The sequence below is a fragment of the Mustela erminea genome, chromosome 1 (genome assembly GCF_009829155.1).
Source record: "Mustela erminea isolate mMusErm1 chromosome 1, mMusErm1.Pri, whole genome shotgun sequence".
Lineage (NCBI taxonomy): Eukaryota > Metazoa > Chordata > Mammalia > Carnivora > Mustelidae > Mustela > Mustela erminea.
Window position 1 is genome coordinate 218,899,847 of NC_045614.1, and position 137,078 is coordinate 219,036,924.

The window sequence follows — 137,078 nt, forward strand, 5'->3', positions numbered from 1 at the left end:
CCCTCTGCCTCTCACTCCACTCACTCGCTCTCTCTCAAAAATAAATAAGTAAATCTTTAAAAAATATCATAGATCCTGGATACAGTGGCACCGTGCTCCAAGAAAAGGGCTGCCAGCCTTGGATTCTCCTGCAGTTCTCTTATTCCCCACAAATGAAGAAGTAAATACAGTCTCAGATGGAGGCAAAGTGAGAAGATTAGTCTCCAGCAGATAAGCTCTAAAAGCAGTCTTAAGATTTCCGAGGGAAATGATGCCGGAAATATGGATACTGAGGGATAAAGACAGAGCAACAGATAGGGATAGAGGAAGAAGAAGGAGATGTACCACAGCAATGTTAGTCGGTGGAAAGCAGGGAAGTTCTCTGCTGATTTCAATCACCGTAGCTGTCGCAGCCGTGAAAACCATCGACAGTCTGGTGGGGCTTTACTTAACCGCAGTGGGCCAATTCCATGAGATGTAGGGTTTGTAAGTGGGCGCACACCTAACAACAGGCTCATGGTGCACAAACACACCCAGAGCCGCGAGGAGAATGGGCGAATGCACACTCGCAGCTGCAGGTGTCGGTGCCCCTCCGCAGTCCGTTAGAACGGAGACACGCGCAGCAAGTACACGGGCGACCGGCCGCGCCAGCCGGCGGCCACAGGGTGTGCGTGGCACCTTCAGCAAGGAGGGCAGACTCCCGCACGCGTCCAAGAGAACCGAAACCACTCCCAGCATGTTCTGTAGCCAGAGTGGAATTTAACTAGAAAATAAGCAACCAGAAAGATGTAGAGAAACCGCCAAAGAGACAACACACTTTTTTTTTTTATAAAGATCTTATTTGTTTATTTGATAGAGAGAGCGATCACAAGGAGGAAGAGGGGCAGGCAGAGAGAGAGAGAGGAGGAAGCAGGCGCCCTGCTGAGCAGAGAGCCCGATGCAGGGCTCGATCCCAGGACCCTGAGACCATGACCTGAGCTGGAGGCAGAGGCCCAACCTACTGAGCCACCCAGGTGCCGCCACACTTCTTAATAATCTGTGGGTCAAACAAAAGCCTCAAGGTAAATTAGAAAATATTTTGAGGGGTACCTGGGTGGCTCAGTCATTAAGCATCTGCCTTTGGCTTAGGTCATGATCCACGGTCCTGGGATTGGGCCCTGTATTGGGCTCCTGCTCGGCGGGGAGCCTGCTTCCCCTCTCCCACTCCCCCTGCTTGTGTTCCTGCTCTTGCTGTCTCTCTGTGTGTCAAAAAAATAAATAAAATCTTTAAAAAAAAGAAAGAAAATATTTTGAATGGAATGAAATGATATGCTGCCGGTCGTACTATGGGATGAAGATAAAGCAGCGCCTAGAGGGAAATTGATGGCATTACGTGAACGTATGAGAAATTCAACAACATGAGTGAATCCCAAGCATTCTTCAGGTAAAGGAAGTCAACAGAACAGAGACTCAGTGGACACTGGGAAGACAGACCCCAAAACCACACGAGATACCGTTTCCCATGGGGGCAAACTCAGAAAGATGGTGCGGTAATGGGGGTAGTTGGCGTCACTTATGTAAACAGTTAGTATTAGTATGCACACCGTGTGTTCTTCCTGGTGGCCACAACCAGGACCACAAAGTGTCTGTGTCTTTACTGGGTCATTAGCATCTATAACGTAATTAACTTACATCTAGTAATGGGGAAACGTCTAGGTAGACCATGGCGCATCCAGTCCCCAACACCATGGAGCAGGCGAGACCCGGGTGTGGTGCCAGTGACTAGGGCAGCGAGGTGGGAGACAGGGAGTAGTGGGGTGCGTGCCAAGGGGTTTCTCCATCCAGGAATAATGGTGTGAAACAGAGGAAGTGATGGTCCAACCAGCGGAAGCCTTTGTGGGGCGTGAGCATGAGAGGCGAGGCTTGGTATTTTGAAAAAGCTGAAGCCAGGGGTGGAAGAAAAGAATTCTGGGAAAAATCTTTTCCCCAAAGTCCCAATAAATTCCATCTGTGGCCACTTCCCTCTAGCCTTCTAGTAAATCAACTCCATTTCATCCAGTGTTCGTTGAGGACGTGTTGCCTGGCCCAGTGCTGTGTTAGAAGCCCAGAGGGCACGCAGCCTGCGCCCTCCAGGACACCATGGCCCAGTTCAGGGACGAGCATGTCACAGTGCTATAAGGCAGAAAGAGCGGCGGTCCCTCAGATTATTCTGGGCATGGGGTGGGGGGAAGCGGGCAGCTTAAGTGATGTAAAACAGAGGAAGAGGCGCAAGAGGAGGCTGTTCCCATTCTCTGGCTGTCCCGAATGCTGGCCGGGGCACCCGCAGCCCCACTCCCCACCCCCAGCCACATTCCCACAATACACAGCACTAAGGGGTCTCAAAGATTAAGACATAGTTTAATGATGGCCAAAGCGAGGCTCCCTTTATAAAGATGCCCAGGCACGCTGTGGTGTCTTAGCCGAAGCCGGGAGAAGTCTGGAGATCAAGGCAGCGCAGCCCATGGTGCTGTGCGGGTGTGACGCGCCAGCCCGAGAATGGGGGACCCACTCATCAGAGGAGGCACCGGGGAAACACAACCCAGCGCTCAGAAGGCAGAAAGCAGGGGCGCCCGGGTGGCTCCGTCTGCTAAACGTCTGACTCTACATTTCGGCTCAGGCCATGATCTCAGGGTCCTGAGATCCAGCCCCAAGCCAGGCTCTGTGCTCAGCCAGGAGTCTGCTGGGGATTCTCTCTCCTCTGCCCCTCCCTCTGCTTGAGCAGTCCCCTGCCTGCTCCCTCTCTCTCTCAAATAAATAAATCTTTAAAAAAAAATAAAAGGGCACAGAACAAGCTTCGCCCTTGAGAGGGTGCCGTGGCGTGGTGGCATTCAGGCCAGCAGCAGGGCCGTGACACCATTTCCCAGCTGACACCCTCCTATCCTGCGTCCCTTTGCGACTTCCGTCTGCCCCAGCGCTTGTCCTTTCGTGACCGCTCCCCGATCTTCACTTTTATTTTCTTTTTCATTTCTTTCGCAGTAACTTCCTTCTGCAATGTTGATTCAGCCGCTGCTCCCTTTGTGGGGCAGGAAGGGGGTGGAGGAGCCGGCAGAGGCAGCTGCAGAAGAGGCCCGAGCATGCTCCCAGGGGGGTGGGCAGAGCAGAGCGGAAAACACTGTGGGCCCTGCCAGGGGCTCTGAACAGTTCTCTCCCTGGGGCCCCCACAAATCCTTACCAACAAGCAGAAAGTCACCCTGCCAGGGCCACAGAGATCCTTACTGTAGTCCAGGCCACACGGGTGCTAGGGCAGCCAGGCGAGCGTAGAAGGTAGGGAAGATGTTTGAGGGGCTGGGCCCTTTCCAGCCACCTACTGTCCTGGATGCTGGCCTACGTGTCCTCATCCCCACTTACTGCCCAACTACGCCTTCAGGTCAAGCAGAAGGTCTTTTGTCCTTAGTCTTCCTCTTTCTGGCTTCCTCCTTCCAACTCGGCTAAAGGAAAGACACCCTGAGGAGGCCGGGGCAGAGGCTGGCCTATGGCCTGAGCAGGGACTGCCCAACCCTCACCAGAACAGAAAGATTAACCAACAGACTTGACTTTGTGGAAGGTCACACTGAGGACCTGCTGGAGGGCAGAAGACTTGGCTCCAGCAAAGGAGATTGAGCCAGAAAAAGTTAAGCAATTATCCACGCTGGGGAAAGCCAGAAGTTGTATAAGGAAGAAAATGTAATTCTAGAATGTTCCCTTGGCTCAGTAGTGCACAGTTACACTGTCAGAATAACCAAAGCACTGAGCCCAGGTGAGAAATGGAATTGTTGGGACGCCTGGGTGGCTCAGTTGGTTAAGCAGCTGCCTTCGGCTCAGGTCATGATCCCAGCGTCCTGGGATCGAGTCCCACATCGGGCTCCTTGCTCCGCAGGGAGCCTGCTTCTCCCTCTGCCTCTGCCTTCCACTCTGTCTGCCTGTGCTCACTCTCACTCGCTCTCTCTCTGACAAATAAAATCTTTAAAAAAAAAAAAAAAAGAAATGGAATTGTTGGAGGGCACCTGGGTGGCTCAGTCAGTTGAGTATCTGCCTCTTGACCTCAGCTCAGGTCTTGATCTCAGGGTCATGAGTTCAAGGCCCATTTTGGGCTCCATGCTGGACATGGTGCCTATTTTAAAAACAATAATTTAAAAATGAAACTGTTCATCGTTCTACAGAGATGTGATGGGCTGGGGTGTGAGAAGCTAACATCCTCATTACCACAACAGGAAGGTCATAATGCCTTCCCGGTCCCCTGGAATCTAATTTCTCCTTTCAGTATGAAGACCGGGCTGACGGGTGGGGGTGCCAGGAGGTCAGGCGAGCCGTCTAACCCTAACCCAGGTGCCAGGGTCATTTCTCTCTTTACGGTACCTACGGAATTGCCATTTCCTGTTCAATCTGTCATTTCTTCCAATGCCAAATAAAGCCCCTTTCGGACATCTTTAGGGACGTGTGCCCACTGGACGTCTCGGCTGCCCCTGTCAAATCAACTTTGTACCTTCCAACCCTGGATTAAGGAGCTCAGTTTCCATGTTTGCCTTCTAAGCTCCTCCGGCCGTAGGGGCCTGGTTTGGGGGCAGGGATGCCAGGCTGAGAGAGGAGCATGGACTTGGGGTCCGGCAGACGGGCCACTGGTAGCGGTAGTCATCTCCAGACAGCCAATCCCTTTTCTTCCCTGGGGCCCCGTTTCCCTCACCCTCCCTTCCACTGTGAGGACAAATGAAGACATATGAAAGGGTTCCTCAAAAGGGCCTGGCACACACAGCAAGTGCCCAATAAGTGTGAAGTTGCAAATCATCAGAAAGATGGCAGCCACAAGGTCCCAGGAAGCATGGAGCTCTCAATCAAATTACAGCAGATTTTTTTGTTGTTGTTGAGGGGAGTGTCTATACCTGAAGTTATAGAAAAATTTCTTTTGGGGATACCTGGATAGCTCAGTTGGTTAAGCATCAACTCTTGATTTCGGCCCAAGTCATGATCTCAGGGTTGTGAGATCGAGCCCCGAATCGGGCTCTGTGCTCAGGGCAGGGTCTGTTTGAGCTTCTCTCTCCCTCTCCTGCTGTCCAGCCTCCTGGCTGCGGTGACAAGCAGTCGCTTCTGGCCTTGGGCTCCCCCCGTCCATGAGGTCAGTGATCACTGGCCTCCCCTCCGTGGGTGTGAGGTTATGGGCCGACGGGGACAGATAACAGGCCTGGCCCAGAGAAAGTGCGGGAATAGCAGGCGGCGTGTGTCACGTGTGCCGCGGAAACTGCTCTGCGACACCAGGGAAGCCTCGGACCCGCTGCACGTAAGCAAGCTTAGCTGGGCTCAGAGCAGGCAGAACCCTGCTCCACACCAGGGGCTCTCTGGGGAGGCTGCTGGGTGGGAGAGGAGGAAGTACACGCAGGAACCTGGAAATCCCAGCCTAAGCACTGGGCAGGGCCCGTGTGAGGAACGCAGACCCGGGGCCCACGCCCAGTCCGAGGATCTCTATCCCGATGGGGGCAGGGCCCGAGTGTCTGGTTCACGCGCTCCGGGGGTCTGATGGGACGCTGGGTCCGGAGCGCCGAGCAGACTCTGAGCCCCGGGCTGCTGGGCCTGCACTAGGAAGGCACTCGGTGCTGGGGCAGAAGGACTGGAGGGCCTCAGGGCCGGGACAGAACCCGGATCCCAGGAAGCTGAAGTCAACCCTAGGGGCCTTTTTTCTCTCTCCAAAAGCTTCTCCCTTGGCCTCCCACACCAGTTTCAAGACTCCTCCTCCTCCACAGAGGAGACCCAGGCATTTCATTCCGCTCCCCAGCTCCCCACCAGCACCCCCCAAGCCCCAGAGGTTGGTGTTCCTGTGCCTGTCCCCCCTGGGTCCACATCACCCTCCTGGGCAGCCAGCTGGGGCCAGGGGCCTCCTTTCCCGGTCTCCCGTGAAGTGCTCCAGCTCTGCCCACCTGCTTCCCGTGCCCGCCTTGGTTTGGGGTCCCCACCGAGAGCGCTCCCACAGGGAGCTATCCAGGAAGATCTCACCCTCCGTCACCTGGGAAGCCCTTGCAGGCTGGGGGCAGCCTTCTCCGTCGGCTTCTTCCTGTTTTCCCTCTCAAGAGAACAGGAGCACCTTTCCAGCGTGGGGCCCCGTGGTCAGTCTTGCTTGTGGCCCGCAGAGGAGCAGGCAGGTGAGCAGTGCTGGGCCACTGGGTTCTGGGAAGCCCCAAAGGCAGTGCCAGGCCCCTGCTGGGCAGGTGGCTGTGAGGCCTTAGCCCAGTTCCTGAAAGGTGGGGTTGAGATGAAGAGCCTGGAAAGGGGGAGGTGGGGCAGGGGTCAGGGCCCAGCGCCCAGGGCCAGCCCACTAGGGCTGGTGAATAAGATCCAGCAGAGGGTAGGAGAGGAAAATCCCATTCCCGTGGGGAAGCACCCAGGAGCCGCCTAAGCTGGGGTGAGGCTCAGGTTGAGGGGGGGGGGGTTGGATCATTTGCCCTAATCTGGGTGTGACCCTGGCCACCCTCGGAATTGTGCACTTAAGCTTGCATGGGTGGGACGGAGGGGCGGACTGAGACCCAGGGCTGTGTGCTGGGTGGGCTCCAGGGAGACCTACCCCTTCTCACGCCTGAGCAACATGAAAATTTCACATTTTTAAAAAGGCGGCAAGACCCAAACAGGTGGGGGAAAGGTGCTGGGAGGAACTGACGTCATGGCCAAGCACCTCTGGGCAAGGGGGTCAGAGGGATTTTAGCTGTTTACAGTAGGTTTCTGTGTTTTCCAAAGCGTTTCCGACATTCACGTGTTCACTCTGTAATCGGAAAAGGACGTTAACTATAAACAGTTGGTCCGACCGTCCAACGTGGAAGCGGCTCTCGGCCTAGCTCCGGGGAGGGCTGGGAGGAGGGGCCAGAAACCGAGCTGGACGTTTGGGGCCCGGGGCTCTGGGGCCGCCCGGGGCGGGCGAGGGCGGGCGAGGGCGGGCGAGGGCGGGCGAGGGCGGGCGAGGGCGGGCCCCACCCCGCAGCCCCTGGGGGCAGAGCGCGCTGGCGAAATCGCGACTTCCCCGGTCCTCTTCCTCCCGCCCCTGGCTCACCACTTCCTCCGGTCAACCCCGGCATCACGCAGTGAGTCGGACGCGTTATTTTTACCCAGAAAGTTTCCAAATTCGGGAACTGCACAGCCCCAGAGCGTTTGCATCTGAACTTCCTGTCGCATTCCCGGGCGCGGGCAGGCGCGGACCGTCCAGCCCGCAGACGCGCGCACGGCCTGGGGCCCCGCCGCACTGTCCAGGAGCCACGCGTGCGGCCCGACTCCCGGAAATTCCCCTGGTTACGGAGACGTTCAGACCACAGCGGTCCCGCAGAGATTCAAACCGATCGTTTTAACCCCTGAAGTGCCCGAAGCCAAGCCAAAGAGCACGGGCGTGTGCCCTCTGGGTCGCGGAGAAGGCTCTGGGCGTGGCCTCGGCGCTCCTCGCCCAGAGACCAGGCCGGGCGGAGGACCCCGGGACCCGGCGCCTGCCTTAGTCTCCCAGTTTGCGGCCAGGCGACCGAGCGCACTGCGCGCCCAGTGGGGCGGGTGTCAGCCACACGCCCTGCGGCGCGGCCGCTCCTTCCCGGAGTCGCTGGTGCAGGACGCTGGGGAGGGTCCGGGAGATGGAGGCGGGGGAGGGAAAACGCCCTCCCGTCCCTTCGCCCTCGAGCACCCGCGCGGGGCAGGACGGGCTGGGGTCGCACTCGGGATTTCGGCCCTGCCAACCCCACGCCGACCCTGAGCCGCGAGCCAGGCCACAGTTGCTGCCTACATTCGCAGGGCCCTGGATCCCACTGAGCCGGCTGCTGCGGGCGCCTGGGGCTCTGTCTCCCCAAGACCCCCCGCACTGGCATCCCCACTGCGGAGATGGGGAAACAGCCCCAGAAGTTCCTCCGTTGCCAAGTCAACCCCAAGCCTGGACAGCTCCCCAGGGGCGCGCGCAAGGACCTTCCAGCCGGGAGTGGGGCCTGGGGGCACCCTGAGACCGGGACTCAGGCCGGGAAGGGGTTGAAGGGAGCAGAGTGTGCGGGGAGAGGGGCAGAAACGGGCCGAGAGGACACATTCCCAGGGCTGAGTGCGCAGCGGTGGGCGAATTTATCTGGACCCAGGTTGGCCCTGGCTGGTGGCAAGGGGGTGGCCATGATACCCCGGGAAGGAAGACCTGACCCTGGGCACTTGGCGAGGGCAGGGTTAGGGCAGCGGCCGAGGGCCAGGTAGGGCTGGGAGTCCCAACTCCGGGGCTGTGACCGGGCGCGGGCGGCGTCCGAGCTGCGAGGGGCTGCCCTACGGGGAGCGGTCGCTGGCCGCCCTCACGCGCAGCCTGGTGGGGTCTGCGGAACGGGTTCTTCACTAGGAAGTCCCTCACTGAGGGCCCGGGGGGACAGGGAAGGGCCGCGGGGGAGTCTGCACCTCCTGGGGTGCATCCTTCCGCGGCTGCGTGGGACCCCAGGCCTCGGCGCGCGGCGGTCTGGAGACGGCCCGTCCGCAGTCCGAGGGCGGAGGCCGAAGGGGCTCCAGGCCCTGGGGAAGCGGATTCTCCCGCAGCCCCACGGCCCCCCAGCTCCGCCCGGAAACCCAGAAGCCCAGAGTGCGCGCAGAGCGGGCCGCGAGCGCCCTCGGGCGACCCAAGAATGAGTCAGGAAAAGCGAAGAATCGCGGTCCCCGCCGAGCGCCGCGAAGGGCCGGGCGGATGGGGCGGGGTCTCCCGGACCGAGAGCTGAGCCGGGCGGGGCGGGGGCTGGAGGAGGGGGAGGATTCTGTTTTAAGATTTTTACTACATTTTCGGGTGGAGATGGGGAGATCCGGCTGCACAGGGAAATGTGGGGACAGCAGGGTCGGGCGTGGGAAGTGTGGACAGGAGGAGGTCAGCCAGGGGGACATTGGGACAGATGGAGAGAGAAGAGGCCCCGGGCCTGTGGAAAACTCCTAGCTGATCCGTTTTGTCGGACACGATTGTCTCTGTGTGGAGAAAACTTGCACTGCACAGAGGAGGCAAAACGCAGGCCCTAAAATTGAAGGTGTCCCCGCCCGGGGCTGACCCAGTGCTGAGTGCCCACCGCGCCGCTGACCGCCTCGCAGGAGGTCCTCTCCAGAGGAAGCCGGTCTCTCCTCTCCACCGACCTGGGCCGGCAGATGCTGAGCAGAGACCCACGCTGGCAGCTCTTACCGCGGGGATGTCACGCCTGAGAGGGTCTTCTGGGGTTTCTTCCCGGGACATTTCTCTGTGGCTTCAGCCCAGGTCCATGCTGTGAAGTCACCCCTGTATGTTCAGGCCTGGTGTCTCCTTCTGCACCTATGAACCGCCTGGTTCCCTGTTGGGCCATTCTGGAACGGGACCGATCGGCTCCTGCACAGCCTGGCCAAAGACACCCTGAAGGGACCTGCTCTCCCCACAAGTACGACGTGCCCACTTGCCATAGTCCTGCCTCTTCTAGCACACTGTGTGCTCAGTAAAGCCTTGAATATATAAACGGACACAGATTCCAGCCCCTTACGTGGCCTTGAGTCAATCACAGACCCCATCACCTTGGCCTTAAGCAGCTGATGTGGTTATCTGTCCAGTGTCCTGCTGGGGAGCCCCTCTGTGTCCCTCCTGAGCAGCGGCACCCGGCCCTGCCTGCAGTTGGCTCTTCCTTTCCCAGACTCATCGGTGCGCGTGGGCTTCCACCGGGCTCCGGCCATGGTTGAGCCGTGGTGCTGACTCCCACTGTGGGGGGACACGGTGTGGCTAGTGTCCTGGCTGAGTCTGGGCTCCCGTGTGGCCCCCACCGCAGCCTTGCGTCCCCAGCAGCACAACGGGGTCCCTGGGGATGGGAGTCCCCCCCAGGCTGCTCTCCTGAAGGCGGCTGTCTGGGCCGCAGGCCCTGGGGCCCCGAGCACGGAGCACCAGGGCTGTCCGGAGAGCGGGGCTCCCCAGCCTGCGACCCTGCCGCGCCTTACCGGGGCTGGGGGAGGTGGGGTGGGAAGGGGCGGGTTGTGCCAGTTTCCAGGAGCCGTTCGGAGGAGTGAGTGAGCGGTGTAACTGATGAAGTCCCAGAACCTAAGTCAGGTTCGGTGGGGTGAGGAGGTTCGGAGCCGACGACTAAAGAAAGAATTCTTAAGACGTCGTTGGTGCAAAATGGTGGTTTATTAAAGCACGGGGACAGGACCCGTGGGCAGGAAGAGCTGCTGCCCCGGGTTGTGAGGGTCGGCATGTTATATACCCCACGATTGGGGGGAGGTGGTGAAGGAATGGGAGATTTCGACAGAGTTCTCACATGCTAGGGAGGGCCTACAAGGTGCCGGGGGGAGTCTTTGCCCTTATGGCTTGATCAATGTCGTCTTTAGGTCAGGCATTAACATCAAGATAATTGGGAGATTCTTGGTGGGGTGTTAGGATCCTGCTGTCATTTACATTCCCTTCTACCTCAGTCTCCTCCAGTTTATGGTGGGAGGGGGACATTAGGGCTTCAGTTATTTGCCTCTGGAAATTTGTGCTATTGATAAGGTAACCTCCCTGTTTAGGTCTCTAGGACATCTGTAGAGCAAGGGAGATTCCTGCTCTGCAGGATTGCGATCCCGGCACGTCAACTATTTATCGTTTTATGGCGATCAGGGGTGCCTGAGGAATGCCACACATATGGAGGGGAGCGGGTGAAGAGGGGGTGCACGGCGCCAGCTTCTGCTTTGTCCTCAGCCAGCCTCCTGCTCCCGCATCATAACTGTCCGGTCAGGGCGGATGAAAGCAGACGCGCCGGGTGGACCACGGGTTGTTGGGGTTCCCCTTGGTGTCCGGGGGACCCCCGGACACCGGACTCCGCTTGTCAGCACACACAGGCCCGCACGGCCCGGCCTCTGAGTCCTGCTCTCCCCCGGCGCGTTTCTGAAAGGCACGAGGCCGTGGAGCCGACACACTGCTGTGCTTCCAGCAGGCTCGGTCCGCGGCGCACCTCCTCCGTGGCGGCCACAGATCGGGGGACCGCAGAGGCGGTGGGGCGGGGCCGGAGGCTGCGGGGCGGGGCGCGCGTGCTAGCCCCGCCCCCGTCCGCGCGCCTGCGCGGGAGGAGCGCGGATCCCGGCCGCCCGGCTCCTGTTTCCGGCCGGGCCGCCGGCGCGGAGGACCAGCTTCCGGCCGCAGGGCGGCGCGCTGCACCGGCTTCCGGCGGCCGGCGGGCGGGCGCATGGGGAAGGTGAGGGGGCTGCGGGCCCGCGTGCACCAGGCGGCGGTGAGGCCCGCGGGGCAGGGCTCGTGCGGCCCCGCGCCCCCGGCCCGGGAGGCGGCCCCTGCGCAGGCGGCGGCCGGCGGGGGCGGCGCGAAGGTGAGCGGCGGCGCGGTGGGCGCCCGTGGCGTGGGGCCGCGCGGGGGCGGGGGCGGGGGCGGGGTCGGGGCGGGGCCGGGGTCGGGGTCGGGGCCGGGGCCGGGCCGGGGCGGGGTCGCGCGGGGGCGGGGCGGGGCCAGGTGTGCGCGGGGTCGGGGTCGGGGTCGGGGTCGGGGTCGGGGTTCGCGCGGGGGCGGGGTTGGGGCAGGGTCGGGTGCGCGCGGGGTCGGGGGTCGGGGTCGCGCGGGGGCGGGGCCGGGGTCGGGGTCGGGGTCGCGCGGGGGCGGGGTTGGGGCGGGGTCGGGTGCGCGCGGGGTCGGGGTCGGGGTCGCGCGGGGGCGGGGCCGGGGTCGGGGTCGGGGTCGCGCGGGGGCGGGGTTGGGGCGGGGTCGGGTGCGCGCGGGGTCGGGGTCGGGGTCGCGCGGGGGCGGGGCCGGGGTCGGGGTCGGGGTCGCGCGGGGCCGGGGTTGGGGCGGGGTCGGATCTGCGCGGACGCGCTCCGCCTGCGCTTTCGGGGCTGGGGGCTCGGGGTCGGCGCCTCTCGCCGGGGCGGACGCCGGCCGCGGCCCCGCACGGCCCCGCACGGCCCCGCAGCGCGGTCCGAGCCCAGGACGTGGGAGGCGCGGGCGGCGGGCGCTGGGACGCCTGCGAGCCGCGCGGTCTCCGGGGGGAACACGGGTCGCGCCGGTCAACGAGCGTCCAGGGCCCGGCCGCCCGCGACCGCCGGCCCCGCCCCACGCGGCAGCGTCCGGCCAGCGGGGCCAGCAGGGTCCCGCGGCCCGGCCCTCGGGGCGCTCGCGGTTCGGGCCGGAGGTCGCGCGCCGGGGCGTCGGGGTCCGCGCGCGGCGGCCGCAGCGGCGATGACGGGCGGGGGCGGCTCAGCGTCCCCTGCCGCAGGTGGGGGCGGGCGGGGTCCCGGGCTCGGGCTCGGCTCGGACGGAGCCGGCGCCCGTGGGGGGGTCGTTGGCCGCCGCGGCCCTTCCCGAGGGGCTTCTGGGGGGGGTGGGGGCCAGCGCGCGGCCGGGCCCAAGCCGCGGGTCCGGGGCTCTGACGCGGCCGTGGGCTCCCCGGCCGACGGTGTGCGGGGAGGCGGTGGTCGCGCTCTCTGCCCCGTCGCTTACCTCCCTGACGGGGACACGGCGAGGGGGGACAAGCAGGGGGCGGGAGAGGGACGAGCAGGGGAGCCGGTGACCTGGGCCGGAGGGCGGCGCCCCTGCAGCCCCGGCTCCATCCCCGCCCCCACCCCCGCGATGGCCAGGCCGGAGGGGCCCCCCGCAGGCAGAGTCGTGCTGATCCGGACCGGCTCGGAAGGCAGCCGCAGGGCCCGCGGGAGCCGCTGTCCCCTCGGAGCCGGACCCCCCGGCGGAGCGTGGAGCTGTCACGTGCAGACTGTGGGTGCGGGCGCCTGGAGTGTGCAGGGGGCCGGACCAGACCTGGAGGACGGTGGGCAGACCCGGGGCGGCCTGTGGAGACGCAGCTGCAGGGGCTGCTCCGGCCGGGAGCGCGCGGTTTCCGGTCACTGGGCGGCCCCGCAGGTCCCGAAGGACAGCCGGCCGCGCAGCCCGTGCCTGCTACGGGGCGTTCCGGACGTCCGAGGCCGTGAGCGGCGGCGCTGCGCTGTGACGGTGCCCGGGTGGCCGCGTGGGAAAACGGGAGTCTTGGCTGTGTGTGCCCCGGCCACGCGGGTCCGCAGGCGGCCCTCACCGGCTGCGCGGCTCCCTGGCCGGAGGGCTCCCTGGCCGCCTTCCCGTGCCCCCCTCCCAGCTGCCTCCAGGCCCCAGCGCTGTCCCTGTGAGTTTTCTGACGTCTCCTGTGGACGGACTCCCTCCCGCCCGGGAGCTCGGAGGCGCCGGCTCTGGGCCGCAGGCCGGCCTGCACCTTGGCGCTCAGGCTGGTCAGTGTTCACCACAGGCCTGTCTTGGTCTGTGACTCCCCCCCCAGGCTCTCCATGGAGGAGCTGACCCGGCCTGGCCCACTGGGAGACCCCACTGGGGGCTCTCCCTGCGGCGTGACCAGCCGCGCGTGTACTCCGGAGCCTTGGAGAAATCTTAGGGCTTGTTTCCTCCTTAGGAATGGGCTTTCGCGAGCACCGATATTTTCGCCGGGACAAAGATAGACCCCAGTGCCTTGGTGCAGAAGCTGGACCCGGACGCGAGGAGTGTTGCCTCCATCAGGAGAGGTGAGAACAGAACGCGGGGCTGCGGCCTGGCTGTTCGGAGCTCTGGCCCCAGGCCCCGTCCGAGACACTCACGCGTGGGCCAGGGGGAGGTCAGCGAACCCGCGCGTGTTTTCGGAACGGAAGCGTTTTAAGCTGCACTGTAGGAGGAAGAACGGCGTAAAGACCCCGGTACGCACCACTCTTCGCCGCACGCTGACGCTCGGTGCTGCTCCTACGTTCTTTCCGCGTGCGTTTGCAGGGCTGTCGAAATACACACACGTCCCTGAGCGGGTACGCGTCCATCATCAGATAAGCTCGCGGTGCTCACGCCCTCGTGATGTCCTCAGAATGTCCATGTAGACGTGGGTGCGCCCGGGGACCCCCGTCCCGTCCCAGCTCCTGCCCGACTGTATCGTGCCATGTCTCCGGCGTGGGGCAGGTCACTTTCCCCAGCGTGCTGCCCCGTGCGGGACTTTGCTGGGTGTCCTCTGACGGGCTGCTGCGGGTCACAGCCCTTGGGCGCGGTGGGCTCCGGCCTGGACAGGGCACGCTGCCGCCGCCTGCAGGGAGGCCTCCCCACTGCCCCGGGGGCTGCACACGCACAGCGGGGCGGTTGGGCGATGGCGGCGTGTGAACCCGTGCAGGGCAGGGCTGCCTGCGCAGACCGGATCCTGCTCTGCTGGGGTCCGCCCATCGGTTTACCTTGCCGGAGTCCTGCTCTGCCTCGGTCGTGAGAGTTGCCAGTCTTTGTGTCGTGCCGCGGTCAGCGCGGGTCCCTGCGGCCTCACGGTGCTCTGTCCGTTGGACGTGCGCGTTTCTGAACTCTTCTCGTGTCGGGTGATCGCGTGGCTTCGGGTCTTAGCAGCGGTCGGGTTCCATCTCCTGCTTGCCCGCCTTTCCCAGGGCTTGTCGGGCCCTTAGCCTGGGGCTGCGCACGCCGTGCCGTGTGGGCGTTACTGTTCCACGGGGAGACGGGCCGTCCCCATCTCCTTGGCTTCTCGGTACACGGACGCCTGTAGGGGACTGGCCCTGCGTTCTCGGCCAGGAGCTGAGTAAACCAACAGAGGACAGACGAGAGGAAGAGGGTATCGCCCGGGGGAGGCTCCGTGAGAGGTGACCCCACGGGGCCGTCGGAACTGCGGCTTCTCTGCCGTCTTAGCGTGGAGGCTGATCCTTAGGCTTCCAAGGGCACAGAAGAAGGGTAAATCCAGGAGAACTTAGCGGGGGAAGGGTCGTTGGTGCAGGTGCAGCCAGAAGACGTCCCAGGACAGGGACCCCTGCAGTCGTTTTCAGGATTTTCTGCGTTGAGTCGGGGAAGGGGCGCTCTGGGAGGGAGGGCTCCCTTCCGCGTCTGCTGCGGGACGCCTGATGGCGGCCCACGGGGCGGGTTCGTCCCTCACAGGCCCTCGGCTGTCTTGGAGGACGCCTGCCACACGGTGGGTTGCAGCCCGGGCTGCGTCCTGCCCCGGTGTGAGCCCCTGGGGTTCCGCAGGGACGCGGGGGCCACGGGCACTCAGGCCTCGTCGCTGACCAGCGCGCGCGCCGTTCTCTTCTCGTCTGACCGCGTGGACGGCTTCTCCCCCTTCGCTCGGCCCTGGGGGAGAGCTCTGTGTTCAGGGTCGCTCTTCGGGGTTTCTGAGTCACCGCGTGGACTGTGCCTCCAGAGAGCGGACAGACGCGGTCTTCCCACGTCCCCCCACCCCCACCCTGTGCCACCCTGTGGCCTCTCCCCTGCTCTGCCTGCCTCCGTGGTGGCTGTGCGGCTCTTTGCCTCCTGCCCGTGGGGCGGGCTCAGGCGTCCTGGTCCGGCCCCAGTCCGGTCCACATGGGCTGAGCCCTCCGCGGGGTGGGCGGGCAGCAGGCGGGAGATGGGCACCACTCGGCGCGCGCTGTGACCTCCTCGTGTGCTCGTCACGGCCCCGTCGGTGGCTGACAGCTGGAGCGGAGCGGCCCAAGGTAGCAAGGGGCACTCAGCCTGCAGCGAAGCGGCTGGACCCAGCCAGACCTGTTGCCGCGGCGACGCGCCCTGGGCCCTTGTCCGCTCCGTCCCGGGGTACGGTGGAGGCTCTTGTTCCCGCGGCCGCTGGGGAACCGCTGTCAGCAGCAGCCGCGTCCACGCACGCACCTGGGCTCCCCCTGACCTGAGACGGGGGGGTCGGCGGGGCTCCCCGGGGCCCCCAGTCCTGCGCCCGCCTCCAGCCTGCCTGTACTGGGGACTCTGTGGGGGCTCTGTGAGGGGCTGGCTTCAGGTGAGGACCCGGGGCAAAGGGCGGGAGGAGGGTCCGTGCTGCGGAGTCCCCGAGCAGCGGTGGGAGCTGTGGGACAGAGCCTGGTCCTGCCTCGGCCACTGCCGGTCCACGGTGGCGGCTGCCGGCGATCGGGGCACCCGTTGAACTTAGGGGTCGGCTGAGCGTGGCACCTGCCGGGCAGGCGTGCCACGTGGCCTGCCTGGGAGGGTCTGGGGCGCGTCTCACCGTGCTGGCCAGGCGGCGCTGCCGTGCCTGCGAGGGGCTCGCGTACCGTGTTCCCTCGCGGGTGATACGGGAGGAGGTGAGGTGCTGGTCTGGGCGCCGGACCCTCCCTTTGCGGAGCTCGGAGGGCCGAGCCCCGTCCGGGAGCGAGAGTGACAGCAGCGCCTCCCTCTGGGGTTCCCCGCGGGGCACGGCGGCCTCTCATCCCATGTTTCTCCTCCCCTGAGCAGCGGGAGCCGCTGAGGCCGCATGCCCACCAGCATCACGGGGACCCCAGCCGGACCTGCCGGACCTTGCTGCCGCCGCCGTCCACTGTTCTCCACATCAAGGAATTGGCCAGGAGCCTCTGGGTCCTGTTTGGCAGCTGCAGGGCACAGGAGCCTGTCCCGTCTTCTCCTGGGCCGCTTGCAGACCGTAGAGCCCAGCCCGTCTTCTCGGTTCTTCGCTCTGCATGAGCACGTCCTTCCTGACCTGACGGGGTCCTGGCAGCTGCTGGGGTCCCGCGGGAGCCCCCAGAGTGGCGGCCCCTTAGCACGTCAGCAGGTCCGCCCGCAGAGCTGGGGCCTTGCGCTCGTGTCTGTGCTCACGGGGAAGAACTCCGTTACCTCTTGCCTCGAGCTGAGTCCGAGGGCTCGGTAGAAAATGCCGGACCACGTGGAAAGTGTGGCCACCCAGAAAGGGCACCACATTCCTTCCCAGCGAAGAGCACAGTGCACGTCCGGGTGGTGTGAGCCGGAACACCACGGGGAAGGTGCTGCCGTGTCTTTATGGGGCGGGCAGTCAGATGGGGTCCCAGGAAGAGGCAGGAGTTGCTCGGGAGAAACGTGAGCTCTGCTCTCGGGTCCTCGAGCCGGGGGCACGGCACAGTGGGCCTCGGGGGCAGAAGTGCTGGGGAGGGTGGTGGTTAGGAGACGGAAGACGGGCATTGGCTAGTCCGTGGCCTCTCCCCGGCCAGGAGGGTGACATTTTAGGATGTCACACGTCATCATACACAGAAAACTAAGCAACACGAGCAGAATGAGAGGGCCTGGGCTCTGGGGTGTGGAGCTCAGTGCTCGGGCTGTGTCGGGAGCTCTGCGGTGTTTGCAGTCAGCAGAGCCGAGAGGGCCTCAGAAAGAGCCCGGGTCCTCGGACCCTGAAGTGGACATCGCCTGAGGCCGAGCTGCTGCCGGTCAGGGGTGTGTGCTCAGGGCCTCGTGAGCTGGTGGCCTCCAGCAGGGTGCCGGGTCTGCAGGTCTGTAGGCCGGAGGCGGCCGTGCTGTCTGCTCTCCGAGTCCTGCCTGGTTCGGTGCAGGTGGGCAGGTGGGAAGTGCTGGCCAGGGCGCTTGATTCTTGTCGCCGCCCGGCTGGGGCTGCCGAAGCCGCGGCCCCTTCCCTGCCGGCCTGGCACGTCCAGGCGGCTCAGGTGGCGGCTTTCGGCCTCCCCCCGACGCGGGGCTCCCTCCCTGCCGGCAGCTCTTCCGTCTTGGCCTGAATCCCCTTGTCTCCTGACTGACCGGCGCCCTGGGTCCTGACGCGCTCTGTGGCTCCCCAGGTTTGCACCGGGGCTGGTGACCTGAGGCAGGCGCGGGTTCTGTGGAAGGTGGCATTCGAGGACTCGGCTGCCGCTCAGTCACGTGCTGGGCCGCGAGGGCGCGGGTGCCTGCCGGCCCGGATCAGCACAGACGCGGTCCTTCCAGAGTCCTTGCCCTGGGCTGAGTCACCAGCAGAAGTGCTGCCTGTCTGGCTGCCGCGGGAGCCCTGCGGCGGGTGTGGTCCCCGTGCGGGGGGCGCTGGGGGCGGGGGGCTGGCCCACTGTGTCCCCGCGTTCGTCCCCACTGCGTGTGCGCGTGCAGCTCCCTGCCCTGGTGCGCACTTGTGCTCACAGCCAAGCGGCCTCGACCGTGTGGGGGCTTTGCGGCTGGCGCCTCCCCGGAGCCTGTACGTAGCGTCGTTGCGAAGCCTGCTGGCCGCGAGCCGGGTCCTGCCTCCGTGGGCCGCCCTGTGATTCCGGCAGGGATGCTGAGCTCCCCCCGGACTCTGTGCCGTGGGCTGTGGGGCTCCTGTGCTGCTGTGGCTTCGTCTCCCATCCCCGGGGCAGGAGGCTGTGGTGCAGAGCCAGAGGTCACCCCAGTTCCTGCTGCAGATGGCACCCCACGTCTGCCAGTAGCAGAACCCGGCGTAGCCTGGGGGTCCAGCTCTGTGGGCTCCTGGACCTGTGTGTGACGTGGTTTCGAAGCTCCTCCATGTCTGTCTGAGGGTCCACGGCTGGTCCGGGGGGCGGGGCGTCTGGCTCCTGCGTCCCTCCCCCGCATAGGACACCGCTCTGCCGGTTCTCTGTCCTGTGTAGTTCTCTGTGCTCGACGGGTGCAGGTTACAGGCCCCGTCTGCTGTCACGTAAGCGCGCAGAGTGTTGGGTCAGTACTCGGGCGTGTGGCCTGGGGTGGGTGGTGCTGGCCCCCAGACCCAAGCCAGGGGAGCAGGCGCCCGAGGGCAGGCCTGGTCGGGGATGGGAGTGGATGGGGGGAGGGTGTCCGCGTCGCCGGAGAGCGTGGTCAGCCCACTGGAAGGCCAGGGCGCTGGGCGGTTGGAGGCTGCCGGGACGTGCTCTCGGGGCCCACTTGCCTGTGGCGGAGAGAGGGAGGTGGCTGTGGTGAGCGGACCAGGCCACCTGCGGGCTGGTGGGTCTGAGGCCCGCGACCTTGGCTTTAGGCTGGAGCAGGTGCCGGCGCGCGGTCTGCTCAGCAGAGGGCGGCAGAGCCACGTGTGCCGGGGCCGAGCCTGGCTCCGGGCGGCTGGCCCTGCCTTAGGGAGACGGGGACCCTGTCTGTGCACGGACGCCCCGGCTTCCTGGCGTTTTCTTCCGGGATTCTGTCACGCTCTCCCCTTCGAAGACTTTCACAGCTTTTTGTCCAGCTGTGAGGTAGGGGCGAGACTACCCCCCGGGAAGGTTTTCATTACTCGCCTCACGCCGCCCGCGTGGGATGCACGGGAAGCGGGGACGGCTCTGGGCCAGGCTGGGGCCTTGCTGGTGGCCGCGCAGGGACTGCTTTGGCCGAGGGGGTGTCCGACTCCCCCGTGACCTTGTGGCCCTCCTGAAGACCGTTGCAGGGGGTCTCGGAGGTCTGCAGGGGCTGGCGGTGTTTGCCAGGTCCGGGAGCCAGAGGGCCGTTCTGCTTCCTTGCTGTGCGTGGCACCTGCCTGTGGGCGGTCTGGAGTGCGGCCACGTCTCCCGTGACCTGTGGGGCGGGAGCGCCTTTGCCCAGCCCCAGGGAGGGGCACCCACTGCCTCCAGAGGCACCGTGACTCTCGGGGCCCAGAAGTCTGTGTGCCTGTCCGTGCGGAGGACGGGGAGGCAGGCTCTCTGGCCCTGGGCCCCCTGGTCTCCACGGGGCCACGGAGCTGGAGTGCTGACGGCACCCGACCTGCGGTCACGGTTGTGCACTGCTGGCGCAGGGAGGGGCCCGCCGTCGGGCTGCCCGCGGCTTGGTCTGCCTCCAGCCCGTTCTTTGCAACAACAGGAAGCAGGGAAGGGCAGGGTCAAGGAGGCAGCCCGGAAGGCCCTGCTCCGAGGGCTTGGGGCCTGGGGCCTGCGTCCCGCTTCCTCTGCCCTCTGTCCTCAGTGCTTGGAGGAGGAAGTGGGAGGCCTCGGTCCTGTGCTTGAATCCCCTTTTTCCCAGTTTGGGACAAGCCACGGCCGCTTCACTTCCAGGACCTTCTAGCCTGTAGACAGGCTGCTCGTGGGGGGTGAAGCGTGGGGGGCCTGGCTGATGCCCACGGCCTGCAGCCCGGCCGTGCGGGGACTTGGTGCGCCGTCTGTGCGGAGAGGGTTGAGGTGTGGGGCTGGGGGCACGGCAGCGTCCCAGCAGCCTGGAGTGGCCGCTGGCCCTGCACCCGTTGAGTTCCTGTGCTTTGATGGGGGGTGGGCTGTGCCTGTGTTGGGCTGAGCGGCCGGAACCTCTGTGCCCACCCCGTCAGCCCTGAGCGTGGGTTGGGGGCTGAGGTCCGCGCTGGAGGAGGCCTGGTGGCCTTAGGAGGTGTTTTTCCTGGGCCAGAGCAGGGTAGGTGTGGGACGGTGAGTGTCTGCAGGACACCCACGCCTGTCAGCCTGGGCTCAGGGCGTGCGGCGGGCAGGGCCTGGCCAGCTCCAGTTTTTACCCCGCAGGTGGCTGGGGTAGCCCTCCAGCCGGCACCTCCCTGCCCGGTTCCAGGCCATCTCGCGGGCGCCCCTCTCGGAGAGCCCCAGCCCAAGCCCTGTCCCACACTGTTGCCCAGCCGTGATGACCCAAGTGCCAGCGGCGCTGCACAGCCCACAGAGCGGGTGGGGGAGGGATGCTGGGCTCACCCGGGCTCCCAGAGTCAGTGGGAGCCACAGCAGGGTGTAGGCCCCACGTGTCACAGGGGTCCCTGGCTTGGTCCAGTGTAGCTCCGGAGTCCGTGTCTCCCTGTGTCTACCTTCGGGGAAGCAGAGGGCACCGTCGGGGTGAGCCCGGCAGCCCCCCCGCAGGACTAGGGTCCAAGGTCCCGCCTGGCAGTGGGAAAGAGGACCAGGATTGGGACTGGGGGGACCGTACCCCCACTCTACAGTCGGGCCACGGGGGTGCCTCGCTGCGGGGCCTTGCTGTGCCTGTTGGCTGAGGCCCCAGGTCCAGGTCCGGATCAGGCTCCAGCCCTGGCGGTGCTCGTGTTTGTGCTCCTCGGAGGCTCTGGGCGTCCGTCCCACCCCGACATGCGCCCGAGCCGCCTCCTATGCCAGTGGGCAGTGGCTGGTATGAGGACGCGCCCGGAGTCTGCTGTTGTGGTCGCGTCGTCGCGGACCTGCGAGGCCGAGCTCTCCTCGGGCAGCCATGAGAGGCTGTCCCTTCAGGGTGGGGACGCGGGAGTGGGCTGCGCGCCGCCGCTTCTGGGCCGGCCTGTGCTGGGGCTGGGGCTGTGTTCCTCTGGGCAGCCGCCTTTGTCCGGGCCCCCGCGTGCTCCGGTGACCCTCTGCCGGGCTGGCGGGCAGTCGGGGGAGCCAGCCTGCTCTGTCACGTCCTACCCACTGGTTTCTTCGTGCGGTGGGCTCCCTCACTGGCAGGAGGGCCGCCGGGGGGCCCTGTGAGGTCATCCTTGCAGAGCTCGGCTTGCAGGGTGTGGCCCAAGCAGTGACAGGGAGCGCTCAGGACGACCCCTGCTCTGTCCCCGAGCGCGTCAAGACGGCCCCTCCCGGCAGCGCGGCGGGCTGAGCGTTCGTCGGACCGGAGGAGGCTGTTGGATTTGTCCGTCGTCGGAATGGCTGACGCGTGTCTGGGGGAGAAGGCAGCCCTTCGGGGGCCAGTGTCTCGCTGCCGGGACTTTCCACGCCTGGGGGTGCAGAGCGTGGAGAGTCGGGCGGGAAGGCAGATCGGGGCTCACTCTGGCATCGGGGGGAGCGGGAGGGGCCAGGCTGCAGAGGAGGCCCCTTCGCTTGGTGCCACTTGAGGTCCCCGCTCTGTGAAGCTGAGCTGATGTGTGAGCAAATGCCCCGATCCCCAGCCTGGAGCCACCAGGGGAGCCACCCGGGGAGCCACCAGGGGTGCCCAGGCGGAGGCGCGCAAGTCAGGGCCTGGCCTCCCTCTGAAACCGCTTTTGTGAACGGTAACGCTATCTAAGGGGAGAAGCTCGTGTGCGTTCTGGAAAAGTCAACGCCTCCTTCTCTACCCAGAGAGCGCGCTCCCTGGATCTCTGTGTCCCTGTGTGGGGTTTTGTGTTTGTGACCCAGCTGTGCCCACGCACTGACCTGGTCAGAGCAGGTGCCACCTGCCCCGTTTCCGGACGCGGCCAGTGGCTGCTTGGCCGAGCTGGTCTCCCGCTCTCCGAGCACACGGGCCCCTCCGCCCGTCGTCGGCTGGGGGGGCCGCCGGCCCCGTCTGTGGGAGCGGCCCTCGGAATCGCCCTGCTCGCCCCCTGCACGGCTCGCGCACCGCTGCCTCCACGCACGGCATGGGAGGCTGGCCTGCGCCCGCGGAGCAGTGGCGGCCCAGTGTCGGGATGGTGCGCCACCTCGGCTCCTGGAGCTCCTCCGTCAGCGGAAGTTGGCTGTGGTTGCCGGCGGGTCCCTTGGAGCTCCTCTGTCACCGGATACCGCCTGAGAGCCTTGTCTCTGCTCCCGCCACTCCCGAACCTTCCCACTGAGAGGGGACGCGGTCTTTATGGTGCTGTCCTCCGGCCACGGTCTTTGGACCCGTTGGGGCATGTGGGGCTCTCTGGCCGTTGAGGGTTCATCGTGTCCTGAGGGGTGTCGCGTACTGGCAAAGACAGGCTGGAGAGGTGCCGTCGAGCACGCGGCTCACGCTTTCTAAAAACCCGGCGCTCTGCGCTTGGTGGGAAGGGGGCCGTGTCTGCTGCTCGTGGGGCCGTCTGCTGTCACTCACGTCCCCGTGGCTGAGTGGGGACCGTCCGGCCCTGTCAGTGCTTGGAGCTGTGGGTCCGGCGGCCGTCCCCCTGTGAGCACCTGCGCGCTGCTGGGTTTTTCAAAGCCCACTCAAGATGCTCAGGTAGGACGCTGAGGTCGGGGCCCTCCCGCTCTCCTGGGGACGAAGGGTCCTCACGTCCCTACCACTCAGAGAGAGATACTGTCCAGTGAATGTGCCGTGACCGCTGAGCCTGAGTGTCCCCCGCGCTTGCCTGTGTCTGTGACATCCCTGTCCGCTCCACGGGCTCGGTGCTCGCCACGTTCAGGGAGGGGCTGCGGGGCCTGTCTGGCAAGGGGCCTGGAGCCGGGCCTGGCCTGTCCCCGCTGTGGGACGGTCGTAGATTGTGGAGAGGAGGCGAGGAGGACGCCCCGGAGCATGTCGGGCGGGTGCTGCGTGGGGTGTCCTTGGGGCACCTCTCCCACTGGCCCCTTTCTCCCTGCCAGACGTTGAGGCCTCCCGCCCCTGCCAGAGGGAGGCCGAGCTGGGCTCCAACATCTCGGGGTGGCGGCCTCCCTGCAGGCTTCCTTCCCTCAGAGAAAGGAGCCCGTGAGGAGGAGCCGTTTGCCTCCGTCCTTGGAGCGCAGCTGTGCTGCCTGCTGGCCCTCTAGCGCCTGGTCATGTGGAGGGTTCCCCCTGGGTCTCCCCTGACAGCGGCCTGCAGAAGGCGATGGCGACATGGGCCGGGTTGGCAGAGGTGGGACAAGGGGTCGTGGGAGGAGCAGACGGAGGAGCAGACTCGCGTCCTGCTGGGGATGGGGCCCAGGCGCTGGCAGGACAGTCTGCCCTGAGGGGACACCGAGGTTGGCCCGAGTCCCCCCAGGAGCCCCCTCCCCTCTGGCCCGTGGGTGCTGCCTGGTTCCCTCCTGTCAGACTTCTGGGCTGGCAGGGTCACCCCTGAAGGAGGACAGCTCTGCGGCTGCAGAACCGACGCCACCGACGGCCACGCGTCACCATGTGTCTTTATGGTAGAAGTTGGTCCTAAGGGTTTTTGAGTCCTCTCTTTGACATTTGCAACAGTTTGGGGCATCTGGGAGTTCGTTGGTGGGAGACGGCTTTCCCCAACAAAAAGGGTGTTTTAGCAGTAAACCTTGGCGGGGGTTGTTTTTGAGAATACGTTGATGTGGCCTGTTTGGGGAACAGTCTTGTCACTTTTCTTCCCAGACATTGTTTCTGATTAGGGAAATTTGTCCCCGGTTCTTCCGTATCTTTGTTTTTTAAAAAGAATTCTACAGGGCCGGCTGCTCGCAGAGTGCAGTGTCAATAATTAATTAGACGGAAAATGAAGAAAACAGAATCTATCTGCACCGTCGGTGGTAGGTGACCTGTCTCAGACTGGGGTGGGGAGCGCGGGTCCACGTCTGGCTGCATCTCCCGCCGCCGGCCCGTCCTCTCCCTCCTGCAGAGCCCCCAGTGCCCACCCGCCCGTGCCCCCGAGAGCTCACTGCCTTTCCTCGCGCTGGTGTCCCGCCACTGCCCTCTGGTTGGCGTGACACACACGAGCGTGGACACTCTGTGCAGGGACTCTAGCGTGGCTGTCCCCTGCAGGCTTCTCTGTTCTGTCGTCTGCATGTGTGGCTGGCCCCGGCCCCCACGTGTCCTTGAGCGTGGGCATGTGGCCCTGTAGCACGCGGCATGCCCGCTCCTGTGCTAGGCTGTCGGGGTTTGTCGTATGGTGGGCCCCGGGCTGCGGGGCGTGTCGTGTCTGCCGGCCACAGTGCGCGCTCGTTAACCCCCTCTGCAGATGTAGCCAGGCAATTGCTGGGACCACGTGCAGCATTTAGAAAACCCGCCAGTGGCTTTGGGAGCTGGATGGCCCCTTTGGCCCCGGGTTTGCATTGCAAGTCCCCGCCGGCGGCCCAGGGTGTGAGTGCGCCTGCGCGTGAGGAGCCCGTAGAGCAGCGGAGGTCACTAGGCGCTGCCTCGTCCCCCTCTGAAGGCGCTGCCCGTGGGAGCCCCTGCTCTGCGTGTGGGCGTCTGCCTCTGGTCTGAGCTGGCGGGCGCACGCGTAGGTCTCTGCTAATGTCAAGGGCGAACAGCGGGGGCCAGTCTGTAAAACGTGCGCTTCCTTTGAAGTTCCGTGAGCCGTGGTTCTCTGCAGGCACCCGCTTTGCACCTTTTCCGTTCCTTTATTTGTCTTTCCTATTTTCGGAAGAGCTTTTTTACATAGCAAGGACGCAGCCTGTTCTGTTTTCGGCAGGTGGCCCCGGCAGGTCACAGAGCTTTTTCACCACAGGTCTCGTATGTGGCCCGATGGACGTTTTCTTTGTGTTTCGTGGCTCGTTTGCGCTCTTTATGGCTCCTTCATGGTGCTGTGGTTTCTGTATTTCATGCCCTGGGACCTTCTTTCGATGCACAGCGGGACCGGCGGGAGCACAGCTCCCTCCCCCCCATGTGTCGGCAGCCCGCGCCGAGGTGGGGGGGTGTGCGCGTCACCGCGGGTGCCTTCGTGCGAGGCCTCGGCCACGCCGGTCGCTGCTGCAGCCGCTGCGGACCCCGTGCCCGGATCTCGCACATCCTTGTCCGTGGAGAGAGAGCGGGTTCTTGATGTCGTTTGTGGAGAAGCAAATTATGTATCGATTCAGCTTCCGGTTCCGTTGGGACGTCCATCCTGGGATGACGCGCCACCATGTCATGTCCCCTCAGCTCACCGCCGGTGGCGTGGGCCACGGGCACCAGCGCAGTGCTGGGCCGGCCGATGTGGGCTCCCCACTGGGCATTACTGCCTCTGGCCCGGGGCTTCGCCAGCACGTGGTGCCCGAGCGGCTCACACGGACGAGCAGACCATCGTGTCTCTGCCGCCAGGGACCCAGGGCTCCAGCCGCATCTTACCGTCGGCTTTTCTCTGTGGAGCAGCCTCTGCCCCAGTTTGTGCCTGCCCTTTGTCCCTGGGGGTGCCCAGAGCCCTTTCTGTGTGTCGCTGAGGCCACGACCCTGGGGCTGCGAGGCCCGGAGGGCGGCTGGGGGCACAGCAGGGCGGGAGGCCGCCCTTCCTCCTGCTCAGCACGGTCAGCGCGTTGATTGTTTCGAGTGTTGACTTTCGGTCTGGAGAGAGGTTCTGACCTTGGAGGTGAGAACTCGCTGCTCGCTGGGTCACGCGCCCAGAACCAGGCGCAGGGGTGCAACGGGCACCTCCCGTCTGTGGGCCCCGGGGCGGGAGGTGCCTGTTGCACTCCCTTCGCCTGGTTCTGGGCAGTTCCTGGGCCTCCATGTCTCCCTTTGTGACATGACCCAGCAGCCTACTGGGCGTCAGGTGGGACAGGGCCTGTGGATCGGCACCCTCTAAGCCGTGCGACCGCAGGAGGGCAGGAGCAACTGAGCCAGAGCAGAACGGGGGTGCTCTGGTAGGATGTGAGCTAGTGTCCCCGAGAGCCGGCCCCTGTGGCAGAGGCCCTGCCGCTGTGCAGAAGCCACAGTCAGGCAGCTCTGTGGGGATTCCCGTCTGCCCGGGGAGGTGTCCTTGCTTGGAGTCGTGAGGGTGGCGTGTCCAGGGCTGAGCCCAGGGGGGCCCCGATGTGGGGCCGTGGCAGGGGTTTGGTGCTAGGCCTGCACAGGCCGCCGTGTCCTCCTGAGCGTCTACTGATCCGTCTCAGCCCCTGGTGCCCGTGCCGAGCGCGGGTCCCCTTGAGCTGTTGGCTCTGGCCCCGGGGGCGCTCTGGTGAGCAGACACCGGCGGGGCCTGGGGGCGGAGGGCACGGGAGGGGGACGGAGGTGTGCTGTAAGCCACTAGGTTGGGGTGGACGCAGCTGGAGGCGCTCAAGGGTTCTCCACGGCCTCCCTCTCCGGCACGTGTGTGACGGTCTCCCGTACGAAGGCTGCCTCTCCCCAGGATCGGTGTTTCTCTTTCTTCCGGGGCTGCCTCCGCTCCAGGTCTGACACCGTTTAGGGGCAGCGAGGTGTGCCCGGGCAGCTGTCTGGCCTCCCTCAGCCTCGGGCTCTGGCTGCCCAGACCATCCCGATGCCCCCAGATGCCACCTTCTCTGAGGCCTGTGCTGCCATGGCTTGTCCGTAGGGTCTGTCCCCCCGGCCTACCGGCCACCACTCCCCTCCTGCGCTCTGGTCTGTGTCATTCCAGGGCTGTAGCCTGCGCGCAGAGCAAGGGCGTTGCCTAGTCCTTGGGGGCTTGGGCTTTGGAACCCTCTAGATGCCCTGGGGGGTCTAGTCCTTGGGGGCCTCCCTCTGCAGGTGCTCCGCTGTCTTACAGTGAGGGCATGTTTGGTTCCTGTTTCCGTGGTGCCATGGGGACAGGCTGCTGGGCTGAGGCCCCTGGGGTGGGGTCGAGGCACAGGCGCCCGGGACCGTGTGCGTGGCCTGTGTGTCAGCCAGAGGCCGTGCGGCTGGGAGGCCCAGTATTCCGTGGTCGTGTGAGAGTGAGCTGTCTGCACGTTCTGCGGTCAGAGGCTTCCCTGGGAGGCCACTTGCCTGCGTTTGCCCACTGGATGTGTGCGTCAGCTCTTCCCAACACTGGCCTCCATTGCCCAGGATTACACCCCAATCAGGTGCCCTCTGACCCCACAGTGGGTACTGTCATCACCCGTCTGTGGCTCAACATGGTACTGGGACATGTGGACGTATCCCCCCACTCCCAGGGGCCTCTGACGCCTGCATGGGGCTGCAGAGATGCCCTCTGTGGCCCGCAGCAGGCCCGCACGTGGGGCTGGACAGCACAGCAGGTTTGGGGCATCTCAGGAGCAGTGGTACCTGGGGTCTGCGCCCTGCAGCCCCTTCTGTCCACCCTGTCGCACCCGCCCTGTTCTGAGCAGCTGAGGGTGACCGGAAAGTCACACAATGCCTCCGCTCTCGGCAGGGGCTTGGGGGTGTCAGGGCCGCGAGGAGGAAAGTAGGTCAGCTCCCGTGAGTCTGGAAGTTCCGGCGCAAGGCCAGAGCGTGCAGGGTCTTACTCTTGGAGAAGGGATTAAATCCTCCTGGGGGCCCCGGGTTCTGAGACGAAGAGTCTCGTTTAGCAGACGCACCCCTTTCTTTGACGTTCCTGGTCTGCGCTCTCGTCAGACGCCACAGATCTGCCGAGTGAGCCAGAAGAGCGGCGGAAGTCGAGCTGCATCGGTGACGCACGTGACTCAGTCTGTGCCCTGGGTGGCGTGTGCCCTGGGCTCAGGCCACGTGAAAGCCAAGGAAGCGGAGCCGGGCTGGGACCGCACTGTGTTGAGAGCGCACGGGAGGCAGACGCGCTCTGCAGCGTCCGGTGGCTCCTGGCCCCGTGCCTTCCCAGCCTGTGTTCCACGTGCCACGGCCCTGCTGTGGGGCACACAGCAGTCAGACCGCTCCGTCTCTGTGCACCGGAGCCTGGCAGCCACGCTGTGCCCCCCTGCCCCACCCAGGTCGGGCCAGGTTCCGGTGCACAGAGCCCGGGGACGCCTGCGTGTCTTGCCTGTGGCAGCTCTGGCGATGTGAGCAGCCTCTCTTCCCGCGGCTGGAAGAATCCCAGAGGCTTACCGCCGGGCTCTCGGGGTTTGCGTCGCAACTGTCCCGATCGCGCCCGAAGCAGCCCTGCTGTCTGTGCCACCAGCTCACCCTCGAACACAGAGGCTCGAGGCGCTCGGTACCTGATGAGAGGTCCCTCCTTCTGTGGGGGTCCCGCTGCCCGGCGTGTGGTTCCAGGCCCATCCTGACGTCCTGCCCTTGGAGAAGGAGGGGCCTGGAGAAGGGGAGGCGCAGTGCCGTCTGAGGCACCCCCAGGCCCTGCCCGAGCACCCTCGGGGCTCTCCCGACCGGCTTTGTCCAGCTGGGGGTCCGCTTTGGGTCAGGGACGTCAGGTGCTGCCCTCCTGCTCTCTGTGCCTGCTGGGGGCAGGGGCTCCTCTGTCTCAACCCCGTCCTGGCCGGCTGCTGAGGGGGAGAGCCCCGTGTCCTGCAGCCAGGGCTGAGGGGGTTTCTGAGCCCTCTGAGAGGCTCCACCTGTACCCGCGTGGCTCAGGCTTTGCTCCGCGTCCTGTGTCTCCGTGACCCTCCAGCAGTGTCGTCCCAGGGCAGCTGGTGCAGTTTCCGAGGGTCCAGCCCGGGGCTGCCGAGCTGCGGAGGCCCGCTAGGCTCACTCGCACGCTCCTTTCCCGTCCCCGTCCCCGGCTGTTCCGGGACCCCGGGATTTCGGCCCCCTCTGACATGGGGCCAGTTCGTAGGGTCGCTGACAGGTGCCCAGTGCTCCTAAAGGTCAGCAGGCTTTTTCAGGTAGTTCGTGAATAAGCGTTACGGGCGCCCCTTTCCTTGGGGGCGATGGGTGGCGCCGTGCCTGCCCCCAGTAACTCCGTAGTCCATGTGGGGACTGGGCGGGCAGGGCCACGCGGGTCGGCTGCCTGGCTGATATGGTGGAAGCAGGGCTTTGCCTTATTCCTGAGCAGATGGATGTGGGGGTCCGTCCAGGTGGCTGGAGCAGACTCCACACCAGTAGCCCTCACGGTCTGGGGACTGGGCATCTGAGGTCAGCATGCTGGCTGGCGCGGGTCTTCTTGAGGCCTCTCGTGGGTGCACACATGGCCGTCATCCCCACATCCTCGTGTCGTCGTCCCTGTGCGTGTCTGTGACCTCATCTCTTCCTACAAGGAGCCCAGTCACTTGGATCGGCCACCCTGGTGCCCTCAGGAAAGACTGTGACTTGACACAGTTGCGTTCCGAGGGCCTGGGGATCAGGACATGAGCGTGTGCATTTGGGGGCACAGTTTAGTCCATAAAATGGGGGTGTGCGGGCATACATGGGGGTGAGGGCGGGCTGATGGGGTGGGGAGGCCACCCGCCCCCTGAGCTGGGGGGAGCGGGTGGTGGGAGGGTCCGCCCTTGGCCTGTGTTCTGGTGACAGAGGGGTTCTGGGGCAGAGGAGAGGGCGTGCGGGGCAGTCTTCACCCTGTGACCCTGGACTGGCCAGGCCAGGGACATGTTGGGGACACGTTCCCATGCTGGCAGGCAAGAGTGGACAGCCGACCCCCTGCAGAAGGCACTGTGTGAGGAGAAGTGGGTTTTTCTTTCTTTCTTTTAAAGATTTTATTTATTTATTTGACAGAGAAATCAGAAGGAGGCAGAGAGGCAGGCAGAGAGAGAGGAGGAAGCAGGCTCCCTGCTGAGCAGAGAGCCCGATGCGGGGCTTGATCCCAGGACCCTGGGATCATGGCATGAGCCCAAGGCAGAGGCTTTAACCCACTGAGCCCCCCAGGCGCCCCGGAAGTGGGTTTTTCTTACTGTCTTGGTAGAATCAGTGACAAGATCTGGGACCATCTCTTGCTTCGACAGGACTCACCCGAGACCCTTGGCTTTGGGCAGCGCCCGTGCAAACGGGTGGGGGTGAAATTGCAAGTGGGGGGTGGAACCGTGAGCCTCCACTCCAGGGTGCCAGGGCTCAGGGCCGTCGGCTTCCTCCTCCGTGCCACTAGGCTTCTCCCGAGCGGAGAGTGCATGCCTCCTCCTGGTGAGTTGTGTGGGGTCTCTGGGCTGCCTGCCGGAGGTCCTCCTGGGGTCAGGGGCCCTGCCTGACACTGGGCCGCCATGCACAGCACCAGCTCCCCGCTGTGGGCACGGAGCACTCCGCTCACCCCTGTGTGTTCTCTGTCCGCAGGTGCAGAGCCCAGGGCGGTTTTACCCAAGAAGGAGAAGCTGAAGCTGCGGCGTGAGAGGTGGCTGCAGAGTAAGTCCGTGTCCAGCCCCTGTGCCCCTGTCCCCATGGCCCCCATCCCTGCACAGGTAGCTGACGGCCCGGAGCCATGCCCTGACCCCTCCTCCCCAAGCACTGTGGCTCTGGGCTCCACGTGTGCAGGGCTACCTCGTCAGTGCGCAGGGGACGGTGCTGTCGTGAGGGTCTCGCGGCAGAACCATCCTGGGGCCCCTGCTCCTCCCTTCCCCCGGCCTGTCTACGGGGGCTTGGTCCTGGGCCTCCGGCAGATGCCGCACCGCGCCGGGTGTCCCGTCTGGAGCGTTTTCCTGCTGCTGAATGTGTGCTGGTGGTTGGCTAAGGGCTTTCCTATGAGGCTTTGCAATTGTTTCTTGTTATTCTCATTTTAGTGTGGTTCTGCTCACTTTTATTTTTATTTGCTTATAATATTTTTTTGTTTTCTTGACTTTTTAGAATTGTTACATCCAGTATGTTCTCTCATGGTTAGAATTAATTTTTTCCCTGAAGGTTTTTTTTATAAAAAGATTTTATTTATTTGACTGATGGAGATCACAAGTAGACAGAGAGGGGGATGCAGGCTCCCTGCTGAGCAGAGAGCCCGATGTGGGGCTCGATCCCAGGACCCTGAGATCATGACCTGAGCCGAAGGCAGAGGCTTCACCCACTGAGCACCCCAGGCGCCCCTGGACACTGTTCTTTACCGCATCTGTTCCTCTGTCCGTTCCTGCCCATCTGTCCACCACCTAGGTCCCTCCCACACGTTGCTCCGTGGACTCCTGCAGACGTCAGGATGCTTTGTCCCGAATGACTCTGCTGCAGCTCCGTTTCTGCTGGTGGTTCTCTTCACCTTGGGGAGAAGCCAGCCTCCGACAGACGGCTGGGCCGTGGGCCGCCGCACACGCAGGTGCCAGCAGTCCCCGAGAGAGGCGGAGCAGCAGCCCCGCTAAGCCCCCTGCGTCCCCCACTAGTCCCCACTGTCCCTGGCCCCGGCGGTGACCGCTGCCGCCTCTCTGAGTCCGCGGTTGGGACGTGACGGCGGCAAACGGCCAGCAAGCGGGCCTCGTGGGTGTGCTCGGTGCGTGCGCGCGTTTCTTGCCTCTGCGGGACGGTTGGAGGTTCCGCGCCGCCGCGTGGGGCCATGGCCCGGGCCCCTCTCTCGCCGGGAGGGTTTATCTGGGTGCGCCGTGTGCGGCCGCTTTCCTGTTGCCGGACGCCTGCTCCTCGCTCCTCCTCGCCGCTGGCAGGACGGCGGCCGCGAGCGTCGGTTCCGGTCTCCTGTGGAACGTGTTGCCGTTTCTCCGTGAGGACTAGTTGGGAACGGGGCGCCAGGCCGCAGGCAGGTGCGTGTTCGGTTTTACAAGCCGCGACCGGACGTCTGTCTGGAGGGGTCGGACGTTCCTGCTGCCCCGGCCACAGCACCTGTGCGCGGCGTGGGCGCCCCGGCCGGGTGTGGGTTCGTGGGGTCCCTCGCCTCCGTCGCCGCGTCCAGCGCTCTTGCCGACGTTCTCCCGCACGCGACGGGCGCGCTCTCACCCGCACTGTGTTCGGGGCGGACAGAAGTGGCGCTGGGTTTACCTTTTTTAACGCGGTTGTTTCGTGTGTGTCTCGTGTAGGAAAACCGCCCGATCTCCAGTCCTCAAGATGCCGTCCTGCGTCTCCGACCGCCCCCTCGCTCGGTTGGCTCGGCTTCTGGGCCATCTTGGGGAGCTCGTGTGGACGCGTGCAGGACTGGCCACAGCTCGTTGTCCCTGTGGGGGTGCCCCGTCCCTGGACGCAGTTTGTCGAGGAGACTCCACTCCACTCCTTCTTCTGCTCGTTTCCGTGTCCTCGTGCACCTTGCTTGGCCTCCGGGGCCTGGTTCGGCTTGGGGGCGCCGCTGTTGGCTGATGCCGCTGTGGGGAAGGCCGTGGGGTCACGTGGCCACGTCCTCCTCCCCGGTTCTTCAGTGCGGGGCCGCGTCCGTGGTGGCTCCGTGTGGAATTCGCCGTGGGTGCCCCGGCTGCGTGACTCCCGCCCCACCGACAGCCCTGCCGGCTACGGCTGCGGCGCCTTGAGTGTATAGGTTAGTTTGGGGAGCGTTGCCGTGTTGACAACCGCATCTTCACATTCACAAATACGGTCTGTTTCTCCACTTAACGTGGACTTTCTTTAATTTCCATTGCCGACGTCACGCAGTCTTCTCAGTAGAGGTCTTACCTGGGTCTTTGTCCTGTTTTGTTAAGCTTGTTACTGACAGTTTTATAGTTACAGTTACGGGATTCTTGAAAGATTCATTTTCTAGTTTTCTATTAGTAAATAACCTGGCTTTTTTGTTACTGTTTTTATTAACATATAGCGTATTATCAGCCCCAGGGGTGCAGGTCTGTGAACCGCCAGGCTTCCACACTTCACAGCACTCACCGTAGCTCACGCCCTCCCCAGTGTCTGTCCCCCAACTGCCCTCTCCACACCCCCTCCCGCAGCAGCCCTCTTAGGGAGTAAGATGGCTTTTTAAGAATATTGTATCCTTTTGACGGCGCTAAAGTCGTGTGTCCTGATAGTTATTCTGTAGCTTCCTTAGAACTTTCTGCATGAAAATCACGGCACCAAACAGGGAGAGGACGTTTCATCTTCCTCACCTCACGTTTCGTGTCTTCTCGTTGTCGGGCAGGGGCTCCAGCCTCTGGGGAGCGGTGATGGAAGGGGTGTGAGTGGTTCCCAGGCCGGGGGCAGGGACCGGGACCCAGCTGCGCTGTGCATGATGCAAGGGGCCATCGGTCACGTGCTGTCCGCCGCACACCTGGTTTCTGGGGACCTTCCCCTGGGCTTCTCGTCGGCCGGCAGGTGTGGACACGGGAGTCGGGGGAGTGACTGGGGCGCAGCCTTGCCTGGGAGTTGGCCTCCAGCCACACTGGTTGGAGCACGTATTTTATTAGCAGTTGTAAAATATATTTCTAAATGAAAATCAAATCCCCAGGCTTTGGGGAGCTGGGGGGCTCCGTCAGTTAAGTGTCCACCTTTCAGTTTCGGTTCACATCCTGGTCTCAGGATCCCGGGACGTGGCCCTGTGTCGGGCTCCACGCTCAGCAGGGAGTCTGCGCCTTCCCCTCCCCCTCCCTCTGCCCTGCCCCACTCGTGCCCCCACACAGGCCCTGCCCCCGTTCCTCCTCCAGCGGGGAGGCCCTGCCCTGCCTGCCGGTGCGGGCTCCTCCTCCAGCTCCCTGTTCTCCACTCAGCCATGCTGGCCCCCGGCCTACCCCAGGGCCCCCTTCCCAGAGGCTGCGCTGCCCCCTCAGAGGCCCAGACCGCTGTGCAGTGCCTTCTGGGAGTCCCGTGATGCCTGCTCCCATATGTGGGGACCCACTTTCTCCTTGCTGGTGCGTCCCCAGAGGAGCGTGCGGAGTACAGGCGTGCGTGACCCTCCGTGACCCACTGTTCCTGTGGGTCCCCTCGACCCCTTTGATGCAGCAGCCACGCACAGGCCGCCGAGCCAGCGTCCCTTTCAGAAGGAGCACCCGTGTGTGCAGCTCGGTGTTGGCCTTCGCCGTTAGGCTGCCGGCCTGCTTCCGGCCTCCCCGGCCGAATGGAGGTGCTGCCTCCCGGCCCTGCTCAGGGAAGAAGCCGGTCGCTCGTGTGCTCGTCCGTTGCTCTCTGCTCCTCTCGTTAACCCACTGTCCTCTGTCCCCCCAGAAATCGAAGCCATAAAGCTGGCGGAGCGGCAGCGCAAGGCGGAGCGGAAACGGAGGGCCGCGGTGGTGGTGGGGGACCTGCAGCCCCTGAGAGACGCCCTCCCTGAGCTGCTGGAGCTGGAGGCGGGTGCGCGGCAGCCCCGAGCCCGGGGGTGAGTGTCCATCTGCGGCCTGGGGATTGCGGCGCCAGGATGGGGCCGGCCCTTCCGGGGTGGCAGCCGCTGACCTGTGTCCAGAGCCCCGAGAAGAACCGGCAGGGGGCCAGGGGGAGGCAGAGGCCGCTGAAGCGCCTGACCTTGCTGGTGCAGAAGCCCTCGCTCCCGTGGCCTGAGCCTTAAGGCAGGCATGTGGTGTGGTGACTCCCCCACGTGGGGCTAGGAGCCCTGGGGCCTCTGGAGGCGAGCGGCCCGGCCGGCGTGTGGACGAGGGGCGCCTGTCGGCCTTCTCCGCTGCGGGCCTCGGAGTGGCTTAGCCGGGAGGGCCGCGGTCCTTCCAGCTGCGGGGCTCACCCGCAGGGACCCCGCCTGCCACCACACCCGCGGCCTTCAGCTGCCCGTCCCGGAAGCACGCGCTCCTGTAGTGCTTCCTGCCTCCCGGGGACTCGTGTGCTCTAGGGAAGCCAGTCCTTCTGCGGTCCCTCCCTGGGCCCCGCTGCATTGGCTTGGCAGGGGGGTGTCTGACAAGCTCGGGGCCACTAGGCCGCAGAGTCGGAAGATCCCAGGCCGGCCCCCGGGATGGAAGCACCCAGAACCTTTGGTCGGGACAGGGAGTCAGGGAGTGGCCTTCACGGTTGAGACTAGGGATGGAGCCAGAGCCCGAGAGAGAAATCCCCCGGGTTCTTCATAAAACGTGAGACCCCGGTCAAGTGTTCTTTCCCTGCTTTCAGCTTTCTCCTCTGAAAAGTGTGCTCGGGGCTCCCGGCGGGGAAGAAGAGCCGCGTCAGCACCCGGCCGGCCGCCGAGGGGAGAGCGCGTGGCCTCGCGCGGCCTGGGTGCCGAGCTGGGCCGTAGCTGAGGTGGCTTCCGGCACTCCGGGTGCGGGAAGGTCCCCAGCTGGTCTCCCGCTGCGCCTCCTATTGGACAGGGTCACTGTCCCTCCTCGAGTGTGTCTTGGCACCGGGAGGCTGTTTGTTGGAATAACGTTACTGTGGAAGAGTTTCAGGTTTACAGAGAAACACTGAGAGGCCCCACGGCCCCGACACCAGCCCCTCGTCAGCGGCAGCTTCCGTGTGCGCCGGGCGCCGTTAAGGAGCCAGCGTGGATAAGAGCGATGGAATTACGCTCGCGGTTTATTCAGATTTCCTCAGTCTGCCCTAACATCTGTCCCAGGATCCCTTCAGGACACCACGCGACATCAGTCACGTCCCTTTCCGTCTCCTCTTGGCTGTGACCATCCCTCCGAGGACCCTGACCGTTGGGCGGAGGCCCAGTCAGGCACCTGGGGAGACGCCCCTCGCTGGGGTCCGCATGGCGGTTCCTCGTGGGTGGACCGGGGCCAGGGGCTGTGGCGGGGAGGACCGCAGAGGGCAAGTGTCCGTCTCCTCCCATCCGCACTGCGCGGAGGGGGACCGGGCGCTGGGGCACCTGTCCCTGCTCACGTGGGCCGTGGTCACCTGGTGGGGGTGGGTCTGCTGGGTGTCCCCCCCACGTGGCTCCTTCCCTTCCCTGCACCGTCCCCTGGGGCCCAGCCCACCCCTGAGGAGGGGGAGGCACACTCCACTCCCGAGAACAGAGCGGCTGTGCGGACACTGGGGGGTCTCCTTCGGAGGAGGAATTGCCGTTTCGGTAGCAGCGCGCGTGAGCCGCAGACGATGTCAGTGCGGACTCGTGGGTAGTTACGCACCGTGCGGGCTGCGATCCAGCACGACTTCACTCTGCGGCTGGCACGGGTCCGGCTCTGGCCACCGGGAGCCCCTTCAGGTGGCTCCTCTGTCCCTCTGACACGCCCCTCAGGGTGGGGGCTCCTTCCCTTCTGGCTCTGCCTGGTGCTCTAGGGCCCCCCCGGGGCAGGTCCTGCCTGATCCTGGAATCAGCGTTTTCTGCGAGCGCCCCGGTCTGTCTTGTGGCGGGAGTGAGGAGCTTTGTGTGCGCCCCCAGCACATTCCTGCAAAAGTACCACAGCGGTTTACAAGACCAACCTTTTTGTTTGTTTTTTTCCCAAGATTTTATTTTTAAGCAATGTGCACACCCACTGTGGGGCTCAAACCCACGATGCTGACACCAGGTCGCATGTTCCACTGACTGAGCCGGCCGGGCACCGCAGGACTAGCTTCCCTGTAACACTGGCCTGGAGTCTGAGGGTCCCCAGGATCACCCTTAGTTTTAGTCGCTCCCTAGGACTCAGAACTCAGCAGGCTGAAGGGAACGGGCCAGAGTCAGCCACGGGAGAGGCCCTTGGGTGGGGACCAGGACGGTCCAAATGCAGAGCTTCCCGCCATCCTGTCCCCACGGGGTGGGGTGAGGGTACAGCCCGTGTCTGCGTCTGCAGTATACAGGGACTGCCCTGGGACAGCACCAGCCGTGCTCCCCGAGCTCGGTGCCCCCTTCCCCAGGCGGCTGGTGAGCTTGGCCTCCGTTTCCGTTTTCTCCCTTGTGCTTCCGAGCCGGCTGAGGCCCAGCTGAGAGCCCCCAGCCCCATCTTACGGGGTAGAGTCCCCGGCGCTCACCCCTCAGCCCTGCGGTCCTGAGCCCAGGCCAAGCCCTCAGTGTGGTCACAGGAGCGTTTGGTCCCCTTCCTGCCTCACCGGGGCAGGGTCCTGGAGCCAGGGGGAGGTTCCGCGCTGGGCGGGCTACAGCAGAGGCTGAGTCTAGGAGGCAGGCAGACGGCACAGGTGACTGCTGATTAGTGTGTGTTGTCCCCCCTCCTCTGGGTGTGTCCTAGCATTGGGATGGGACAGGAGGGGGCTGGCCTTGTGGCCCTGGACCCCCAGATCCAAGCACAAGGGTCACCAGTCACCTACTGGGCCACCCTGACCAAGGCCCTGGGCCGCTCTAAGCTCATCCCACACCCGTGATGTGGCCTCGTGGGGTGGGGGCCACAGGGAGCCTGGGGTCCGAGCCGTCTGAGCACAGCTTCCCAGGCGGTGTCCCTGCCATCTGGGGGACACCACAGTGCACAGTTGCACCAACACAGTGACACTGTTCCTCGGTGGGAGGTTAGTTCTCTAGGAAACCCGTTCTCTGCGAAGAGCGTCAGGCCAAGGTCACCTTGTCTTTTCTGAAACTGGACCGGGGAGCTTTGGGTGGCTGAGCCACCAGGCCAGCCACCTGTTGGACCCCATGTGGGCCTGGTGGCCTTGGCCACGTCTTGAGGCTGCTGCCATGGATTCTCAGAGTGCCCCTGGTCAGCCACCAGGGTCGGGGGTGCTTCCTGCCGGCTCAGCCACCCCGGATCTTACAGACCAGCAGCGGCTAAGGAGAGCGGGCTAGGAATAGTACCGCGGGACCCACTGGGCCGTCCCCAGCTGGACTTCACGGCCTCACCTGAAGCTGTGGATTTGGATGAGTCTGCATCGTTTGGGGTTTCTACCTGCTTGGTTTGCTAGGCCCCGGGGGGTGGGACATGCCACGTGGGCTCCCGCACATTGGCGGGCGAGTGCTGGGGCTGGGTCCGCTGCCTGCGGGAGAGCCGCAAAGCTGGGAGTTTCCTGGGTGCTCCCACAGGAGAGCATTTGCTGGTGTGACACGGACGCTGAGGTTTCAGGGGTACAAAGGTTGTCCCAAGGGTCATCCCTCGTCAGCTGGTGTCCGGAGCCGCTGCCTCCGGTGCTGGTGGGGCAGACTTCCTGCCTAGTGCGGAGCCCGATGCAGGGCTCAGTCGCATGACCCTGAGGTCACGACCTGGGCCAGAATCCGGAGTCGGATGCTTAACTGACTGAGCCACCCAGACAGTCCGATTATACGTTTTTGTGGATGGGGTGCAGGGGTGTTGGGTGGGGGCTCGGATCCAGGGCCTGGAGATGCCGGCCACTGCCGAGAGGGGCCTGCTCGGGGTGAGCACGGGAGGGACGGCGGTGAGCGGAGCGGAGCCCCGGTGCCTGGGGCTGCGGGTGGCGCGTGACCGGCTGGCCGCGGGCAGGGCGTCCACGGTGGCCCAGGGAAGTGTGTGGCTCTGAGCCACTGTCTCCGCAGGCCTGCGGTGAGCATGGACACGGGAGACGAGTCTCTCATTCATATTTTAACGGAAACCATGAATAAAGGACGAGGTCTGCCGGGCAGGAGGCTAAATTTCGGTGCGGGCCCGGGGCTCTGGTGTTCTCACCCCTCCTGCCACCTCGTGTGCCTGCTGGTGCCCGCTCCGCAGGGGCCGACTGTGCTGGCGACGGGGGCGTCGCACCGGGAGAAGGTCGGGGGGAGCCTGTGCTGACTGGCTTCTCTGTGCCCCCCGCAGGGTGAGCCGCAGGCCCCGGCCCGCCGAGCTGAGCCGCATGAGCGCCGCGGAGAGGCTGCAGCTCCTGTGAGTACGGCCGCCGCCGCGGTGGGCCTGCGCGCGCCCGCTCCTGTCCTCCCTCCGCTCCCGGGGCTGGCTGGCCTCTGGCCAGTGGCTCCTCGTTGGCACGAAGCAGCCTGTTGTAGCTGGGCCGGGGAGCCCGAGGCGGGGCTTGATCCTGGGACTCTGGGATCTTGACCTGGGCGGATGGCCGTGGCTTCACTGACTGAGCTGCCCAGGCGCCCCGCCCCTGTGCTTCTGGGAGGCGGCGTGACCCCAGGCTCCACCTGGGGGCTGGCTGGGCATAGAGACCCACATGGCGATAGTGGCGGCCACCTCTGTGGACCGCTAGGGCTCGGACCGCTGCCGGAGGAAGCCCTCCAGCTCCCGCCAGGCGCCTGTTGATGGGCACGGCCCGTCTCGGGCCCAGGGGCGGCAGCGCGGGAGAGAGGGCGCCTCTTATGTAAGGCTGCGTCTGCCTCCCCACGTGTGTCCACTTCTTCCTGCCTTGAATAGCAGCTCCGCATCGGAGTTGGGGGTGGGGGGCCCGGAGCCCACGTCCTGGGGGGTGGGCAGGGGTGCCAGTCCCTCAAAGCTGCGGTTAGGTACAGTGGTTCCAGAGCCTGTGTGATCCCGAGGGGCCCCAGGGCAGCCACTCCCTCCCCCACTGCCGGGGCCAGTCCCCCTGGGGCCTGACCCAGCCAGGCTGCTCCTGAGCCCCCTCCCTGCCCTGCTGCCTTCCCCACCCACCCCCATGGCACCACTGCCCCCACCCACCTTCCTGAAGCCACCCTCGGGCCCCAGGGACTCTGCCCTGTGTAACCTCTGGCGCCTGGCCTACCCACTCCAGTGTCTAGCTTGCCCCGAGGTGCCCAGAGACAGCGCAGCCGGGCTGGGGTACTGCTGATACACTCCCTCTCCCCGCTCCCCATGCAGAAGGCACGGGGTTTGCTGACCTGCTCTAATCTCGCTTCTTTCAGGGATGAAGAAAGGGCTCGGTTTCGGGAGCTGCTGGCCAGTCCAGCTTACAGGGCCAGCCCCCTCCTGGCCATCGGGCAACAGCTGGCCCGGCAGGTGCAGCTGGACGGCGGCGGCCAGCTCTGACGCAGCCTGGAGGCGTCCCAGGAGCTCCAGGGACCCGCCCCTTGCCGTCCGTGCCCCGAACCCGGCCAGAGAGCCCACCGCGGAAGGGAGGGCATGGTCCCAGGTGTTGGGGTGAGGGCACTCCCCTCTGCTCCCCACAGTCCCTGGGCTTCCTTCCAGACTGCTCTTGGGCTGCTTGGGGTCCCTCGGCACAACCCCCCACCCGGCTGGCTCTGCGCCTCCCCAGCTCCTCTGCAGCCCGAGATGCTGTCCAGGCGGGTTCTGTGGGCGGCTGCTGCCCTCCCAGGTCCCAGGGGCTCCTGTCTGCTCCTCTTGGGTCGTGGCCCCCATGCCCCGCCCCCCAGCCCTTTCCCCCTGTGTCTCCCTTGGGCTCCAAGCCCGCGTCACTCCCGACCTGCGCCTGGCATCGAGGTGAGCTGGGCCGCTGCCGTCTTGCGGTCGGAGACAGCAGACCTGGTCCCACCTGGGAGCAAGATGGGCATTTCCCTTCCGAAGCCCGGGGTTTGGAGGCCAGGCTACAAGAGCAGACTTCACCCCTAAGGGCCTGGGCTTGTCCGGGGTGTGTGCGGTGTGGGGGCCTGGGCACCCAGGGCAGCAGCTTCAGACCCAGGGAAGCCCCATCACCCGCGGGGCCAGGGCCGGGATACCCAGTACCCGTTGCCTAGCTGTGGTGTGCGGGCGGGGCGTCCAGGAGCCAGGCACTCTGGGCTTTGTGGCTGACCTGGCGTGAGCTCTGGAAATGTCATCGACCTCTGGTGCCACGGCTAGTGTGCCCGCGGCTCTCAGACACGGAGCAGCGTCTCCCAGGACTCTCCGGGCACGGGTGGCTGAAGGGAATCCGAGCCTGTGCCCTGCCGCCGTTGGGCATCCTGGACCCCTTCTCGCCACCAGAGCACACAGCGTCACGCCCCCCAGGAACAGGACACAGAAAGGGACAGGTGTGGCCTCTGAGGCTGCGCGTGGGAGCCTGAGTCCCCTTGGCCGGAGGTCCACACGGCCGTCTGGACAGGCCCGCCAGCCTCGGAGCGACGGTGCTCTCCTGTCTTCAGCATGGACACTGGTTCCCCTTAAGTGAGACGAGCTGTTTACAATGTGGTGTTTGTGATCGACTCACGTTTGCAATAAACACGTGCGGGAGAACCCGAGTGGGGCCCGGCCGCCGTCTTGTTTCTCCATCACGCTTGTCCGAGCGTCCGAGTTTGGTGGCAGTGACTGCGAGCGCGTTACGTGTTACCTGAAGGGAGAAAGTTCCGGGCCTCCCGCGGCCCCGGGGTGTGCCTGGGGAGCCTGTGCCGAGCAGGGGAGGGTGCGTGGAGGGTAGGCTGCCCCGACCACTGACCTCTGAAGAACCCCCCCACCCCGGGAGGCCTCGAATGTGTGGGGACCTCAGCCCCAGAGCAGAGTGCCGGACACCGGTGACCGCTGTGGCGGGAGAGGCCGTTCCGGGTGTCCCCTGGGTGTGGCCGGACGCCTGCCGCCGGGCAGGAAGGGAAGCCTGTGTGCGCGTGCGTGGTTTCTGGTGTGCACGGCGTGGGCGTGACGGCATGGCAGGGTACGCGGTGAGCGGAACAGTTGTGTTCGTGCAGGGCTGCGTGGGTCTGGTCTCTGGCCCAGGTGGGGCCCGCAGGCTCCCCTCTGCAGGTCCCCTGGCCCCAGCCTGACGTCGTCAGGACCCCCTTCTGAAGGACTCCAGCGACCCACGGGCATCCTCCCTCCCCAGGACCCTCTCCTCTTCCCCCTGGGGTCCCGGTTGCCGCGTCTGCTGTCCCCGTTCTGCTGTGTGTGTGTGTGTGTGTGTGTGTGCATGTGCGCGTGCACGGTACCGGCGCCGTGGGACCCGTGTAACAGACGTCCCCCCGGACGTGCCGCCGCCTGTTCTCCCCACAAGTGTGGGCCGGGCCGGACGCTTGCCTGCGGCACCCACCAAAGTTGTGTCTTGGGCAATACGTCAGCAGTTGAGGTGACTTCAGACACCGGGAATGCGTTCTCCCATGGAGTCTGGTCCCTGCTGGCAAGCCCACGCCGCCTCCGGAGGCCTCCAGACAGGGCGGTCCCGTCTGCCAGCAGCGCTGGCGTCCCCGGCTGGTGGCTGCATCACCCCCGTCGCTCTTCTGCCTCCCGGGAGTCACTGGGTCAGGCCGCCGTCCTGTAGGATGGCCTCCCATCAGTTAATGCCGCCGCGGGTTCCATTTCCAAATACAGTCGTGCTCTGAGGTTCCAGGTAGACGGGAGTCATCAGAGACACACTGGGTCTGGGGAGGGTCAGGGCAGCGGCGTTCTCGGAAGCTCCCGGGTGAACCGCAGGTCCACATCCAGAGTCCACAGCCACTCGCCAAGTGGGGCAGGGAGGAGGTGACCTTGCCTGTGGGGTAGACGCTGGGCGACCGAGGCTTCGTGCGGTGGGCCGGCCATGCGGGAGGAGGAGGGGGAGGCGTGGGGCAGCCGTGGGCGGCGGAGCACGCGCTGGGGCCTTGGGCGGTGGGCTGCGGGTCCCTCATGGTGATGAGGGCCTCCTGGTGCCCCCGGACCTCAGCACCCAGCCCTTGTCCTGCCTGGTGTTGACCTTATGTCCTCAGAGCTGCCTGGCTTTCCTGAGGACAGAAACGCTTGAGGGCAGGGGGTGATTTGCCCTGTTGGGTGTGGCAGTGAGTCTGTGAATGAACCAGAGACAGGAAACGGTGGCCTGCATTGACCCAGGTGACCAAGCCTCGTGTCGGGTTTGGGTGGGGTGGCCTCGTGTCTGCACAGAGTGTGCAGCGGGAAGAGGGTTCCTGGGGCCCTGACTCCGAAGCACCTGCAGGGAAGGAAGGCGCTGGTGTGAACGCACGGCCCTCGGGCTCGCTCCGCTCCAGGCAGGCCGGCAGGACTGGCGCACGTTGGCTTATTGTCTCTGCTGTCTGGGTTGCGGGGCTGCACCAAGAGGGGCCTGGGTCTGGCACCAGGCGGATGGTGACCGGTGGCCCTGAGGCAGCCCCGCAGCCTCCGTGTGCGGGCTTTCACGTGGGCTCAGGCTCCCTGGCTGCTTCAGAGCCTTTTCCTTGGGCAGAGACCAGTGTGCGTGCGGGGCCGTCTCCGCTGGATGGTGAGTCAGGCACAGGCAGCGCTGCCTGTGAAGGCCCCGTGTTGCGTGGAAGTCCGGTGTCGCGCAGGCTGCTTCTGGAATACCGTTCAGGCGGCGGTAATGCTCGGGACGGCTGCTTAGGCTGGTCACGTTGTGCTGAGATGTTGGGGTCTGGCCCCCGCCTGGCCCTAGTGGGTTCTTGGCCGCCACCCCATGACCCGGGTTCCAGGGTGCCGCTATCAGTGCACGTTTCCAGGACACCGGGAGAGCCAGTCGGCTCCCAGAGATAGCAAGACGCCAGCCTTCCGGTCTCTCTGATGTCGCGTTCCCAGGCCAGCTGGTCCCCTGCTTCTGGACCTGAGACCCTTGGCTTGCGTGGACAGCTTCCTTATTTAGAAGTCAAACAGACTCAATAAACTGCACTTTCTTCTAAAATTATTGAAATAACATGGTTACTGTGATAATCACAGACGTGTTTGTGATGTTGGCTTGTGTTGAGGCTTTGTTAAGATTGGGAAATGTGATTTTTCAGATTCTGGGGTGAAAATAGTGCTTACTTGTATCTGAATTCAGATGTCTTCTGGTGCCACAGAGGCTGCTGGGCCGTGGAGTCTGCGGGGCCTCCTGCCAGGCTGAAGCCTTTTCCGTTCCTGTTGCTGTTCTCCTGGTCTCTGCCGGCAGAAGAGGGGGCCCTGAGGGTTCGGACTTGGTCTGCCGAGGAGGGAGCCCAAGAGCCCGGAGAGGGGAGTGCCCCCGGGTTGGGGCTGGAGCTGGGGTAGCAGGTGCTTTCCCTGCTGAGGTTGAGGTCCTGGGGAATGCAGAGCTTCCAGCCCCCACCCCCACCGCCCCTGGACCCCCACTGAGGCCCTCGACCTCCACTCTGGGTTCTGGTCAGTGCCCGACAAGGACAGCACGGGGGTCGGGCGCCCGTCTCCCTGCTTGGGTGCCCAGGGCTTGTGCACAGCAGTAATTATTCCCGCCTCCGGGCTCCTAAGTTGGGAACAGATTCTAATTACATCACCATGTGTAATTAGAGAATCTGTCCTGGTCAGCCCCCAGGCTCTGGGTGCCTGTGTGAGCGGCCCTCCCTCTGCCTCCTGCAGACACATGCCCCTGGGTCTGATGGGCCTGGCCATCGTGCCCCCCACCCAGCAGGCTAAAGTGCCCCATCCTCTAGCCTGCCACCTGGTAGGGTGGCTGCCCCCCACCCCGTTCATTCCCAGCCAGCCTTTCTGTTGCCATCTGTGGTGGGTCCTTGGGCCCCACCCAGCACGTGCCATGGAAGCGCAGTCTGGTGGGGGCAGCTGTCCGCCGTAGCTCAGTGGGGGGCCCTGGGCCGCACTAGGAGGTCTCTAGGGGAGGGGACAGTGGCAAGTGTGAGTGAGGAAGATGTCCGCTCCTGCCTCCTGCCGGCTGAGCTCCTGTCCCAAACACAAACCGGTGGTGGAGGTCCCGGGCGGGTGGGTGAGGGGTACACAGAGGCCGGCCTGGGGCTGACCCAGCATTACTACGGAGCAGGCTGGGGATGCCGTCTAGTGGGGGGCCTGAGGGAGTGCGATGGTCATCTGCTAGTTCCTGCTGTGCTGCTTGTGACTGAGAATGCAAGTCACAGCAGTTCATCATGTGGAAGAGGGTGGGTTGTCCCTCCCAGAAGGAAGCTGGATGCAAGGTGCTGGGTCAGCAGCCCGGTCTCTTACTCCTCCTGGTGCTAAGCAGCTGCTAGCACCCCAGCCATCACGTCCACATTCCAGTCAGGAAAAGGGGGGAGGCCGAGGGCAGATGGTGGTTTCCTTTGCAGAGGGCCGGGCAAGGCCTGGGCTTCCTGCGCAGAGCCGTCCACAGCGCCGTCCACCACGTCCCCCAGTGAGCTCACGTGTTGCCGGTCCTGCTGCCTGGGGGTCTGAGCTGCCCCCTGACCTGGGGCCACGGTGAGCTCTTTCGTTGCTGACCGGACGCGCAGCAGCGCAGGGGAGGGGTCGGTGGCTGCTGGTGGCCGGGTGGTCAGGACGGCTCCTCTGCAGGTCTGATGCCACAGGCCCTGGGCCCAGGCCAGACATCCAAGGGCAGGACCAACAGGTGCCCCTAAGAAGGCAGCTGGTGGTCCTGCTGTGGCTCGGCCCTGCCCACGTCGCTCCGACCCTTCAGGTGGGGGTGGGGTGGGTGTGGGTAGAGGGAGAGGCACCCGGAGGCGGCGGGAGGGCAGAGGCGCTGCAGGAAGGGAGGGGCCGGAGCTTCAGCCAAGTCAGTTGAGGGGCCCCCGCGCTGGGGTTGGGGGCAGCTGGAGCTGGGCCATTGAACGTGTCGTGTCTGATGAGGAGCCCTGTCCTGGCAGCCGTGTCGCCTCCCGGCCGCCCTGGTCCCGGGCTTCCGCTGGAGCTTCCCCTGGAGGAGGGGAGCGTCCGGGCAGGGCCGGGCTCAGCCACGGAGGCAACCTTGGCGGACAGCGCCTGGGTTCCGGGCAGGGATCGTCCTGATGGGTGCAGGGTCGGGGCCCCTCGTCTTTTAACACTCGTGTGTATTGTGCACGTCTGTCCGGAGTAGCACAGAGCCCCACGCGTGTGTGGGTAGGTGCACACACGGTGCTTGCACGCGGGCACATGCTTGTGGACAACGCGGGTTTGTGCGTGCGGATAGGCGCGCATTCTGGGGACGGCCTCCTGGAACCCCTGGTGAGCGGCCTGCTGTTTTGGCGGCCCTCTCGTGTGCTCAGAGGGCGTTCGAAAGGAAGAGTCTTCCTCCTGTGTGAAGGGCTTGGGGAGGGCTGGGGAGGGAGGTGTTTGGGAGGGTTTGGGTGTCTCGAGGTTCCTCTAGAATTGGCCGCCGTCTGCCCTCTGTCCTGCCAGTGCCCCTAGACCCTGAGGCCACCGCAGGGCAGCCCAGCTGGAGGACCTGGGCTGGGCACCGTGCCTGGCTCCTGCACAGCTGGGCCCCCCAGCTGCTGGGGTGGGACCGGCGTGGGACGGCGCGAGGACTTGCAGTGAAAGGGGGAGCGGAGGGCTGGGCAGTCAGGCGGTCGGGCGGCCGGCCGCAGCCCCACATCGTTGTCAGGGCCGCAGGCGGTGGCCAGTCCGCAGTCCCCCTCTCGGTGCTCCTGTCTCTTCTCTCGGAGCTGCCTAGACCCTGGAGGGGGTTGTCCTTCCTGACAGCACAGCCCTGGGGTGGGGACCTTCTCTGGGGACCAGAGGCTGGGCTCGGGCCCCACATTGTGGACAGGCCCGACCCTGGGAGCAGATGAGGGTCCCCCTCTTCCAGAAGAGTGCGGGCTGAGCTGCACAGCTCCGGTTTTAGAAGTCAGGCACAGCTCACTTCCCCGGGCTTGGCCAGGAGCCCTCAGAGGACCCTGTGACCCTGGTCCTGCTTGATCGAGGTTACTGACGAGTCCATGGCATTGGCTGAGGGTGAGGGGCAGTAACAGCCCTGACCCTCAGCCATTCCTGTTCTAGGACCAAGTGCTCCTTGAGTCAGTTTTGACTCAGCAAATTCAGCAAAAAACAGACTTTGCTGCCCTTGAGTCAGCAAAACTCCTTGGTCAGTTTTGCCCAGGAGAGGGGCACTGGTGAGTCCAGATTTGGACGGGAGGCAGCACGGGAACACATGTTCTGACCCAGGAGATGCTGCTGCTGCTGGGGTCACAACCTGGTGGTGGTGGGGGATAGGGCCGTCCTCTGGAACACCTGGTCCCACTTTTAAGGACATACCTGCTGTGGGGCACACGTGTGGGACTGTGAGCGTGCATGCGCACATGTGTACACACATAGCATGTTATGTGCATTTGTGCGGGCACACGTGTATACGCAGCATGTGTTACACTGCACGTGTGCACACATAACGTGCATGGGTGGACGTGTGTGTAGTGTGGTGCGTGCGTGCGTGTGTGCAGCATACAAGCTTCCGTGTGCAAACTCAGATGTTCCCGGTAGGCGTGTGCTTTCCCGCGCATAACTTCCTGTCACTCCTGCTTCGGGAGCCCTTGTAGCGAGTCGGGATGAATGTTACTGAATTCCTTTTTGGCTCCTGTTGCGAAAGTCATGTGTTTTGTTATTTTGTTATTATTTTTCCTGCTGGGGGGCGAACGGTGTGATTAGGTGTGATTACTTTTCCCCAGCCTGCTCAGCTTTGCATTCCTGGGGTCATGTGCTTGGCTCGGGTCATGTTTCTGTTGCTGGGGTCCCTGAGCAAGAGGTGCAGCCCGGGCTTCTGGAGAACCCGCGGGTCTCCAGGCAGCGTTCCGCTCAGTGTCTCTGAGCTTCCGCTCTCTGGGGGGGTGGGGGGTGGCGGGAGGAGGCAGGTGTTCCCTGCCATGGGTCCCCGAGGTTGGGGCCCACCGCACAGGCCTGGTGCTGCAGCTCTGGGTGTGTGGGGGTGGGGGTGGGGTGGCTCAGCGCAGCCTCCAGCCCCGATCTCCTGGGGAGGGAGCCCTGAGGTTCTGCAGAGGCCACCATGGGCCCCGCAGGGCCCTGCCTGGCCCGCCCTGCACATGTATTGCTCCTCACATTCCAGAAGGAGCAGGTCACTGCTGTGGCCACCACCCCTCTCTGGGGTCCTGCCATGGGCCTTCTGCTCGGTCCCTAAACGGCCAGGCCTGCCCTCCTTGCTGGCGCTGTAGTCTGCTGGTGTCTCCTTGCCGTCTGTGACAAGTCCTGCTGCATAAGGAACATTTCCTGAGTCGCACTGTCCTTCCTGGCAAGCTCTGTGGGGCCTCCGAGCCCGTCTGAGCAGGACACCCGGGAGACAAGGCCAGAACAGTGGTGGGCATGGCCTGCCCCCATGCCGCCCTCGACCCTCCCCTTGGGCTCGACTGTAACTGTGCTTGAAAGGGGCCTGATCTCTGGGGATGTGGAAGGGGAGAGTCGTGGGGCATGGGCAGCCCCAGGAGGGAAGGCTTGAAGGACCCACAGAGGACCGTGTGCCCATGGCCACCTCCAGCGGAGGCCCAGGGGCCTGACGACCGATTCTCAGAAGCCTGGGGCACTGGGGCATATTGGCTCTGTTGGCTCCGCCGGGGTTGCTTGGGGCCGAGTGGCCTCATCCCCAGTGTCAAGGCCGCCAGGGCAGGGACACCCTGCTCTAACCCTCCCCACCATCCCCAGCTTGTGGTAGGCCTGCACCCCTGCCCTTGGATTTGGGCACAGCCATGCTCCCAGTCTGGCCTCAGGCGTGAGGGACATGTGCCACTTTTGGGGATGCTTCCAGAGTCCATGTGTGGTGCACCGTGCTGGTGTGGTGACCGGCGGCGCCACAGATGGTGGCCTCTCGGCAGCCTGGGCTCCCACTGTGCACACCACAGGGAGCCCCAGGCCACCGCAGCGGAAACCACTGGCTCTTCATGGATGTTCCTTCCTGTGACGGCCGCACCAGCCAGAAGACAAGGGAACAGACAGCAGTACTTTGGCTGCCGAGGTCAGGAGCTGCCGCCATCCCTCGGCCAGGCCAGAAACACCCGGAGACCGAGACGACAGGTGTCCGCCACAGCGAGCCGCGCACCGTCCCACGCGCACGCAGGGTTCTCTCTGGCGCGGTGGGGCTGGCGGGACAGCGGGAAATGGCTCTAATGCTCTGCGTCCAGCTTGAGTCAGAGTCGGCAATAGCATGTGACGGCTGAGTGCAGAAGACAGGGCCCACGGAAGCTTCTAGAAGGCGGCCAGAAATGCACTCTGAGGAAAGCTGGTCATCTTAAAGGGCCTCGAAATAATCCAGAGAGTATCAAAATCGGGGCACCGGGGCACTTGGTCGGTTGAGCGTCCGACCGCTGATCTCGGCTCAGGTCTCCGCCTCAGGCCCGGTGTTGGGCTCCATGCTGGGCGTGAGTCTACGTAAAGATAGGGAGACGGGGCCCCTGGGGGGCAAAGCCTCTGCTTTCAGCTCAAGTCATGGTCTCAGGGGATCGAGCCCTGCATCGGGCTCTCTGCTCGCCAGGGAGCCTGCTTCCTCCTCTCTCTCTGCCTGTCTCTCTGCCTACTTGTGATCTCTGTCTGTCAAATAAATAAATAAAATCTTAAAAAACAAAAAAACTAAAATAATACATGAATTCCAGCCCTGCCTAGCGTGTTCCGAACCCGTGCAGGCTGTGCCCTCCTCCCCTGCTGCCTTCCCGTGCCTCGCACGCATCACCCCCCCCCCCCGCCCGGCCCATCCCCCACACCTGTCCCATTTCCCACACTTATCATCTCTGACACTGTTGCACCCCCCAAACCTAGTCCCACACACCTGTCCTAGCCCCGGTGAACGTGTCGGGTGTCTACCCTCGGTAGCTACCATTCAGGTGACACAACCCTAGTTGTTCGTGTCCCTGAGCCAGGTGGCTGGCAGTGGGGCGGCAGGTGCAGTGAGTGAAACTGCAGCCCCAAGAGCCACCAGGGAACGAGCTGGCCCTGTCCTGAGAAGGTCCGGGGTCCTGAGCCGGCAAAGAGGTTGTGCCCTGGACACCCCCCCCCCCCCCCCCCGCCCCACAGCGCTTCGGAGAACCCTGGGGCTGGAACAGGGACCTCGTGTGTGATGACCCGAGTTTGGGAGACGCCCAGGCACTGCACGCAGGAGCCTTGGCCGGCTGGACGGCGCTGGCCCCGGGGAGCCCTGGGCCCTCCCTCGGAGCCTGGGCTGCCCCAGCCTGGTGGTCGGTCCTCCATCTTGGGCTGTGTCCCCAAAACCGGGCCGCGAGCTGGGAGGGCTCAGGGCGCCTGGAGGGGAAGAGGGGTTGGTGATGGGTCTGTTAGAGCGGCTGCGCTCCTGCGTGCAGGAAGCTGAGTTCCAGGGACTTCTGTTACAGGACGTTCTAACGATTTCCGTGTTAGTTCCGTTCCTTGTTTACTAGGTGTTCAGCCGGTGTTTCTGAGCTGCACCACGTGCTGCAACTAGGGCCTGTGTGTGCGCCTGTGCCTGTGTGTGCAGACCGGCCCATCGTGCGTGCACATGTGTCCCATGTATGTGCACATGCGCGTGCTGTGTGTGCACGTGTCTTCCCAGTGTTGCATCTTACTGTGCTGGGGCGCGTGCACGAGTGCGTGTGTGCTCGTGTGCACGCATGTGTGTGGAAGGGGCTCCCTGGGTCTTGGACTCCCGCATCCAAGGTGTCCGTTGGCGTTGGGCGGAGTGCAGCCGTGGGGCTGGTTGGTGCGGGGAGGCCGCCCACTCCCGGAGGGGCCCCCGGGCTCTTTCATCGCCCCGTTTAGAGCCGGGTCCTCACCTGGGCCAGAGCTGAGTGGCCTCCCTCTCCTGCCTGGTGGTGAGCCCTGGGTGCCTGCAGCCTCCCACCGGCCGCCTGGGGCTGAGTCGCCTTAATCAGATGGTGTTTCCAGGAGCCACGTAGCAGACACGCTTTCCGGAAGCAGCAGCCTGTCTCCCAGGAGGGAAGGAAAACAAGCGGGTGCCAGTGGCCACACCCGGACAGCTGGAGGCCACCCAGGTGCAGGCCGGGTTGGGGGAGGCCTGAGCTTGGGAGCTGCCTCGTGGGAGAGTGGCCTGTACACCGAGGCCTGCTGTCTGGGCACCAAGGGCCTCTCTGTGGCGGGGCCTGGAGCGGGTATGGCTGGGGCCTGGCTGGGCTCTGGGCTCTCCCAGTCTGTCCCCTGGGGCCAGAGGAAGGAAGGGCGGGGACATGAAATGACCCTTGGAAACAGGCGTCAAGCTCTGCTTTTGGGGCCTGGAGCCCAGCCTTGGGGATGCCCAGGGGCCTGCATGCAGGCTCTGGTGGGGGTGGCGTGCACGTGGGACAGGGGAGGGCCATCTGTGGCCATTGGCCCCCCAGGAGGCTTTTTAGAATCTGCCCTTCCCGCGTCTGCACAGGAGCCACGGGTCCACTGAGGCCACCTTGGTGGGCAGGGTCTAGCAGGCTGTGGAAACAGGAGAGGCCCTGCCTCCACCCCTGCTGCCCCAGCTCCTCCTGGACCCTCAGGCCCCTTGCCTGTCCTGCCTGGCCTCTGGTGGAGCTCTGCTCCTTCTGCCGCACAGACGGGAAGGATGAGCCAGGCCACCCCCCCTCCCCGGGGTAGGCTCTGCAAACAGTGAGGTGCTCTGCACGCCTGCAGTTTCCAGGGCGGACATTGCTGAGGGGACCTCCTGGCGGGCCAGGGAGGGAAGGGGGAGGGGCAGCCGGGTCAGAGGTGCTGGGCAGCAGCCTGTCCCTGCGCCTGGCCTCTGGCTGAGTCCCACACTTGGGGGAGGAGAGGGTCAAGGTCCTGGCTCCCAGCGGCGCACAGGCCGCCCAGCCCGGAGGTCCCGATCTGCTGGGGCGTGAGTGGGGATGGAAGTGCAGATCCGAACCCCTCTCCCAGGTGATTCTCCGGGGCAGCGGGGTTCCAGGCCCTCTGGCCCAGGTGCAGAGGAAAGGCCTGCTGGGCGGTGGGTCCATGGCCAGTCCTCCCAGCCCCCGCGTCAGATCGGATGTTCCTTGCCCTGGTCACAGGCTTCCCTGGAGCCCCTCCACCTGGCCCCTCTGTCCCCCCGGGTCAGGACTAGCCTGTCTCCTGCAGGAGTAACCCCTCTTACCTTCAGGTTCAACTTTGCTGGCGAGTTCCCCCGGGCACTGCTGTGGATGGAGCCGTCTGCTCCCCAAGGGACGAGGGGGCGGGGGGTGGCCTGTGTGCACAGGTGCACGCATACTGGACGATGGGGCAGTCACCGACAAAACCCCACGCAGGAGTGACCCCCGCCCCTGGGACTGGGCTGCCTGTCCCCGCAGGGCCCCCACCCCAGCTCAGCGGTTGTCTGTGCGAGGCCCCCACAGGACCCACCAGCAGCCCTCATTACCTGCCCGAGGCTGGGAACATCAGGAATTGGGCACCTCCTGCTTGCCACCCTTGGTCCCCATGCCCCTGAGGTCTGCAGGAGTGTGGGGGAGCAGAGGCCGGCCGGGTCCCGGGAGCTGTGGAGGGAGGGGCTGCCGAGGGAGCCGAAGGCCTGGCTCTAGCAGACAGCAGGGGCCTGGCCTCCGTGGGCACCCCCCACCCTGGCAAGCTGGAAGGGTCCTGACATGCAGAGACGTGGGCATGGGGTGCTGGCACGGGCCCTGCTCCTCCACAGCCCCCAGACCTGGGCCCCATGACCCGGGGCAGGGCCTGAGCTCGTCCGGCTCTCCGGCCCCCGGCCAGCGGCTTGTGCTCTCAGGACATGGGGCTCCGGCCACTCCTGCCCCTGGTTCCCGTCTGCGGCTGCTCAGCCTCCCTGGGGTGGGAGTTGCGGTGGGGCGGGCGGGGGGCGTCAGGAGGATGGGGCTCACTCTGAAAGGAGTGTTGGGGGGTGTCCCCCCCTCTGACCTCTGACCTTAGTTTCCCTAACCCCTGCGGGCTGCAGCCCTGGTCCCCGATGCTTCTGTGGTGCCTACAGTTCGCCATCTACATCTCCAGGGCTGGACTGTGTCCTCCTGCCCCGGGTTGGAGCTCCGGATCGGGTCGTGCAGCGACTGTGCTCTCGGGGAGAGTGTGGGTTTCCTGCCCACCTGATGCTCTCTCCTGAGCTACTGAAATGTGGTGTGAGAGGCCGAGCCCGCGCCCCCGCCTCTCCCTGCAGGACCCCAAGCAGCTGGGGTGGGGGCTGCTCTGTCTGTCACGATGAGAATCAGCCCCCGTGGCTGTTTTTGCTCTGCTGGGGCTGGACATCCTTGTTCCAGAGCTAGGGGATGGACGTTTGGGGTCCAGAGCTGGGGGACAGACACCGAGGGTCCAAGTGTCAGTGTTGGACGTCTGGGGTCCAGAGCTGGAAGATGGATGTCCTTGGTCCGGGGCTGGGGGACAGACGGCCATGGTCCAGACGTGGCCAGGGCTGGCTTCTCCCCAGGTTGGTCTGTCTCAGGTGCATGGACGCCATCCCCCCGCCCGCCCCATGTCCTCAAGGCGGCCTCTGGGCTGTGTCCTGATCTCCTCGGGACACGGGTCAGATAGCATCAGGGTCACCCTAGTGACCTCATTCTACCTCAGTCCCCTCCGTGTAGACCCCGTCTCTACGGTCACGTTCTGGGTGCTGGGGTTCAGGGCTTCAGTTCATGACAGGGCTTTGGCATCCTTGGGTCTGTGTGCCCTAGCTGCTCACCCAGCCGGCCATTGGCATCTCTGGGCTCTGGGGGTTCTCAGGGGGGTCGCACCCGTGTGGAGGCTGAACCTCCGATCTGGAGATGGCCGGGCTGTGGGCCAGACCCACATGGACCCTGCAGGCCCTCACTGGGCCCCTGCGCCCTCCTGTCTGCCAGGACAGTTCTGGTTCTCTTGTGATGTTTGCAAAGCCCGCAGCAGCGTGCTGGTCTTCACTGGGACGTTTTCCTGGTGATTCCGTCCCCCAGCAGCCCTGGCTGCTTCCTCGCGGAGGCACAGAGAAAACAGGAGCTGTGTGTGCCCTGCTCGCCCACACGGGTCCTGCAGACGTGGCGGGTGGCAGGAAGCGGCCCTCATGTGTGTGGCTCGAGGCCACTGCAGCAGGGCCGCGGCGGTGCACCGGCCCCAATCCCGGGAACGCCTGCCTGCGGTTCTCCTGAGCTCTTCGTGGGAAAGACGTCGCATGAGCTCCTGCTCTGTCCCGGCGTCCCCACGGGGCCTGCAGCCAGCTGGTCAGCTGCAGGCCACCTGTCCCCCCGGCCGATGCCCGGGCCCTGTGACCTGGTCGCTCAGCCCTGCGGATGCGCCCCTCAGGCCAGACATAGGGCAGCCCTTGGGGTGCCGGGGCGTGGGGCGTCTGTGGGCGGGCTCCTGGGTACTTCACAGCTGTCTTCAGGGGACCCCTGGGTGTCAGTTTCAGGGTTGTGCAAGTAAAGGGTTTATTCCCAGGATTGTCCCCAATAAAGAGACTTCCTGCCCCGGTAACTTCACTCTGCCCAAAAAAGCGCAGCAGAACAAAACCAAACCACCTTAGGAAGGTGAACATGGAGGGACGCCCTTCACGGCTCATGAAAGTCCGCCCCGATTCTTGGCCTCCATCGTGTCCAGCGGCAGTGCAGCCACCCGTCCTGTCCGGCTGGGGTCCGGCGGTGCCCCGTACGCACCCAGGGCGGGGGAGCCCCCGCAGAAGACGAGACACGGGGAAGGTGTCTTACCCCAGAAGTTTCCTCTACAACAACGTCATCCATTTAGAAAATAGAGAAATCTGGGTATTAGCCTGGAAAATGTGAGATGTGTTCACGTTCTCATTTCCGGGATCCGTGAGTATCCCCGTGTGTGGCTAAGTGTGTGATGGGGTCAAGGCCTTAGGTAAGGAGGTGGGTCTGTGTGTCCGGCTGGGCCCCAAGGCAGCCACAGGGGTCCTTGCGAGAGAGGCAGGGACCTCGGGTGGCGCACGGAGGGGAGGCCCAAGGGACACCCCTCGGCCTGTGCCCCTGCCTTGCCTCCTCTGGGGGAGGGGGCACCCCGTCGGGAGCGCAGGAGGGCCTTCCCGGCTCGCCCGCTGGCTGGCGGGAGATGCCCCTGCCCGTCTCTCCTGGGAGCTGTCTGCTCCGGTGATCCCAGGTGGAGGGCGCGAGGTTGGGAACAGGGAATCAGGAGACCTTTGGAGGGGGCGGGCTCAGCGCCTCGCCTCCCGCCTGCGCCCGATTTCCTGGAACGGAGGAGAGCTTCGGGTGAGCACTGTGGTCAGAGGGGCCTGGGCCGCTGGGGGCTGTGGCCCGACGCTCATTGCCGTCCGAGGCGCTGGAGGCCTCTGTTTCCAGGGTGGCTGCTGTGAGGGCTGCAGGGGAGCATCGCGTCCTTGTCCAGGTGTGTCCGGGAGCCCATGGGGCGGCCGGCCTCCTGCCTGCCCCCCGCACAGCCTCAAGCCGGGGGGCCCTGGGCGCAGTAACCTTTCGGCTCCCTTTTGGGTACTTACCCCCGGGAACTGGAAGCTCACGTTCACGGCCACTTTCCGTGGTCAACCAAACCCCGGAAGAACTTTTCAAGGTGATCCTTTCCAAGGTGAGCGGCGGCAGACGTGCGCACCCACAGCACCCGTCAGACGGGACGGACGAGAGCCAGCTGTGACTCTGGTGGCGCTGCTGGGTCTCCAGGGCAGTGTCCAGCCTGACGCAACGGGCTGGATACCGTATGATCCTGGTTACGGGGCATTCCAGAAAATTCAGAGCTCCCGGTGGTGGTGAGTAGATGCGAATCGCTTCTGTTGGTCGGCGCTCGGGCTCCTGGACGCTCGGGCGCCTGGACGCCCCTGGGAGCCGAAACCCAGAGCCGCCAAGTTCTCTGGACCCGGGGACATCTGTGACTGCAGCCCCGGCCCTGGGATCTCCTGTCGTCCTGGCACTCGTGCAGGAGTGGCCCTGACGTCACGGTCACGCCCTGTGGTGCTCATGGAGGGCGCCCATCGTCCTGAGCGGGCCTCCTGAGGAGTGGGAGGCAGCACGGCCCGGAGGGAGTCCTGAGAGGGAGTCGCGGGGCTGTCCAGTATCCCACAGAACCGAAGTCCATGTGGGTCCGGTGGTCACGCGTGTGCTGGGGTTGGTCCAGTGCTCCAGGAGCCACATGACCCTGCTGTTCAACAGCCAGCAAGGGGAGGTGTGACAAGGCAGGAGTCTGCTGCGTCCTGCTTGTCCCACTTTTCGGGAGCGGGCGCTGGGGCTTGGATGCCAGGCTGTCTCTGGCCAGTAGCAAGGGCCTGGCCGAGCTCCCCCCGCCCAGCTCTGCTTCCTCCCAGCAAGAGAAGATGGGGTCTGCGTGCCAGATCCAGTCCCTGGAGCCTCTCCACTGGCCCTGACACGGACCCCGGGCATGGTCACCAAGGGCCAGGCGAGAGCAGGCACACAGCTTTCTGACCCCGAGGGCTGGCGTCTAGAATGTCCCGCAGAGACCCGCTCACCCAGCCCGCGCACCACAAACCACATCCTTAACGCCCCGGCAGGCGTGAGAAGACCAGGCCTCGCAGGGAGAGCGCTGCCAGCCGGCCGAGGTTGCCAACTGCTGTGGCCAGAGCCCAGGGCGCCCGGCCCAGGGTGTCCGGGTCAGGACGGGGCTGGGCTGCTCCGGGAGACCCGCGGCGGGGAGTGGTGCGGCCGGGTCACCCGTATCCTGAGTGGCCCCGCTGGGTGCGCACATGCTGGATCCCCGAGGGCGGGCAGGCGCCTTCCCCTGGGGCCGCGGGTGCGGTCGCCCTGACGAGCCTGGTGAGCTGGACGAGCCTGGTGTGCCCCACTGCCGTCCGAGCCCCACCTCTTACAGAAAACTTCTCTGACGCAACTTCTGAGCATGGAGATTTAAATCGTGTTTCTTGAAATCTGCCATTTAAAGTGAAGGTCAGCCCCACTGAGTCCACGGCACGGTTCTGCCTCCTGTCTCCTCTGTCGGGTCCAGAAGGTTCTAGTCACCTCACCAGAAGCCCCGCCCCCTCCTGCGCTCGCTCCCCCCGTGGCCTCTCCTCACGGCTCCCGCCCGTCTGTGCGTCTCCCTGTTCTGTGCATTTCCTTCCAGCGGACCCTGGACAGTGACCTTGAGTGGCCGCCTAGCTCCACGCCTGGTGTTGGAGGCCGTCCGTCCCCGGTCTTGGAGGGGCGACATTCCACACCACGGCCGACCACTCCTCGGGCCGCGAACGCTGGGTGTGCGCTCACCTGTGGGCCGTGGGCACGGCTGTGTGTGCACGTGTGTCCTCACACTCCTGTCACATGGCGGCTCCGAGCCCACCCGGCGGAGATCCCAGCGGAAGCGCCCAGCGCCCTCCCCGCCCGCTGCCCTGCATGCTGGGTTAGGGGACCCGCTGGGCTCTTCCTGCGTGGCCTGAGGCCACATGGGCCTGCTCCAGAGGGATGTGCTAGGTCTGGCTTCTTTTTCTCATACGTTTATTTACACGTGATTCTTCTGTTATGGATTTCATTTGTGTGTCTTAATTTCACCTTCATTTTTTAAAAACTTTTTTTAAAAAGATTTTATTTATTTATTTGACAAATAAAAAAATTAAAAAATAAAATTAAATAAAATAATAAAAAAAGATTTTATTTATTTATTTGACAGAGGAGAGATCACAAGTAGGCAGAGAGAGAGGGGAGACAGGCTCCCCGCTGAGGAGGGAGCCCGATGTGGGACTCGATCCCAGGACCCTGAGATCACGACCTGAGCACAGGCAGAGGCTTACCCACTGAGCCACCCAGGCACCCCAATTTCACCTTCATTTTTGAGGGACCGTCTCCGTGTGCAGAATCCTTGCCTGGCGGTCTTTGCAGCTGTCCTCCGGGGCTCCTAGGGAGCCCGGCCCTCTCTCTCCCGGTGTTCTGCCTTCAGGCTTCGACCCCAGCCTGTCCAGGCACAGCGGCGTCCTGGTTTTCCTCTGTGGGCTCTGGTGAGCTGCTACACCGTGCAGACGAGTGTTCTCACCCCATCCGGTACGTTCGGGGCCTTGTGTCTCCAAATACCCTCTCGGCATATATCAAAACACGTGCTTCCCTGTTGCTGGGGTCCAGGTGTCCACGAGCCTGACTGCTCTGGGCTCCACCGACACGCTTCCGTGACCTTCCCCAACCTTCCCCACCCGAGGCCTCTGCCCAGATTCTGGGCTTCCAGAATCTCCTCTGCCTTCTGTGTCTTTGCTGACCCTCCGTTTGCCGACATGCTGATCCCAGGCAGCTTCTTAGTTCTTCGGACGTGGTTTCCGTGAAGGCTGGTGCGGGTCGGGGACCGGTGCGGATCGGGGACCGGTGCGGGTCGGGGACCGGTGCGGGTCGGGGATCAGTGTCTGTGCGTCGCATCTGCCCTGCGTGCGTGGGGGAGAGCTTCCGTCGCTTCTCTGCGTGTCTTTATCATTTTAAAACTAGACACTTGAGGGCACCTGGGTGGCTCAGTGGGTTAAGCCTTCGGCTCAGGCCATGATCCCAGGGTCCTGGGATCGAGCCCCGCATCGGGCTCTCTGCTCAGCGGGGAGTCTGCTTCCTCCTCTCTCTCTCTCACTGCCTGCCTCTCTGCCTACCTGTGATCTCTCTCTGTCAAATAAATAAATAAAATCTTTAAAAAAAAACCAAAAAAAAACAAAAACTAGACACTTGACAGAAGATGATGTGGAAGCCCGAGTCTCCCCATCTCTGTGGTTTTGCTGTTGTTTGTACAGTGACTTCATGAACGAGTTCTGGGAAGCTTGTCTGTCTGCAGCTCGCCCGGTGGTCAGCCGAGGATTGGAAGGAGAGCTCCCCAAATTCTGGGAGCCCGTGCGTGCCCCAGGCTTTGTTGGGGGAGCCCCTCGTGTGGCTGTGACCCCCGGCCAGGTGGCCCGCGTGCAGGGTCTCCCCAGGCCCGTACGGAGCGCGGGCACAGCTCTGGCATGCGCACGGCCTCCCAGATTCCCGGGCACGTGTAGGAGCCTCCCCGGTCTCCCCCGGCCCATCTCAGTCCCCAGCGTTCGCTGTTAAGCTTGTTGCTGGTCTATTTTTGCCACAACCGCTGTCCACTGCCTCAGACGGCCGCCGGGTTACACAGCCGCCTCTGATCCTTTCTTCCAGCAAATTCCCGTGGAGAAACGGCGCTTCCGTCCTGGGGTGAGCTCCGGGTCGTGTCGCGTGAAGCTGCTCAGCGGGCGGGTGTGCCGGGCACCGCCAGCCACGGGTCTGGGGGTGGGCTTCGGGCGGGGGGACCCAGCTCCGTTCTGCCCCCTCCCGCGGCTGCCAGGGTTGCCACGGAGACGGGGTGGGCAGATGGGGTTGGGGCGGGGGAGGGTGCCCCGAGCTCACGGTTCCCACCCAGATCCGCGCCCTTCCCCCCCACGCCACACCCCCCGACCCTACACCCCCCCACCCCCCGAACGCGCAGTGCCCACGGCAAGTCTGCGCGCCCTTCCCCGGGGCCTGAGGGCGTCGTCGAAGCGTTCTGGCTGCCGCCGTCATTGCTTAACGGAGAAGAGGCTTTTCAGATGTCCTTCCTCTGCCATTTTATCAGGGTCGTCATTCTAGAAACAGCCTCATAATGTTGACACGTCTGAAGCCCACGCTTGACACGGTCTGACGTCTGTGTGGCCCCAGCGAACACCCCCAGCGCCCGCCAGGCTCGTGTGATCCGCGAGCGCTCCCTCCTGCCCTCTGCTCGGCCTGCCATCTCCAGGCAACCGCTGACCTGCTTTCTGTCGCTGCAGATGCGCTGCCCTTGTCTCCCGTCTGATGTAAGCGCGATCATCCTGTCAGGCGGCATCATCATTCGGAGACCGAGCTCTGTGGCGGTGCGCACCGTTTCCTGCCGAACACAGTTTCCTTGTAAGGACGCGCCGCGGCTGGCTGAGCCATGCCTGTCCATGGACATGTGGGTTGCTTCTTGTTTCTGGCTATTAAAAAAATATAAAACTGCTGTGGACGTTCCTGCACAAGCCTCGTGTGGACGTGTGCTTTCCTCTCTCCAGGAGGACACGTGGCTGGACCATGTGGAAGGAACGTGTGTGATTTTAAAAGAAACCGTCCAGCTGTTTGGGAGATGCTCACCCCTTCCCATTCCCACCGGCAGCGTAGGAACTGCTCCGCAACCTCTCCAGTTCTTGATGTTGTCGGGCCTTTTATTTCTGGCCTGTTGGTGGATTGCGGTATCTTCTGGTGGTTTTAACTTCCCTAATAACTAACGATGGTGAATCACGTTCTGTGTTCTCATTTATCACTGTAAACTGCCTTTGGTGCATTGTCTGTTCAAATCCATGACCCATTTTCAAAGGGGTTAATTTCTTATTATTGAGTTTTGAGAGCTCTTTATATATTGTGGCTACGACTTTTACCGTGCGTGTAGTTTGCAGATACTCTCTCCCAGTCTGCGGCTTCTTTCAGTTCTCCTCACAGCGTCTTTTAAGAAGCAGGTATTTTACATTTTGATGAAATCCCGTTTACTTATTTGTCCTTTTGTGGATTATTCTTTGGGTTTTGAGTCTAAGAAATCCTTGCCTAACCCACAGCCGCAATGATTTTCTTCTGTGTTTTCGTGTGGGAGTTTTAAGTCTAGGCTTTCCGTGTAGATGTGCGATGTGGACCTCTCGTGCCCGGTGTCCCATGCAAGCTCGTGAGTCCGTGCGCAGCGTGCGTGTCTGTGCTCCCTGTGCGGCCAGCCGCCTGCCGACACCTTTGTTCAAGGAACTCCCTTCTCCCCTGAGCTGACCGCATTTTTGTCAAATTTTTGTCCACGTGAGCCTGGGTCTCTCCTGACCTTACATCACTCTCGACCCGGCTCCTGATCTGAGGGGACAGCGTTTGTTCTCGTCATTACCCTCCGTGTCCACTCTGGGTTCTCGTAGCCACCCTGGGCACGCGGAGGAAGCTCCCTTCTGTTGGGTTTGCCCCGTTCTCGTCAGAACGGACGCTGGACGGTGTCAGGGGTCTGCTGTGTGTGGCGGTAACCCTGTCCTTCTACTCTGCTCCTCTGGTGAATGACATTGATTGGATTTTGAATGTAACCAGCCTTGGATTCTTGGGCTAAACCCCACTTGGTTACAGTGTAGCACTTTTAAAAATTCATCATTGAATTCAATTTAACAAAAGTTTATAGAGGGCGCCTGGGTGGCTCCGTGGATTAAGCGTCTGCATTGGGCTCAGGTCATGATCTCAGGGTCCTGGGATCGAGCCCCGCGTCGGGCTCTCTGCTTGGCGGGGAGCCTGCTCCGCCCCTGCCCCTGCTCCACCGCCTGCCTCTGCCTACTTGTGATCTCTCTCTCTGTCTAATAAATAAAATCTTTAAAAAAACACAAATGTTTATAGAACTTCTCGCCTATGGAAGATGTTGTATTCTTTTTCTTGTGTATCTTGGCCGATTCTGCGTCCGGAGACCCCCGGCCTCACGGAATGACTTCCTTCCTTCCTTCTCGGTCTGACAGCAGCGCCGTGAGGAACCGCTGGCCGTTCTTACCTGGGAGGCCGAGCTCCAGCTCTGAGGCCGCCCCGCGGGGTTGTCTTCACGGGCAGGTTCTTACAGACTCTGTTTACTCATCAGTCCTGGGCTGCTGGGGACAACCATGGGTCTCCCTGCAGCTTCTCCCCATGGGCGCTCGCCCGGCAAACCGTGGCTGCCTCGGGCCCCGGGAACGCTCACACCCTCTGCTCAGGATGTCCCCAGGGTCTCCGTGCAGCTGTGCAGCCTGGAAGCCCCCTCCCGGCCACCAGCCGGGCAGTCGGCCAGCCCACCTGCCCTGTGTCCCCTTCCGTGGGCCATCCGTGCCCTCACGCCCGCACCTTGAAGCCCCCGGCCTCATGTGTCTTGTCTGCGCTCCATTGCTTCTGGCGGGAAAAGCAAACCCAGGCCCTGTAGTCCGTGGGCTGGACGTGGAGGTCTACTGTATGGGTTTTTACGTGTTTCCTGGAACAAATCTAGACGATGCAGCCGTAGAGGAGGAACAAAGTGAGAATCGCAGCCCAGCTTCTTGGGGCTAACGTGTGGGCTCCTCGATGCAGGGTATTTTCTTGTCCTGCCGTGCTCCGCCTGGCCGAGGGCCGCCCCCACCCCATCTGCAGCTGCTGCTGAGACTCCCGCCCCGCCCCGACACCAGGGTCCCTGCCGTTCGGGAAAAGCCACCAGCAGGGCTCCACCCGCTGGATCCGCGGAATCCCGGGGGGCACGGTGTCCCGAGCGGATCTTGGATCAGTAGCTCTCTGCGTCTTCCGGTCTCTCTCAGAGTCTCGTGGCGTGGTCTGTCCTCAGAGCGGCTCCCGAGGTGGAATTTCTGGGTCCGAGTGCGTGGGCATCGCTGAGACGCTCGGGCAGATCTCCGTCGGGGGAGGTGGCCATGTTGACCACATGCCGTTGACGACACAGCCGTGCTCAGAGGCCAGAGGGCGCGTGGGGTACGTCAGGCCCCACAGACCTCACTCCTGGGCCTTGTCCGGCTCTGCCTGCCGGCCCTCTGCGGTCCGTGGGCACCCCGCCGACGCGTCACCCCCTTCTGAGTCCAGGCTGCCACTGGAAACCACACCTCCTCCCCCGGATGCAGGTCCCCCTCGGCTGGCCCGTCCTGGGTCCACAGCTGTGGGGCAGGACCTCGGTGGAGGCAACTAGGGTATTGAGAGGTGGTCTGGGGACACACCCACAGCCTGACTTGTCCCCGTCTCCCCCAGAGGGGACTCTGGGTCCGCAGCCCCATCCCTAACCCTGGGTGCCAACAGAGCACCTCTGTGGGCTGTAGCCTCCGTGCGTGGACAGCAAGGATTGGGGAGCCGGGGAATCCAGACCCAAGGGGACCCGTGTCCGTACAGCTGTGCAAGCTGTGCCTTGTACTCTGATTTCCATGCCCACGGCGCATGTGACCGCTGGCTGGCGGGAGATGGTGTGCGGGCCTGGATGGGTGGTGAGGGCCCAGGGACAGGGGTGATCAGGGGAGAGGTCTCAGCAGCATGGCCGCAGCAGACGGCCTTGGTATTGTGGGGTCTGCGCCAGGCCTCGCGCGTCTGGTCCATGGGACACAGTGCTCTCTCAGCTCTGTGCGACGTGTGGCCCCCTGTATGGACGGCTTCTTTTCAGGGCTGCACCGGTGGGAGCAGGAGGTGATGGACTCTGGAGGCCGAGAGGAGGCCGGCTCCATCTGAGGCCCTGTGTCGTCCAGGGAAGACAGGCTCCCCTGCTCGGGCGGGGTCCAGGAGAGCGGGGCGCACGCCAGAGCCAGGCCCCCAGTGCCTGAGGCACCTTGGCTGTCCCCTGCCCCCTCCTGGCTGGGCCTCCAGGCCCAGAGCCACCTGGCTGTGGAAAACTCAGGTCCAGGCCAGGGGGCCCTCCCTGCACGCTGCGGAGGGACCCACAGCCGCCCTGCCGGGCACAGTGTTGTTCTTCGGCCGTGCGACAGGCCACAGACCGGCAAGCCTGAGTGAGCCTCCCGCTCCCGAAATGTGGGATGCCAGCCACGGGCTGGAGAACTCGCGCCTGGGGACACGGGGACACGGAGCCCCCAGTAGCCCCTCCGGAGACCAGGCTCCGCACAGCTGGTTCTCACTCTCTCGGGCCATCCCTGCTCGCCGCCAGCTCTGCGCGGCCGGGTCCAGTGCAGCCACCGTCCTTTGGTGGGGACTCGGAGCCCCGTTCTGGGGGGAGCCTGGGGGTGGACAGGGGAACAAGCACAGGGACCTGCGGGGGTGACGGCAACAGGAGCGGGGCTGGCGGGAGCTGAGAGCAGAGCCCTGGCTGGTGGGGGAGCCCCCGGGGGTCTGGGAAGAGCTCTGGGGGTGTGTTGGCGGGAGTTGTGGATGTGGCCGGAGCCTGCACTGAGGGCCTGAGGAGGAGGAGCAGAGGGCCACGTGGGGCCCCTGGGCCACGCTGGAGGTTTGGGCTGGCCTCTGTGAGCCACAAAAGCCCCTGGAAAGTTCTAGAAGGGGGAGCACGTCTGGCCTTGCGTAATCGTATATATCCGTTAGCGATCCGTATTTCCAGTGCAGGGAAAGGGAGGGGGAGGCCGGAGGGCCCCTCAGCTCACGCGCAGCCCCGCGGCCCCGCGGTCGGGTCTGGAAGGCCCCCAGATCTGCTGCCTTTAGCCTTTCAGGATTTTTCCAGAATTCTTGCCGAAGTGGCCTAAGACCAGCAGAGCGGAGCTTCCCCTGACGTTACGGTTGGGCTCCAGTCAGCACGGAGCCCCTGTGGCCAGGCAGAGGGGGAAGACCCGCCTGTCCCCCGCATCCCCGGAGCTTCCGGATCTGACCAGTCTGACTGCTTGGCCGGGAGGGTCTCCTGTTCTGTTCCTGGAAGGGAAGACACGGCACAGAGGGGAGGCGATCGCTGTCCTACGTGTGGGGTCACAGCCCAGCCTGCCCCTCCCCAGTCACCCCTGACCTCGATTCGCGGACCTCGGGGGTGGTTTCCGAGTGGGTCCCCTGTGGATGCAGCCAGGGAGCCTGGGGCTGGAGCGCATGCGTCTGAACGTGTGACCCCCTCTGCACGGGTCTGAACGTGTGACCCCCTCTGCGCGGGTCTGAACGTGTGACCCCCCTCTGCGCGGGTCTGAATGTGTGACCCCCTCTGGTGGGCGAGGCCCGGTGGGGACAGAGGCCGGAATCGAGGTCCCGGGTGGGGCGGGGGCCACCGACCACGCTCTGTGTCTGGATCTCGGTGCCGGTTAAACATTGTGGTCCTTTTTTGGACGCTCCCTGGGAGTCCACTGGGGTTCCTGAGGCCGGACCCGATTGGAGCTCCTGCAAGGGGGCCTGGGACACCAGGGCCAAGCTCCCTTCTCCCTGCCGCTTGCGGGCAGGCTGCGCGGACCAGCAAAGCCCCTACGCGAGGGGGCCGCGAGGCTGGCACCTGGGGATCGCAGAGGCGGCGATCGTCCCCGCGAACCCCACAGGCGGAGAAGTCCCCAGACTGTGCAGTGGGCAAATGTGGACGCGGACGGCCCGGCTCACAGGTTCCCGCGGAAGGCACGTGTGCTCAGACAAATTAAGTATTTCTATCCATTTGCTTAATGGATGTTTGATCAGAGGAATTCAAGCCTTAACTGTAAGCAGTGGTTCTGCTTTAGAGTGAATTATTCATAGGGAAATGGGCCAAACATCCCAAGAGATCAGTACTTGGCTTCCGAGCTCTTGTTTTTCTACAAGGATCAGTAAATGCTGGCAGGCGAGAGCAGCAGGGCTCACGGGGCGCTCCTGGAGAGCACAAGGCCGCAGCCAGCCAGGTTGTGGGGTGACTACCCCTTGGACTGGGGGGGCCCTGGCTAGAGGCGCTCTGTGTCTTTGGGCACGTTTCTGGTGACCGACCAGGGGATCTGTCACCGTCCGGCCCTGTGCGGGCCGCGGATGGCGGGCTCTGCTGATGCATCCGGGTGGCTGATGGGCGGTGGGCGGGTAAAGAGAGCCCCCAGCCGCAGGTTCAGGCCGGACGGAGGGCCTGGCCGGGTGACTCGGAGACGAGGAGCGGACCCGCGTGGGAGGGCCTGGGCTCACCGCCGGTGGAGCTGGGGACCCGTGAGCGCCCCTGGGCTGGCGGGAGCTCCGGGAGTGGAGCGCTCAGGGGCGAGCCCCCAGGCCTGCAGCCCACACACCGTGGGCTCAGCGGGGGTCACCCCGTTCCCACTGCCCCGTCGGAGCTGCGGGGCCCGGAACACCCGGGATGTGTTATTAATAGCACTGCTGCCCGGCGCTATGGAGTTCATGCGTGTTTCTTTTAGAAGCTTGAGAAAGTGCAGATCGGCGAGAGGAAGACCGTGCGACTCCCTGGTGTTCTGATAAAGCGCCGCTGGTGTTTGCTTTACCGTATGGCATCTCAGATATGTGGGGCCGCGCTATTTCTGTCACTCTGCACACTTCTCCATCCGCGTGGGAGCCTCTGTGTGTTACTCCCAGTGTCACCATGTTAACTGCACGCTCCGTGCTCTTTGGGCTCCAACGCCTTCTGGGTCACTTGGTCACTTGTCTATCGTCCCCTGAAGGACACAGTAATGGACACCTATGGTGGCCTCGTGCCTTCATCTGGCCACCGTCTGATGGGGTCCCATGCCCGCACGTGGCCTGGTGGGGCCGACCCCGCCCCTGGCTCTGGCTTGGCCACCGGGAGCCAGGCGTCCTCCCGCTGATGGACTGGGTCAGGGATGGTTCTGTGGCCCGAGCCAAGCATCAGAACCACCCCAGAGAAAGGGGTGTCCTCCTCCGTTCTTGGAGCCCAACAGCCGTGGGTCCCCTCCGGATACCGCATAAAGGAACCAAGCATGGGTTTGAGAGGGACAGTGGCCTGGGGACTGGCCTGGACACCTGGCTTGGCAGGGCCCACGGCAGCGTCCTGCTCCAGGTGTCGTGCTTGTGTGCTTGTCTGATGCAGCGGGAGACACAGCCTGTGCGATTGGGAGCGGAGACGGTGGTGGGAGGGAGCCGCTGTCCCGGATGGTGCTGGGGGCGGTGCTGGCAGTGGCACGACGTGCACGGCCAGCCCCAGCCGCGGGGTCGTCCTGGCCACCTCCCAGAGCCTTCCAGCTGCCTGGGCCCCTGCTCAGTGCCTGTGGGGGCAGAGAGAGACGGAGCCCCAGCTGTGCACGGAGATGCTCGTCCCCAGACGCAGGCCGGGGTGCAAAGTCCAAGCCCAGAGAGCTAGTGGGTAGAGGTGCCCGCTCCCTAGTCCCCCCGGCTGATGCGGGCGCTTCTCCGCACGGGCAGGGGTGAATGGCAGCAGCACCGTGTGCTCCCACGGCGCCCTGATGGGGCTGAGCCGGCCAGTGGACGGCATCCAGGCCTGGAGGACGGGGGCTCAGGGCCCACGCCCTGGGGCTGCTGTCCCTGCGGCAGCGGGAGACCAGGGCCAGCAGGGACCACGCTGAGTGGTTTTCAGAAAATAAAATGTAAAGAAAGGAAAAGCCAGGGAACACCCACCCCTTGGGGTCTGTCCTGCGCTGGCTACTCGGGCTGGTCTGTCCTCAAGGTCTCCCCCCCGATGAACGCCAGGTACCGGAGACCGCGGGGGCCCCAGGAGCAGGAGGCCCGGTCCTCCCTGGAGGCTGGGTCTGGACGGGGGAGGCTGGGCACCCCCACCCCATGTCTCTGCACCATCCTGCGTGGGCACAGCGGTGCCAAAGTCAGCCGCTGGCCTGGGAAGACAGAGCGGGTTCTTATCTGCTTCCTCAAGGCTCGCGCGCCTGGCTGGCTGGAAAAGCGGGGCCCCGCCCACCACCCACGGTTCCCAGACATGTTCTCGGCCCTAAGCTCCTGGCATCCGGCGTCCCGGCTGGGAAACGGCCCTTCGCTGGCTCGCTGCTGCTGGGGCTCAGGCGGTGCCATCGGTCACCACTCTGGTTTTGCAGGCGGCGCACCCTGGGGGCTGTTCCCACATCACCACGGGCTGTCCAGGTCACTGCACATCCCTCTGTCCACCCCCTGCCTCCCTCTGCCACACGAGGACGCCACGACTGTTCTGGGACCGGCCGGGAAATGCAGGAGAGCCTGCATGTAGACGTGCATAGGTCCACAGGGATCGGGCCGTGGGCATCTTGGGGACCGCCCACACTGGGGGCTCCCTCACGTGCCCCTGGTACCATGTCGGGACTATGGCCAGCCGGGGGACCTGGCTGAGGGCCCAGCGTGGTGGGCTGGGGAGGAGCGGGAACAGCGCCCAGAGGCTGCACCTGTCCCTATGGGGGGCTGCTCACGCCGGGATCACAGGCGGCCTGTCACCGACGCCAGGGAGTCTTTGTGGCAGGCTCCTGGCAGCGAGGAGCTGGGCTTCTCCAGCATAACTCTCAGGTCCCTAGGGGACAGGCCGGTTCTGCTGTGGTGGCCCAGGGGCCGCATGGCTCACCAGCTCTGGGTGATGCCTGCACAGCTGCCTGGAGGCCTCACCGCAAGGCTGGAGGGGACGGAGGTCCAGAAGGGTCGGCAGGCCCGGAGCGCACCAGAGACTTGGCTTCAGCCAGACAGCGCAGCTCGGCCAGGACTGGTGGACAGGCTCAGGGCCCCGAGGACGCCACCAGCCCCCACACCTGCGGCCAACAGGTCGCTCTGGGGCCTCTCCCTGATCTTGGGGCACTGCCGCTGGCTGACGGTCGCTGGGCCTCGGAAACCACCTGACAGATGCACTGGTCACAGGCTCCACCTCCAAAACAAATCCACGGCTCTCCCCACGGCCGCCTCCCCGTCTGAACCTGGACACACGGCCAGAGGTGCCCCTGTCCCGGCGCCCCAGGACCTGCCGCCCCTCTGCCCTCCCCCTGCTCCGGCCACACGCCTGCCTGCCACGTACCTATAGCACCGTACCCCTTGGTCATCCTCGGGGCTGGCCTGTCCCCCTCCCACCATCTGCCCCAGTGTGGTCTTGTGGGGGCTGTTCCCGTCCCCCGGCATAGAGCACGGACCCCGCCTGCCCGTCGCTCTCCGCCGCTTCACCTCACTCAGGCTTTCCACCAGGGACCCGTCTGCTCCGTGGTTGCCTGTCTCTGGCCGCAGTCGTCTGACGTGGGCCGGAGCTGGGCCGACTCGGCCGCGTGGCTGCCCCTGGGATGGCGCCTGCGATCACCCTGATGGACGTGGGAGCCACGGGCCACGTGTGGCAGCCGCGCCGTGGAACCAGGTCCTGGAGCCCGCAGGACGAGAGGCCGTGGCGTCCGCCCGCGCGTCGGGGAGCAGAGAGGGAGGGACGAGGCGGCAGTAGGTCACCGTGGGAGGCCGGCAAGGGACACAGGCGCCCTGCGCCCGACAGAGCCGCCCACGTGCCGGGGCCCACACAGGCTCTGGGAAGACCCGGGAGACCTGCTTGCCCGTTCGTCACGGCAGGAGGGACTCATCTCTGCTCCCGCGGCCGTCCTGTCCTCTGGGTGAGGAGCACGGGAGACCCGAGCCAGCGCTGTCCTCCCGCCGCCCAGTGGCTTTCCTGGGGCGCATGGAGGGACAGGCTTGGGAGGCCTCCAGCGCGCTCGTTTCAGAACTTACTACAAAGCCGCAGGGGCCAGAACCGTGTGGAGCTGACACACGGACAGACGTGCAGACCAACGGACTAGAGCAGCCCCGAAATAAACCCACAAATGTACGGTCAGTGACCCTCTGCCGGGGGCCAGGGTCACTCGCTGGGGGAGGACAGCCCCTTCAGCAAGTGGTGCTGGGAAAACTGGGCGTCACAGGCAGGAGAAAGACGCCGGACCCTCGCCCAGCACCACATACAGAAAGTAGCTCAGACCCCAAACGAACAAGTTCTAGAAGGTGCTGGGCAGAGCTTCCTAAACCTGGATGTGGCCCAGATGTCGTGGCCGTGGCCCCAGAGGCAGGGCCCAGCAGGAAAGTCTGCCGCCCGTGTCTGCAAGGCCACCAGGAGGCAGGTGCTCCCGGCCGCCCGCGGGGTCTGCGCCCACCTGTGTGCAGTGGGGGCGGGGCCTGGGGCCCGGGATGTCCCCCCGCCACCTGCCGATGCTCCACAACCTGCCGGGGCCCAGGGGAAGCAGCCCGCGGCTGAGCCCACATCATCGACGTGAGGACCCCGGGCAGAAGTGCCCCCGACACGTGCAGCCCCGAGAGGCGGACAGTTTCTCGGACACGTGTGGGAGTCATGGCGCGGGGCTGGCCTGTGGTCTGAGCTCTGTGTGGTCCACAAGCAGCCTGTGGGGACAGGTCCTGTGGGGCACCCCCTCACCCCCCTAGGCCAGCCCTATGGGCCCCCAGACCCCCCCCAGCCATGGCACGTCCAGCTGGGGTGAGGAGGGGACAGGAGGGCTGACCCCTCGAGGACTTGTCCCTGTGTCCTGGAGCCTGTTCTGTGTTTGCAGAGGACCCGGGGGGCCCCACTTGCAGGGTCTGTCCCTGGAGAAGGAGCTCCCAGCACCAGAGGCCACACAGGTGCCCGCTGGGGACAATCACGTGTGCACTGCGCACGGCTGCCTTCGTGCGGCAGACATGTGAGGAGAAGCTTCGAGAGACCTTGTGGCCGACCGAGTCCCACGTCCTGACCTTCTGCCCTGAAGGAAAAGTCTGGGGTCAAGGCAGCGTTTGCCACGAGAGGGCGATTCCCACGGTGCGGGAGCCCACGCGTGTGCGGGCAGCTCTGCGCCCGGTGCTGCCTGGCTTCACCCCCGCGGAGCCCCTCACCCCGCACTGGCCGATGGCAGCGCTGGGCCTCTGTCCCCCCGAGCCGGGGCCACCTGCTCCCAGGGCCTATCCACGTGGCCAATGGCCTGCGGCCTGGCCACGGAAGCCTGCACAAGAGAGCGGGTTGGTAGGAAGTCTGCCGTCATTACTCGCCGTAGGGGTCTCTTATTCTATCGATTTTTGTCTAGATTTACTTCACTTTCTTTTTTCTGTGCGTGTTTTCCCCTCACATCCCTAGACAATGCTCAACCCACTGAGCCACCTAAGCGCCCCAAGATTAATGTTTTTTAAATCAAAGTGATTAAAACATGAAGAGTAAGTGAATATAATGTTTATTTTCTCACAAACTGAAGAAATATTCTCTAAGCATATCACAAAGACAGAAACTATAAGGATTAAGAACTAAATTAAGATTTCAGGGGCGCCCGGGGGGGGTCTCTGTGCCTTCAGCGCAGGTCAGGGTCTCGGGGTCCTGGGGCCGAGGCCTGCGTCGGGCCCCTGCGCGCTGGAGGGTCTGCTCTCCCTCTGTCTTCTTTTTTTTTTTTTTTTTTTTTAAGATTTTATTTATTCATTTGACACAGAGAGATCACAAGTAGGCAGAGAGGCAGGAAGAGAGAGAGAGGAGGAAGCAGGCTCCCCGCGGAGCAGAGAACCCGATGCGGGACTCGATCCCAGGACCCTGAGATCATGACCTGAGCCGAAGGCAGCGGCTTAACCCACTGAGCCACCCAGGCGCCCTCTCCCTCTGTCTTCTGCCCTGCTCGTGCACACACTCTCTTTGCCAAATAAATAAATGAAATATTTAAAAAAATAAAAATCTTTAAAATGAAAGAATTAAATTTGTTTTTTATAGCAAAAAATGTTCTTGAGCAAACCAGAATGGCAAACGACTTTGGGGAGGGCGGGCATTTCGGCTTCTAGGACACATAATACAGTGACGTAGGCAATGCTTCCAACTACTAAGAGAGGGTTCAAGTGACCAAGAGACCAGTCCCTCCCGCGGCGACCCTGCCAGATGCCTCCGTCCCACGCACTGGCCGCCAGCTTCCCCGCACCTCTTCTGCGGCCTGTGCTGGGCCTCAGTTGGCCGGCGGCCTCCGCGCAGGGAGCTGGGGCCATCGCCTTGTCCGTCTCGGGAAAGGACCAGGACAGGTGGCTGAGGACTCCCGGGCCGCGCTCTCTGTCCGTGTCACTTGCTGGCTCCCTGGGCCCACCTTCCAAATAAACTGCTCACACGCAAATCCTTGACTCGGATCTGGTTCGGAGAGAATCCGACCAGGACGTAGCCCCAGTCAAAGTGGGGAAATGTCCACAAAAGAGAAACACCAACGGTCCGTCTGTGGGAGAGGCTGGGGACTCCGAGAATCCCACCTTCCCGTGGCAGCGGGAGCCCGTGCGCCTGTCCTTCCCGCGCGTGGTCTGGGCCGCGCACGGCCGCCGTGAGACACGGACGTATTTGCCACAGAAGGCCGCGTCCGTGGTCTTCCAGGAGGTAGCGGGTCACTGCGCAAGCAGACCCACGTACGGCAAGACACTGAAAGCAAACACGAAGGAAAGCGGGGAAACCGGAGGCACCAGTGGGTTGAAACCGTCGATGATTTCCGCGTGCAACACCCGTCGCCGTTAGCAGCGACGCGGTTTTCTGTGTACCCGCAGAGGAATGTCCCGACTTCCTAAGGGAGGAGCGTGGGTGGGAAGCAGCGTGGGGTAGGGACCCACCTCGACCCTGACGGGTGGGAGTGTGGCTCAGGAAGACGTCGGGGACCGGGCAGGGCGAGCGTCCAGCTCCGGTTGCTGGGAGCGGCAGTGGTGTATGTGATTTTGTCTGCCTGCCTGGGGCGTCTCGCTTTCCCGTAACGAGTTTGCAGAAGTTATGTGACTTGAGAAAAGCTGGTGCTGCTCCTGCCAGAGGAGAGCTCTTCGCGGCCGCTGAGCGCCGGGCAGGGCCAGGGGCACAGGTGTCTCTGCCCCGGCCCGCTGACTGCTGAGCCACGAGCCCCCACCCGGCGGACACGCGCCCCAGGCACCCCACTCCCGCCGGCCCAGGCATGGACTGCTCTTGCCAGGGTCACCATGCCCTTGGGCGAGGGTCATCTCTCTGCTTGCCGTGAAGGGCCCTGATTGGCCGGGCTGGGACCCTTGGAGCGGAGGGGTGGGTCTGCCCAGGGAACCCGCGGTGAGAGTGGGGAGCGGCCCCGTGGGAATTGGGGTTTGGGACCTACAGGAGGGGCCTGGGTGCCTCGCCCCAGGGGAAGGGCCTGCTCTGGGGCTTTGAGCAGGTACAGCCCCTCGTCCTCACACGGCCTGCTCCTGCTTGTTCCTGGAGGACAGGCCACTGCCCGGAGGTGCGGCCCTGAGCCCTGACCTCTGCCTGCCTCTCCCAGCCTGGGAGCCCCGGGGGGGAGGCTCCAGACGCAGTGTCAGGACCCCTTGGCCAGGGTCAGGTTTGGGGTAGAGGGGAAGACACTGCACACATGGCCCGGACCAACAGGCGGCCGGCTGGACTGGCGGGCGGCCTGCGCCCAGGACAGCCCCAGCACCCATGTAGGCTCCTGCGGCCGGAGCTCAGCCCAGCCGGCGAGTGTCCCGCACGGGGCTTCAGCGGAGCCAAGAAGAGAGAACTCTCGCCTCTGGGATTGCCCACGCGAGGGCTCAGCCCTGGGACGAGGCCAGCACAAACCTGGGGTCCCGGGGAGTCTGCAAGGTGGGGCGGCAAACTGAAAGCCCTGGGAGGGCCCCGCTGAGCAGGTCACCTGTGGCGTCCTTGCCTGTGACAGCTCTGCCCAGATTTCGCAGGTGGGGGGGCCCTCCAAGACCTCCGTGCAGCACCGGACCGCAGAGTAGGGGGAGACCGCTGAGGCAAGAGCCCCCTCGGCTCTCTCGCTGCTCAGCAGAGCCGCCCCCCCCACACCCCGACCGTGGGCCCTTCGTTCTCCTTGTCTAGGCTGACAGCACGAGGTCATTCGTGACTCACTGGGCCATCTCGGGAACAGAATGGCCGAGGGGAGCACCTGTCCCTGCCAGTGGGACTAGGGGGCAGGCCACCCAGACTCTGTGAGGTGTGGGCAGCGACAGGAACACACCCCCTTGAGCAGACAGAAAGGGACACTTTCCAGAGCAAAGCTGGCCCTGCCTGGCAGACACCATGGGACACGCCTTTCCTGTTCTCACGCAGCAGAGGCCGAGAGCACTGGTCCAGGAGCACCGTGGATCCCCCAGTCCGGCCCTGGGCATGCCGGGCTCGTCTGCGGGCAGCCGGAGGCGTCCCTGCCTTCCCTCCCCCACGCCGGTCCAGGCAGGGGAGCCCTCCTAGCACACACACAGAGGACTTCTATTTCTGGACGACAGAGACTTGGTTCCCTGCCCGTCACTCCCTCTGGAAGCAGAAGCGCTGAATAAAACATGAAGAGTGTTTCCTCAGACACTTGAACGTGCAGGTGAGGAATGAGCCCTGCGAGCGGGGTCCTGGGGTGTGGGCGTGAACCGGGCCTGAACCGGAGCCTGGCCTGGAGGCCCACGTGGAGGAGGAGGACACAGCCCTGGGCCGACTAGAGGAGCAGCGCGGCAGGAGATCTGGCCCACACCAGACCCCTAATCTCCATATAAAGACAGGCCACGCCAGCGGCCCGACCCCGCCACGCAGGGTGCTGCCGGCCTCTAATGTCGGCCCTCCCTGGAGATCTGTGGCTGCCGGCCGACCTGCCCGACCCTCACCCCACAGTCACACTCCCTGAGGGACCCAAAACCCAGAGTTTTGACTGGAGTGCTTTCAGGCGGGCAGTGACTGTGGGAAAAACCCAAGTTCAGCCTGACCTCAAGGGGCTCCCATGGACGCACAGTCCAAGACCCGTGAAATCATGGCAAGTAATCACACGCTGAAAAGGCCACAAGGCACCATGTGTGAGCCAGAGAAACCACGGGCAGCAGAGCGTGGCTCGCAGATACGCCCATGGTGGGATTTTCAGGGCAGAATATCTGGTAATTAAGTAAGTAAAAAAGGGCTTGAATAAGGAGCATGTGACTGTGAAAACCCAGTCAAGCCACACTGAAAACAACCAAATAGAATTTCTAAAAACGGAATACACAAGTGGAGCTGAAAACCCATGGATTAGAAAATAAAGAGTATTAGAATACAGTCCCGACCGGATCAACTCCGCGACAGACGTAGTTAGAAAGAGAGCCAGAGAAGTGGAAGGCGGTCGGCAGGAATTCTCTCTGATTGGTAGAAACTAAAGCATGGAACACGTGAAGGGTCACGATAACACAGGGCCACGTGGAGCTGGAAGCCCTGCTACGACCCCGGCATGTCGGCCAGGCGAGTTACCGACCGAGGATCGAGTCGTGAGGGGACGTTGGCAGGGACAGAGTACAGCCTCTGTCCAGAGACAGCGAGGGGGGCTGAAAGAGAAGGGGAATGGAGACAAGTGTCGCGCGCAAAACAAACACGTGTGGGGATCAGTGACTTGGGGGTGACTGGCCGGACGGACAAGCCTCTGTTGTCCGACCGGGAGGCAGAATGGAGCATCACGAACAACTTTATGCCTGAAAACTTGCGTGAAGTGCATGCAATTCTAGAAAAATAAGACTTAACAAAAGCAGGTCAAGAAGAAATAACTAACTTGAATAATCCAATAACAAATTAGATTGCATCAGCAGGTAAAAACCTTTCAAAGGCTTTTACCAGCATTTAAGAAAGAATTAAGAAATAGTGATTGCAGAGTATATAAAAAGATTTTTTAAGAAGTCTGTGTCATCGGGGCACCTGGGTGGCTCAGTTGGTTGGACGACTGCCTTCGGCTCAGGTCATGATCCTGGAGTCCCGGGATCGAGTCCCGCGTCGGGCTCCCAGCTCCACGGGGAGTCTGCTTCTCCCTCTGACCTTCTCCTCGCTCATGCTCTCTCTCAAATAAATAAATAAAATCTTAAAAAAAATGTATTAAGAAGTCTGTGTCATCTACCCAAGCTTCTGTACGCTGAAGTGTATGGGACACACGTGTTGGTCGGCTTTAGGCGTGCGCGGTGACCCGGTGAGTCCGTGTCGCCCAGCTCCTAGCCTGTCTTCGTGGTGAACTCTTGCATGCGTTCCCTTTAAGATGAGTGTCGGGGGGAGATGCCCGCTGCCCCCATCCTAGACCGTGTCATACCTGTCCAGGAAAGGTCACAGGAAAGACTGGAAAAGAAATGAACAGTGGCTCCAACACAGAGAATTTTCATTTTCTTACCTAAATGTAGGCATCCCAGGGCTGGGACTGAGACCCCACCACCCCCTTAGCCTTCTGCAGAAGCCATCCTCCGGACTTGGTTGCTAACTCAGTGCCTAAGAGGGCTGCCTGAGCGCCAGGCCCTGTATCTGCATTCCAGCCATCCTGAGAAAGGTACGTGTCTGCTCTCTGGACATTACTTGAGAGGCACCCGACTATTTCTCCTTCATTTCTTTGGCCAGAGTATGTGGTCAGACCTTGACTCCTGATGGCCATGAGGCCAGAATAAGTGGAGAGTGGGCCCAGGGCCTCGGGCTGAGGGGAAAGCCCGAGCCAGGGGCACCAGGTGTCCCAGGCTGAGACTAGAGGTGGTCCCCTGCAGCAGGAGCCACCCCCCACCGTCCACAGCCTGCCCAGGCTCCAGCCCCCTGGGAGGCAGGAGAGAAAGCCAGGGCAGCCGTCACCCACTCAGAGCCGGTGCAGGACCCTGGCCGGGATGCGGGATGCTTTGTGACCTTGCTCATCCCAGGGTCACCTGCAGAGAAGGCTCTTGGCGCAGCTGTTTGCTGCCCAGATCTGTGTATCGGCAGGAGGGCGTTTAGCAATTTTGCAGAGCACGGTTGTGTTTTGTCATAATTTCAGCAAGTGTATTTTTAGCTCGAGGACTCAGGAGCAAGCTGACGGTGCGTCCTCAGAAGCCGAGAGGTGCCGTCAGGGCCAGGCACTGGCCGCAGCCCCCACACTGTCCAGACAGCATCCCCCAGGGAGCCTGAGCCCCAAGGTCTCAGGAGTCACTCACATGCGCTCAGGAGTGTTGGAACCTCGTCATGCTGGGGACAGAGCCCGTGCAGGGCATCAGCAGAGAAGAGTGGAGATGCCATGGGGTGGCGGGGAGGGGGAGCTAGAGTCCCGGGGGACACGGTTGAGCAGGGAGGGCTGGGCAGCAATCGGGTCGTCAGGCTGTCTACTGGGAGGAGGGGTGGTTGCTGGGAGGGGCAGGACAGCGGGAGTTCATCCTGCCCCTTGCCTGGGGGCTCCGAGCTGGAGGTAAAAGGGGCAGGTGTGGGGAGCAGGGGAAGGGCCGGGAGCTGCTCTGGGCTGGGTCACAGCTCCGTCACAGCTCCGCCACAGCTCCGTAGGACGCTCGGTCCCAGCTGCAGCAGGAGGGACCCAGACTAGCAGACCCCCACTGAGATCGGCTCCAAGAAGGGAGGAGCCCGGAGGATGGGGCCAGCATGACCCACAGGCAGGGTGCGGGGCGGGGGGCTCTCAGCAGGACCGCGGGCACAGGTCCGAGTGTCTTCTGCGGGTGGGGTCTGCGGGGGCTGAGGGCCGCAAACATCCAGCTCCGGGAGGCCGTGCTGGGGACGGGGCAGTGAAGACCACGGGCCCACGGGCGCTCTCCAGGGCAGGGCTGTCCCCACCGCGGCTGCTGGGAGGAGACTGGGCGCCACCAGCCTGAGAAGGAAGCAGGGTCGGACCGAAGACTCAAGGCCCCGTGTTAGGATAAGACCCGCTGTGCAGCCGGTCGGTCACGTGGCTTGCACGCGCGTGTGACAGGCGGGAGGGCCGAACACGTCCACCAGTGCAGGACACACCCTCTGCCCCAGCCCCTGTGGCCCAGCCCTCAGCTCCCCGGGGGACCCCTTCCTTGCACTTGTGGGTGGACGAGACCAGAGCCCACGGAGGTCCGTAGCTGGCCGCCCGGGTGTCCAGGACCGTGGGTCTCAGCGGCAGGTACACCAGGGTCCTCTCGTGCCCTTTCCTCTCCAGGGTGTCCGGCCCCCAGGGGGGCTGCCTGCACAAGGGGGTGGGGCCTGTTGGGGGCTTCTGTGATGCCCCCCCTCGTTAAGGACAGCTTGACACCCAGTGTCTTCCTGGGGAAGGGTCCTCCGGCTGGCTGTGTGGGGTGGGTGGGGCCCTGACCCCGCTGCCCTGCACCCCCACTGCCTCCTTCCTATAGGCCGTGTGCTCCTACCGCCAGGTGCCTTCATGGCCCTGAACCCCGAGCTGGGGTGCACACGCTCAGAGTCTGGGCTGAGGAGTGGAACTCCCTGGGGCTGGGGCTTCGGCCACTCGAACCTGGGACTCGCCCTCCCCAAGCAGGAAGGCCCCGGCCGGGCGCCATCGGCTGTCTTCTCTGAGCCCGGCGCGGGTGGGGGTGCCGGGGACCCTGCCCGCTGGCCTCACCATGGGCCTGCGGTCTTCACCGCCCTCCCCACGGGCCCCCTCACACTGCTGTTCCTACAGGGACGCCGCTCCGTGGTCTCAGGGCCCCCCAAGGGGATCGAAGCCCACCTCGGGACCCCCACCTCAACCATAGCTGCAAAGATCCTGTTTCCGCACGCTCGGGCTCCTGGCGTGCCGTGTGTTTTGCGGGGGCCACTGTTCGGCCTGCCGTGGGGGTGTGGTGGGGCGGGTGCGTCCAGAGGGGGGAAGCAGCGGGTTTCCTCCGGTGGCTGCGGCTTGCCGCTCCTGACCCCCCTCAACAAGCCTGGAGCCCGGGGGGCGCAGCCCGTGTTCATGGACCCCCTGTGGCCTCCCCGGCCGCCGCCCCCACCTTCCATAAGAACCCACTGCCGCTGGGGACCTTGTGGCTGACCCTTGACCTCAGAGAGCTCCGTCCCCCTGGCCGGGCCAGGGTGGACAGAAGTGGCTTTCCCCATCACCAAGGGGCAGCGCGGGGCCTCTGACCCCCAGTAGGCTGCGGGTCAGGCAGGCGCCGACTTCCCGGCGTTGGGGCTCCCTCTGAAGACAGAGCCCATGTGCGATGGCCAGGCCCTGGCCCCCCACGTGCCCCCGGTGAGGCTGGACGGGGGGTGGTCCCCGTGGGAGGGCACAGGTCTCACCCCTGAGTGCGAGCCCCACGTTCGAGTGCGTGCCAGGAGGGGAGCCTGCCGCCGCCCCATGTGCCCTGGGACCCCACGAGCGTCATGAGTGTAGCGAGAGCCACGTGTGAGCCCCAGGAACGGGGAACTCGCGGGCCACGCAAGGGCCGTGTCCAGGCGTCCCGGCAACACCGACGAAGCTGGGCTTCTGCGGGGTCGGCAGCCGGGGCCCACGTGAAATGGTCGCGGACAGAGCAGACTCGGAGGGAGAAATTCCGTGTGGGATAAAACACACTTTCCGGTTCAGCACACGACCCGTGGTCTCTGCATTGCCCGTAGGGGTAGGGGAGCCCCCACTCGGATACTGGCCAAGCGGCTTTGGCATTACACCCAGTGTTCCCCGGAAGTGCTGTGTGTCTTTATCCCCCAAATGTTCATTTCCTGCTTCCCAGAACAGCACAAACGTCTAGGGTTTTGGTATTTGAATTGCCAGAACTTCTCACGCACCAGGGAGCACCTGCGTCCCTGGGACCCTGAGGAGTGTGGTTCTGAGGGTTCTCCCAGGGGTGCTGCTGTGGCCCCCGCGGCCCCGCCGAGCAGCGGGGTCTGCATCCGGGGACTGGGGGACACGCGCGCCGTCCTGTCCAGCAGCCGTGGGGCTGCCGTGCCGGGAGTGGGGGGACAGAGGGGAGGGGCGGGGGGTGGGGAGGATCCCACAGGCCCCCCCGTGCTCCTCTGGGGTTGAAAGGAGAGGCGCTCCCTGGAGAAAGTGTGGGAAATCCACGGAGATAGGTAAAGAAGCCACACCCTTACCAGACTTTATTTTCCTCTTGGGGCCGAGCCTTGGGGCAGGGTGGGTAAGCCCACCACACGCACACCGGCCGCCAACACAGTCCCAGTGCCCTGATGTTTCTGTCTCAGAGTCGGGTCCCACCCAGGCGGGAGCCCCTGTGCGCTTCGGGCTGGAGCCAGCGGCCCTGGGTCAGAGGCCCGGGAGAGGAGGGACAGGAGAAGAGCTGTTTCCGCGGACCCGTAGAGGGGGACACCTAACGGGGGAGTCCTTGAGTGTCCTCCAAAGTCTGCGGCAAGCTCCTCAGAGGACCAGGACAGGAGCCCCCCACCAGGGCTCCGCATCTTGTGTTTACGGGCCCCCTTGGGGCTCAGGGGCTGGAGTCAGGGTTGCTGGACATCGGGGGCTCCATCACGCTGCCGGAGTTGGTGGAGGGGATAGGAAATGAAGACCACAGTGGGACAGGTGGGGCCCCATGGGGGGTCTTGGCCCCGGGTCTGCCCTGGATCTGCGGCCGCCCCTCGCTGCAGGACAGGCTCCTGGCGAGGACGGAGACGGGGCTGAACTCACTCGTTGGAAGAACTTGGCGTCTGCGGGAGGCGGGAGGCAGACACCTGGGCCCTCCCGGGGTCCCGTCTGCGAGGTAGCCCGGCTGGCCTGTCCCCGTCCTCAGGGCCTGCTGGTGGGGGCTCCTCAGGCCCTCCCGGGGGCCCCCAACCCCCGGCTCGCAGGGCCCTGGGTCACCCCAGCCCCCAGCCTGGCTGGAGCCGGAGACAAGAAGCAGAACTCCTTCCTTTGTTAATCATTTTCCAGTGAAACCTCGCTTTGGCCTGGAAAGTAGGCTGAGGCCTGGCGAGCGAGGGGGTGCCTGGACCCTCACACGGGCTGCGCGGGGCCGCCGCTGGGAGAGGCCGCCGGCTGGCAGCGTCTCTTCTCTGACTCACACGAGTATTTATAGCGGAAGAGCCGAGCGCCAAGGCCCAGCTCTCGCAGGGGAGTGGGGGCGTGCAGATGCCGGGGCACACCGCGGGGGCCTGTCTGTCCCCTTGGCCTTGCCGGGGTCTCGGCGGCCGGCAGACGAGGACGAGTGTGCAGCTTCCACCGCGCGTCCCAGACTCCGCACTGTTGCCTGTGGCCGTCCCGCGAGGCGCCCGCCCTTAAGGAGGTGGATGGGCCTCAGTCACGGTGCCGCCTGCGCGAGGCGAGGACGCGGGGTACCCCGTGTCTGCACCCGCGGCACCGTCGGAGCGTGCACGCCTCCCGTCTCCAGGCACCCGGAGCAGGAGCTGAGGCCCCCCCGGCCCGGGTCACCCTGCGCCTTCCAGCCGCCCACCCCACCTCCCCGGCCCCCACGGACCAGTACAACCCCAGGCCGCTCTGTCTGCGGGACAGCAGGTCTCAGCACCCCTGATGCGGTGGGGAGCTGCCTGGCCCCCTGCTGCGACGGCGGCCCCCACCCTGCCCTGCCCCCCCCAGACCACCTGGTGTTCTTGTCCTTCCTGTTCCAAACAACGTCCCGCGTGGCCTGTCTCAGGTGCCCGAGACCCCCCATGAAATGCCTCTCATGTGTCCAGGAGCCCTGCCCCCACCCGAAAAGTCAAGGGGAGATTCAATAGCAGAAACCGAAGCACAAAGAAAGGGCTACGGTGCCGGGTTCTTGGGGGAGCTGCGAGCGCGCGCGGCCGGGTGGACGGCGGGGGCTGCCCTGTGGGCTCTTGCGACCAGCAGAGTGAGGGCAGCAGACGTCTGTGAAGCGTGGGGAGAGGTCCCAGGCCTGTTTGTGCCCCCGACGTGCCTGTCATCTGCTCCGCCCCCAGCCCCGCCCCTCCGGCCACTTGTGCCCTTACGCCTGTCAGTCCTGGGGGTTCCCGAACTCGCCAAATTCCTGGTTCGTTTTTGGGGGTTCCCAAGCTGCCGTTGCTACTTTCACTGTGTCTGAGGCCGAGAAACCCATCTTGTCTCCCCAGGATGCCAGCCCACCCCGGGCAGCTCCGGCCCCCTGCAGTGGGCCCTCCAGCCCCCCGGGGTCCTCGAGGGGCCAGGGCAGAGGACGGGGTCCCGTGTGCCCAGACCGGCCCCTCCTTCCTCTGAGGTCGGGGCGGCTTTCCCAGGGTCCTGGTGCGGGAGCGCGGATGGCACCTGCCGCTGGCTGGTCTGGCTCGGGGGCCCCCGACCCCCCTGGGCAGAGGGCAGGAGGGCAGCGGCTGCCCAGACCCACCGTCTGTGTCTGCGGGTGGTGGTCGAGGCCAGCCCTGCCCCTCTGCGGGGTGACCGCCCTGCGGCACCTCCTGGGCCAGGGAAGGGGCCGTGGTGGGACCCGCGTGGGACCCGCCCCCGCCCCACCTCCTCCCTCCTCACCCCTGCTGGGGCCTCCACCAACCGCCTCTGCATCCCCGTGTGGGGGGAGCCAAGGGGGGTCAAGCTCCGTCCGGGCTGTGCGTGTATTCTAGAGACTCTGATTTCTCCCGTGGGACAGCGCCCCGGCTCCCACGTGACTCTCTGTGACGGCAGCAGCCGGGGAGCGGAGGGAGGCCCGGCCGAGGCCCCAGGCCTGTTCTCTGGACTCCCACCACCAGGCCGGCGGGCTCCATGGCTCTGGGCAGGACCGCCCGGCCCCGGGCTGGGAGTCCGGTCAAGCCCAGGCCTGCCCGACGCCCGAGCCGAGAGCCCCCCCTTGCCGACGCTGAGGACCGTGTCGGTGCGGAAGCACGTGTGGAGGGGAGAGGCAGAGTTTACCAGAGGTCGCGGCCGCGCCCGGCCGGTCCCGCACGTCTGCCTGGGACCACAGTGATTTATTTTCCTGTCTGAACCGTGCATTGCAGTGGGATTTGCAGCCACGAAAGTTCTTGGCCAGGACATTTGTGTCTTAGGAAATGTTGGGTTGCACTTTTATTTTTAGCGTCAGGAATGTGATGCTTGATATTATTTGGGTTTTTTGAGAAGGGCCAACTTTAAGATGAGAACTATGTCCCTTAACCCCGTGCCAATCCCGGAACACTCCTAAGGCTAAGAGAGGGCCAGGGCTCCACACGGAAAACACAAGCCGTCTTGTGCTCTGTCCCTGTAGGGACATTCTCGCCAAGGGTCTCTGGTGTGCCGGACCCCTGTGTCACTGTCCCAGGCTCCCAGGGTCAGGAAAACAAGCAAGTCTCCAGGCTGGAGGACAGGGGCCTCTCTGGGAGTGGTGACCCCCCTCCCCGCGCAGGGCGATGGGCTGCAGACCTAGGAAGGCGGCCGGCTGGGGCGGACGGCTGAGCCCGCAGCACACAGGCTCCTTCCGGCCCTCGGGTTTTCCGGGGGTGCACGGCCTGCTTCTCAGGCGCACCTCCCTCTTGTGGCTCAGTTACGGCCCAGGAGAAGGCTGGTTTTGACAGCCGCAGCGGGAGCTTTCCAGACCCCCGTGCCGGGGGTCCCTGTCGTGCCGTGGCTGCTGAGCCCTCAGGTCATGTCCAGATGCCCCGTTCAGTGCCTCTCCCGTCCCCCATCTGGAGGCCCGGTTCAGCCCACCGCTGGGCTTGCCAGCTTCGTGGCCCCTGTGCCCGTGGTGGTCACTTCTGAGCACAGCACGTCGGGGAGACATGGCCCTCGATGTGGAGACCTTGGTCTGCATCCTGGTTCTGCACCAGCGACTGTCCAGGCCAGTCACACAGTCACCATAGTCTCAACTCCTGCCGAGAAGGGAACGGGTTCCCCAGGACGAGCTCAGCAAGTGCGGCGGCCCCGGCCTAGGGCCTCCCTCTAGCCCCTCCCTCCTGCCCCGACAGGCGCTGCTAAGTCTGCACGCGAAGGCTCTGGTCTCCCGGAGCCGAGGTGCTTGGCACGAGAAGGCGCCTCCCTTGACTCAGTCTGCGTCAGGGGCCCCAGGAGGCATGGGACCCTCACCCTGTCAGGCCTGTGGAGTCCCCTCAGGCCCACAGCCTGGTTGTCGCTCTGACCCAAGCCCTGCTGCTTCCCCTCCTGCTGGTTCCTCGGGGCTGCAAGGCTAGGAAGTGCTCCCGGGGAAACCGGTTCCCAGCAGCGAGGGCGTCTGGGGTCTCCCTGCCGTTCCACATCCTGGGGCCCTAAGGGTTAGCACCGAAGGGACTGTCCGCTCAGAGATGAGCCTGTAGGTGAGGCAGCGGTCCTGCGGCGGGACCAAGCCCGTCCTGGCAGAGAGCGGAGAGTGGCCGTTGGCCCCTGGTCCCAGGCAGGTGGCTCGGCCTTTCTCTCCAGTTGGGGGTGGGGTGCACCGCATCTGGGCTACGGATCTCTGCGGGCTTGGGGCCAGCGCGTCTCTTTGACATTCAAAATCCAGTGCTCGCGTCTCTGGGCATTTGCTTCTACAACAGCTTTGCTTCTTCCCCATTTCACCGGGATTTGGGGAAGTTTAAAGTCTTCTCCAAGATTAGGTGGAGTGTGCTGGGCCCATGTGGCTCATGGGGGCCAGCCGACCCTTGGTGAAGCCCCAGGAGAGCAGCATGGCCCTGGCTGCCTGTCCTTGGAAGAAAGGGGACCCAGTGCCTGCCGGGGAGGGGCATCCCAGGCAGCCCTGTGGAAACCAAGGCCTCTCCGTGACCTGGTGTCCCTGTCCACCACCAGCACCATTGTCCCTGCCAGGACACCACTGTCCTCTCTGAGCCCCCAGACCCAGCACACAGGAGGGGCTCATAAATGTTGATGAGCAGGTGAGCAGGTGAACACTCGAAGCTCCCATGTGGCCTATGGGGCGCCGGCACCGCCAGGCAGAATCCCATCCATGGAGGGCGGTCCCCGGGCTGCCGCTTGGACGGGCAGGAGCCGTGGGGGCTCGTGTGCCCCGGCATGGGATGGTTTTAAAGGTGCTGGACGTGCTCGTCTCTGTTTGCAACAAGCCGTCAAGCTGTGCACGTCGGGAGACCGATGGGGCCTTCCGTTTCGTGTGTGCCTTTGTTTTGTTTCCTGAAGATTTTATTTATTTGAGAGAAAGAGCGAGTGAGCGAGAGAGCACAAGCAGGGGAGCAGCAGGCAGAGGGGAAGCAGGCTCCCGGCTGAGCAGGGAGCCTGATGCAGGGCTCGGTCCCAGGACCCTGAGACCACGACCTGACGCTTAACCGACCGCGCCCCCGGGCGCCCCGTTCATTGTTCATAGGATGCTCTTTAACCCACTGGTGCGTCGGGGGCTGCGGCTAGGCGTTGGGGGTTTCTCTCTTCTTTCTAGTTCTCTGGGGTTTCCACATTTTCTGTAACATTTTCATAATTTAGAGAACGAATTTTTTAAATGTCTGAAGTCATTCTGAAAACTAAGCCTCTGTGCTGCCCGCCGTGTTCCGGAAGGGTCTCCGGTGCTCTGGGCGACAGGGGGACCAGCTCTGGTCATCCTGCGGCCGGTCCCACCCACTGTATGTCCAAAGTCACACCAGGCCTGCCCGCCACCCTGCCCCCTGCTCCAGCCGGGTCCACCCTGCACACCTCCTGCCCCGGTGCTGCGGCTGCTCCCAGGAGCCCCGGTGTCTTGGGGCCTGTCTTGGCGCCGGAGTTGGCGTTGGAGACCACCGGGCCAGCGTTGGAGACCACCGGGCCGGCGGGTCGTCCACGTTCCCGGGCCGTCGGGGGCCACTGCAGGAAGCTCTCGGCCGGTCCGCACTTCCCTGCGTGCGGAGCCTCCCCCCAGCGGCCGTGGACGCTGTCCGGGCTCCCAGGGAGAGGGGCCGGCGGGGATGCTACGCTAGGGGAGCTCCGGGTCCATCGGGGCCGAGTGCCCGCGCAGGTGTCTGTGCCCCCGGGACCCACAGAGCATCCCTGCCGGCCCGTGTGGTCCAGGCGCTACACCGTGAGGCTCCGAGTAGCGCCGTCCCATGGGTTCGCGGCCATTTTCTGTCGTGTTTTACGGCATGTCTTTAAGATACGGGAAAGTCACGTGGTCCCACGCAAGACTGCACGGGCCGGGACTCAGGAAGCCTCCTCCCACTGCCAGCACTACTCGGCCTCCCCGGGGTCCCTGGGAGCACAGAGCCGCTGCCCTCTGGGACGGCCCCGTCCTTCTGGGAGGTGGCCTTCCGCGGACACGAGCACGAGCTGGGGGAGGCAGACCTAGGGACAGGGAATGAGCAGCCTCGTCGGATCCGCTGGGACCTGATGCAGCCACCGGAGCTGCCCCAGGCTCTGTGCGGCCAGTGCTGACCCCAAACGGACCTGGACAGAGGACCCCAGGAGGCCACCTCGAGCCAGAGCCCAGGTGGGCCCTGCGGTACCTGCTGTCGTGGAGGCCGCTTCTCCTCTCACTCACGGAGGCTGCCTGGTGTGCCCACACCGGGCGATTCAGGGGACTTCCGGTGGCCTGTGATTGCTCCCTGGGGACAGAGGTCATCCCAAATGTCTTGTCCACTCACTCACTCCTTCCCTCCTTCCCCACGGCCTGTCCCTCCTCCCAACACTCTCCATAAATGATGAGCCTCTATGTTTCGCGGCCGCCCCTTCTGAACCCCTCTGGTCCTCAAGTCACAGCCTTCGCTTACTTGGGTCCCTCGACAGCTGCCTATAGAGCACGCACGGGACAGGGCAGCCCCTAGGTCCCCCTAGGGATATGGCAGTGAGGGCCTCTCAGCTTACAGGCCAGGCCAGGGACCAGTCCAGCAAACCGTACCCCAAGCCAGTTGGCTGGTGGCCAGTGCAGTGGGAAACTTGGGCTCTGCCAGGGCAGCATGGTGGTGGGGGCAGGGGGAGAGGGGAGAGGGTCATAGACCAGGCCAAGGGACACTGGGCACTGCAGGGTCTGGGCCTCACCAGTGCTTGGGAACCAGCCTCCTGCGGAGCAGAGCATGGCCCTGAGCAGAGGCCTGGGGGTGGGGGAGGCGTTGAGGAGTGCGGGGGCGGGGGTGATGGCCGCCCAGGATGCTTCAGCAGGTAGCGGGAGGGTGCGGGACCCGGGCACTCTGAAGGCACGCCTGGAAGGTCCGCTGAGGTCACACGCGGTGTGAGAGAGAGAGAAGTCCAGGGCTCCAGGGCTGTGTCGCCCTGAGCTGACAGGGACGTGGGAGAGAAGCCGTCTTCGGGAGAGGCAGAGTGACCGGGGACAGACTCAGCCCCCGACACAGCCCCACATACCCTCAGGCGGCGCAGTTCGGGACGGGGCCCGGGTTCTCACGGACGCGGCAGGTGTGCGGGCTGGAAGAGGTCGAGAAGCCATAGTTACCGGGAGAGACCCTGGACCCCGAAAGCCACAGCAAGAACGACGCTCTGCAAACAAGGACAGAAGAGCAGAAGCCTTGACATCCGGAAGGTAGTTTTCAACGTGAAAACTCAGTGGGAAGGCTGGGAGACAAAGAGCAAGAAATTCCTAAAATGCGCAAAAGTAGACAAAGACACGGGTTATGAGAGAAAAACGGAAAAGTCCATTTTTCTGAGTCTGGGTATTCCAAACCCACCCGAAAGAGTGAGGAACCTGAGGTCCCAGGAAGGAAATGCGGACAGTGAGTACCAGAAAGTTTCCCGGGGTTGAACACAGACGGCGAAGCCCAAGTGCCTTACATGGCGTGAAGGACAGGACATCCACCCCGTGTACCGGCTCTCGTCCTGGACGCAAGCACATAGAGAAGATTCTGAAGTCTGGCAAGAGGAAGAACAAGCTGTCTATGAAGGAACAGAATGGTGCTGCTGCCATTAGGCTTCTGCAGAAGGGCCTTGGGGTTTCTGAGAAATCCTGACAAGGAGCCCAGAGTTTTATACCCAGCCCAGCAGTCCCGCACGACCGATGGAGAAGGAGAGTGCGTTTGGACCTGCAAGAGCTCAGGACACATGCGTCCCTTCTGTCCTGAAGGAACTGGCAGGCAAGAGGACGACGTGGGGTCCGGGAAAAAGCGGCTGCACCCCGAGAGCACAGAGAGTGGGGTCGACAGATGTGGCGCAGCTCTGCCTGGCAACGTCCCGGGCGGCAGGAGTCAGGGACCTGACACCCTTGTCTCCAGCACAGGTGGAGTCCTTTCAACAACAGAGTAATTACGAAGCAGGACGGACTGGGGCGAAGGCGCATATTTCTGTCATCGGGAGAAAAGAAATGTGGTTACGATCTCCAACAAAAACACAGCTTGTCCCAATGAGTCGGCGTCCGAGGAGGAAGCCAGCGGGACGGGGCAAGCGTTGGAGCCACTGAGGAAGTGAGAGAAGACGGGACCCATGTGCTCTTGGAGCCTGGAGTCCGGCGCAGTGGGGGCCCAGTCCTGGGCCGTGGGGGGCAGCGTGCGCCCCAGGGCTCTGCCGTGCGGTCCAGGTCCTCTCTGTGCCAGCCGGAGCTGGGGCGCCAGGAGGGCCGGCCTCACCTTCTGAAGGCCGACGGGCTTCTGCCAGACTCTGGTTTCTTCGTCACTGGCTTGTAAATCCTTCTTTGTGTTTGCTGGGGAAGCCAGAGGCCATGTGACGCTTTTGGCCCAGGGAGCAGAGAGGCGGTCGGGGGAGGGAGAGCTGGCCCTGGCCAGAATGCAAATCCCGGCGGCCCGCGCTCTGCTCGCCTCCCGCCACCACTGGCTGGGGCAGGGGTCCTCCCCCCGCAGATTCCCCCCCGGCATCGGTGTGTCCGTCCTGGGTCCCCCTCCAGGTTCTGACCCCCTCCACCTGTTCTAAAGGAACCGATGGCGTGGGTGAGGGACAGGGGCCGCCTTTCGTCTGGGCCAGACTCGCGCCCAGCCTAGACCCGTGCGCGCACTGACAGCTCCGGCCCCCAGACACAAAGCAGAGGTCTCCACTCCTCACCATAAAAGGGAGCATAAGTCCTGGGAATGTGTGAATATAACAGAGATGCGGCGGCCCTCGGAGGGCCGGGCTGGAAGGGCAAACGTCCTGAGCCTGGATAGAGCCCTAGCGCCCCAGAATCCTCCAGAAGCAGAAAGTAGGGGAAACTAGTGTGCACGAGGCCTTTCCCCGAAGCTGGGAAATGGGCGTGGTGGGGAGCAGGGCTGGCGCTCAGGAGGCAGGACAGGCCAAGCTGCCGAAGGTGGCAGAGAGGGTCTCGGGCGCCCCCGGGGTGTGTGCCCGGGACGGGGCGGCCTGGCTGAAGGTGAGCTCACTGCAGGCTGTGGTCTGTCACCGAGGCCGTCGGGAGAAGCAAAGGCACGAACCTGGGTTGAGCCTCACACCGTTCTGTGCGGGCAATTCCAATGGCTTTCAAAATCAGAGACGTCTTTACAACGTTGAAACTGGAAAGGCTTTTAAACTGTACCAGCGTCCAGGGGCCCCTGATACTTCTGGCTTCATAAATATGGAGTGGTTTCTGCCCGACAGGGCCCGCGTGACGAGGGTAAAAGGTGACACGGGCCGGAAAGCCGTGGACAGGGGCCTGAATCCTCTGGAAGAAGGTGGGCCTAGAAATCTGGGCGCAGAAGACTTGCCCACAGAGATCGGGAGAAAAGAAACACCAGGGACTCCATGTGTGCTCTGTACACTCACACACACGCCCACGTGCACAGACACACACGCACACGTAACACGCACCTGTTCTGACAAGCACACCAGCCCTGTCTCATGCCCTCCTCCATCCCAGGACCCTAGGATCATGACCTGAGCCAAAGGCAGACGTTTAACCGACTCAGCCACCAGGCGCCCCTGCCTGATGCCATCTGACTACGGGGGGACCCCAGCTGTCCGCTCGCAGGAGCTTCTCCTGTCGGTCCGCCAGCCCGTGCGTGCGAGGCCTCTGCCCATCAGACCTGAGACCGAGACTAGCTGCCACTCAGTGGGGTGGCTCTGCCAGGCCTGGTGACGCCAGCTGGTCATGTTGTGGGTCCCCCAAGGACCAAGCCGGGGAGGCTGTGCTGAGCAGTGAGGGCTCCGGGACAGACAGAGCAAAGGCGGACCACAGCCAGGAGGACGCCTGAGAGACCCACATTTGATGCCCCCAGAGAGGCCACATGGCGTCCTGCTGCGGGGACATCAGCAGGAGGTGCGGGCCGGCTGCGGGCAGATGGACCAGCCTCTGCTCCTGGACCTCCCGCCCTGCCCCGGGGTCATCTGCTCTCCCCGGTGGGAGTCCTCATCTACAGAGAAACCCGGGGGCACGGCCTCTTGCTCTGTGGTCACCACCAGAGGTAGGAAGGCCCATGTCCCCCCTGCAGAGGGGAACGGGGTGCTTCTGGGGGGCGATGTTCTTGGGGGACACTCCCAGGGGGGTTATGTTCCTGGGGGGGTCATTACTGGGGGGATGTTCGGGGGGGGTATTGTTCCCAGGGAAGATGTCCCTGGGGGTTACTCCGGAGGGAGGGTATCCCTGGGAGATGCTCCTGGAGGGATACTAGGAAGGGGCGTTCCCCGCGGTGGTGCTTCTGGGGTGGTCAGGGGCACTCTCGGGGAAGTCTTCCATGCCCCTCCCCCAGGGCAGAGGACCCACTGACCGCCGTCTGGACTCCAGACTGGCCCAGGCCGCTCCCTCCACCGGGCATGTGTGATGAGGGTAAGATTTTATTTGGGAAAAAAAGAGTTTCTGCCACCAAATGTACAAAGGGTAAAAGCCACCATGTGCCCAGCACACCCGGGGGCGCCCAGCTGTCGGGGAGCTCCGTGCGGACCGTCACTGCATCTGTCCCTCTGGGGAGGCTGCCCAGAAGGGGCGCTCCTGGCTGCGCGCTCTGTGTCCTGCCCAGGGCGTCTCTATTTTGGAAGGTGAATGCGGCAATTAAGGGAGGAAACCGCCCCTAACTGCGCCCCTGGTGTTTTAAGGACCCACAGATGCTTACTTTCAGCCTGAAGTTCTTTGTCTAAATTCATATTTTACAGTTTAACCGAATTACTCTCATTCATTTTTAAATTCCCGGGAGGCGCAGCCCTCCCCGCCCGCCGCTTTCAGAGCACCCCCACGGATGTTGTTATTTTGCCCACAGATAAATAAAAAATGGCCAAGACCTAAAAGTTGGCATTTTTCACTTGTCTGGTCTTCTCTGGGAGTTCCCCAGGTGTTCTGGGAAGAAAAAAGAGAAAATAGCCGAAAATCTAAGTAACTGGAAAATCCCTTGGCCACGGTGGGGCGGGGATCCCACCGACAGTTGAGAGCGCTCTGAGACGGCTGTGAGGTCTCCTGGCGGGGGCACAAGTGCCCAGGGCACTCGGGGGTGCGGGAAGGTGACATGACAGCCCCCCACACCTGTCTCTTCCCGTCTTTAGGACAGAGATGCAAGGAGAAACACTCCGGGCCCGGGGCCCTGCCAAGACGCTGGGCTGGCCGGGGCTGTGGCTGGCCCCTGTCCCGTGCAGCCCCGAGGGACAGCTGCGGGAACATCTTGTCACCTAGAGATGGACGGCGGAGGCCCGGGGAGCTGGGTGGGCGGCGGTGCCGGATGCTGAGGGGGCCTGAGGCCAAGGGGTCCGTAGCCCCACTCCAGCCTGCTGATATGTGGCCCGTCCTGAGTTCTTCACTTCCATTTTCTTGTCAACTATTGCATTAAAGCAGTACGTATATGCGTTCGTGCATGGCTGGGCGTCCTCTAACATTTTGGCCTTTGTTTAAAAAAAAAAAAATCTGTGTGCGTGTGTAGAGGGAGAGAGAGAGAGAGAAAATGTACAAAAAGGTCTAAAATGGGGGCATGTAGGTACAGAGTTGACAGGTTTTGTACGGTTATTTCAACTTTTCTGTGAGTGTGACATTTTTGAAGATAAAAAAATTTAGTTGAAAAAATATATCCAACAAAATGAAACCACATTTTAACGTACGTGATGGTAGCATTCTCTGATTAAAGAGAAAAGAACATTTTGTGTTCCTGCCTCAAAAACACCCGAGACCCACGAACTTCTTCAGCCACACGTCAGGTAAGGGCATCCGTGGAAAATCCTTTCTCCCCGGGGCGGGGCCGGAGCTGCCGGGGCCCCGGGACCTGGACCCGACCACTGTGTTTTCTGCCCAGGACCTCGGAGTGCCTCTGGGTCTTCCAGCGGGCAAGATGCTGCCTGTGGGGCCTGGAGCAGTTCTTTCCCAACTTCTGGAACATTCAGTTTCTCATCTGGTTCTGGAAAATGGGAACGTTGTTACTGGCTCTGCCTGTATCACAGGTGTTTTGTAAAACCACCGAAATTATGCAAGATCTGTAATGTTTTTACAGACCAAGCTAAGCAAATGGATAGTCGGATTTCACTGTCATTGTTTCCCCATAGCCGCCCGTATAGTTACCATTCCACGGTGCGAGTCATTTAAAAAAACGAGTTGTTTTTGAAAGGAGAGGTTGAGGGGCCCACGGCGGGCACAGTGGTGGAGGGTGCGGCTCTTGACCTCAGGGTCCTGGACTCGAGCCCCACATTGGGGGCAGAGAGAACTTAAAGGCAGAATCTTTTTTAAAAAATTTTTTAAAAACATTTTTATTATTATTTATTTATTTGACACAGATCACAAGTCGACAGAGAGAGAGGAGGAAGCAGGCTCCCTGCTGAGCAGAGAGCTCAATGCGGGGCTCGATCCCAGGACCCTGAGATCATGCCCTGAGCCAAACACAGAGGTTTTAGCCCACTGAGCCACCCAGGCGCCCCTCTTTAGGGGGATCTTTAAAAAAATAAAAGATGAAGCCAAAGAAGAGGTAGAGCCAGTAATGAATGATAATATAAAGTGGGGTCCTGGCACATAGAAACTACGAGAAAATTAGGAAAATCTGAGAAATGCCTAAACTTACACGAATAATAATGAAGCTCACATGAATAATAATAATAATAATAATAATAATAATAATAATAATGTAGTAATATGGGCTTGTTGTGCTCGAGACGCCGCAGTGATGCCTAAGCAGAGGGACTGGGCGAAGGGCGCACGGACCCTCTCCATGCCGCCTCTGCAGCCTCCTCATGAATCCGGAAGTACTCTAACATTGATTTCTTTTTTCTTAAGATGACTCGGGAGCCCGTTTGAAGGGATTCTGGTAGGGACGGTCCAGGCGTCAGTAATGACCGTGGCCAGTCTTAAGCCCAGCAAATGTGCGCACTTCATTATGACGTTGGAGGAGGGAGTCCGTCATCTTCGGAGGGGCCGGGAGCCGGCTCGTGGCCTTGGGAACTGGAGCTGAAGGGACAGGGAGGGGCTCTCCTGCCTTCCTACGGACTGTTGCCCGGGCAGCCAGGAGTAGAGGAGAGAACCGCCCCGGCTGACGTGCTCCGCCTAATGCGGGAATGACGGGGAATAAAGGGACGCTGTCACCACGCTGCAAACCTGTGAACATAGACGCATGTGTTAAGGGTCAGAAGCTGCAGACATCCTGAAGAAGGACAACGTGCCGTGTCTCCTGGGGTCCTGGTGAAGGGGTAGAATCTGTCCATCCTGGTCCCCGATCCACCCACCACCCCTCAGGAGACAGGGGACAGAGGAACACGCTGGACCGCACCATGAGGGAGTGCTTGGCCTCCCACGAGTCTGTGCAGGGCCGCTGGCCCAGCATGGACAAGACAGGGCTGGAGAGAGACCCCGCAGATTCAGGGACCCGAGTGGCCCACCGGCTTTACAGACGATGGCCAAGACCCGTCCACTGGGATAGAACCGCGCGGAGTGCACGCGAGTGACTCCCGCGAAAGCCAGGGTCCCGGCGACAGGGAGGAGGGCAGGCGGGCGCCTGTGCGGCACAGGGCGGGGCTGCTGGGCTCGGCGCCTGCGGCTGCTTCCTGGGGGGCCCTTTGCGACTCATTCAGCTGTGCGCGTTTTGAGTGAGCTTGATTTATGATATACGTTACAATAAAAAGATTAAAAAAATGAGAAAACTAAAAATCAACGGTGCGGCAAATAACTCTCCAGATTAATCTTTTACGGCAGAATATTTCATTCGTGTAACCAATGTGGCAACGTGACTGCCGGGAGGTAAGGGGGGGCCCAGTTGTGGCGAGGCCCGCCCAAGGCCTCATTACCCTCTGGACGTGTTTATGCCTTCAGAGGGTCCATTCGGGCCTTAAAAGGAAAGCCCTAGCTGGCTCGTGGCTGCTCACATTTCATCACTTTATAAGTATCTGGGAAGCATTTTGTTGGTGTGACCGCATTGCTGTGTGATGTGTGAAGCTGACTTCGCCGTTAATGTGAAATTACCTGTCGGACGCTTCTCTCCGCCTGGTTGAGATCCAGGGACCTGATAGGCTGGCCTCCAGCAGGCTCCCTCCCCCAGGGCTCCCCGTCACCCCAAAGCCAGCTCCAGAGCCCTTCCTCACACCCTGAGCACAATGGCAACGCTGTGCTTCTCTCCAGCTGAGGTCATTGCTTTGGCTCGGAGAGTGGCTGTGGCCTGGGCCTGGGCCGGGACAGTGAGAGGAGACACGGGCTCTGCCGGCGGCGGCAGGTTCACGCGGCCCACTGATAGGGGGCTGGAGAGGCAGGAAGGGCCCTGGGGTGAGCACAGCAAGGCTGAAGGCAAAGATGTTCAGCTTTCGGTTTTGTTACTGTGTTTGTTTTTTATTTTCAGGGTTTTTTTTAAGTGAATTTAACACCCAGCCAGAGGGACGTGGAAAATAACATGACAGATTCTGTCTATCCCAGTGGACACAGGAGGCCGCAAGGTCAGCTGAGAACCAAACGCCCGTTCTGTTCCCAGCTGTGGCCTCCCTGGGGACGTGAGCCCTGAGTAGATGTGACAGAGCCCGAGGGAACCTACCCACGCCCGACATGGGCTGCGAAGGTCTCTGCTGTTGTTTGCACAAGGATGACTTAGTTGTCACTCTAATTATAAACCCGTAAACTCTTTTCAACATTAAAAATAAAATGTGTGGTGCTTATTTGCATCTGAAGAAATTTTAATGTGAAGTTACAAAGATCTGATCAAGGAGTATAATTCTTCTCTGAGAGGTTTCAGACTATTACTGATTTTCAGACCACGGCTGATTTTTCCTCTGCTGCTGTTGCCTTAGTATTTTTCAGTATTGTTGTTGTGATCTTCTGGTGAACCAAAGAGTCGAATGCAACAGTTTCTGCTTCCATTCATGGCCAGGTAGTTCCTAATTGGACCATTTCTTTCAGAGATGATGACTATAAACTCGGGATGAGAGTTGAAAGCACCACCAGAGATGTGCCGGGTAGTAGTAACCCAAAGCAGGAGCATTTGGAGGGGATGAGGGGGACGCTAGTAAGAAAGAACGACACCGGGTGACTTTTCTGTATTTTATAACCCTCAGTCTCAGAGCAGACTCTAGTTCACATTTAAGTAGACAGATAATGTTATCAACCACTTTTTTCTGTGTTCATGGGGTCAGAAGAACAGAGAGGAAAAAAAAAAAAGAATTGAGAAAATGAAATGACTCTGAGGAGCCCATAGTAATATTAAAAAGTTGAGTGTACATTTAATCATAGTCTAAGGAAGAGAAGAGAGAATTAACAGCTGAAAAACTTCTAGTTTTGGTGGAAAAGCTAGACTGATATATTTAAGAAGCGCAGCAAACCCCAAGTAGAGCACATACCAAGACAACCACACGTTAAGTACGTCACGATCGAAGCACGGAAAACCAAAGATCAATGGAAAATTTCATGACAGCAGTCACAGGAGCACAGCTCACTGGTAAGGCTGATTCAAATAACTGAATAAAATATGGAGTCTCCACTAGGCAGACAATCAGTAATGACACAGTTCAACTCAACATCAATCCATCAACAGGGTTCGACATCTACATCTACAGACCACTTCCTCCAAAGGGAGCGGGATACACATTCATGAACACTGTCATGGAATAGTCATTAGGACTGACCGTGTTCTGGGCCATAAACACACCTTGGCAAATTTAAAAGAATAGAAATCATACGGTGTATGCTCTCAGACCACAATGGAATTAAACCAGAAGTCATGATAGAAAGACAGCTGAAAAATCTCTGAATACATTAAGATTAAAAAACACACTTCTAAATAACATATGGGTCAAAGAAGAAATCACAAGAGAAGTTTAAAAATATTTCCAAATAAATGAAAATGAAAACACAGTTTATCAGACTCTGTGTAATGCAGTGAAAGCAGGTTTAGGGGAAATTTATAGCTCGTATCAGAAAAGAAGAAAGATCTGAAATCAGTCATCTAAGCCTCTATCTTGGGAAGCTAGAAAAAGAAAAGCAAATTAAATCTAAAGTAAGCAAATGAAAAGAAATAATAAAAATTAGAACAGAAATCAATGAAAATAAAACTGGGAAATTAATAGAGTAAGTCAACAAAACCAAAAGCTGATTCTTTGAAAAGATCAATGAAATCAGTAAGCCTCTAACAAAAAGGAGCACACAAGTTACTAGTATCAGAAACTAGAGTGAGGACAACAGCACGGGTCCCCTAGACATCAAAGAGACAAAGGAGTACTGGGGACAATTCCACGCTCACAAATGTGATGACCTCGGTAGGAAGGATCAGTTCCTTGAAAGGCACAGTCTGCCAACACCCACACAAGAAGAAACTGACAATTTGCAGAGGTTCATGTCTACAAAGGTACTGAATTAAGACTTAATAACCTTCCGGGACACCTGGGTGGCTCAGTGGGTTAAGCCTCTGCCTTCGGCTCAGGTCATGATCCCAGAGTCCTGGGATCGAGTCCCGCATCGGGCTCTCTGCTCAACGGGGAGCTTGCTTCCCCCTCTCTTTCTCTGCCTGCCTCTCTGCCTACTTGTGATCTCTGTCTGTCAAATAAATAAATAAAATCCTAAAAAAAAAAAAAAAGACTTAATAACCTTCCAAAACAGAAAGCACCTGGCCCAGATGGGTTTAGGGGTGAATTCTTCCAAACATTTAAGGAAGAAATTATACCAATTCTTTACAATCTCTTTCAGAAGACAGAAGCAGAGGGAGTACTTCCGGATTCATTTGAAGAGACCAGCGTTACTCTAACGCCCAAACCAGACAAAGACATTGCAAAACAAGAAAACTGACGACCAGCATCTCTCAGGAACACAGATGCCAAAATCCTCAACAAAATATTAGCAAATTGAATCCAACAAGGTATGAAAAGAATTGTCCATCACAATCAAGTGAGACTTATCTTAGAGGAGCAAGGCTAACACAACATCCAGAAATCAGTTAATCCATCAAATCAATATGCTGAAGAAGAAAAATCACCCATTATCTCAATAGATTCAATGAAGGCATTTGACAAAATGTTGTACCTATTTATGGTAAGCTCTCCTGGGAAACAGATATAAAGGGGAACATCCTCAACTCAGGGAAGGGTATAGGGTATCTACAAAGACCTACAGCTGGTGTTATACTCAATGGTGAGAAGTGTGAGGCTTTCTCACTAAAATCAGGTTCAAGGCAAGGATGTCCCTCTCTCACTTCCTTTTAATATCACACCAGAAGTCTGACCTAATGTGGTGCCGTAAGAAAAGGGGGGAAGGGCATAGAGACTGAGAGAGAAGAGATAAAGCTTTGTTGCAGATGACATGACTGTTTGTGTAGAAAATCCAAAAGAACTGATGAAAAAAACCTCAACTCCTGGAACAAACAGGGGATGATAGGGAGGTTACAGGATCCAAGAATAATATCCGAATGTCAGTTATCTTCCTACATTCTATACAATAAAGAAGCAGAACTTGACATTAAGAACACAATACCATTTATAGTAACACCCCCCAAAATGAAATATTTAGGCATAAATCTAACAAAATATGTACAAGATCTGTATGAGGGAAACTACAAAGCTCTGATGAAAGAAATCAAAGAATTAAACAAATGCGGAGATAGTCCATGTTCATGGATGAGAAGACTCTGTTGTCACGAAGTCCACTCTCCCCGGCTCAATCTGTAGACTCAGATCGAAGTCACTGTGTGGGCATCGGCAAACTGATTCCACAGTTTACATGGAGAGCCAAAGACCAGGCATAGTCAAACCGGTGTTGAAGGGGGCAACGTTGAACTCACACCACCTGAGTTCAAGACACTCTGAGGCTCCGAGAGTCAAGACGGTGTGGTATTCGTGGACGTACAGAGAACTGGGTCAATGGCCTGGAACAGAGAGCCGTAAACACGCACACAGTCAGCTCACCTGCGGGAAAGGAGCAAACGCAACGCACTGGAAGATCTTTCTTCTTTTGGTTTTGTTGACTTACTCTATTAATTTCCCAGTTTTATTTTCATTGATTTCTGTTCTAATTTTTATTATTTCTTTTCATTTGCTTACTTTAGATTTAATTTGCTTTTCTTTTTCTAGCTTCCCAAGATAGAGGCTTAGATGACTGATTTCAGATCTTTCTTCTTTTGGTTGTTTCTGTAACGAACAGTGACGGAAGAATTGGACTTCCAAAAAAAAAAATTAACCTAGACACAGACCTCACGCCCTTCACAAGAATTAATTCACAATGGATCATAGATCTACACATAAAATGCAAAACTAGGAAACCCTTAGGAGACAGTATGGAAGAAAATCTAGATAATCATGGGTTTGGCAGTAACGTTCTATTTTATTTTATTTATTTTTATTTTTTATTTAAAAAAATTTTATTTATTTATTTGGCAGAGAGAAAGAGATTGCAAATAAATAGAGAGGCAGGCAGAGAGAGGGGGAAGCAGGCTCCCCAATGAGCAGAGAGCCCGATGCGGGCCTCGATCCCAGGACCCTGAGATCATGACCTGAGCCGAAGGCAGACGCACTGGGCCACGCAGGCTCCTGGCAGTAACTTTTTAGATACAATAACAGAGACACGACGCATGAATGACAGAGCTGATAGGTGGGTTTCATCAAAATTAAGAACTTTCCTCTGTGAAAGACGGTCAAGGCAACAAAAAACAAACCACAGATTATCAGAAAAGATTTGCAAAACAGTATCAGATAAAGCACTGTTGTGCACAATATACAAAGAGCTCTTAAATTCAGTAATAAGAAAATAACCTGATTAAAAGCTGGGCGGAAGATCTCGACAGACACCTCACCAAAGACAACACAGAGGGCAACCGAGCACGCGAAGAGATGCTGTCACCGTGTGTTATCAGAGAAATGCAAATGACGGACCAGACGCCACAGCACCTTCACTGGCGCGGCTGCCCTCCAGAGCACGACGGCCCTTCACTGGCGCGGCTGCCCTCCAGAGCACGACGGCCCTTCACTCGCGCGGCTGCCCTCCAGAGCACGACGGCCCTTCACTCGCGCGGCTGCCCTCCAGAGCACGACGGCCCTTCACTGGCGCGGCTGCCCTCCAGAGCACGGACGGCACCGAGGCCCAGGGAGGACGCGGAGCTCCCTGAGCGATGGTTCGTTGCCGGTGGGAACACAAAATGGTGTTTCTTTTTAGTTAACGTGTAATGTGTTATTTGCCCCAGGGGTCAAAATGGTATTTTAGCAGACACCTTTGAAGACACTTTGGCTGTTTGCACAATGTGATGTTTTCTTTTAAAAAGCAATTGAAGGTAAAATGGGAAACAGTCAAAGAGATCCAACATGTACCCATGGCAGCCCCGAGGAAGAAGATGACACACGGGACAGAGCATTTAAGGCGATTATCCAATCATCCAAGAATACCCTTTAAATGAAGGAAACAAATTTTTAGGTCACAAAAAGCTCACACTGGACTTCAAGAAAAATGGTCACCCCACTGTCAGCAGTGAGACACCCTGGAAATTTACTAGACTTGCGTTAATTAAAGTAAAAATATCTTCTTAGCAGCCTCGCAAGAACATGAAGCTGGTTATAAAGAGAAGCATGGGCGGGGCCTTGGGCTCCGTCCCCGCGGCAGCTGGGCCGGGAAGGCCGCGGGCGAAGCCCTGAGATCCCCGGGGACAGGTCTCTGGGGCTCAGCCTCACAGGCAGCCCCGGTGTCGTAAGAGAAAGGCGACCGACTGACCGTCTTCTGCATGCGGAGCTCGGGGGACGCTGGTCCTGCGAGCCAGATGGTACAGCTCAGCCCACTAAGGAATGAGTTTCAGAACATCAGACACCAGCAGGGAGCCTTGGCGCCGTGTAGCCGGAGGACTGAGGCGGAACAGGTTTGCGAGAAGGCTCGATGACGGGTTTCGACGCCAGAGAAGCGCCGACGCTCGTGGTGGTGTGGAGGGGCAAGGAGCCGGCAGGGCTGACCCTTCCACGGCGAGGGTCCGCCGATGAGGGGCCTGCCTCCGGGATCGCGGTGCCCTCCTGTGTCTTCTCTTCCTCACGACTTTCTCAATGGCGTTTTCTGCCAGAACACCGTGTGAGACACACGACAGACACAACACGCGTGCATCCACGGCTCCGTGTCCAGGAAGGCCTCCCCTCAGCCGTGCACTATAAGCTGCCACGTTTTGGGGAGTCAGAAGTCCTACATGGATCCCGGGTGGTGCGGGGGCAGCGCCTTGAACCCCTGCATTGTTCAGGGTCCACAGTCACTGGGAAGGAGGGCCGGTGTCCCATGTTCTTCTCTTTGGGGCTGGGGCTAAAATATACTATTCAAAATTGATAGGGGCGCCTGGGTGGCTCAGTGGGTTGGGCCGCTGCCTTCGGTTCAGGTCATGGTCTCAGGGTCCTGGGATCGAGCCCCACATCGGGCTCTCTGCTCAGCAGGGAGCCTGCTTCCCTCTCTCTCTCTCTGCCTGTCTCTCTGCCTGCTTGTGATCTCTGTCAGATAAATAAATAAAATCTTTAAAAAATAAAATAAACTAGACAAAGCGGGGGATAGAGGTCCCGTGTGGCTAACCATGAGCAGTTAGCATGAGAAGACGTCCCCCTGGTGGGAGACGGCCGGGGCGAGACACACAGAACCCCAGCTTGCGGGGGTGCCCACGGCGTACGCTTCCGGAGCGGGGAACTGGCTCATACAAAATGCAAATCTAGTTGCTTAAGTTTTAAAATAAAATAAACAGGCCCCAATTTGTTCTCAAAATGGTAGGCACCTATCTGACACAAAACGTGGTGCGTGAGAAGCCCGCGCGCATCGCCCCTTCCAAGCTGCTCTTCTAGCTTTTGCCTCCAGGAGCTATGGCGGTCGCGACCCGGGAGCCAGAAGTCGTCGCAAAAACAGCCACTTGGGGCCTGAGACCATGTAATGACCCTCGGGGCGCTCAGGAGAGGGAGCTGCTTCTCTGTCTTTGCTAAGATTGAGTTTCGTGGCCAGCCTGAGGTGGGATGGTGCCGAGGAAGATTTCCCGCGGGATGCGTTCGATCCTGCGTAAAGTCCTGGGACCCGGCTGAGAGCTGCGCGGACACCAGGCCGTGGCCCTCGCGCCCCGGGTGTGGGCTCCGGGCGCCCGGCCGCGGGCAGAAAGCCGGCCGGAAACTAGACTCCCGCGGTGAGACGGCTTCGTCCTTTGGGGAGAAATGATCCGCAAGGAAATTTCCAGATTCCGTGGCTGCAGTTTTAAGTTTCACTTTGGGCTCTTGTTAAAAATACATTGAGCGGAAATTGTTAGTTCATAAGGCAATTGCTTTGCTTACAATTGAATTGATCCCCAGTCAGGACGTCCAGTCCGGGGTCCCCACACCCGCAAGCCGTCGAGGCGGGAGGGCTGGTCTCTCTTCGCGTCCGGCTGTCGGCTGTCCACCTGCCCGCCTCCGCCCAGCCCGTCTCCAGGAAGCACCCGGCCCTCCGGGCGGACTCCGACGCCGACCGCGCAGAATGCCAGGAGCGGCCCATCTGCTGCCCATTAGTCTGGGGACTTTTTGGTCAGGGTAACTTTCACATAGTTTTGGTACAAACTGAAAATACAGTATTCGATTACAAAAGAATTTAGAAAAATAAGTGTGGTCAGAGCAAAGTTGTACAGAGATCAAAAGGAAAAAAAAACACCAATAAAAACCCCAAAAACAAAAAAACAAACCCCAAACCCCAGAAAAAATACACCGGGAGAAAAACAGGAAGATTCACTGAAACAAAACTGAAAGCCGTTCAAAGATAGGCAGGATTTGCCACAAAAGTTCTTTTTAGAAACAAAATCTTCAGTTGGACATTTTTGTGGTGTTGGCATTAATTTTGCGCGAAAGAACCCCACAGATAAGTGCTCGGGAAATCGTTTCTCTGTGCGCCCGTGAATCGTGAATCACTGTGCCTCCGGTATCTGCTCATTTAAAGGGGAAAAGTGGTTCAGAAGTACCGGCGGCGGGTCCAGGAGGACCCTGGCTTCTCCCGCTCAGCGTCAGGGTTAGAGTCTGGGGTGGGGGGTCCCCGGCCGGATTCAGGCTTTTCTTCCTCATGTTTATTCTAGAAAGTGTTCTGGGTGAGCGCAGGCTGCCCGCGGCTTCTCAGACCCCGTTCTCCGCTCCTGGCCCCACGAGCTGCCTTCATCTCCTCCTGCCTGTGGCCCGTGGGCTCCCGCCGGGGTCCAGCCCCTGGGGTGGTGGCTGGGAGGGGGCCTGGGGGCCGGGAGGGGGAAGAGCCGCACCCCTTCCAGAAGCCCCCGCCTCCCGCCCTCCCCCATGCTGGCTGGCAGGAGACCGTGCCTGCCCGGAGGGGGGACCTCCCCGCCCACACCCCGACACCCGCCCCTGCGCGCCCCATCGACCCGTGTGCCTCTCTCAGTTCTTCGCCGGTCCTGGGCTGGAGCCCATCTCACGCGTGTGTGTGTGTCTGTGTGTGTGTGTGTGTGTGTGTGTGTGTGTGTGTGTGTGTGTGTCTGTGTGTCTGTGTGTGTGTGTCTGTGTGTGTGTGTGTCTGTGTGTCTGTGTGTGTCTGTGTGTGTGTGTCTGTGTGTGTGTGTCTGTGTGTGTGTGTGTCTGTGTGTGTGTGTCTGTGTGTGTGTGTGTGTCTGTGTGTGTGTGTGTCTGTGTGTGTGTGTGTGTGTGTGTGTGTGTGTGTGTTTGCTGCGACCGTTCGCTCACCCAGCACACCCCGCAGATCGTGAGATCTTCCGCTCCCTTCCCTAAAATATCGCCAAGCGTCTCTGTGTTCCGTTCGCCTTGGGACACCAGCTTCTGTTCTGTGACTCAAGTGCCTCAGCGGCGTTACTCCCAGACGGAGTTTTTGTTCCGAGCGCGGGGTTCCCAGCAGCCGCGGCGCTCTGCTGCCTCGCCAGGGCTCGGCTCCGCTCTCGGCGTGTTCTGTACCCGCCCGGGCTGGGGAGCGAACCGTGGGCGTCTGCGCCAGGGCTCCTGTTCTAACCTGCCGCTGCACCTCCAGAACATTCCGTCCCCAGGGGCGTCTGCGCACACGGCATGCGTCAGTGCGGCCGAGGAGCTCAGACTCTGGTCTGATGAGCTCTGAGGAGAGCCTGTAACTACCTTTAGGCAGCTTGCGAAGCGCCTTCCGGAAGGCTCTGCTCTTGAGCAGGGGCTGGGCAGGGGCTGGGCAGGGGCAAGGCTGCAGAAGCTTGACCGCTGCAGACCAGGTTTTCCAGAGGACGGAGTCCCAAGAAACGGAACGTAGGTTCTGCTCCGACCTCGGGGAAGCCTTTTATCCGTTTGCCACACGAGGAAGAGGTGTCCTTGCAGAAAGCACTCAGAACATGAAGTCTCCCTCGGCCCCTCGCGCAGAGGAACGGCTGGTGTCTGCGTCTCCGCGGACGCACGAAACAGGCACGTGGCTCTACACGAGTGTGCGTATGTAACGCGTCTCCAGCCGCTACAGTTTCTCGTGCCGCAGTCACGTCCCCAGCCGTCTTCGGTGGGTGCAGACGGACCGATGGTCTCCGCGGCCGCGCCTGCCGGTCTCGCCGGAACGCGCGCCGTTCGTCGGCCGACCCTGTACTGCGGGCCACGTCGCTGCGGTTCGGGCTGCCGGGAGGAGGTTATGAAACACCGCAGGCCTCTACCCGGCGGCTCATCTCTTACTGTACGGTCAGGACAACTCCTCGGAAGTCTCTGTTGGTGTGATCAAAATCCCGCAGGAACGGGGATGGGGGTCCAGGCCCCCCCGGCTCCCTCCCGCGCGGGACCCACGTTGCTTCAGTATTTGCGCATCGGGTAACCGAAACGTGGGACCGCGTAGGGTCCGTCCACGTGTGGCCGTCAGCCGTGCTCAGTGGCCGTGGACCGTCCCCCTGCTACTTGCCCGCCGACTCCTCACAGCGTCTTTCTGGAAGCTTGTCTTTTCCTAGTTGATACAGAGACGTCCCTTCAGGGCCAGGACTCTGACCCTCGGCTCGCGGCCGAGGTTGTACGTGCTTCCCCTGGTTTGTGACTTTGTCGTCGTTTTGTCTCTGCCCCCGGAGTTTCCTTCCGCCTCGGTGGACGCCTCCCCGCCAGCTGCCGGCGTGGAGAGGGTGGGCTCCCAGGGCGCGGCGTCGGCGCGCACTTTCCCTCTCGGCTCTTTAAAACCTCGGGCCCCTGTCCCGGTGCCGGAGCGAGGCACGTCGGAGGGGTCGTCAGCGTCGTGGGGACACGGCTGCCCGCCCAGCAGCTCCCACGTGTGCCCGCAGGAGAGCGTGGGGGGCCTGGCTCGCGCCTGGTTCTGTGACCCTGGGAAGGGCCTACCTCCGGGTCCACGAATCGACTCACCGCAAGGGGCAACCCCATGGTTGCTCTGAGGGTCGAACGGGCAGATACACATCAGGTACTTATGTGGGCATCTGCTGCGCCGTAAGTGCCAGAGATACGTTCCCGTCAGAGGTCTGGTCTTCACTTTATGACGAGATGCGGCGGCTTCGTCCCTCACAGTCACAGATCGATGCTCAGAGGCTCCTAAAGATTTCCCCAAGTCATCAGAGGCAGATGGGCTTGTGCAGACCCAGCGGGAACCCGAGGGGGCACCTGGAGGTGACATCTGTCCGCTGGTCCTCCCAGGGCAGGCCCCTGGCCAGGAGGACGTGACGTTCTGAGCTGCCAGTTAGCGGGGCCCAGGGGACCAGCTGCCTCTTGGTGGGAAACGATCAGAAAAGACAGTGTTCGAGGGAGAAGAAACCTAGAAGGAACACCGGAGCCCCTCCAGAGACTGTCCATTAAGCAGAGAAATGTCCTCCCAAGGCCAGTTGGCTCTGCAGGCCGGATGGTAGCAGAGGAAAACCTTAAGCAGCTCCCGCGAACCGAACCGGCCGGTGTCCAGGAACCTTGATGCGGCCGCAGCTCATCGACCGAGGCGGGCTCTGGGATCGCTGGGCAGAGGACGCTCCGCTTGTCCTAAAATCATGAACTCATCGCATCTCCCTGTGGGGCTGGTGAGGCCGGTCCCTACACCGTCCGGTTTCCGAACTGACGTGCCCTCCCGTCCGGCAAGCCGGCTTCCGGCAGAGGCAGACCGACGGGCGACAGGTTCCAGGTAACGCTGCTGTCCGGCTCACAGAGGAAGGAGCGGTCCCCAGGCCCGGGGCAGGTGCCGCCGTGGGCCATGCGGCTCCCTGCCCAGCACGTCCCTGGCTGGCCGCCCTCGCCGTCCCGCGGTCTGTCCCCGACTCGTCTGTGCTCTCACGGCCTCTCCTCGTCTGCGGCGACAAGCCACCTCCGAGGCTGTTGTCTCCACACCCGGCTCTGCCAGAGCCTCCGGGCAAGGGCACCCAGAGCTGCGTATGTAGGGAGAAAGGTCACGGCGGGGGATGACTCATGGGACTAGGGCAGCTGAGCCCCTCGGGGTGCGCGTGAGTCGGCAGGCGGCGGGTCCAGGAGAGCGGACGGCCCAGTTCCAGGCAAGAGAGGGAGAGGCTGGCAGCCCGGCTCAAAGGCCATCAGCCCGGAGAATCCTTCCTAACTCGGGCTGCGTCAGTCTTCTTGCTCGGTCCAGCCGTCCAGCTGACGGAGGCCCACCGCACTGGGAGGACCTGCTTCCTCAGGCGACTGCTTTCCCATTAACCTGCCCCGGAAACAGCCTCACACAAACGCCCAGCGTAACGTCAAGAGTAAGTCAGCGCCCCGTGGCTTGGCCAAGTGGATGCGTAAGAGTGACCGTCACGGTCCCCGGCTGCCCGAGAGGCGTCCATGCAGAGCCTCACAGGCACCGCGAGCCAGACGGGTCTAGAACCAAGCTCTGCGTTTCCTCCCCGAGCCCTCCCTCGGGCGGAGGTGAGACCTGTTCCCCGCGCCTCTCTCTGCACGCCGATGTCCAGTCCACCAGCACGTCTTGCTGGTTTACCTGGAAACACACCCCGAGTCGGGCCTCTTCTGGCCGTCTCCCCTGTCCCTGCCTCCCCACCTCATCGGCCTCCATCGGCCTGTGGCCCGGGTCGTGAACTGGGCACTGACGGCCACGGTCCCTGCCTCGGCCCCGGGCACGGCCGCAGCCGCTTTGGCGAGAAGGCGTGAGCCAGGGTCCCCAACGGGTGCGGGTGCCACCGGGAGGCTCCGGGCCTGGCCGAGGAGCTTCCCCCACCCTCCGCCGGTGGAGGCCGCCGTCCAGCAAGCCCGGGACCCCGAGTGGCGTGGATGCCTCACCCGTCGCCCGATCAGCAGACGTCAGATCACGGCGTCGTCCCCCAACCCTCCGGCGGTTTCCCCACCTCGGCTTCAACGGTGAGCCCGACTGACGGCCACCACCCTCGAGGTGCCTATCACCTCTGATGGGGCCCTGTCGACCCCCCTTCTCTCTGCCTGCCCCTGCCCCCCCCCTCCCCTTCCCTGCCCGGGATGGCGCTCCCCTGGGCGCTTGCCAGCGTTCAGCTCCCTCCCCTACCCTTGCTCAAATGCCACCTCCTCCCTGAAGCCTCACAGCCGCCCTCCCGCAGCTCCCACCAGCTCAGGGTCTCCCACCGAAAGGCAGCTGGGCGCATGGCGAGGGGTGCGGAAGGAGGAGCGGAATCACCCTCGGGGGGTCCGGGGGCGGTGGGGCGGGAGTGCAGGGGCTCGCATCACCTCACGCTCTGATGATTGACCCAATGACAACCTTTTCAGAAAACTGAGTGAGGGTTGTTGATGCAAATGCGAGACGAGCCCACACTGCACATGTTCGGAGCAGCCATTCCCGAAGAGACGCGCCCACACCCGGGTCCCCGGGGGCTTCGGTGAGCGGCCCTGAGGCTGAAGGGAGCACGGCTGGGGGGTGGGGGTGGGGCTCAGGGGCCTGTGTCCTGCGCGCAGCGCCTGGCCCCAAGGAAACGCAGCCCCTCCTGCCCTGTAGCACAGAAGGGAGGGACCCCCAGCCTGGAGGGGAGCGATCTGAACCACGGAGTACTACTGGGCCGTCCAGAGCCCTGAAATCCTGGGGCGCCTGGGTGGCTCCGTGGGTTAAAGCCTCTGCCTTCGGCTCAGGTCATGGTCTCAGGGTCCTGGGATCGAGCCCCGCATGGGGCTCTCGGCTCGGCGGGGGGCCTGCTTCCTCCTTTGTCACCGCCTGCCTCTCTGCCTGCTTGTGATCTCTGTCTGTCAAATAAATAAATAAAATCTTAAAAAATCAACAACCCTGAAATCCTGCCGTTCGCAAGGACGTGGACGGAACCGGAGGGGACTGTGCTGGGCGAGGTCAGTCCGTCAGAGACAGTTACTCTCACTCGCGTGCGGGACGGAGGAAGACAGGGTTGTCGCGGAGGGAGAACAAGGTGAGACGAAACCAGGAGGGACAAACCGTAGGACAGACTCAACTCTAGGAAACAAACAGGGTCGCTGGCGGGGGGTGGGGTGGGGCGTGGGGGGACGGGGGGCGGGGCACGGGCGTTCAGGAGGGCACCGGATGGGACGAGCCCTGGGTGTCGCGTGCAGCGGGGCTCCCTGACCTCCGCCCCTGAGACTAATAACACATTCTATGTTAATTGAATTTAGAAATAAGAATAAATTCTTTAAAATACCCTATTTAAAAGAAGAAGAGGAGGAGGAGGAGGAAGCAGCCGTCTAAACCAGAAAAATCCAGCTTCTGAGTCTTCCAAGCACGGAGCTCCCGCACAGAGGCAGAAAGTCGGGGAGCGGTGGCTCAGTGACAAGCTCGCCAGCCCCTGCCCTGCCCTGCGTCAGAGAAAGACAGTCCACCAGGACCCACTGGGACACAGGGCAGCCAAGGGCAGCCCGCAGACCCAGCTCTGGAAGCCTTCTGGGTCAGAGAGGGCAGCGCCAGAGTGAGGAATGAGCGTAAGGACAATTCGGACGAGAATCCACTTGCAGCGGAGACGGGTTTAACCCTCCTGCTTGGAGCCACCAACACGACCAAGAGATTAAAAACACACCAAACAATGGTCCTCAAGACACGGGCAATGGACACGAAGGGACAGCTCTCCGGAGAGGCGGGGGGCAGATGAGGTGGTCCCGAGAGTTCCCTGCTGACCGCCCGGAGGTCCGCCTGCTGCGGAGGGGGCGGGGACCGGAGGGCATCCGAGGGCAGGCTGGCCCGAGCCGTCTCTGCAAACGCCTGGGAAGAAAGAACAGGACGTTGTCAGACGTGGAGCCCTTCGGAGCTGTGTCACCGCGTCTGCCGCCCTGACTCACCCGCCCACGCAGACCCAGCAGGGTGGAATTCGGTCCTGGAGGGTCCGAGCTCAAGGTGGTTCTCGGTGAGGTGGGGGTGGGGGGTCCCCGCCCAAGGGCCCTGTCTGGAACCTGCCTTCCTAATTCCTGACGCGCTGCCCCTCTACTCCCCCGGGGCCTCTGCTCCTAGGAGCAGAGCCTGCTGCTTGCAGATGAGGCTCAAGGACTTGGGGTGAACAGAGCCTCTCATCAGGCCTGATGGCCTCATGTCCCAGCACAGGAGTGGGTGGACGGGAGCACGAGGAGGGTCCGCCCTGAGGGGCCGATCGAAACAGCCCTGCAGGAGCGAAGCCATGTTTCTCCCTTCTGCATCCACACCGTGTCGGCCGGGGCGACCCTCAGGGTGGGCAGGAAAGCACCCCTGTCAGGACTGTCCCAGAACGTCCTTCTAAACAACGTGGGTGTGCCGAGCCCCTGGGAGGTAGGGAAGGCACAGCCTGGAGACTGGCCTGCGCGGCAGCACACGTGGCTCTGGGACGGGGGCTGCCACAGAGCTGAGAGGCCACCGGGGAGTCCGGAGCAGAGGGCAGTGCCAGGCGGCCCAGATTTCCCGGGACAAGCTGCGAGGGCAGGTGCAGCCGCTGCCACCCTGCAGAGCCGTGTCCGGCGTCTTGCGCTCCCTGGCCCGTGGCCCACACACCGCAGCGGTCCGGGAGTGGCCCTTTCTTAGCCCAAAGCCATCAACCTATGGGCTCTGTCGGTTTTACGAACAGCGGCTGTGGTGGGGAGAGTATTTTTAGGCTCTTACTGGCTTCAGCGAGATTAGCATAACCAGGCATGAAAGCCCACACGGCACACGGCAGCGCGGGCGGTGCGCTCCCACGCGCCTCACGGCCTGGGCAGGAAAGCCCTCTCCAGCCCAGACTTGAGTCATCGCTTCTATCTCCGGGCTCCTGAGACAGCCAGGATCTCGAATTAGCCACGAGAGAAACAAAACCAAAACCATTTCTTTATTATGAGGAGGAAGACGAGCCCCGGACGCGGATAGGCGGGGCCGGGCCCCTCTGTTTGCCGACGGTTATCTCTCTTCCTGCGCCCTTCCGTCCCTTCTGCTCGTGGGAGGCCGGAGCTGCCGCGGCAGAATGGAAGGAAACGCGGGACAAATGGGCAGTCTTGGCAGAGCGGGCTATCAGCTGCTCCAAAGTACCCCGAAATAAAAATGGTCTTCCCCTAAAACACTTTCTTATTGGAGATGCAAATTAGAGATATTTTTAGGAAATATTAATGCACTAATTTCCAGACTGCGACTTACTTCTTCCCCTCCCCCACCCAAAGCCACCGGAGCGGCTCCTTCGTTCTAAAATTCCTTTTCAGAATCCTGACCCGGTCTGTTCCTTCACAGGAGGGGTGCGCGCACGTTGTAAAGAGTCAGACAATTCCAAAAGTTGCAAAAGAGAAAGCAACAACCAACTGAAAAACTCCCTGCCCATTCCTGGGCCAGAAATAGCCCTCATTCAGGTCGCGTGGGGCGGGCCGCGTGCGGGCCACCGGAAGACTGACCGCTCGGCTCGGTGGGGGAATGGGCAGGGGCGGGGGAGGACGGAGTTTCCTCGAGTTGAGCAGAAGGGGCTGAGTGAAACTGGGGACTGCCAGACTCCACAGAGGTTGATCTTCGCCGCAGGAACTAATTTCTGGGCGATCCCTGAAAGAGAGCCGTCACACCCTTAAAAAAAGAAAAAAACAAAAGACTCTGGGTCGGGACCAGACCTCCTTACTGCCCGGCACCAGGGCTGGCGCAGACACAGACAACCGGACCTGGGACAGAAGAGGGACCAGAAGCAGGACGGAGTTGGGAAGTGGGTGATGACAAAGATCCCTGGGGAGAAACCGGACCTTGGAGTGGGGGAGCCCTTGGGAGGGGGTGGCAGCAGCCCCCCCCAGCACACTCAGGGGTGGACGTCGAGGGGAGGTGGGCCTGCCGGGGGACAGGAAGCCACGCAAGTTCTGGGAGACGGTGGGGGAGGTCCTCTCTCACCCGGATGGGGGGAAGCCTCCTACGACGATGTCAGGAAAAGACCAGCACATAGAGAATGAACAAGAATGTTTGCACAGCAAAAACCACCACAAATAACACCAAAGACAACTGAAGGAGGAAACCTGAGCACCGCACAGTACGGATGAGGGACCAAAAGCGCGGACACATGGAGAACGCTTAGAAAGAAGCAAAGGGCCAAAACCAGGTAGAACATGGGCAGAGGATAAAGAGACAACTCACCAAAAAAGATGTTAAAGTGAGTCTTAAACATCCAAGAACGGTTCACTCACTCGTGACTGCGGGATGCAAATGTAAACCGTTCCAAGATGCCCTTTCCCTCCCGTGCGATCGGCGAAACTCGCAGGTGTGACAAGTAGCGTGCGTCCCACGGCTCCGTCCTCTGCTGCTGGGAGTGCGACCTGGAGCACCTTCCAGAGGAGGTTGGCAGCACCTAGAGACACCTAGAAACTACATGCACACTTGGGTTTGCACCCAGAACCCCACCTCCAGGACTCTACCCCAAAGATGTCTCCAACAAAACAAAAATCCCGGTGCACGAGGTCATTCCACGGCCACCCTGTGCGTCACTGCCAAGAGCCAGAGAAAACCTGGATGTCCACAAGCAGGAGAGGATTGAGTGAACTGTGGGATGGCCACGGATCTGGTGTGATTCTGGGACATAGTGATATGTGAACAAAGCCAAGTGTGAAAGACTATCTACAGGACAGCATCTCCCCGTGAGAAGGCAGAAGGGGGTGCAGAGGGGCAGTATGGGTATTGAGGGCAGGCAGGGGGGCCCTGGGAGGGCAGTGCCATACAAACGAGGCAGGGGGCAAGCTTTCAGTCCAGGCAAAGTAGAGCACGTCGGATTCTGTAGTCTGGAGGCTGGGAGGGAGGTAAGATTAGAAGCAAACTTCTGACCCAGCAGTCTAGCCGAGCCACAGCGGCCTTCCTCTGCTGCCCTCCTCAACCCTCTTCTGCTCTTGGCAGGCCCTAGGACACCTGTGCCTCTTCCAGGAAGCTCTTGATTACCCCAGAAGCAGAGGGCACTCCCTGGGCTCTCTCTGGGCAACCCTGTCCCTGCTGGCCTAGCTTTGGCTGGCGTACCATGCATTTCCCTCCCACCTGTGCTTCCAAGTTCCCCAAAGAGAACTGTGCTCTGGCCACAGTGCCTTTGCACTTGCTACTCCCCAGGCCTCTCAGGGTCCTGGTGAATGAGTTCAGTTCTTTAAGACTCAGCTCAAATGTCACCTCATTCACCAAGTCATCTCTGACCCAATCAAGCACAAGTACCAGTGTGGTCACCGACACGCCCATGGCACAGATTTGCCACCCTGGACTGGTCAGTTAGGAGGGGGAGACAGGGCCGGATCAGACTGCCGTGTTCCAACCATGGCACCATCTCCTCCCAGGTACGGGACCCAGCATGAGTTACGTAGGCTCTCGGGGCTTCAGTTTATCCGCAGGTTCTCGGTCATTGGGAGAGGGTGGGTCCTGGACAGTCAGACGTTCCAGATCTTGAGCACAATGCCAGCGCGTGGTGGCCTGTGTGGGACGTCGCTGGACGACTTCATTCAACTGCGTCCCCAGGGAAGCAGTTTTCATGCTGTTCCTCAGATGGTGCCCTCAGTAAACCTTCACCAAGATGAACTTGATGGATTTATACTTTTGTCATCAGAAAGGGTAAGTGGTATAAAAATAAGAAAAAGGGCCCCTTTACCTGACGCCCAGAGCCACCATTAGGTGGGGTAATGAATCTCAATTACAAACCCTCAAGCACAGCTTTCCGGGTGTGCGAGCCGAGCGTGTGAGCCCCGCAGTCCCGCCACACCTGCTGGGGAGGTCCGTGCTCAGCGGGCGCTCCTGAGGGGGACACGACTGGCAGTTGCAGGGCTCTGTGGTTGCTGTTTTGAAATGTCAGTATGTCACTGCGCGATAAACGATAAGGGAAGGGGTGGGTGTGGGTACCGAGTGGGGCCCCTGGCGCCTGGGTGGGCAGGTCTCTATTCTCCCTTAAGTATTCCCACGCCTCAGGGAGCAGGACCCTAAACAGCAAATCAAAACACCAGGCTCGGGGAGAGACAGAAATACAGAGAGGGGAGGGGGAGCGAGAGAAGCACAGACAGACAGACAGACAGACACAGACTTCAAAGGAAAGGAGAGAACTTCGTTGAACAAGGTGCCCCACATTTTCATTTTTCTCGGGGCCCTGCAAATCCCACAGCTGGCCGGCTCTCGAGTATTATACAAACACGAGCTGTCCTGCCAGGGTGTGCCGTTTACCGAACACAGAGAAGGCAGCAGAACCCCCAGAGGAAATCATGATGACACTTTCTCTTGTGATTCCCAGGGACCTCTGAACCGTCTGTGTCCCCGCCCCGTTAGCTCAGTCGTGTGGTACAGTGAGTGCCATCTGCAGCCTGCCTCACAGGTCCCGGCCAGTGCCCTTAGGCAAGAAAAGGAACTAGGAGCCGCGCAGATGAGCGAGGAGCAAGGGAATCTGTCTACTCAGAGGCAACATGACTGGAGATGTAGATACAGAAAATCCTAAACACCCTGTAAAAAGTCCTGGGGTCTGCAAGGCTGAAGGATAGAGTCATTACAGAAAGTCATTTTTGTCTATAGACGCTAGTAAGAAACCACAGGCAATTAAATTTAAAAGTATGATTTACAGTCGTAGCAAAACCCGGGAAACTGCTGGGAATGAATTTAACAAAAAGATAGGCAGGAGCTCCACACGGAAAAGCGCAGAATGCGCCTGCGCAGAAAGAAAGCAGCTGAACGAGACGGAGATGCATACCTCGTGCGTGGACGGGCGGTGCGGTGTCGCTCAGCCGTCCGCTCGCCTCCAAGCGGCCTACAGGTCAATGCTGCCCTCATGGGAACCACCCCAGCAGGCTGGGCATCGACATGAAGGACTTTCCTCTAAAAGTGTACTAGAGACATAAGGGACTCTGAGTAGCCCCCAGTTCTGGCAGGGAACCTGGGTGTTGATAGCAGCCCTGTCTGCTAGGGAGCTGCACGAGTCAAGGCCGTGTGGCGGCAGCAGGGACCTCAAGCAGACTGGCGGGCACAATGGAACCGGCCCACCGCAGGCCAGCAGGCGCAGGACCGGCTTCCTCTTGGATCGACCCCCAGGGACTCTCGGGGCGGTAGATGCTGGAGTGAGACTGGGGCGCTGGTCCCAGTGAGTGTTGACCTGTCCCCAGTCCTCCGGCCGTGCAGGATGCACGTGGCCTGTCCTTGCAGGGGGTTAGTTCATATGGGAAGGTCTGATGCGGCGGGACAGGACGCCCCCAGCCCTCCCTGATGCACGGACCAGAGATGGCAAACTTGCTGCAGGCTCCTGTGGGTCATAGAGGGATTGCCGCTTTAACAAATGGGTTAACGAGTTTCTGTTACTTTCTAGAAACATTTTTAATCCTTGAGCTCCTGCCCATCAGCTGATTGTGAGGGAAGCCGGGGAACTAGAGTGGGTGTGCCAAGCTGGTCCACACCGGCCGGCAGGACGACCGCGGGGGGCTTCCCGAAATAGCGAGAGAGCGCGGCACCCACACGCATCCTGAGGGCGATGTGGCGAGAGAGGGCAGGGGCCCTGCTGCTCCCCGTCCCCCAGGGGCAGGCCTGACCCCATTACAGAACGGTGGACACGTCTGACATCCTCGCCCAAGCCCGCCTACTGGCATATGTGTTAAATCCCGGCGTTAAAAACCAAAGCAAGACGAAAGTAGAGCTGGGGAAAGCCGTCCACGGCGCACGCGGCCAGCTCCTACTGGGAGACCCGGACGACGGCTCACGGAGCTCCTCTACAGACTAAAGGCACTTACTTAGTGGGCAACCAAGACATTGTAAGACAGTCAGGGGAAAAAATGTGCTTTTCCATTTTGGGAAATAGTCAAAGCTTTTCTATTCTACCAAAAATAGAAGTGGAATTCTAGAAAGCAAAAATAGGTGGGCTTGTACATGTGTGCGATTCAAAGGAATCCGCAAAGTCTACAGATGCTCTCTCATCTTTCTGGAATGTGTGCCTGCGCTGCCACGAGGCCGGGGACCCGCCAGGACAGCGGTGCCGTGGGACCTGTTCCGGGCCCCTCTCCAGACCCCATCCTTCCCCTGCTAACCCGCTCCACGCGGGGCCTCAGGAGTCCTGCCCCACTCACAGGGGTGTACCCCTCGCCTCTGCCCCCAGTGGGGACAACGGCGAACAGGAGGTCCTGTCCCATGATGCTTCTCCCTGCAGAGAGCTGTGACTGGCTGACGGGTGACTGGGTCACAAGTCCCCTTTGGTGGGGGCACTGGACAGATAGAGACTTGCCCTCAAGGACCCTAGGTTGTGCTAGAACACTGAGGGCCGCGTCCCACAGTGGGGGGAGGGCCTCCGCGGTTCCAGGCCCGGACACTCACCCGGGTGGATGCTCTGTACGGCACCTGCTGAAATTATTCTGCTTCTACATACTTTGCTCTAACATGATTTAGTCTATATACTTGGGTGATACGTGGCGTATAGACAGTTTTTTTGAGGAGGACATCAAGACCCAGAGACCAGCTGCTCTCCGGGGAGTGGCCTCCATGCTCCAGACAGGAGGCGAGGCCCGAGCCTGTCTTCCTCCAGGCGTGGTTGTGAGAAGAAGCGGCAGACTGGCAGGCACGGGAGCCGGCTGGAGGTCGGGGGGCTGGGCGTGGCACAAATTCTCCTGTTCCTTCCGCTGCTTGTCCTTAAATCAAAGACTGCGCATGAGGCGGAACAGAGAGCGCTCCCGGGAGGGTGCCGGGGAGGACGGGAACCCCAGGAAGCACCAGGGAACCCCGGGAACCCCAGGAAGCACCAGGTACACACAGCATAGAGGTACGGGGAGCTGGGTTTCGCTGGGCTGCAGGGTCATGGCTCGGGCACTATCTCTCCAGAAAGTTCTGCCATGAAAATGAGCCATGCCTCAGCGCTCCCCGTCTGGGCAAGGGCCTTGCCAAGTGTCTCTGGGTCTCCCAGGAAGAGAAGGTGGAGTACGGGGCTTTGGCAACTGCCCAAGACTTCGAACAACACTTTGCCCAGTGATGCCCGGCCCCTCTCACTGCCTGCTGCAAACGGGCTCCGGGGGCCGCCCCACAGGGCCTGATGCCGTCGGCCTGAGTGTCCAGGGTGCGCGTCTGTGGGGAAGAGCCGGGTGGTGGTGCCAGAGCTGCTCTGCAGGCCACAGTAGCAGGAAAGCTCACCCGATCCATGCCTTCGTAGCAGACAGGAGGAGTCGTCAGGAGGAAACACTCAGAGCTTCTCCTTCTCCTGTCTGCTGGCCGAACCCCACTGAGTGATGAGTGTGGGAAACAGGGGGACTGAGCTGGGCTCAGTTAAATCACAAGGCAAAGCCAAGCAGATCCTCCAGGAAGAGAGCACAAAAGATGTAGAAGGCGGCTGGGCAGGAGGGAACTTCTGGAACTTAGGAGAGAGCGAGGGGCAGCTGCCAGGCCGTGATGAGGGTTCCCGGGGGAGACAGAGCAGAGGGAGAGCTGCAGGAAGTTGCAATGTGTGTAGGAATAGAAATGCCGTCTCGGCTAAAGATTTGAATCGCTTCTCAATCCTTTTTGTGTGTCGGACTGGTATTCCTGCTGAAGGCAACACCATGCCAAGGTGGGCCGCTGGCCCCGGTGCCCCTCCCCACCCCCCAGCCAGCCTTCTCTGGCCCAGTGCAGGTTGGCTTGAGCAAGACCAGGGTGTGACTCTTGCCCAAATAAGAAGAAATAGAAAATCTCCATAGTCCTATGTCTGGTAAAAAGAAACAAAAATGAATCTATAATTAAAAACTATCTTACGAATCAAGCTCCAGACTTAGAAGGCTTCTGAATTCAACAAAATGTAAGGAAGACTTAACACCAGTCTCATATTATACTCTTCCAGAGACAAGCAAGTAAGAGGAACACCTCCCCACTCGTATGAAGTTCAATATGACCCTGACCCTAAAGCCGGAAAAGGACACTGTAAGAAAGGAAAGTTGTAGGCTACCTCTCTCATGAACACAGATAGCGAGGCCCCTGACAATGTCTTGGTGAACCAAATCTAGTTCTACACAAGAAGGATATGGGGACCTAGATAAGCTTATTCGGGAAATGCAAGGTTGGTTTAACACTTGAACTTCAACCAACTTGCTGGTGTAGGCAGGTAGGTAGGTGCTAACAGGATACCTGGAGGCCAGCCACGAGGAGTCATGGCCAGCTGTGGGGAAGGTCAGGTGAGATGCCGGTAGGGGCGGCCCTCCTCAAGAGCCTGGATCAAATCAGGGAGGCCTACGGTGGTGGATGCCATGACAGGAGATCCCTGACCAAACAAGGAAGAAAGGACCCAATCCTTGTTCCCAAGCAGTCACCACCACCCTAAGTAACGAATATTCCTCACCCTAGTTAACAACCATCCATACAGGACAGAAACCCAGCCCCAGGGCGTGCAGCTCTCTCTCTCCCTGGGCTCGCACACTCTCACATCCCAAGAAATAAACGTTTCCGTTTGTGTCGCTTGTCTGCTCTGTTGTGTGTCTGTCCTTGAATTCTTTCTCCTCATGAGACCAAGAACCTTTGGTGACATCCTTCGGATGGGCAGGGTTGAGGCCTCAGGGCCTGCGGTGTCCCCAGTTCACCAGGCAACAAACTCAATTCATTATATTAATAGAACAAAACAGATAAATAATGTTATCACCTCATTAGGCACAAAGGAAACATTTGATAAAACTCAACATGCATTCATGAAAAGAAACTCTTAGCAAAACAGAGATAGAAGGGAACGTTCTTCATCTGATCGATGCGTCTATATAAAAAAGGTCCCACGGGACGCCCGGCGGGCTCAGGCGTTGAGCGTCTGCCTTTGGCTCAGATCATGATCTCAGAGTCCTGGGACGGAGCCTCACGTCGGGCTCCCTGCTCCGCGCGGGCTGCTTCTCCTCTGACTCTGCCCCTCCCACCCACGTGTGCTCTCTTTCTCTCAAATAAATAAAATAAAATCTTTTTAAAAATGTCCCTACAACAAATATCACATGGAATGTGGGATTCTTTCCCTCTGAGGTCAGGAGTGAGATAAGAACACGCACTGCCGACACTTCCAGACAGCACCAGCAAGCGCGGCAAGCCAAGGGAAGAGCGATAAAGGATAAAATGGTTGAAAGGAACAAATAAAAAGTTGATATTCAAAGACAAATGACCGTGTGTACAGAAAATCCAATAGGACCTAGGAAAGGTATTAGAGTTATTAGGTATATCTAGAAAGATTCCTGGATAAAAGTCAATATACAAACCCCAGAAACCAGTGATAATAAAATAAAAGAGAACATTTTATTTTAGTTTTTAAAAAATTTAATTTATTTATTTGGAGGGGTGGAGGTAGAGGGGTAGAGGCAGAGGGAGAAGCAGGCTCCGCACTGAGCAGAGAGCCCGATGCGGGGCTCCATCCCAGGACCCTGAGATCGCGACCTGAGCCAAAGGCAGACCTTTACCTGACTGAGCCCCCAGGTGCCCCCCACAATAGAGAACATTTAAAAATATCATTGGAAGAATCAAATCCTTAGGAACAAACCCAGTGAAATGTGTAAGGACTATCGACAGAAAATACTCTTAAGGGATCGAGAGTGGAAGGACACTTAACTAAACACGGGGGTGTGAACGGGAACCCTCAACGCTGTAAGATGCTCATTCTCACTGAACTGATCTGCAGCTTCAGTGCGATTCTGGTCAATATTCAGGCAGGGGGCTGGGGGAAATGGATAGGCCAATTCAACAAGTTATACGGGATCGTGAAATACCATGTACAGCCCCAGGTTCTGCAGGAGGACAAAACTGGAAAGCGGCTGTACCAGTAACAAGGAAAGGCACAGCCCTTAACAAAATAGCGAGTCGGATGTGAAAACAAAAGTAGCTCCTGCAAACCACAGGGAAAAGGGCCACATCTTTTCAATAAACAGCCCTGGGCCAAGCGATGATGACCGCACGTGGATCTGAATCCCTACCTCACGCCACACAGGCACGGCAGTTCCGGATGGACTGTTGCTCGAAATCTGAAAATCGGGTGATGGGAGCGTATCTGAATGACGACGGGCGGGTCTGGGTTTTCTAAACGGGCCACAGAAAGCACTAAGCATAGGGAAATGTCACTACGTCAGATCACAGTGATTGAGAACCGTTCATGGAAGACACCATGAGACTGTGGAAGGCCAGCAGCTGAGCAGGAGAAGATACCGGCACACAACCTACTGGGGAGTCTGTGTTCACAACACACAAAGAACTTCTACAGACAGATAGGAGAAACCTGAGACGCTCCTTCACGGGAAAGGACACGCATGGGCAACGATGCGGACACATCGGTCCTTGGCGACAACTGCAGGCGGCTGCCCTCCTACCAGATGAAGAAGACGTCAGCACCCAGTGGTGGTAAGCACAAGGAGCTACTGGAATGCTCCCAGACCGCTGGGGGACCCACCGTGGGTCCAATTTGGAAAACTGGCTCCCATGGGACATATGTGTGCCCCTGACCTGGTTTACACCGACGTGTGTATCCTGAAAGATGGGCTGGACAGCAGTCCCTGGAGCGCTGATCACTCAGCAAAAACTAGGGAACAACCGAGTCCTTGTTGGCGCTGAATGAGTCAGTGCACTGTGGCACGTTGATACTCTGGACACACTCTGGTGCGACAAAAGCACATTATAATTGGTGCTGCTTGGACAGAGCATGGTGGGTCTCACTGTGCAAATGCAGCCAGACCAAGAGTTTCGCGCTGCAGTGTTCCACGCCCACGGAGTAAACACACGCATGACTAGTCCACGGTGCGGGGGTCAGGGCAGAGGTCTCCTCCTGGAGCCTGGGAGGTGGCAGAGGTTGGGAAGGGGGCTCTGGGTGGCGGGTATGTTTTATTCCTTGCCCCAGGTGGACGGTGTCTCTTGTGTCCACTGTGGGTTCATGCATCGAGCTGTACTCTTTTGGTGGGGGTGCTTCTCTGTGCGTGTATTACCCCTTGACAGAGATGTTTAGCAATGTGCTTCCGAGGGCCCTCCTCAGAGCTGCTGCATCCTTGAGGGACTTGGGACAGCCAGCCGGAGCCCTGAGAATTGGAGCTGAAAACTCCAGCTGGACCATATGGAGGTCGAAGCCCTCCCCTCCCCACCAGAAGGCTGTAAAGAACCACACGGGCCATCTACTGTGTCATTCACCAGACTCTGATTAGGTGCGTGTCCAGCCTCCAGCCCTCTCGGGAAGGTTGCCTGGGCGCTGGGAGGAGGGGCCCAGGGACCCCACACGCTCCACTCCCTCCTCACTCCCCGGCCCAGCTCTGGTTCCTAACTGCCTTTCAGTGTCTCCAGAAAGACTGCTAACATCATAATTAAGAGATAGCTCAGCAAAAACGGAAATAGGAAAGAAAGCTCCTTTTACTGGTTCTAGTTCATCATTTTAGAGTGGTGCAAACCAGCTGCCGTACTGGTTTTGAGTCTGATGTATAAAAAAAATCCACCACCGCTCGAAAGAAGTTGGTGAAGCTGATTTGTTGTTTTACATTTTTTTATATTCAACTTATCCCACAAAGAATTCGAGGTGTTTGGCAGCACGAAATCCTAATAGCGACGACAAAGTCGTCGGCCTCGTGTCAACCTCGGAATCGCGTGTGGTGCTAGCTCCCCCGTCTCACCACCGAGAACCGCTCACCTCCCTTGCTGGAGGTTCTGCGCACACGGTCCCTCGGGACCCTCACGGAATCCTCCTCTCTGTGGACAACAGGCAGCCTGTGCCACGATCCTGATATTAAAAGCACCGCGGGGCCAGGTCTCCCGGGAAACCTGTACGGGCCTCTTAAGGGTGTATGCTTAGGACAGTGACTGTGGATGTGTAGGGGATGTACATCTTTATGCATGAGAATTCCAAGCTGCTTTCCCAAGTGGTTTGTCTTTCTGTCCCCCCCCACCCCCGTGCACACTGCTCAGGGGTTCTTGAGCCCAGACTATCGCTTGATCAAGCTTGCTCCCTGGTGAGGGGCTTCTCCCGCTACTCTCCTGTCTCCATCCTTCTTCTGTCTGCGTTGAAGGGGTGCTGGGCGGCTCCATCGGTTCAGCCTCTGACTCCTGATTTCAGCTCAGGTCACGGTCTCAGGGTCTCGAGATTGAACCTGCCTAAGATTCTCTCTCTCCCTCTCCCATCCCCTGCCCCCTCTCAAAAAATGTCATTAAATTTTACATTGAAAATGTACCTGATATAGGGGCGCCTGGGTGGCTCAGTGGGTTAGGTTAAAGTTTCTGTGTTTGACTCAGGTCATGATCCCAGGGTCCTGGGATCGAGCCCCACATCGGGCTCTCTGCTCAGCCTGCTTCCCCCTCTCTCTGCCTGCCTCTCTGTCTACTTGTGATCTCTGTCTGTCAAATAAATAAATAAAATCTTTAAAAAAAAAAGAAAATATGCCTGATATGCAAAAAAAATACAATAAAATATACTTACTATGTACCTTGATTTACCAAAGGGCTATGTGTAAAGTACACGTAAGTTATAAAGCATCACGCCCCCCTGTACCTCACCAGCTTCCCAGACTGAGACCACTTCCAGTAACCTTCATCTACATGCTGCTCCCAGAAGCTGTTCCCGGTGGCCTTCCTGCTGGAGGCGGTCGGCCCCTGAAACTGTGTGCTCATCACTCTCTTGCTGGTAAACATATCCTGTGTACACACGTGTGTATGTGTGTGTGCATGCACACACAGTAACGTACATGTACACACAGTACGATAGCACACCCGCGAGTGCTGTGTACACACGTGTGTATGCGTGTGTGCACGCACACACAGTAACGTACATGTACACACAGTACGATAGCACACCCGCGAGTGCTGTGTTGCCTGCCGACCCCTCTCAGGCTTGGCTCTCCGCGTCTTCAGGGTCTCTTCTCAGCAAGCATGTTGCCCGTAGGATTCAGCAGAGCTGGGTGCTGCTGGCGTTGACTCGTCCACCAGCTGTCGCCATCCTGGGACGTGTGCACACTGGGAGGACTCAGCCTGATGGATTTCGTCTTTCCTCGGACGTGGACCGTGGGCTATTGTGGGTGTGGCCATGACGCACCTCCGGGGGCCTGTCTCTGAGCAGGCGGAAGGAGTTTTCCTGGGTGCGTACTCAGGGGTTCGATCGCTGGCTCCCGGGGGACACAAGCATTCATTCTGACGAGAAGGGTGTGTTCCACAGTGGTTGTGAATTACGTTTAGGAACGCCGGTGACCCGCAGCCTCTCCAGCACCTGCTGTCAGGGCTGCTATCAGTGTTTCAGACTTGCAGGTGAGGGGGCGGAACCGAGCATTACTGCAAGCAGGAGCCCCATTTCCCTGCTCGGGACAAAGCCGGGCATCGCACCAGGTGCTTACTGCCCATACAGCCTTCCTCTCCTGTTCATGGCTTTTGCCCATTTTTATTAAGTCGTTTGTGTTCTTCTGTTGGGTCAGCAGTTCTTCAGGCATCCTGGATGCAGATCCTCTCTGCTTACACAGGGCAGGTGTCCTCCCCTACAGGGGGCCTGGTCTCACTTCACCTCTTTTACTGAGCATTCTTCACGTCAACAGAGTCCGATTGACCCATCTTACGGTTCACGACCGGCAGCTTTCGTACCTTAAGACGTTCTCCCTTCCCCACGGTCATAAGGATATTTGCCTCTGTTTGAGAAGTTTAGGAGTCTTCTCTTTTTTTCCTCCTTAATTTCTCTGGAGCTGAGCTTCGGGCAGGGTGCGGGCATGTGCCCAGCTGTAGCTTTCCGATGTGCACAGACGATGACCCAGCATCACGCAGGGAAGCCCTCTCTCCCCGCACTGACCTGCGGCGGCTCTTCCCTTGCAGGTGGAGGTGGGGTGCGCCTGCTCCCGCTCTGTTCTCCCTCATTGATCACTTTGTCCCTCCTTGGGCCCGTCGCGAACCGCGTGACCTCAGAAACTTGTCAGGTCCTTGCCGTTGCTGAAGCAACTTGCCGACCTTTTTCTTCTTCCTTCTGGCGATTCCAGCTCCTCTGCCTTCCTGGGATCTGGGTTAGAATCAGTCAGTTGCATAAACATCCCTGTGAGAATATTTGTAGAATCCCATCGACTCCACAGGTAATTGGTGGGAGAGGTGACATCTTCACGAGCCTGGAGTCCTCTGATCTATTACAATAGTGTGTCTCTACGTTCGCTCGCTCTTTCAATAACTTTGTAGAGACATTTTTTCTCCTTAAAGATCACACACTCGTCCATTAGGTTGTTTTTAACTCATACTTTCACATGGATTGTAAGCAGGATCGTTTCCCTAACTGTTGCTCGTGCACAGAAATGGCTAAGTGTGCGTGTGTTGGCTTCGTACTCAAGGATCTTGCTAGATTTTATTAAATCGAATAATTTAGCTGCGGATAATGTTTTGTTTTCCACGTGTGTCATCAGGTCACTTGTGACTGCCAGGACCCCGACCCCACTGCCGCGTGGTGCCCTGTCCTCGGGGCTCTCACCCTGAACAGCGCTGCAGAGGGCCAGTGTCCCTGGTTTGTTTCTGATTTTAGCAGCCTGCGTCTCACATTTCCTGTGTGTTTCATGCTCGGTTCAGGAGCTTATGGGCACAGTTATCAGGTTAGAGAAATGCCCTGTTATTCCCAGTTTCTGAAGAGTTTGTGTTTCTAAACACGGGGGGTGCTGGTGTTATTAAAAGCCTCACCTGTGGGTGATTTGCAGAATAGATTTTAAGTGTTAAGCCAATGTCATCGTGTTCCTGGGTAAGCCCAGCTGGGTCATAATGGGCCATAATGTTCTCGTTCTCATCTTACCTGTTCCTGGACTTCGGCTTGCTGGGTGCTTGTTCTGGGTCCGTGGGTACTGACTTAGTTTGCGGATGGGGTTGGTGCATCATCTCTTTGGGGCCATTCTTAGGTTCCAGAGTCCAAGAGATGTCTGCCTCCTCCTAGGGGATGGGGGGCGTCCTCTCTCTCTAGCCAGTTCTGTCCGCAGCACCCCACTGAACTTTTCAGAGTCAGCACGAGCTCCGTGTCTTTCTCGTTTTCTCTGACTGAGCCTTCCTTCTGGAGACACTCCCTGTGGGGCTCCTGGCGCTGTCTTCTGCGTCCGCCACTTGCACTCTGAGGGGCCTCACAAACTCTGCACAGAAGGCCCTGCGGGCTTCTTCCCTGCTCTGCCTCGTCTCAGTGCCTGGTGCCACCCTCCGCCGGCACGCGCTGCCCAGGTCCCTCCTGCTCCGTGCCCCTTCACCCAAGCCACCACCAAGTCTTACCGAGTCTGCTTCTAGAAACATCTGAACTCGGCACCTGCACTGCTCCCTCCTGTCACAGACGACTCCCAGGCATCCCACCTGGGTGGGCAGCAGCCTCGGGACACACGGACCCTCGTGAGCCACCACGCCACGCCAGTGACACCGTGGTTTGGGACTGCATTGCTTTCCCTCCCCAAGACAGCCCGTGTACGTGGATGGGGCCGGTCCGACTGCCCGTGTCGGGGTAGAGCCGGTCCACCCGGCTCTGTAAGTGGCCCGCGGGGGAATATTTCAGGCTTTGTGGGCCGCGCACATCTCTGTCCCATGTTCTTCCGTCCCCCCAGACTGCTATAAAGGTGCCATTCATGCTGAGCAGGTAGACGGTGCAGAAACAGACCACGGGTGTTGATGGGGCCCCCGCTGGTCTCCCCGACCCAGGGTTCACCCCACAGGCACCTTCCGTCTTGACAGTGGTTGAGGGAGGAGACGGAGAGGCCCAGCGCTCGGGAAACTGCCCCGGACAGCCCCGATCGACGTGCTGAGAAGTCCTGCCGCCGTTGAACTCTGGCCAGATGCTCTCCCCGCCCCTCGAGTCACCCTCACCACCTGCCGGACAGGCTACAGCTCCCGTGACCCCTGTGGCTCTCCACCATCGGGGGTCTTCACCGCGTGGCCCGTGCGGTGGGGCGACGTCCTCCTTCTGTGGGTGAAGAGCGGGCTCAGAGAGGCCGGGCGCCCGGCTCACGCGTGGGGGAGCAGAGTCTGGACCCTGTTCTGGACCCTGTTCCCCTGGCCCGTCTCCCCTCTGCGCTGCCCGCCGCCCTTGCCGTGTCTCACCACCCCGCTCCCGGCTCTGAGGTCTGCCGGCTGCGTGACTCGCACCGCGGCCTGCTCCCCGGGGCACGGCCAGGGGTGAAGGCCATCCCGGCTGCTCCGGGCTTCCACAGGCAGGTGCGGGCACCGACGCGAGGTCGTCTCCCTGCCAGCGCCCACCTCCAGGTGAAGTCACGCTGAGTCAGACCTCCACCTCTGGGCCTGGCGCTGGGGCGTGGGAGCAGCGCTCTGTCCGCTGCACAAACAAGTCCTCTCTGGGTCGGTCCCGGGACGGGGCTGGGTCCGCTGGCAGTTGGGGGGCCCCAGAGAAGGAGGTGGTTGTGAGCTGGGCAGACTACGCACGGTGCCCCCTCCCATGAGGAGCTGATTGAAGGCTTCGCCCTGTCCGGTTTGTGTCATTCCAGTGTCATGCTTTTTATAAATGTGGGACACACACAAAAATATTTCATCTCAAATAAATGTATCGCAGCTTACTGGTTATCTCTTATTAGCAGCTTTATCTTCCTGACTTTTTTAGAAACCAAGAAATCAATAGCCTACTTTTAGACGACAATCTAAAAGTCCCCGGGGGTGTCCTCTCCCAAGCACACTGGGCAGAATTAAATAAAACAAGGAAACACATCTTTACTCAGACACATTTTTGGTCAGACACGGGGACCACCGTGGAACAGACTTTAAAAGAACACAAACAAGGTTGTCCTTGAATGATCGAGACCCACACTCCAGGCTCATGGGTCCTCATGGGTCCAGGCTCATGAGCCTGCGTCCACAGTGACCATGACCAGAGCGTAGTCTCCACAGGACACTTTGGGAGTGGGATCACCACGGGGAGGCAGTGCTGGGACCACATGGTCATGGTGTGTGAGCAGAAGGTGTGGTGGGCCCAAGGCCTAGAAATGAGGGGCAGAAAGCCAGGCCAGCCCAGCGGGCCTACCCAGAGCCACCAGCTCCCCACTGGGCACAGGTCACGTGCTTCTGCCCTCTGGCTGCCACTCTACTGAGGACCCGGGCACAGGAGTGGTTTCCCTGCCTGCTGGCCGGACACGCTTCCTTCTGCCGAAAGTCTTTCCGGACGCCCGGATCACGGATGAAGGCCAGCAGCCCCATGTGGTCGGGCTGGGCACCTCCTTTCCCCTCCCAGCGTCCCCCAGGTCACGTGCCGTCTCCGGAGTCTGCAGGAGGCCAGTGTCTCAGGGTCACAAACCCTGTAGCTCTGCCTGGAGGCACCTGCCCAGAGTGATTTCTAATTCTGCTCATGGGATCCAGCTAGGAGGCCATGTCAGCGAGAGGGATAACGCAGCCAAGCTGGTCTTTCGGCGTGTACAGACTGCGTGCCCCGCAGCCGACAGGTCCATGCACTCCTATAAAATCCTAGACCTGGGTTCCCTGGGCGAGCATTTGAGCAGTGGGTTTTTTCCCAGAACACCAAAGTGATATTTTATTTTCACAGTTTGCATGAGTAAAGAACAGACTGAGTGCCCGGAAGGCAGGGCGGGCCACATGGAATTGCTGCCAGGTTGTAGCCTCCACGCAGTTCAGCTGCCAGAACCTCTGGGGAGACCCAGGGATCGTCCCCAGCGCCCCGGTGTCTGACGCTGACGGTAAGCAAGGGACGGGGAGGCTTTCCTCTGCAGCCTGTAGGACCCTCATCGCGGCCCTGGACCTCACAGGTGCTGCGTGGGTGTGGCAACGTCCCACATCTTGGCCCTGGTGGCTGGAAACTGCTTTCTCCACATCAGCATAAAGAAGCATGCTCTGTGTGCCATCGTCCCAAGTCAGGTCGGAACACCCCAAGCCCGGCTTCGCCCGTGATCCCTGGCTCCTTGCTGGGTCTGTGTCCAAGCAGTGTGAGCGGGAAGGTCCCGGTCCGGCTGCACCAAACGAAGGCTTGCTTGTGGAAGAGAGACACAGAGAAGTGACCTCCAGTGAATCACACGTCCCTTCATGTGCCCTGCACAGCCCCCCGACACCCACTCAGCGTTTGGCCCTGTGACTTTGGCCAGTGGGACTTTAGGCTGGAGATGCCCCATGCACTGAGCTCTGCCTTGTCTCTCGTTGCAGATGGAAGTCCCGCACATGAGAATCAGCCTTGGCCAGCCTGCTGAGCGCAGGTGACACGCAGCCTGGTTCCCCCACCCCCCATCCCTGCCGGTGGCCAGAGCGCGTGGGTTCAGCCCATGTCCCTAGAAGCGGACTTGAGCTTTGTGAACTGGTGGCCATAGGATCGTGAGCAGTCAAGCCGCCTGGTTTTGGGGTCTCTTTCACAGAAACCGGTCTCAAGTCCTCATGCATGTATTTGTTTATTAAGGTGGAGTCCCTAGAGGGCATCCCGGGAGTCCCGATTTTTCCTGGGTTGTCCACAAGTGCTCCTCTGGGCACTGTGCCTGGCCCTTAGCCCTCAGGCTGGGGGACGGGCTGGCCTGCTGGCGGGCTGGCCCCAGACAGAGGCGGCTCCTTTCCAGGAGAGCGGCTGGAAGCAGGTCCCTGGCCCGTGTGGTCGGTGCAGGCTGCTGTGGGGGTCCTGCCGACCCGGCTCTGGCCTGGGCTCCTCCCCCGCCCTAGGCCCATTGTGCAGGGCGGGAGGCCGGCGGACGTCCCGGCGGAGGGCCCGAGCTAAGGCGGCCCTGAGCGCGGCTCGGTGGCTCGGGGTCCAGCCTGGGCGGAGGCCCGCTCTGCGGGGTCGGGAGCCCCGGAGTCCCCGCCGCCCGCACCGCCCGCTCCGCTCTCAGCACCTGCTCCAAGGCCGTGGGCCTTTCCCGACGAGGCTGAGGTTTGCGTCCTGCTCGGAACCGAACCCGCAGCCGGTGGCATTTCCGCGCGTGTCCCCGCCGAGCGCGCAGTGGGGCGCCGCGCAGGGCGGGGGGCGGAAGCCGGCGGGTCGCCGCGCCCTGCGAGCCCGCCCCGCCCCCCGCAGGCCCGCTCGGCTGCCGACCTCGGCGGGAGCGCCCGGGGCACGCGCGGGGACCGGCTCCGCGCCGGGGCGCCCGGGGCCCCACCTGCTCCGAGCACGCGCACCGCGCCGCCGGGCCCCGCCGAGTGCGCGCTCCCGCAGCCCCGGCCCGCGCGGAGAGGGGCGGGGGGCTGGCCGCCCGCGGGCGCGCGCGCGCCCTTGCGTCGCGGCGCCCCCTCCCCCCGGCGTGCGCGCGGCCGGCGGCGGGGGCGGCGGGGAGGCGGAGCCGGCGCGCAGGGCCGCGGGCGGAGGGCGGAGGCTGAGGCAGAGGCTGAGGCGGCGGCGGCGGCGGCGGCGGGGTCGGGCCGCGCTCGGGGCCGCGCTCGGGGCCGCGCCAGGCCACGGCCAGCGCGCCGCAGCCCCGGCGGCCGAGGGGAGCCCCGGCGGCCTCGCGGTCGGAGCCCGGGCGCGCCGTGCGGAGCGGAGCGGGGCGGCCGGCGGCTGAGGTGAGGCGAGGCGAGGCGAGGGGAGGCGAGGGCGGGGGCTCGGACCCCGGGGCCCGGCACCGCCGCGGGGGCGCGTTTATGTAAGCGCCGCGGGGCAGGTGGGGAGGCCGGGCGGGCGCGCGCCGCGAGCGGGACCCCCGCGCTGCCCGGCCCCGGGCGGGGGTCCGGAGGGGCTGCCCCGCGGCGGTGTCCCGGGGGCTGCGCGGCCGCGTGCGGGACGCCCGGGGAGGGGAGGCTGCGCCCGGGACGGCCCCGCGTCTCCTCCCCGGGGCGCCGCGTCTGCGCGGGATGCTCTGCGCCGTGGGTGAGGGAGCTGCGCCCCGGGATGAGCTGCGCCGGGGCGGGGGGGGGATGGAGCTGCGCCGGGGGGGGGTGGACTGCGCCCCGGGATGAGCTGCGCCCCGCGAGGGAGCTGCGCCGTGGGGGGGGCGCGGGGAGGTGGACTGCGCCGGGATGGAGCTGCGCCCCGGCATGAGCTGCGCCGGGGCGGGGGGGGGGATGGAGCTGCGCCGTGGGGGGGGGTGGACTGCGCCCCGGGATGAGCTGCGCCCCGCGAGGGAGCTGCGCCGGGGGGAGGGAGCGGGGGGGTGGACTGCGCCGGGATGGAGCTTCGCCCCGGCATGAGCTGCGCCCGGAGCGGGTGGACTGCGCCCCGGGATGAGCTGCGCCGGGGGGAGGGAGCGGGTGGGGTGGACTGCGCCCCGTGCTGAAGATGTGCCCCTTGTGGAGGGTGCGGCGCCCTGGAATGAAGCTGCACTGGTGTGTGTTTTGGGGGGGTAGGTAGACGGCGCTTGGAATGGAGGGGAGACTGCACCCTGGGAGGAGACGCTGCGCTGCCGGGAGAGTCGGGCTGCGTCCCGGGACGAAAGGGAGACTGCGCCCCTGGGACGGGAAGCTGCGCCCCGGGATGAGGCTGTGCCCAGTGGAGGGGACACCGTGCCCGGGATGCGGCTGAGCCCCGGGATAAAGGGCACGCCGCACCCCGGAATGGAGATGAGCCCTAGGGAATGGGAGACTGCGCCAGGACAGACCCTTCTCCTCCCCCGGCGGGCCGTGTCTGCTCCGCCGCCGCTCTCCGCCCCAGGGAGGGATGGCTGCGCCCCGGACGGCCGGCGTCCCCTTCTGGAGGGCACCGTGTCCGCGCGGGAGGCGCTGCGCTGCCGGGAGGGGAGAGTGCGCCCTTGGGATGCGGCCGTGTCCGAGAAGGGGAGGCTGCGCCCCCCAGGATCGGGCTGCACCCCCGACCGCCCCGCGTCCCCTCCCCCTCCCGAGGGCGCGGTGTCCGCGTGGGATGCTCTGCGCCGCGGGCGGCCCGGGGCGCGGATGTTCCCGGCCGGCGGGCGACCGGAGCCGTCCCGAACAATCTGGGGCGACCGGGGGCCCGCGGTGAATTCTGACGCGTTCACATCTGCAGTAGGAAAATTACCGGCTCGGGGATGGGTCGCAGGGAGGGCGTCACATTGAGCTGTGGACGCTGCAAGCGTCGGAGTCCGCTTTTACAGACCCGAGAAACGGGCTCCGGCCCGGGATTTGTCAGAGTCCCGACCCCGGCCTGTTTCGCAGTTAATATTCTTAGGCACCAGGTTTCGCTAGTTACTTCTGATAAGGACATTTTGTTTCCTTACTAAGGAGCCGTCGCGGTCGGGGCTCCACTCTGCAAGTAGGAGGAGAGCGGCCTGATAAGCGCACTCGCGTCCTGACTCTGAGTGCCCTGGTCAAGAGAAGAGATGGGTCAGTGAGCTTTGGGACTAGGAATGTCAGTTCCGTCCTTTGTTTCCTCTTATATTTGCCCGTTTCTGTTGCCGTGAAAGGTGCCTCCACAGCTGCATTTCCTACAACAGTGGGTTGTCTAAGAGCAGTTCCTGGGAAATGTCTTTTAATGACTGTCTTTTCTTTGGGGCAGAGACTATCCTCTGCCTGCCCAGGGTTTCCTGGAGGAGAAAGGGAGAAGGCAGGCTGGGACCGCTTCGATAGGAGACGAGAATTAGCTGTCCGTGCCCTCATGGCCCTTCCGGTGGGCAGGTCCGCTCCCAAAGCACGGCCACCCCTCGGGCTGGGCAGGACCTGCTGAGCTGGGTGTGGAGACCCTGCCGGACGGGGAGGCAGGGGACGCGCGGGGGCTTTGAGAGGAGTGCCTCTGTCTGTGAGTCATGCCCTGTTCCATGGCCAAGGCTTCCGAGACCGAGCAGACTCAGCTACGTCTCCAACAAAATTGGAAGCTCTGGCTGGAAGGGAAAAAAGGAGGCCTTTCTGCAGGGGGCAGTGGTGCAAAGAACACTGGTCCAGCTCGGAAACTGATGACACATGGACGGCGAGGTGCGGTGAGCTCACGGAGCCAGTGCGGAGAGGCCAGGGGAGGAGGCTTAGCGGATACCGTCATGGTCCGCACACGGTGCTCGGCTCCAGGCAAATGCTCCCCGTTGTGAACTGACGCGTTGTGAAAGCGTTTCAGCTGCTTCCAGATTTGGGGAATGCAAAAATTCTTTCAACTTGCATTTCTCTGGTGAATGAATAAAGCAAACTGAATTCCGTTGACAGATACTTCCACGGCGTGCTGTGTGCGGGGCCCTCCCCGTCCAGGGCGGGGGTGAGTGCTGAACAGAGAGAGTTCAAGAAAGCTCAGACGCCGGCAGTTCCAGTAGTCGCTTCATAGCGTTTCATTAGAAAAAGTAAGAGGCGAGACTTGGGTTATAAAGCGTGAAGACGGACAGCGTTCCAGTTCTCACGTGGCGACGGAAACGTGTGACAGTGCGTTCAGAAGGCTCGTTCCGTCCGCTCCGTTCCCTCTACCCTGACATTGATTGTGTAGCTCCAGGCCATGGTCCAAGTACAGGCAGGTGGCACTGTGATTTAATGCAGTTTTAATATTCGCTGCGGCCTGCGAAGAGTTTCATACGTGGGAGCAGGCGAAACCGACCCGGTTGTACTAGTCCCCACAGTCCTTCGTCCTAAAGTCGAGTTCAGAAGGGTTTATTCCCTGGAATGCTGTGACGCGCTGGGTCAAGACTTAGGAACGAGACTGCTGTTGAAATAGGGGGTGGCTGGAAAGTGTACTTTGGAGATTAATAGGTGAAATTATATACTTACCGGCCTTTAAAAAATTTAAGAAAAATTGTCAGTCTTAGTGTGAAACTGAAAAGCTTAGAGAGTTCCAATTTTATTTAAGAACTTGATGGTTTTTTGTGTTAATTTTCTAAAATGTAAATTTCCAAATTTGTAATTTGGTGTGATGGAAATGGTGGTGTTAAAAAACAACCCAGTAAAAGTATATTCATAATTTGTGGTAGAAAAGGTAAATAGTGAGAATTCCATAGAAAAATTGTACGTTAGGGGTGCCTGGCCGGCTCAGTCAGTGGAGCCGTGACTCTTGATCTCAGGGTCATGAGTTTGAGCTCACGATGAATGTAGAGCTTACTTAAAATAAAAATACACAGACCTGTATCCCTAAAAGAAATAATACGTTATATGTTAACCAAAAAGTTAATTAAAAAAATAAAAATAAACTAAAAATTGTATGTTGAAGCAATTAAATGTCTTTATTGCTTGAGTGACTTTCCATGTTTTATTTGGAATGTGGCCAGGGAAGATGCCGAGGCGGAAAGAGGTCTTCACACGGCCTTCCTGCGGGGCTCGCGGGCCGCGGGGCCCAGACGCCGTTGTGCAACGGGGCCCGATTCCTGCTGCCCACCGCTGTCCTCCACGCGTGTGTGCGAGGTGCCCTGGGACCGCACCGAGAGAACAGACTTTGGTTTTCCGTCCGGCATCTTTGTGATGGGTCGAAGCGAGCTGGGGTGCGGAGGCTGCGACGGCCCGGAGGGACCTGGAGTTTGCACGGGAAGTGTGGGCGGCTTGTTTGTCCCACGGGGTCGCCGGCGCCCTTACTGTTCCAGGAGCTGGAGACAGGTGTGAGCCAGTAAGGGTAGTTCCTGCCCTCATAGGATTCGCCTTATGGGAGGAGAGGACGGTAATTGCCAGCTGAAGTCTTACTGTGCCAGGAAGTGAAAACACAAGAATGCCGGCGGGGGGGGGGGGGTGGCCCGGAGGATGAGGCTGGGTGCCCCCCGGCAGGCAGGGTGACTCCGCAGGAGCTCCCTTGTCCGTGCTGCTCGGGGAGGGCCGCGGCTGCTGTGAGGAATTCGGACTGGCACTGGGCTGTGGTGGGAAGCCCTCCGAGGGCAGCCCTCCCTCCCTCCTAGGTGCCCTGGGGAGTCTTGGATGAGGGAAGGTCAGGATGCAGCCTTTGGACAGCCACTGCTTGTGTGTGTCAGGGACTCAGGACAAGCCAGGCTTCTGGATCCCCTTCTATCTACGACTTAAATCTCAGGAGAGTCCAAAAGGTGGGCCGTGTCCTGTGTCTTCCCATCCAGCGAGGGCACGTATAAGGGGTGATGCCAGGACTGCCCGGAGGCCCCGGAACACGGGGGCTCTTCCCGCCACCACGGCTGCAGGCGGGGGGCTCCAAAGGGGCACGTGCCAAGATCCCTATGGGCCAGAGGGTGACCTGAGCCCCGGCCCGCTGTCCGAGGGCTCTGTACTGTTGGCAGGGGACATGCGGCCGGTCACACGGGGTGTGGGGTGCCTTCAGACTCCTCTGCCTCACTTCCACTCACTCAGCGCTCCTGGACTTGAAGCACAGTCTTAAAATCATATCCTTGTGCCTTTAAAAAAAAAAAAAAGAAGAGAAAAAAAAAAGAAAACACAAGTGGAATGAAATACAGTAATTACAAAATGTCTTTCTGTTAAAAATCCGATTCTTCCCAGGCAGTCTTTGAGCATCGATGTGCTCGGAGCTGCCCCTCTGTTCCCTGTGCCCGCTCTCCGTACGAGCTCCCCCTGCCATCTGGGGGTCTTCCAAGCCCCTGATGCTCGCTCGGACCGTGCGGGTGCTGTCTTGATCTTCCTGGCGGCTGTTAAGGGCAGGTTTCCGGTCTTTGTTGACCGGCCTGTTGACGGGCCGTGTCGTCCTGTCTCCTGTCACTGTGAGACACCACCCGTGCCCGGCATGTCCGATTTCAGAGTGTTCCTGTGTGGGGAGATGTGCGTCTGAGAGCTGGCCGGCTGGCACGTGTGGTGGGCAGGTGGGCAGGCCCCTTAGGATCAGAGCATCGCAGACCGGTCCCCGGGTTGCCGGCCCGAGCGGTTGGCTGTTGCTGGGGAGGAGATGGGGGGCTGGGGAAAGTGAGTGTGTGCGGGGTGAGCAGGCGCTGGGAGCGGGCCGTGGGGGCCGCAGAGCCTGGCCGAGGTCGTTCCTCTGCAGGCGTGCCCACGGGCTGGGCCTTGAGCACGCTGCCGTGGAGATCTCTGCGTGGCCGCGGCTTGGACGTGTGATCTCGAGCAAGCTGTCGGGTCTTCCTCTGCTTGGGTTTTCTGATCCGTACGTTAGGCAGGGTGCTGGCAACCTTTATCCTCTGGCTGCTGGGTCAGTACACTGCGCCAACGTGGTGCCTAAAACAGTGCCTCCGACAGTGCTAACGAGGTTTGCTTGTTACTTCTGTGATTAGTCATCCGCGTGGAGATGTTTGGATACAAGTGGAAATTCAAGCCTGGGCTCAAGACGCAGTTGGGGCCAAGTATGTAAATTTGGGAGCCTTTTGGCCGTTGTGGCTCTAGACAGGGTGGAGCCTCGGGAGGAGGAGGGTCTGGCCACACCTGCTGTAAAGGGGTCTGTTGAAGGCGGAAGCCGGCAGGGCCTGGGGGTCTGGGAGCCAGGGCTGAGGCAGTGGGCCTTGCAGTGGTCAAGGGCACCGTTCTCCGGGGGAGTCTGGTTAAAAGCCGGCAGAGTGTGGGTCTGTAGCTGGAGGGGTCCTGGGCTCCAGGGAGTCACGTGATTTCGTTCTTCAGATGGAGATGATGATGGTGTGTTTATGGGTTCACAGGAGTGACCCAGTTGGGGGGTAGCTTTGTATGACGTCGGGAAGAGGGTCGCTGCAGGAGCCTCGTCCTTGAGAAGGTGGGCGGGAGGCTGGAGCAGCAGGACCTCTGCGCACGGGGACCTGGACTCGCTTCGCGATACTTCTGGAAGACGTGCTGCCCTTTTCAAAGGAAGGCATAAAACAAAGCAGACTCTTGTCTCGGTCTCAGGAACTCGGGGCTCGTGCTCTCGAATGTAGGCCCCAGTTTCTTATTAGATCCTGGCGTCAAGCTTGCCTTGGGGCCTCCTTATGGAAAGACACACGTGGGAACAGCATTTCGCTTTACCAGAGTCCTGCCTCGCCTTGGCTCAGAAAGTGTCATGACCTTCATGAGACGCCGGCGCCTTTCCTCACCGGGTCGGGTCCTGTTCCTGAGGACGAGTGCAGGGTGCCTCCTGCCTGGGCTGCCGTTGTCTCTGGCCATCTAGAAGGGGGGAGCTTTGCATCTGGACGGCCCCCCCTCCCGGGGGAGGACAGGGTCGCTTCGGCCCAGTGAAGCTGGTTGTCCCCGGGGCAGCAGCCCTCTGCCGGCTGGGGCGAAGGGCCTCCTCCTCGCGCGCGGGCCTGTGCTGTCCGCGGTGGGCTGGCGCGTTTGCAGGAGTCCCGCCATGGGCTCGGGGGTGAGGAAGCCTTCACCGGCTCCCTGCGTGTGCCCGCGCTCTGTGCCACGGGAAGACTGTTCATGCCGCTCTGGGCACTCTTTGCCACAGTGACAGGTTCTGTGTGAGTCACTGTGGAGGGACGCGCTCTCAAGGAGAAGCCCTCTGCCTCCGCAGGCCGTCATTCTGGCGGGGAGGCTAAGCCAGGCACTAGGGCAGACGCTCTGCGTCAGAGGGCGGCTGCTGGGCAGGTCAGGCCTCTCTCCAGAGGGGTGCCACGCTGATGCCCAGCGGAGACAAGCTCTTCCTCCCCAGAGCGGGGACAAGGACATTCCCAGTGGAAGGCACAGCCTGCAGGAACCCTGCTTGTTGGAGCCGCTGGGGGTGGGGTGGACTGCAGCCTTTGTCCCGTCACTGATGGCGGTGCTTGGAGGTGAGCCGTGCGTGCGGAGTTGGAGGCTGGGGGTGCCGAGTGTGGGCTGCGTGCAGAGGGGATCTGGGGGTGAGGAGCAGGGGCGTTAGGAGGGGCTCTTCGCGCTCTCTGAGACCTGAGGTGAAGGTCCTTCAGTTACGGGCATCACTTTCTCTCCGGTTCTGTTTGAATCTGGCAGTCACTGATCCATTGGTGTGTCACGTGTGGAACATGCACATATGTGTGCGTGATGCGGGACGTGTATGCCGCATTGTTTGTAAGACGCAGGGCAGCAGGGGTGCCGGGTAGCTCAGTCGGCGGGCGTCTGACTCTTGGTTTCAGCTCGAGGCATGGCCTCAGGGTCGTCCCGGCCCCAGGGTCCTCATGGCCTCAGGGTCGTCCCCGCCCGGTGTCCGTGTGTGTGTGTGTGTGTGTGTGTGTGTGTGTGTGTGTGTGTGTGTATGTGGGGGGGGGTGGGGGGGGATCCAGCTCTGCCTCGGGCTCTGTGCTCAGCGGGGTCTGGGGGAGAGGGTCTCTCGCTCTGCCCCTCCCCAAACCAGCTGCGTGTGGCAGAGCCGGCAGCACGAAGGGTGCTTGTAGTGGGCTCACGGATCCCTCCCGAGCACGTCGCGCCTGTTTCTCAGCTGGGGGCCAGACGTAAGAGGTCGGGCAGGGTCCGGCAGAGCGGGGTGACCTTCGGCTCGCATTCTGTAAGCTGTCACCGTGCGTCGGGCGCGGTGGAGCCAGGGAAGCCGGCCGCGGCCCACGTGGCTCGGAAGGGTCTCCCTGACGTGGGCCATCGTCCCCCTCAGACTGCTGCCTCCGTAGCCTCCTGCCCGGGGTCTCCTGCTGCCGGTTCCCGACCGGCCTCCTGATCAGAGCCTGAAGCGCGGGGATGGATCCATCACTGCCCACCCAAGCCCCGCCACTCCCCCACCTCAGGGTCCTCCCGGCCCCGTCTCCCTCTCCCCTTCCCCCTCCAGCCCCGGGGCCTCGCCCCCAGCCATCTCCTGGGCTTGCTCCCCCCCCCCCCCCGCCCCCAGCCAGCCACGGTGTGTCCTGCTGTCCCTCCGTTTATCTTCCTCCCCGCACCCCTCCCTCCCATCAGGCTGCCGTCCGACTGAGCAAGCGTTGGTCTCACGGGGTCAGGGCTCTGGCCCGTCTCTGCCCTCGGGGCTCAGAACGGCTCGGCAGAGAGTGGGCGCGCACCTGTGTCTGGACCGAAGGACTGGGGTTTTCTTACTCTGCAGGTAGTAAGTGGGCAGAGCGCATGGAGGCTCCGTGGTCGCCCTCCCCGCCGCGCCCCTCCCCTGCTCCTGCCGCACTTGGTGAATCAGGCATCTATTTATGCCCCGTATGTCTGTGTTATCTCCAGATTTGTGTGCTTTTCTTTGTAGAGTGAAACATTTACAAAACATTCGAAGTTGTTCTGAAACCCTGAAGTACAATATCGTAGTTTAGTCTGTTGAACACAGGGAGTCCTGTCAGCCTACGAGAGCGGCTGTGTCCCGCTGCCGTTTGAACCCCTTAGGGCGACGCACAGCTGGGACGTGTTCTCTTAAGTCGAAACAGCTGGAGGAGCAGGGGTTCCCACCGCCTGGGACACAAGCGAGAAAGCGAGTAATTCTGGGAGCTTCCGGAAAACACACCGGTTCAACGGTGCGGGCTTCGAGGGTCGCCAACCCCGAGGGAAGGTGGCCGCTGGGTGCCTGGAGGAGGACGCAGCGCAGAGGAGGCGGCAAGAGGGTGTGCTGGGACTTAGGAAGCTGCCTCCGAACTCGGGGCTTCCCTTCAGCATCCTGCCGCACCGCCCTCGGGTGTGAACAGGGCCGGTCCGGGGCGATTTCCAAGCTTTGTTCCATTTCCAGAAGACGGCTGCACGCAGAGTAAAGTAAACTCCCAGGGTCTCAGGGTCTCCAGGGTCATTCAGTCAGCTGTCGTCCTGGCACCTGTGTGCGGTCCCCTGTCGAAGCAGGCAGCGCCGCGTCCCTTCCCTGCAGCTGAGACCCACCAGAGCCTCGCACGTGGCACGGAGCGTCCTGCCGCCTCCCTCTGGGCCCGGCAGCCTGCAAAAGGAGGTGGGGCGCGGGAAGGGAGCTGGGGGTCCGTCCTGGGTCCCGGCTCCAGGGACTCCAGACGGCCCCTCTCGCTAGCTCCTCAGTCTCGGGGGCCGAGTCGGTGTCGGTGGCCGGGAATCGAGTGAGGACTGTGTCTCCGGTGGGAGAGTCTGCAGCCTGGCAGAGCTGGCTGCGGGTAAGGAGGGAGCCAGCCGCCTCCGGGAGCTTCGCACAGTCTGGCTGTGGGGCGCTGAGCTCGGCGGGTGCGCCCGAGGCCGCGGCTCCGTGTGCGGGCAGCGCGCGTGGACCCCGCTTCCCTCCTGCTTTTGGCCGTTGGCAGGACGCCCCGGTTCCCTGCCTCTTCCAGCACTAAGCACGTGGGGTGAGTTGGTTTTCTCGAGAAGAGGAACTCGCTCCGGCATGCAAGATGGCTTCCCGCCATCTGACGAGGCTGAGTTGGTCACGGCACCGGGTTTCCCGCTGCCCACGCGCCATCCTAACCCCACGCGCTGTCCTAACCCCACGCGGGGGCTCCTCCGTATCCTTGTCTTCTCTTTCGGGGTTCTGCTGGGCACCTCCTTTCACGGGTTCCTGTCTGTGGAGGCCGGGCTCTGTGCCTGTCCCCGAGCGTGGCCGCGTGGGGCAGAAGGGGGTGTCTCCACGTACAGAAGGGGCGTGTGGGCGCGGACATGGGGCGGCGCTGTCCGGACTTTCGGCCTGGGGCCCGTCCCCAAAGCTGCGGGTGCAGGGGCTCTGGGCTCAGGCCGCAGCCCACAGAGCTGTGGTGAGAGGAGGGACCGTGTCCCCGAGCCGGCGACGGGGGAGATCAGTCTGTGCAAGTGCCAGCTTCGTGGTCCGGAGCGTCTTCCCGCAGCGATCGACCCAAGCGACAGAGGGATGGCTCCGGAGCCAGTCCCGGGCGCCCGCTCCAACCGACCGTGTGCGCCGTCGTCTGCGCGGCATTCTCGCCGGGCGGCTTCCCAGACTGTGTTGTTGTTGTTGTTAATATGGTAGGACTTGACTCTCCTTCGGAAGTTCCCGAAATGCTTCAAGGCCCTCCTGTCACAGAGCTCTGGGGGGGAGGCTTGGCCTGCGGGGCAAGCTGGTTTGGGAGTTGAGCCCGGAGTCCGAACCCAGGGCGGCCTTCCCAGGACCCCCCAGTCACGGGACCTGAGAGCCGCAATCGTGTGGGTCCCAGAGTCCAGCCTAGACTGGACCGTCCCCGAAGCCCCGTGGAGGATCAGTCCTGTCGGGTTCCGGCAGCTGTTGGATGTGCTGAGACGGGGACCTCAGTCGCGGCACTGTGTGCTGCGGTGTGGCCGCGGGGAGGCGCCACGGGGGCGCCACGGGGGGCGTTGGGTTACAGTGACCTCTCCTCACTCCTGCTCTCGGGCTTGCACGTGAACGAGTGACGTAGTTGGTCATTTTACTCTCCTTGAGTTTCCTTCCTCCGACGAAACTGAGAGGGGACTGGTGTTTCCATAGAAACGACAGGTATGGACCGAACCAGCGGGGCTGGTGTTTCCATAGGAACGGCAGGTATGGACCGAACCGGCGGGGCTGGTGTTTCCATAGAAACGGCAGGTATGGACCGAACCGGCGGGGCTGGTGTTTCCATAGAAACGACAGGTATGGACCGAACCAGCGGGGCTGGTGTTTCCATAGGAACGGCAGGTATGGACCGAACCAGCGGGGCTGGTGTTTCCATAGAAACGGCAGGTATGGACCGAACCAGCGGGGCTGGTGTTTCCATAGAAACGACAGGTATGGACCGAACCAGCGGGGCTGGTGTTTCCATAGGAACGGCAGGTATGGACCGAACCAGCGGGGCTGGTGTTTCCATAGGAACGGCAGGTATGGACCGAACCAGCGGGGCTGGTGTTTCCATAGGAACGGCAGGTATGGACCGAACCAGCGGGGCTGGTGTTTCCATAGGAACGGCAGGTATGGACCGAACCAGCGGGGCTGGTGTTTCCATAGGAACGGCAGGTATGGACCGAACCAGCGGGGCTGGTGTTTCCATAGGAACGGCAGGTATGGACCGAACCAGCGGGGCTGGTGTTTCCATAGAAACGGCAGGTATGGACCGAACCAGCGGGATGCGGCGCGGGGATGCGAGGTGTCTTCCGTTAGTGAACCCAGACTCTGAGGCGGGACATCCCCCGTGGATGGAACCCCGCCATAGGTGCAGGACGCGGGAGAGGGCAGGGCTGTGCGCGACGGGCGAGCTCCCGCCGGAGTCTCCCGATGGCCGCGGGCAGGCGTGCGGCCGGGGGCTGGTGTGATCCGACTGCGGGCCGGCTCCGAGCGGGCAGAGCTGCCGTGAGGAGGGTGTGGCTGTGCTCCGCGGCTGCCGTGAGATGTGCGCTCCGCGGTCTCGGTGATTCTCGCAGAGGCCTGAGCCGTGCAGCCGTTACCATGCCTGCGTCGCCCCCAGAATGTTCCGGTGCTTGTGGTAACCACGTGTGAGTGCTACTGACCTTCCTGCGTCTACAGACCTATGTGGAGTCAGGCCGTGTGGCCTCTCCCGTGTCCACTCCCGTCATGCCACAGGGTTTTGGGGTTCGCCGTGCTGGGGAACGGACCCGGTTGATTCCGTTAGCTGCCGGCGAGTACCCCCCGCAGGGTGCAGCAGGCCTGTTCCCCGTGGCTGGGCCGGGCAGTAGGCGTGTTCGTGAGTGACGCCGTTCCCAACGCCGGCCGACCCGCTCCGCGCGCCTGTGCTCGTGTGGCCGTGGGCCTCGCGGCAGCGTGTAGCCCAAAAGCGTCTTGTTACAGTCACACTGCTAAAACCGCTGCTCAGACTTGAGGCGGCTCTTTGGGTCCCTGGGAGGTGCATCGAGCTTCTTGAATAGTGTGAACGTTTCTCCTCCAGGACAGTCGGTGGTGATGGCGAGCATGGCTGCTGGGGTTCCTTGCGATGGCAGCCCGGTGTGCGGCGTGCGGTGTGCTGCTCAGGGGCCCGCGGCTGAGCTCTTTCCCAGCGTTTGATCCGCTCTGTCTCCGTCGTCGGGGAGGAGGTCAGAGACGCCCGGCTGGGCGTGTCCAAGCTACCATTCAGCCTACAGAGCCCCGTGTGCCGCGTGGCTTGACCAGCAGTGCCACTCCTAGGAGTCTAGCCCGAGGGTACTCCCCCGGCTGTAGGGAGATGCGCGTGTGCTGACCGTCCAGAGAGGCCGTGTGGAGGACAGTCTCTGCGAACTGAT

The 137,078-nt window shown here is 61.8% G+C and overlaps 3 protein-coding genes, 3 long non-coding RNA genes and 1 pseudogene across 6 annotated transcripts; 6 read left to right on the forward strand and 1 right to left on the reverse strand.

Annotated features, from left to right (window-relative positions):
• The first annotated feature begins 12,190 nt into the window (after positions 1–12,190).
• On the forward strand, positions 12,191–39,429 carry FAM207A (family with sequence similarity 207 member A). Its single transcript, XM_032357169.1, is given in 11 exon segments — positions 12,191–12,262; positions 12,323–12,655; positions 12,657–12,845; positions 12,847–13,006; positions 13,009–13,073; positions 13,075–13,134; positions 13,311–13,419; positions 29,840–29,908; positions 33,563–33,713; positions 37,951–38,016; positions 38,970–39,429. Coding segments are annotated over 10 exon segments (1,158 nt in total). The 5' UTR covers positions 12,191–12,262; positions 12,323–12,490; the 3' UTR covers positions 39,094–39,429.
• Positions 39,430–44,026: 4,597 nt separating this feature from the next.
• Positions 44,027–58,360, forward strand: LOC116598413. The gene is made up of 2 exons (XR_004289062.1): positions 44,027–44,082; positions 57,970–58,360. It is a non-coding gene; the product is annotated as an uncharacterized LOC116598413 (long non-coding RNA).
• Positions 58,361–63,147: 4,787 nt separating this feature from the next.
• Positions 63,148–67,112, forward strand: LOC116598416 (ESX-1 secretion-associated protein EspK-like). Its single transcript, XM_032357192.1, has 2 exons — positions 63,148–66,689; positions 66,846–67,112. The coding sequence occupies exons 1-2, from the start codon at positions 66,088–66,090 to the stop codon at positions 67,099–67,101; spliced, it is 858 nt and encodes a 285-aa protein (XP_032213083.1). The 5' UTR covers positions 63,148–66,087; the 3' UTR covers positions 67,102–67,112.
• Positions 67,113–82,334: 15,222 nt separating this feature from the next.
• Positions 82,335–86,537, reverse strand: LOC116598420 (annotated as a pseudogene).
• Positions 86,538–124,721: 38,184 nt separating this feature from the next.
• On the forward strand, positions 124,722–127,158 carry LOC116598447. Its single transcript, XR_004289068.1, has 2 exons — positions 124,722–124,892; positions 126,522–127,158. It is a non-coding gene; the product is annotated as an uncharacterized LOC116598447 (long non-coding RNA).
• Positions 125,385–126,515, forward strand: LOC116598435. Its single transcript, XM_032357246.1, has 2 exons — positions 125,385–125,803; positions 125,842–126,515. The coding sequence occupies exons 1-2, from the start codon at positions 125,689–125,691 to the stop codon at positions 126,354–126,356; spliced, it is 630 nt and encodes a 209-aa protein (XP_032213137.1). The 5' UTR covers positions 125,385–125,688; the 3' UTR covers positions 126,357–126,515.
• Positions 127,159–128,345: 1,187 nt separating the features above from the next.
• LOC116598442 lies at positions 128,346–135,994 on the forward strand. Its single transcript, XR_004289067.1, has 3 exons — positions 128,346–132,092; positions 132,376–135,366; positions 135,952–135,994. It is a non-coding gene; the product is annotated as an uncharacterized LOC116598442 (long non-coding RNA).
• Positions 135,995–137,078: the final 1,084 nt, after the last annotated feature.

Excerpts from the sequence above, each read along its gene's own strand:
- LOC116598416 (XM_032357192.1), top strand. The coding sequence starts at position 66,088 with ATGGGGGGCTGCTCACGCCGGGATCACAGGCGGCCTGTCACCGACGCC. Across the intron at positions 66,690-66,845 it reads GCCACACGCCTGCCTGCCAC|GCTTTCCACCAGGGACCCGT; the intron begins GTACCTATAGCA and ends CACCTCACTCAG.
- LOC116598435 (XM_032357246.1), top strand. The coding sequence starts at position 125,689 with ATGGAGGGGAGACTGCACCCTGGGAGGAGACGCTGCGCTGCCGGGAGA. Across the intron at positions 125,804-125,841 it reads GAAGCTGCGCCCCGGGATGA|GGCTGAGCCCCGGGATAAAG; the intron begins GGCTGTGCCCAG and ends TGCCCGGGATGC.